The sequence below is a fragment of the Mastigoproctus giganteus genome, chromosome 9 (assembly GCF_048544385.1).
Source record: "Mastigoproctus giganteus isolate SK-2022 chromosome 9, ASM4854438v1, whole genome shotgun sequence".
Classification (NCBI taxonomy): domain Eukaryota; kingdom Metazoa; phylum Arthropoda; class Arachnida; order Uropygi; family Thelyphonidae; genus Mastigoproctus; species Mastigoproctus giganteus.
This window is the reverse complement of record NC_143583.1, coordinates 189,755,973-189,877,868: the sequence shown is the minus strand read 5'-3', so window position 1 is coordinate 189,877,868 and position 121,896 is coordinate 189,755,973. Positions and strand designations below refer to the sequence as shown.

Below are 121,896 nucleotides of genomic sequence, written 5' to 3'. Positions count from 1 at the left end.
TTAAAAAAAATTCCAAAATAATCAATATCTCCATTTGTCATGAGGACATTCTGAATAAATAGAGTAACAGGCAAATAGCCTTGATGCAAATTAAGTTCATGGGACCTCCCAATTTTACATTGTAAAACAGATGTACAATTAAATCGTGTTTAAGGCTTTAAAAACATTTGACTTATCAATACATCTAAGATATGCAACTTATTGCTTCTCTGATCTATAAATTCCAATTTCAAAATCTCTTTAGTTGCTGACAGAAAAATTCTTTGACAGCTGTTTTAACTTCAACATTCAAGTCAAAACAATGTCATTTTAAAGTTCTGCCAACAGAATGAAAGGTATAAGTCACACAGTGACAAATTAGACTGTATACCAGGGTATTTGATAACCACCCAGCATATATTTTGAAGCAAAGCCTCTACTGGCTCACAATATACACACTGAGTTGGTAATATGTGGATGTGTTATTATGAAGCAGGAGAATTTTTTCTGTTAATCAGAGCTGGTATGACACAACACAAGACCTTGTTCAGTTATTTTTCCATTAGGCCCTTACCTCTCTTCACCCTGCTTGCTCACCAAATGTCCATTTCTGCATACACACTTTATTAGCATATATGCAGAAATACACTAATGGCACGTAGATTCCCCCTTTAGCTCTCAGAACAGCTTTTTATCTCGGAATGAACACAATAAGGTACCAAAAGCACATCACAGGGATGCTGGTCTATGCTGATTCAACTGCTTCCACAATTTCTGCAACTGGATAGTTGCAGATCTGTATTAAGAAGAGCTTATTCCACCTCATCCCAAGGTGATCAACTGAATTGAGATCTGGTGACATGACAGTAGCATGAAATCACTCTTGGAACCAGTTTGGTTCATTTTTAGCTTTGAGGCATGGCACATTATCGTGCTGGAAGAACCTATTCCCAGATGGATACACTACAGCAATGGAGGGATATGCCTGGTTATAAACTATTTTCAGATAACCTGTGACATACAAATCTGGTATGTCACAGGTTATCTGAGTATATTAATTTTTATACTTCTACCAGGATTTTTACACTTCTACTACCAGTGTTTTTTTTTTTTTTTTCCTTCAGCCAAATACAACCATACTTTCTTCTTTTTGCTGAAAGGAATAGAATCCAGATTGATCATTGGCTGCAATAATCCGGCTGCTGAGTATTGGCTGCAATACTTTGACAAGATACGAGCTGATGCATTCTGAAATGCCTATTTGACTATTACTATTGTACTGATTTATTTGACTGAACTATAGCCTTTGTTAATCAGCACAAGGTCTTACCAGCCTCCAGTAACTTCTCACAACAGCTGTTTCTGACTACAAAATTACTGTTGGCTGGATATTATTTGATTATTGGCACAATCTCGACACACTCAAGGCAACTGTATATGAAAACCCAATGGTGTAGGTTTTGAAATATTTATACTGGGACTGTCTACCATTACATGTTCAAATCATTAAAATTTTTCAGCTTGCCCATTTTTGCACTGAATCATATACACACAACATCCCACATCTACAATCCTGCTTTATATTGTATATAATGCTGCCAACTTTTGACTTTGAAAAGAAAAAAAAAAAGCTAGAGATCAAGCAAATTTAAGCAGGAGGAAAGCAGATTTTTGGTGTTAAATAGCTTTTTTTTTTTTTTTTTTTGCAAAAAAGCAGTTTTCACAAAAACAAACTAACTAAAGAAAACAAGAGGAAGACAAATTTTTCAGAAAAAGCATGATATTTTTGTCAAGTCCACGTTGCACTAGAAATTAAATTTCACTCACAACATACAAACTTTATATATTAAAATATACATATAGGACTGTTACCACTAATGCTTTCAAACTTAGCTTATGATTTTCCTGCCTGTGAATTTCTGTTTGGATATTCTATTATATTATATATACAGACATCAACTGATTTTGACTTCAAGAAATATACTGCTGTAGGCTTTGCCCTATTCAGAACGGTGAGTCAAAGCTTTGTTCATAAAAATGGCCCTTCTGTCTAGACTTGGCTGATGTCAAGAGCATTTTCAAAGCTTCACCAGAAGGAGAAGATCTGAAATCAGTTTTTGTTTTCTAACCTGGATGAATATTCTCTCATACTCAGCATTGCTTTGAGGAATTGTTAAAATGCCAAGAATGACTTAGGATAATTTGTTACATTTCAAACTTCTTTGTGCACTTGTCATTCCCCAATCCAAGGACCACTGTACATTAAATCAAAAAGAAAAAATTCTTTATCTTTAATAGCACAAAATGTACTGTAAACATTTAGTCATTGTTCCTTCTAGTAGACTTCCATTAACTCATTCACACTTCACAAACATTCTGAAATAACTTTCAACACGTGTTTTGTTCCTTCTGCATTCAAAAATCAGATTACAGGTTGCATCTCTACCTTGGTGCATGACTGGAAGGGTGCTGTCATCTTGAATATTTGCTGTTTCACAAAATGCCAACAGATGGTTATGTTATGTTATTTGGTTTTTAGGAGCATTAGCAACTAAGGCCATATTGCTCCGGGATATGCGGTGGTCATTCCCTAACCTTTCCGCATCCTCCGTATTTGGTGGTGACAGGCTCGAACCCTGGTCTATTCAAGAAGCGTGTGCTAAGCACTGCTGCTCCTTCCCACCTGGCTACGGAGGCGCCCCAACAGATGGTGTGTGGGGAGGGGGGCACTGTGTTGCTAGTAGACTTCAACCTGAAGTCTGTGTGAACGATGAATGTATGTATGAACTTGAACACATCTGTGATGGTCAGGGAAAAAGGAATGACTATGTAGATGGAGTGGCCTTTAATTTCCTCCGTGAGATACTGGTGTTTTTGAATATTCTGCAACTGTTTTGGGCAGGTGCTGAAAGGATTCATACCAATGAAAATATTGCATACAGACCATTGTGATATTTACCGCTCACATCTTAATTTGATGGGTTCCATATTTGTGTGGTTTGGGCAATGAAACATTGATGCACTGCAATCATCCACTCAGTAAATAACTCAACAGTAAACATTTATTGGGGGGGGGGGATAAACACTTATTCCAGTGCACAAAGCTTCTGTACCTGCATAATCGGGTTATTAAAAATCTTGTAATAGGAGGCAATTTATCTTATCGGGATAGACCATTTGACTGATAATGACAGCAGTATTTCTTTTATTTGTTTTTGAAATGCAGATGCAATGGTCATTTCTGAGAGATGTAAGAGAAGCTGTCACCTGGGTGCAGGTTGATTCCCAGCTTTTAATCTTTAAGTACACCATACTTAAAGATTAAAAGCTGGGAATCAACCTGCATGCTGCTGTAGGATAGAATCACACATCTTGGAAGTGAAAAAGTCTACAGCTTTATGTAGCCTACTACTACTAGCTTACCCTTCTTTAAATTGGTGCCGCTGAACAGGAAAGGCCAGTTGGTTTTATTGATTCAGGCTCATGAAAATATAGTTTTTGAATCACCTGTAATTTTACCACTACACTGATGTCACAAAATGCGCAATTTGACTCGCATTTTCTTGGATATCTGATAAAAACTACAACACACTGTGGATGTTCTCTTTCCCATTTCAGCTGTAAACATTTAAAAACAAAAAATTCCAGGATTTATTTCAGAAATAGTTGTGAATAAAATGTAAAATTTTTTTAAAAAATTGAAACTGTTTTTATTATTTAAGAATATTATTCTATTCCCAATGCCTGACACTTCTTTAGCTATTTTTCTTTCTTACTTCATTATTCTATTATGTTACTTTTTAAAATTAATTCATTGTTCTATTATGTTTTTTTCCCCTTAATTCATTGTTCTATTACATTCTCTAGTTTTACATCCAGCAAACTAGAATTGCCTGTTTGTTGGATGAAAAAAAATCCATAAAAATATACACAATTCGTATAATGGGCCCAACTTGAGAAGAGTGCCCATTGTACAGGGAGTATTCCATATTCATCCACCTAATGGGAACATTTGCTTTTTTAGCATCTATATACATTCCCAAAATTAGGTTGCATACCTGTGTGGTATCCATTAGACACAAAGTAAACAGCTTCTCATAATCTGTATTAAACTGAAACAAAAATACTGCATCATCATTTAAAGAAAACTGGTAAGAAAAGGTATATGGGAGGACATGAATTTGCTCTCAAATAAAAAAAAAAAATGTTGGGTAATGTATACTGCTACACTGTTGGGCATGTTTGATTATCAAACAACATACCTGAACAATTAGAAATGTCTAGTGTACTCAAGAAGCATTCACCAAAACATCACATAACCTACCACAGTGATGGATAGCTGTAAGGTGAGATTTGTGTTGCAGTTTTTTTTTGGGGTGGGAAAGTTTGGAGGAATATCCCGAATAAGTGCTAAAAATTCTTTTTAGCAAGATCAGGGCTGCTATTCCAATTCACTGCAACAATTCTATGGTGTGTGTGTGTGCACGCGCGCAGTGGGTGAGAGACTAGATGCTATGAAATGGAAATTGGACCTTAAACCTTCACACAGACAGATATACAATAAAATTTCAGTGCCTGACTTTTCCTTCTCGAATAATGCCCTAAACATACTTTCATTTATATAGATTTCTTTGGTGGGGGTGGGGGCCAGGAGCTGCTGAATCACAATTGGTCTTAAAGCTTCTTAGCTACCAACAAAACATATGCTGAAAATCTGGAGTAGATCTGATTTTTAACTTCAAGTACTGCACCAACATCCAAAACTAATATAGATTTTTGCAGGAGGGAAAGAGGTTGGGCCCATCAATAGGGATTGAACCTAAAACCTTCCCAGGGACTAACAGCAGATACTCTGAAAATCTAGATCTGATGCTTCCTTGTTGAGTAATGGTTTTAAACACCTGAAATGTATTTCCAATTATGTGAAGATAATTTGAAATTTAATTATAAATAACTTAAAAATAACAAGCTCTTAAAGTAGTGATATTGGGGCCTATTATAAATTTTGGCAAACTGTTGATTGCTAAAATTTATGAAATGTAAGATATAGTTCCATGTGATCAAAGGATTTTTCAGTAAGAAAACATATCAAAGCTGATGACTGAGTAAGCATATAAATTAAAGCACTCCACATAAATTTCTCTGACTATTGCTTTCTTTTGCTTCTTATATAACTTTTAATTGATGTTTAAGGTGAATGCAATTTAACAGAATAAAAAGAACAAAGTTTTCAACTCCTCACACTTCAACAGGATCATAACTGATGTGTGGGCCACTGAGGAAACTGCATGACAATGGATAATATTTCTTTATATTTATTGTTGTCTTCTTATTTGTCAACCATTAAACAATTAATAATAATATGTTGTTATTAAATTTATTACATAAATTGTTATTGGTATCTAAATAAATCTGATTAAAAAATTATAAGTCATGAAAAAACCAAATTCTTTCTTACTTTAATAAATCATGCTATTATATTATTTATAAATAAATCTTGATAAATTACTGTGTGTGTGTGTGCATGTTTTTAAAGTTTTCTGCATTCTTGTCATGATGATGCATTTCTAAGCCAATGACATCATTTTTTAATTAGAATAAATTCAATCATTTCATTTTCATAAAATGATATAGTGATACAATTTTGAATCAGCAATATAAGATCCTTTCAGCATCTAATATTAACATCAACAACATAAAGTCCTGGTGGCTATGGTGCTATTATGAACTTTCTGGAAAAAAAAAACAAAAAAACAACAAAAAAAACGTTTTCATATGCAGAAAAAAATTTACCACTACTAGTTATTTGACATTCATTATAAAAATAATTACATACTCTCTTAATATATATATATTTTAATATTTTTCACATTGCTTTCTTACTGAAAGAAAGCAACACTATTATTGAATTGATCAGTGAAACATTGTTCATTAGCTTGGTTCAGTTGTGTATTTCATTCACTACAAATACATGGTACTTCCATGGCTCCCTAGCATTGCAAGTTTTAGAATACAAACTTGAAACCATTAATTCTTGGCCCCCAGTCAACTTCTCAAATCTTCCCTCCCACTAATGTGATCTTTCAAAATCATACCAAACTAGGTTGGGCACCCTGACACCCTTGAATTAATTTTCATCTAAGGAGGCATACAGAGCTGCACCAAGACATAAAATGCTTTCAAGTACTGCTATTATTTGTAAACGTTATTGCAAAATTAAACAGCCTCTTAAACATGGCTCAGTGAAATTCTGTTCAATTTTGAATTGGGACTAACAGTCTCATTTGATTTCTAGAGCTCCAATTTGGACTGGTCAAATCTGGCTTGGTCATACAGGCTAAACCACAACTGCATAGGGTTGACAGTGCAGAAAAACCTTAGTAGGGAGTAATTATTAATGCTAGAGTGGTTGATGACAAGCAAGGTCTCAGTCACCAACCAAATTCAAATAAAAGGGAAAAGGATTTTACAAGAAAGGGGATTATGACAATCTAAAATGCCACATGGTCACTATTAAATGGTATGAAGAATGCGGATGAATTATGGAATAACTTTAACAGTCCCTTAATAGAAACCACATACGCATATAAACCATTAAAAATATATAATAGCACAAGGAGATGCTGGAGGCTGATCTTGTCTTGCACAAAACATCATCTTTATTTAAAACTAACTCTGTGTGTTACTGCTCAAATCTGGCTTGCTGTATAGTTGAAAAAGAAAAATAACCAGGAGAGTCACTTAAATCAGGGTGCAACTACAATATGCACTGCTCCCATTTCAAACTATCTTATCACCTTAAGGTTTTGCAGGATGACTGCTATATATATATATACACAACTGTATATCTTCAACTAAATATTGTTAGAATACTGTGCAGTATCATACATTGTAAGTAGTCACAGCAGAGATTTTAACAAAATTTCCCTAGTTTGACTGGAACTCAACAAGACATATCTTGTACTATGCTTATGAGATTGTGCATAAAAGGTAAATGTACTCTTGAAACATATCGATCCATCTCTTAAGCATATACAGGTAATGGACAAAGAATGGAAACACCAAAGTTTGTGTAAAGCATTTAAGTTTATGCTAAACAGCGGCATCTATGTGCCACTGACAAAGGCATAAAACCTGCAAATGACATCCCAGCATGCTAGGCATAGTGTCTGTAAAGGCAAACCTAGTCTAACTGCATGTAATTATTGGTACTGAGTTGTCAAGAAAAGACCTTAGTGATTTTGAAAGGGGTATGATTCTTGGAACACAACTGGCAGGAGCTTCAGTCACTAAGACAGCTGAACTCAATAATGTTTCATGTGGAACAGTTTCCAAAGTCATGTCTGTATGGGAATCTACAGGGCATATATCATCTGCAAAAGGGAACACTGAATTGGGATGTTTGAACATTAGTGTGATGTGCAAAGCGAAAATTAGCATTATTAGTGACATACAATGCAAGAAAGCAAGAATACAGGGTCAAAAATAAAAAATACCTTCCCATTTCACTTATCCATTCACTCCAAAAGTTTCTCCAGTTCTTCCTTGAATCTATCAATTTCCACGACTGATGGAAGGTTGTTCCAGCTATCAACCACTCACTGGCTAAAGGCAAATTTCCATGTCTATTCTGCACCCGTCCCATCAGCACTGAGCTTGCTCAAACCATTCAAGGCCTTACCACCTCAATCACATCACTTCGCACGTGCTTAATCTGCAGAAGCTGCAATTTGCAGAACTTAAGCCTTTCTTGGTAAGAAAAGCCCTTAGTCCAACTCACCAATCTTGTTGCCCTTCCCCTATACTCATTCCAGCAGCTCTACATCCTTCCTAAAATGAGGCCTCCAGACCTGTATGCAAGTAGTCAAGGTGTGGCTTGACCAGTGCCTTATACAATGTGATAATCATCTCCTTATCCCTGCTAGCAATCCGCCGCCTCCGTAGCTAGGTGGAAAGGAGCAGTAGTACGTAGCACGCGCTTCTTGATTAGACCGGGGTTCGAGCCCGTCACCACCAAATACGGAGGATGAGGAAAGGTCAGGGAATGACCACCGCATTTCCCGGAGCAATATGGCTTTAGTTGCTAATGCTCCTAAAAACCAAAAACAACAAACAACCTGCTAGCAAAGTTCCTGTATGTCATTAACAAGACCCCATAAGCTGCTTTGGCAGCCTACACAATTACCTACTGTTTTTTCTTTCTCCACTATCCTGAGTGTAGTAACATACAGTTGGTACATTACTCTGTACCCATATGCAGTACTTTGCATTTGTAAATGTTAAACTTCAGTTGCCACCTCTCAGCCCCTCTGCCCAACTTTTCTAGTTCCTGTTGCAGCAGTGTACCGACATTACTGTAATTAACAACCCTGCCAACCTTTGTTATCATCTGCAAACTTGGACATTAACCAATATACCTTCATCAATAAACTAATATACCTTCATCAATATCATTGATAAGTATATAAAACAACAATGGGCCAAACACTGAACTCTGGGGGACTCCACTAATAACATTGGTCCACAAAGAGCAGTGTTCATTGATTACTACTCTCTGCCTTCTCCCACTCAACCATCCCTTTATCCATAGCAGTAACTTGCCCTTAATGCCATATACTGCTGCAATTTGTACAGCAGTCTTTATTGTGCAACGGTATCAAAATTACTTATTGTATCCACTTCCTTTGTGGTCATATTGCAATATCCAATCAAATTGGTCAGGCAAGATTTCCTCTTAACAAACCCATGCTGTGTCTGAACTATAACTTCAGTCCTGTCTAGATGATCCTGCATTGCTTCTTTAACCAGTGACTTCATTATTTTCCCCAGAACAGAAGTTAAACTAACAGGTCTGTAATTATTTGTGTCACCCTTTGATCTCCCTTTGTGAATTGGGGATACATTTGCACATTTCCAATCCGCGGGATTCTCCCACAAATCCAAGGATGCTTTCATATGGCTATGGGTTTGCGTACTTCCTTTGATGCCTTCCTTAATATAACTGGATAGATCCAATTCACCCCAGGTGCCTTTCTTATGTTTAACTTCGAACAATTTTAACTCCATTTTCCTTTCAGTTATTACAAAATCATTCAGCTCTCTGTTAGTTTTATAAACTTCTGGACTCCATTTTCCTACAGAATTCCTCATGTGTGAATTTAGATGTGAATGTAAATACTCAGCTACATGAGGATCATCAACAGTCAAATCATCAACTGTTGATGATCCTGCCACAGTGATCACAGTGTACACATTAGTACACTGCGATCACTGCCACCTAGTGGTTCCTTCATCTGCAGATTCTTAATGCATGAATAACTATTGCTGATAATCAGATCAAGAGTGTTACTTCCTCTGGTTGCCTCTGAAACATGCTGCCATAGAAAAGAGTTATTCAATAAATCCACAAAAGTCTTGCTAGTGTGCAAGTAACCACAATGAAAAATGGATAAAATCATCTGTTAACAATGACAAAATAGATAAAATCCTATGTTAACAATGAAAAAAAAAAAAAAAAATTTTTTTTTTTTTTTTGTGGCTAAAGGGAATTTAAAAGATTGGTGTATATTCTCAGAAAAATGAGGAGGCACGTGCCCCTACCCTGAATCTGCCATTGGGTATAAGTGTTTTCACCAGCGAGAATGTATAACCCCCCAAAATCATTGTGTCCCCATACCTCAATGTGACAGAATGTGTAAACATCAATAAACTGAATGTAAGAATGTACATATGTATCTTTATCTTCCTGTATGTTCATGCATATATGTATACATATTTATGTGAATGAGTGTGTCCTGATAACCCTGAACAAGCTTAGGTACTACGGTATATATGTACCTGAGCGCTTATGTGTATGTGCATATGAGACAAACCTTCATAAGTATGTGAGTCATTTTAACTTCAACAAAAAGAAGTGCCTATCCTGTCCTATTCAGGGTACTGTACTGAGTGGAATAAATGTGTATGCATGGGGAATGTATGAAAATGTCCATTAAGTGTTTTATGTGTTAAATTATACTCCGAATATGTATATCCATATAATAAAAAAAAAAAATAAATAAAAAAAATTTTCTCACCCTGCAGGTTAAGTTGCTAAAATGTATATGAATGCCAAGTCATCTGTGTAAACTGTATGACTGGCTGGCTGAGTGAATGCTTGTGACCAGCATAAAAAAGTGTGCATGACTTAGTATATATTGTCTCTATTTAGGTGGCAACTGTGTCATGTCTGATTGAAAGATGATGGATGTAAGATGGCAAATGAGTGAAAGAAAGTAATGTCATGTATAATTAGTTTGTTTGCCCTTAAATATATGTGAGGTATTTAAAAAAAAAGTGTCTTTCTGTATGTGTAAGTATGATGGGTGAGTGAGTGATCAGAGTACATGTAAAGTGTGTGTTGTTTGTTCTAATAGCCCCCTCACAAATTAGACTGCAGCAAGGGAAACCTACTTAGAAAACCCTTGCCTTGCTGATGCATGATTCCCCTCTTTAGAGGCATGGCATGGAATCTGCTGACACTGGTTGCAACTGGTCTAGCCAGTGTGGGATTTCTTACCACACTGCACTGTGTGCCAACAGCGCAATTTTCCAACATAGGGCGATCTGTCCCTATTATTTTTACTCTCCTTCCAAAATCTACCACCCCCATCTTCCATCCAAACATTTTGCTTAGTGGACCATATCACCCCAAATCCTACTCTGTCCTTTACAGTCTCCCTTTCCCCAGGTGTAGGATGGACTCCTATCATAGGGGGTGCTCCACTATCCCTTTAACTTCTGTTTCCAAGTGGGAGTCTTCCTACCACCCACCTTCTTTGCCTTCATCTGTACACCCCTGCTGAAACTGTCATCCCAGTGCACCTTTCCAACAAAATTTTTTGTAAGGAGTCCTCTCTGGAAAGCTTTAGCAATGCTGGGTTTGCTTTAACCAGAGAACTTTACACTCTACAACTCTGCCCACCTCCTTGTGGTGTTGGATGGGCAACAGGATCCCCCGGTTTCCAAAGCCCCACAGCTAAGTGGCCATAGGAACAATATACCTACCTAACTCTACACTACACTATGCAGAATTGGGTGTTTGCTGCAAGACAGTAAACACAATACACCATGTCCTTACTGAAGAAATTACCTACCCTATAAATCTACACTGCTAAGCTACAACTTCATCTGATGAATTCTATTGAATGCTTGTTGCAAGACAGTGAACACTATACACTATGTCCTTACTGAAGATATTACCAATTTCGACAAAGTCCGGACAGTCTGCAACAGCCAAATCCTCTGCTTGCACCTTCACGATGGTGGGACTGTTAGTAACCCTGGGTATAACCTCTATGCACATGCATACTGTGGGTGACCACCCAGGTGTGAACCAATGTAAGCAGGGGTCGAGGTGTGGCACCCACACCATATGGAGGAATGCTGCCCCCTCTGTGTTACCAGGCAGTACTAGGTGGTAGATGACTCTGATCAACTGGTGCAATACCACCACTTTATTTATTGGAGGCTTGAAGTGGTGGAACCCATGTTTAGTCTACAGAGCTAAGTTCCGGTCAACCCTTCCCCATCTCTTCCATCATGCAGTATGACTGATGACTTTTGAGGTTATTATGAACATCACGGTGAGATGCAATCTTCCTTACATTTCGAGGGTACAGCTCTAAAACGGTATTTGCAGGCTGGCCGCGAGTTAGTACACTGGACCGAACCAATTGGTAACGCTTTAGGAGGCTTATGGATCAGCTAGTGTATAATCCTGCTACCTCTACTCTGCCAGATAGTGACTGGAGGGAGTCCGAGTAGTGTGTATGTGGGGGGGGGGCATTGTTGAGGCCACATTATGTCAAGGATCTAGGTATATTCTTACCATGTGTACCCCATATCCAAAAATTTCATTACTTCATACAGCATGTCCCTCCCACTTTTTGTTACTATTGAAAACATCATGAATTGTCAAACTAATAGACTAAGCTTATCTGAGAAAAGATCGAAACCTCCCAAACACTTCCTAGTTCATTTCACAAATATATGTGGTCTCAATTCTAATTTCAACAATGTCCATTTCCACTTGCAGTCTGCCAAACCCCATGTATTTTTACTGACAGAATCTCAGTTATCAGTTGATTCAACCACTGCTCGTCTCAGTTGACCAAATTATTCGCTATATGATTCCTTTTGCCTCAAAGGTGGTACTTGTGCATATGTCCGTTCCGATGTTCCCTGTCAGAGACTTGGTAATTGGGAATCTCCTCGTTTCGATCTTCTCTGGCTTAAAATCTCTCTACCTCATTGTGTGAAATTCATCTGTTGTCTCTACCATTCTCCCAACTCCATTAATCACTTGGAGCTTTTTGACTTCTTCTCTTTGCAACTTGACTTTCTCCAGTCCAACTTTCCTAACAGTGAGGTAATTTTCCTTGGTGATTTTAATGTTCACAGCTCCAGCCGGCTTCCGTTTTCTAGTCACACTGACCCAGCTGGTCGAGATGCTGAGGCTTTTGCAATTACTAATGACCTTGCACAGACTGTTCATTTACCTACAAGAATACCGGACAACCCAAACCATACAGCAAACACTCTTGATCTTTTTCTCACAAACAACCCTTCTAAGTACACGGTCGAAGTGAGAAGTCCTTTAGGCACTTCAGATCACAACTTGGTGATTGTCTCTTCTCCAACAGAACCTTTATCTCATGGCTATTCCCAACCGTGTGTTGTTTGGAATTACAAGAATGCAAAATGGGATGACCTGCGAGACTTCTTTTCTTCTTTTCCTTTGTCGGATTACTGTTTCAAAACTTCTGATGTCAACGTTTGCTCAGATCGTGTCAGTGAAATTATTCTTGTAGGAATGGAATCCTTTATTCCACACTCCACTTTAAAATCTCGTCCTTTATCCAAACCTTGGTTTTCCAATAAATGTGCTAAGACTGTTCAAGAAAAGAATGTTGCATATTGTAATTGGCTTTTTTCCAAATCTTCAGATTCATTTTCTGCCTACACCAAAGCTTGCAACAATTGTAAAGCAGTTATTAATCAGTCCAAACTAGATACTGAACAGGCTAAGAGTAGAAAATTGCTTCTTGCTCTAATGGTATCCGACATTCTGGTCTCTTGCCAAAGCTATTGGCCGTAACTTTTGCCCATCTCTGCTCCCACCCCTCTCAAAACCAGATGGTTCTGTTGTCACTTCAGCCAAGGATAAAGCTGACCTGCCAGAATCCCATTTTAATACATTTAATACATTATCTTCCAAAAAAAAAAAATGTAACATAAAATAGGGATAAATAAATTATTATTATTATTCTAATCTCTCTTGGCACAAGCACATTAAAAATATTGATTCCTCTGCATCTAAAAAACTTGGTTTTCTCTTTTGTTCTCAACGTTACTTTTCTTCCAAACAGCTGTTCACTCTGTACAAATCGCAAATCCGCTCTACCATGGAATATTGTTCCCACATCTGGGGTGGTGGCCCCAAAACCCTCTCTCAGGCTTCTAGATTCCATTCAGAAGAGGACAGTTAAGTTAATTAATGACTCCTCTCTAACAGAGTCTCTCCACTCGCTGTCTCATAGACGTACTGTTTCTGCTGCATGCCTTTTCTACAGATACTTCCATGGGCACTGTTCTTCTGAATTGGCTTCTATAATTCCTGCTGTCTCTTTCAAAACAGTATGAACACGTGCCGCCACCAGCCAACATCCATTTACTGTCCAACTTCAAACTCACAGAACCAACTTTTCATCTTTCTTGTTTATTCATTCAACTGTCGTTTTCTGGAACAACGTTCCTTCTTACGTATTTCCTGAAAATTAGTCTACAGAAGTTCAAGTCTAATGTCAACAAATATCTTCTTTCATCTTCTCAACCTCCAACCCAAGCACAGTACTAAGTACTATAGGTTCTAATACCTCTCGTGTTTGGGGTTTTCATAAAAAAAAAAACAAAAAAAAACAAAACGTAGCCTATAAATCTACACTGCTAAGCTACACCTTCATCTGATGAATTCTACTGAATCCTTTCTGGACCTTCTCTCCACCATCTACTGACTCTGAGGCAGGATTATTGCTGACACAGGCTCTGCATGTGCAGGATTTTTCCTCTCGTCTTTGTCATCTCATTTTCATCTATCCTATCAGGTGTGTGCAAGAGGATGGTTGAGTGAGCGAGTCTGTATGTGTTCTGGATTCAGGTTTCTGGAGCAACACTACATTTTGTTTTTTATTTATTTATTATTTTTTTTTTTTGTGAATGATCCTAAGCTCACTCTGGGCATTTGGTATGAGATTGTAAAAGTGGACTACAATACATATATAGTTGTGGCACACCTCTCTGTGGTGGAGACAGACACTGGCCAGAAACAATAATACAGTTTTCAGGTATAGGTATTAGACAATGCAATATTTACACTACACAAACAACATTACACACCTTTCTGGCCTTTGTATATACAAAGTTCTGAAGCCACCCTACAATATGATATTATACATGTCTAAATGTCCTTACTCTTCTAATTCCTGGTGGAAGTCTCCCTATCATCCACCACATTTGCACAATATATTTCCCATCTTTCCTGAAAAAGACAGTCCAACAATAACAATCTCTCGTAGGACTAGCACGTTTTGTCTTAGGGACTGCTGCTGTATTGCTCAATGCAAGAGCATAAGCTCTGGCACTGAGGTGGGCATAAGAGAGCTTGATGGATCCAAATTTAATTCCTTTGAGGGCATCCACCCTGTTCCTCAAGCTCATAAATGCCCTTCAGAACTCTGAATTCACACCTAATTTCCTCTCGCTCTTTGCACCAAATGCACACAAAGACATTCCCTTGACTATATCATGTCCCTTTCCACATAGATCCACAAACATCAAAGAATTGATGTTTGTGGATCTGTGAATCTAATAATTTGAGTCCTTTGCCGCTCTAGTGCAAGGTGATTTCCATTTAAATTCAATTCAATTTATTCAATATACTACTCTAAACTAATAGATACCTAAATGCAAACTACTCTATTCACAGGTTATGCAGCAATAATACGTATTAAACTAGTAAGTTCACATCATATGTATTATGCTATACCATTACGTAAGTAAAGTTATAAATTAGTTACATATTATTAGGATTATTAGTGAGATCAACTGATAATGTTTCCAACAGCAAATACTAAATGGAAAGCATTTAGGGAAGTAATTGTAAATGCTGCTAGGATTTTCATAACAACTAATAAAGACTGTTCAAAGCTTAGACCTAAATAGATGTCAGATGAGCTAATGAGACACATGGCAGAGAAGAAAAATGCGTGGGATGTATATAAATTATCAGGTGACACAGAAGCCTATGGTAGATATAAGCTAGTCTGCAATCAAGTCATAAAGAAGGATAGGCAAGCTAAGGCAAATTATGAGAAATCTGGCAAAGGATGCAAATTAAAGTAGCAAAGAGTTATTTGGCAAACAATGCAAAGACTTCTTTACTTATGTAAACTCTAGAAGGAAGGGGATGAATCAAATTGTTCCACTTGATATCAATAGTTTACCTGTTGATGATTTTCCTGTTTGTTTTTGACAAACTGAATAAACATTCTGCATTTACACTCATACAAGAGGAATTCTTTAGGAAAGGGAAGTTTATTAAACTCTAACAAGGGAGCAAATTGATTTTGTGATAACTGAGAGGAAAGCAGAAGAGAAATTGTTGAAGCTAAATGTAAAAAAGGCACCTGGGGGTGAATGGAATCTATCCAACTGTATTAAGGGAAGCAGAAAAGTATGTAAACAAACCCTTGACCATAATTAGCATCTAGGCATCTTTGGATTCAGGTAAGGTCCCTGTGCACTATGAATGGGTGAATATAATCCTCAATTCACATAGGGTTATCAACAGGTGAGATTACAGACCTGTTAGCTTTACTTCTGTTCCAAGGTAAATAATGGAGTTACAAGTTAAAAAATCAATGCAGGACCATCTAGACAAAAGTGCACTTATAGTGCAGTCACAGCATGGATTTGTTAAGGGGAGACCCGTTCAACCAATTTCACTGGATATTATGATGCAGTAACAAAGGAACTGGATGCTAAAAAAAAATTTTTATATCATATACCTGGATTTCAGGAAAGCATTTGTTATTGTTGCACATAAAAGACTGTTGTACAGCATGGTTAAAAGGATGGTTGAATGGGAGAAGACAGTGGGGTTATTAATGAACACTGCTGTTTATGGAGAAATGTTATTAGTGGAGTCCGCCAGGGTTCAGTGCTAGGAATATTGTTGTTTTCTATACTGATGTTGATTTGGGTATATCAGGCTTAATGTCTAAGTTTACAGATGATACACACATTGGTAGGATGGTTAATGAATGTAATTAAGGTATGCTGCTGCAACAATATCTACAAAAATTAGGCAGAGGGCTGAGAAATGGCAGTTGTTTAACATTGACAAATGCATGGCTGTATGTGGGTAACAGTAATCCCAGGTTAACATAACTGCATGGTACTACACATAGGGTAGTAGCAAAAAAAGGAAAAAGATCTGGTGTAATTGGGTAGTCAGAAGATATTAATTTCTCAGAGCACTGCAGACGGGCTTCCAGGAGGCATATGAAGTTTTGTCAATAATATACAAGAATTTGCTAGACTGGAAAAGGAAGTGATTTATCCCATTGTACAAGGTAATGATCAGGCCACATCCTCAATACTGCATACAGGTTTTTATGCCTCATTTTAGGAAGGATGTAGAACTGTTGGAACAGATGCAGAGAAGTTCTTTGAGATTGAAGAGAGAAACAAAAGGGTGCCCTTACCAAGGAAGGTTCAGTTCTGAAAATTATAGTATCTAGTGACTAGGCACCTGCAAGGTGATCTGATTTAGGTGTTTAAGGCTTTGAATGTACTGAGCAAGCTCAAATGCTGATGGCATTCTTGTTATTGCTCAGACGAAACATGCGAGGAGGCATAAATTCGAACTGAATGACAGTTGCAGGACAGATGTGTTGAAGTTTGCTTTTAGCTAGCAGGTGGTTGATTGTTGGAACAAATTTCCATCTGTTGTTGTTGTTGAAGTGGGTAGTTTGAATAAATTCAAGGAAGAACTAGGCAAACTATTTGAGGAGATGGAAAGATAATGCAGGATTTTTTTTTTTTTTTTATGGCTTATGCTGAAGTTCCTTTCTTGCATCTGACAATACTACTACTAATACTAAAATGAAAGAAATGGATATGCTGACAGGATACTTCCACTTGCTCATTAAGAACCTGAGGGGGGCATAGATTCAAATTGAGGAAAGACAGTTGTAGAATAGATGTGCAGAAATATGCCTTTAGCCAGCGGGTAGTTGATTGTTGGAACAGACTTCCATCTGTTGTTGAGGAAGTTGATAGCTTAAATAAATTTAAGGCTGAACTAGACAAACATTTGGAGTGACCGGATAGGTGAAATGGGAAGGGTTTTTTTTTTGGCTGATGCTGTACAAGCTTGCTTTCTTGCATCATATGCCTCAACTAATGATATTTCTAGAGTAAGTGACCACGAGCATAAAATCAAACTATGGAAAAATTGCTGATTTAGCCTGAGAGTTGTTCCACTGATTAACATAATTATCATAACAGTGTTAGCTAAGGCAATGATTTGGGAATTCATAGGCATCCTGCACAAAGGTATATTGAAATGACTGGAAACGTATGATCAGCATGCAGGTGGCAAGCCACAAGGGCAGAAAAATTAAGGTTCATAATAATAAACTTTTTGGCAAAAAAAGGGCACCCTTTTAAATTTACACACAGACATGTTTGTGTGCTTGAGTTCAGTGAGATGGCTGACAGTTCATTTTATTATATTCTAAACCAATGGTTCCCAACATTTTTTGACTTGCTAACTCCTTTCAAACACAATATTTTTAATGCTAACTACTATGATATTAATTAAACAGAAGATATTAATTTCTCTGAGCACTGCAGATGGGCTTCCAGGAGGCTTATGAAGTTTTGTCCATAATATACAAGACTTTTGCTAACCACAAAGCCTGTATTCTCTGAAATTGTATAATATTTCTGAATTTTTATTATAAAATATTTCCAGTACAGTTGGTCGTCGACTTATGACTGACTTCTGTTTTGACTGACAGGTCATAAGTCGATCTGGTTGCATGTCAGCCATATATTTATTAACAGTATTTTTTAACCTTTCTAATCTTTTTATCATCTTTATAATTTATTTTTATAATCTTTTAAATTTTTATCATCTTTTATTTTTCATTTTAAATACAGTAATGTTTTTATCTTTTACTTAGCGATACTGTACATACCTTCGTTTCTATGCCTAAGCTATCTCTCTCTAGGAGGTTAAATTCAAACATTCTCTACATTTTAATTGGTTTATTATTCATACTGTTTATAAAAATACAAAACTACAATTTATAATTATATTGTACATAATGTGAAAAATAATACTGTACATAATGTACTGTAAACACAAAAATACAATCTAAAATTAATGTAAAAATTAATACAAATGAAATTTACAAAATCAATTTTTAATCTTTGCTTGTGCTGGGTTGTGGATCATCAGGGTCATGTTCTTGGATTGAGGTAGGAGATGTTTTCTTGATGAGGAACATGCTGAGCTTTGTTTGAACAGTTTGTTTCTTTTTTTCTTCATATATCTCACGACAGTAACACAGAGCATCTTGAATGATACGCTCAACCATTGTAAATCGTTCGACATTAGGTTCCATTGCTTCGAAACTGGCGAGAGCTTTATTCAGTTGTGAAAAAGAATCTGATAAATCCTTTGCAGTGAATTTCTTTTCTGGCTCCTCTTCTTCTTTCTCTTCTTCCTCCCTCGCTGTTGTGCTTCCAATTCAATCAACTCTTCATCCGAAAGTTCTTTTGTTTCACAATCTAGCAACTCCTCTACGTCTTCTATTTCACATTCTAATTTAAGATTTTTTGCAAGTTTAACTATTTTTTCTGTAATCACTTCCAGCTCCTTTCCTTTTTCAGATCCTTCAAATGTAGTATTTGCATAACATTTTAGACACTTTTTTCAAATTCCCGACATACAATTCTTTGTTACACATTCCCATGCGGTCAAAATATTCTTGATACACTGAAGAATGTTGTACTGCTTCCAAAAGTCTCGCAAAGGTAAATCAGTATCAGAATCTATCACTTCGATGGCTTGTGTGAACATCGTTCTGAGATAGTGAGCCTTGAATGCTGAAATAGCACCCTGATCCATGGGTTGAATAAGAGCGGTTGTGTTAGGTGGCATAAAAACTACTCTAACATCATGATGAAGGTTGTCCAGATGAGGGGGGTGGCCAGGAGCATTGTCCATAACCAATAAAATCTTGAAAGGGATACCTCTCTCAGCACAATATTCACGAGCTTGGGGAATGAAGCAGTTCATGAACCAGTCTTCGAACAGTGCTTGAGTCATCCAAGCTTTAGGGTTTGAACGGTAGTAAATGAGGCTTCAGCTTAAAACCAGCGGCATTCCCACCAAGCAACAAAGTTAACCGATCCTTAAAAGCTTTGAATCCTGGCATCCTTTTTGCTTCTTGGTGTATGTACATACGATTAGGCATACGTTTCCATTGCAAGCCGGTTTCATCTATGTTGAATATTTGTTCCGTAAGATAACCTTCTTCTTTGATTAAAGAGTCAAAACTATCAACAAATTTTTTGGCTCCATCTTCATCTGCACTTCCTGCTTCTTCTGTAACATGTACATTATGCAAAGCAAATCTTTTTTTAAAACGCTTAAACCACCCAGTACTAGCCTGAAAATCTTGTGCATAATCGTCTCCGGCACGTGATTTTAAAATCTGAAACAAACTCCTAGCCTTCGCTTGCACTGTGTGAAGGCTCATGGGTGTATTTTTTTGTATTAAATCTTCCATCCATATAGACAACAAGTTCTCCATTTTATGGATGGGTCCCTATCGTTGTTTGGTTAAAATTGTAAACTTCATAGGTGCAGAACCTTTCACAGCTTCCCGAATTCTTTCTTTGTCCTTAAGTATCGTTGATACCATGGAATGTAATAACTTCAAGTCACGTGTTATCATATTCACTTTCTTTCCGCCTTCATCCTGCTGGATAACTTTCATTTTACACTCTAAATCAACAGTTTTCCTTGACTTCTTAGCTAGCGTATATGTAGATGAAGGCATTTTCCTTTTACTAAACATTTTATGGGTACATTACTTCAGTAGAATTTTAATTAATACATCACACGCAACAGATGCTTGAAAGCGACTGATTGTATGTGAGAGAGGAGTCTAGGAAAGTTTATTGCCCGCAATTCGCTGCCAGCAATTAATCGCTAGCAGTTTACCGCCGCGTCAGTTTATTGCATAAACAATTTATAGTCTACAAATATCGCCAGGCAATACTGTACATATAAAATTTATTTTTAACTTAAGTAGCATGTTTTAGGGGAGTGGGGGTAGGGCGTGCTGATTAGGGAGGTACTTATAATAATTAATTATCCCAACGTGACTGATTCTGAAGATTGCATAAACATTCATTTTGAATTTTTGCAGTGTACTATGACATACCTAATGTTATAATTAGTTTAGTTTAAAATTAACCAATTGTTATATTGTTTAAATAATGGATTTTTTACTATTTTTGTGATATATGTAACTATGATTTATTATTTATTTTTTTGTGGTCGTAAGTCGCATAGGTCGTAAGTCGACGACCAAGTGTACTATGTTTCTATAAGCAATCTTGCGTAATAATCAAAATTATTATTAAATATTATTTATACTTTGTAAAGCAGTTAATAATCAGTACAAACTAGATTTCAAACAGAGTAAGAGTAGAACACTTGCTTCTTGTCCAAATAGTAGCCAAGCATTCTGGTCTCTTGCCAAAGCTAGTGGCCATAATTTTTACCCATCTCTGTTCCCACCACTGTCAAAACCAGATAGTTCTGTTGCCACATCAGCCAAAGATAAAGCTGACCTGTTAGCATCCTATTTTTCTTTCAACTCATGTATTGATGATCTTGGTAAATCACCTCAAACCTTTCCCAATACACTCCAATCAAGGCCTCCTGTGGTTTTCCGTCAACAGGATGTCAAAAGGATTTTGATGAATCTGATGCTAAGAAAGCGCTGGGTCTGATGGTATTTCTCCACTTATTCTCAAAACCTGTGCCTGCCCCTGAACTTACTCCTGTTTTGTGTTGCCTTGTTTCACTTTCTTCCAAAGGTATTTTTCCTTCTGCTTGGAAGTTTGCTCAAATCTAGCCAATTCCTAAAGAGTGACAAATCCCTTCCATCCAATTATCGTCCCATTGCAATTACTTCTACTCTTTCCAAAGTAATGGAGAAATCAATTAACTTCCAACTCAAACTATCTGGAAATCTTTCATCTGATTTCCAGTATGGATTCCAGCAGTATCGATGCACTGGTGATATTCTGGCTTATGTTACCGATCTATGTAGAAATTCATTGAAAATGTTTGGTGAAACTGAAACCATTGCCAAAGGAGCATTTCAAAGGGTTTCAATCGTGTTTGGCATAAAAGCTCTCTATCTTCTAACTTCTCCACTAATGCTGATGTTCCCCAAGGTTGTTCTTTCTCCCACTCTTTTTCTCTTGTATATTAATGAACTTCTTCCAGTGACCAGAAATCCTATCTTTTTCTGATGATAGCACATTACTTTCCACCATCCATTTTGAGAAACCTTGCCCTGCTCAAACAGCTTAAACTTTTTGAGTATCCTTAAATGCTGACTTCAAGGTAATTCGACAGTGGGGCAAAGAAAACTTAATTCCAATCCTTCCAAAACTCAGTCCTATCTTATATCTTGCAAAAAGCATTCCTCTACTCCTATCTTATATCTCGCAAAAAGCATTAATCTGCTCCTATCTTATATCTCGCAAAAAGGATTCCTCTGCTCCTATGCTTATCTTCGATTATGCTCCGATTTCTAGGCAAGATCTTGGGGATTACCCTGACCTCTAATCTCTCTTGTCATAAAACATATTACAAATATTGCTTCCTCTGCATCCAAAAAACTGGGTTTTCTCTTTTTCTCTCAGCGTTACTTTTCTTCCAAACAGTTGTTGACTCTGTAGAAATCGCAAATCTGCCCTACCATGGAATATTGTTCCCACATCTGTGGCGGTGCCCCCCAAACCTCTCTCAGGCTTATATATTCCATTCGGAACAGGGCAGTTAGGTTAATTAATGACTCATCTTTAACAGAGTCTCTCCACTCTCTGTCTCATAGATATACTGTTTCTGCTGCATGCCTTTTCTATAGATACTTCCATGGGCACTGTTCTTCTGAAATGACTTGTATAATTCCCGCTCTCTCGTTCAAAGCAGTCCAAATACGTGCCACAACCAGTGAACATCCTTTTACTGTCCAAGTTCAATCCCACAGAACCAACATTTCTTCTTCATTTATTCATTCAATTTCATGTTTTTTGGGACAAACTTCCTTCATACATATTTCCTGAAAATTATAATCTACAGAAGTTCAAGTCTAATGTCAACAAGTATCTTCTTTCATCTTTTCAACATATGCACAGTACTAAGTACTATAGGTTCTTAAAAAAAGTACCCATACATAACAATGATCCTTGAGAATGAAAGAAAAAAAAAAAATTAGTATGGAAAACATATTTATTTAAAAATGGTTGTTTATGCATGGGTAATGTACTTCCATCATTTAAGCTACCCAGGTAATATGCATACATCTTTTGATTATACCTCATATTGTGAATACTTTCACGGGTTGCCGAGGTAGTGCACTTTCTCGAATAAGTAATAAGTAACGCTTCAGCTATTGAGAAGACTAATGTTACTTATTCTCGGCCGATAACACCACTCAGACGGCACCATTTGAAGAATGGTATGGAATAAGATATCCACATACTGTCCCTATTAGACTTTGGAAAGCAAAAAAGGTGAAGGAAAGTGATAGTAAGAGAGGAAGAGGTAAGGAGCAATTATTCCTCACCCTCACTGAACTGAAACATTCATGAATCCCCCGAATAGGCAACGCTTCCCCATTAGGGAAGATTGTTGTTACCTATTCGTGGTAATGAGGACCTCATCAAGATCCCCCAGATGGCACCATTTTGGATCTGATTAGCTCCTCTTCGGTTGGTGGGCAGCACCCTGGTGTTGCAATAGTGACTACCCACTTATGAAGTATAACTCCACAATATGAGAGATGCTTGATGGTTTGTATGGTTTAATCTAAAACTATTTCTTGACTAAATGTGTAAGAGTATGAAAAAGGTTGTTTATGCATGGGTAATGCACTTCCATCATTTCTACTACCTAGGTATTATGCGTGCATCGTTTGATTATATCTCTCATTACCCATGCATAAACATTTTTCATACTTTTTTTTTAGAAATTTAGTCAAGAAATATATTTAGATTAAACCATGCACACAATCAAGAATCTCTCATATTGTGGAGTTATACTTCAGAACTGGATTGTCACTATTGCAACAACAGGGTACCTGCCCACTCACCGATGAGTAAGCGAACAAGCTTCGAAACGGTGCAGTCTGGGTGGTGGCATCTGCCAAGAATAAGTTACATTAGTCTTCTTCACTGGTGAAGCAGTATTTATTCAAAGCAGTACAATACCTTAAGTAACTTGTTGTGAAGGTACTCCCAATATGAGATGTAATCAAGCGATCTATGCATAATACCTGGGTAGTAGAAATGATGGCAGTGCAGTGCAGGCCATGCACTGCACTGTCAAGAAATAATTTTAGATATTTATTTAATATGATATACTGTAAGTAGTAAAGTAATTATAAGGAATTGTGGGAGATGTGGTTTCTTTCCTTGGCAATTCTTTAATTTTTATTTAATTTTATTTTACTTTATTGTTTATTATTAGTTATATTTTGTAGTTATAAAATAATATATCTATGTGAATATAAGCAGACGCCATTACAGAATTTTTAGTGCAAACCCACTGAAACACTTTTGTGAACCCTTGGGGGTTTGCAAACCACCAGTTGGGAACCGCTGTTCTAGACTATTAGATGAGTGGGTCGGAAGTATAGTGAACCAAGTCCAATTTTTCTTCAAGTCGGGTCACAGGTGTACTAAGTCCCTTAAAGCCAATAATTATTCAGTGAAAATGTGGAACAAGCTCTTAGTTCTTTAGCCGACGGATAGAGAGCAGTGGTTCCTTATAATGCTGAAGAACATCTGATAGCGTGCACTGTTACAGTGGGCCAAGTCCATCTTGCATGATATTCAGCAGGAAAGTGATCCAAGTCCCCCTTGTTTATAACCATGCAGTTACCTCTCCATAACGTTTGAATCGTAGCAGATCCTGGAATTAGGGCACAAACACAAACTGTCTCTGTACCTTCTGTCCACCTTCTGTCTCTGTAAAGACAGAACCACAGAAACACAAACTGTCCACCTTCTGTCTCTGTAAAGACAGAAGGTGGAAGAGGGTTTCAAGAATTTACATTGAGATTTTACAAAAACTCATCAAGCGATTTAATGCCATTCAAAGAAATTGACATACAGAAGAAGAAAATTAGTAGACCTCTGTCTTCACTGGCTCAACTATACAAAGACTGATGGCCCATAACCAGTGCAAAGAAAGCAGATGTGATTTGTTATTGCCTTATATTCCTGCTTGTTATAGTTTCTACAAAGAGTTTTGTCGATGGAAAGGAACACTGGATCTGCTGAAGTGCCTGAAGATGAGTTTCAATACACATGACTAATAAAATACCCACTTTTATCTTTTTTTTTTTTTTTTTTTGTGCAAAAAAAAATTGATTTCAATTTCAGTAATACACTATTTGTTTAAATAAAACAGCATTGGTAAAAGAAAAAGGGATATTACTCATTCATTCAATCCTAAATAATAAAAATAGTTAGCAATAGGACTGTATTCTACAGAAGTGGGAAAATATTAGAGTTAAAGTAAGTGAACCAAGTCTATTTTTTTTTGTTTAAATCCAAATTTTAAGGATAAACATTTCAAATTCTGAGGAAATTCAAAGACAGAAGATAATTATAACTATTTTCAAACAAATATTGACATAATTTAAATTTATCTAACAATGAATGTTTTATTGGCTCATATGCAAAAGATGCTTTTTTTTCAATACTATATGGAAGTGACTTGGTTCACTATACTTCTTTCTCACTCATATATTTTATAATATTTGTAGTTCGTAATAGAATTTATTATATTCTAGAGGAAGAACTCTATGACAGGTTTGAAAAACACAGTAATGCAAATGTATAATATTTAAAATTCAAAAGAAACAAACTCATGTAACAAAGAGAAAATCAAAAATTCATAGATTTTCTCTTAGATTTAATACTTATAACTAAATACTAAAATTATGATTTTTACATTAAAAAAAAAATGAAAAATAAAAATGTTTTACTCCACCTAAAATACTTGTAAAAACCTTAATCTGCATATTACTTTTTTGGGATTAGTATACAGATTACAAGAAGCAGTGTATATATATTTAGATATTACATGATTGTAACAACATATATAAAATTTCTAACTCTTAATTCCAACAGAATAAAATACTTACAGAAAATAGCATAAATGGTCCAGTCTGCCTCCAGTAACGTCGGATAGCTTCTCTAATATCAGCAGGTTGAATGCATTGTGATCCTGGGTATTCTTGTGTGACATGGCTTTCACTCTGGTGAAAACAACTGATTCTAAAATAATTGACACACACACACACACACATGCAAATAACATACAGTTATCGCTAGCCTTATTTCTAGCACCACTAAGCTTTCACTTAAATACCTGGCTGATATCTATTTATTTTTTCCATCAACAGTCATGTCATTGCTGCAGTGGGTGCATTCCTGGAGGACCACTGATGATGCAATGTATTGATTGGAATCAACACAATTCAGCATCAGTGGCAAAAGTGTATCGCCTCCAAAGTGGACCTACCATTGTTTGACGCATAATGGCCTTTAGCTGCCGTTGCGCCATAAAACCTCCAACTACAACAACAACCTCCAAAGTGGACTATGTTGAAAAGTAACATGTTATCAGACTCCTGAAATAAACCCTTCATACTCAGGCCACAAACTTTTCAAATGCCCCTCGTATGTAAGCATTTCCTATAGCCCATGCATATAGGATATAAAATTATACATGCTCTGGAAAGAGTTAATGCACTGTTATCAAAATACCATTCATATTTATAAAGTACACTGCAACATGACAAAGTATATCTTTAAAGTAGAAACGTTTATAAGTATATCTTTAATGTTTCTACGTTAAAGATATACTGCTCTTATTTTTTAAAAATATGACTATAGAGGTCACTATTTCCATTTATTCACAGTCCTCTATTAAGTTTGTTATACTGCTATAAATTGCTATATCCTGCAGTGCAGTATAGATACATTCATGTATCTCTACTAAATATGTGCACTTTATTTTCCCACCTTCTTCCTTCTGATATGCATTACTTGAAAACCCCAGGTATTATTACACTTTCAGTACATTTTTAGGCATATTTTGACTGATTTTTCACTTGCTTTTTCCCCTGCAGTACAAGCATTTGGTATTAGTCTCCTTTTTATACTAACACTTACAAAGCCAGGGCTCTTACTAAAAGGTTGGGCTTTACAACCTCAGCTAGCCCACTACGTTTAATAACTTTTTCTATACCTTTTACCTTTCTAATTCTACCTTTTTCCCATTCATAAAACTATTAGTGTAATATGAGGGTGATACGAACATTCCAACTAGCCTCATTCTATCACTAGTTTTGTCTTTATCTCTTCCCTATCCTCAATTTAATACTTCACCATACCCGATACCATATGCCTGTTCCAAATAATTTTAATCCTTCTAATTTCTACTAAACTCCTATAGTAATATATTTTTCCAAAATTACTTAAAAATCTACATATAATTAAAAACCTTTTTGCCACTCTGAAAACACTTTGTTATTTTAGCTTTATCCTTATTTCATATCATTGAAACTGCATTGGGACTACCTTGTCCATACTGTAAGAGAATGTGCTAATTTTATTCTTTTTGTTTTTTAGCTTCATTTCACCTCTCTTCCACTGTTATGGACAAGTATAGAAATGCAGTTCCTGATACATGATCAGAGGTGTAGTTCCCTGATGAAATACCTAACCATGTATCAACATTTACTTCAGCTGACATCAGATTTTGTATTTTTGCTATCCCTGTTTTTGACCTATTACTAAATTTGCCCACCCATATCTAATGTCAGCTTTAATACCTTCTATTTTTTTTATTTTATTTTATTTGTTTAATCTTTTTACTTTACAGTTCCCTCACTTCTAATTGGCTTTGCAATTTTGAGCCCATAATTGTCTTAATTCATCATTACTTTTAGGATATTAACATTCTTTTGCCTTTCACAAACCAACAATACTTTTTTTCTACTATTCTTACCCTTCTAGTCCTTGCACTGTGTGTACTTTTCATCTCCATTTATGCAAACTTTATCAGACATTTATTTTTAAATGCTTTTATTTATATATATATATATATATATATGCAGTGCTTTTTTGTAAAAAAATAGGTGCCGGTACTCATTTTTTGCTATCAGGAAAAACTGAAAATTAAAAGGATATGAAAAGTACTCTAAAAGTTTTTTTTTTCCCTGATATTGTTACTTTTGTAGTAATGTTTCTGGAATAAGAACAACAAATTTAGTATATTAACAGTTTATTAAGCATAAATTTATTATTTAAGTATATTAAAAAAATAAGTAAAATATGAGTAAAATAAGTAAATAAATCGGTCAAATATTGAGTGCCAGGCACTCAGGATGAAGGGTCCGTAGTTACGAATGGTCGTTAGTGTAGTATCTCAAATAGAGAGCTTTATGGTAATTGAAAAAAGTTTCTAGTACCCCGGCTTGGCCTAAAACACTGAGGAACTAACGAAAACATTGTCTATTTGAGTCTTTGCAGTTGTTGTGAATGACAAGGATGGGAGAAGCGACTCCAACTTCTTCCTGGGGAAGTGATTAAAGTCTTGGGGGAGAAGCGACTGGCAGGTGAGGGCCGTGCAAGACTCCGTGCAGGCGCCTCCCCACCACTGCCACCTCAACACTGGCTCTCTGAGTACCTCCTTGCCTATTTACTATATACTCTTCATTCCTATTTACTTATTACAATGATGAATGGAAAGTGACCAATGGAAAGTGCAAGTGGTGCCAGTGCTAGGAAACCAAACAAAATTGATTTAGAAATGAAGAAGAAAATGATTAAGTAAGAAGCAGGGCAAAGTTTGTCATCTATTGCACAGGAATTAAGTCTCACTACTTCAATATCGAATATAAATAAATATATATACACAGATGAGCCTAAACATTATGACCACTAACCAAATGCGATAATGGTTCTCCAAGTGCAGCCAAAACAGCTCATACCCACGAGACATGGATGCTACAAGATTTCTAAATGTATTTTGTGGTATTTGGTATGAACACGTAACCAGTAGATCCTTCAACTTCTGTAAGGTCCATGGTTGAGACACTGCAGATCGGAGTTGCTGTTCCAACACAAACCACAGAAGTTCAATGGTAATGATGTCTGGGGAATTTGGAGGCCAGGGCAATACCTGGAAGTCTTCCTCGTGTTCCACAAACCAGTCTCGAACAATCCGGGCAGTGTGGCACGGTGTATTATCTTGCCGAAAGATGGCACTGCCAGAGGGGAAGACAGTTGCCATGAAATGGTGTACCTGGTTAGCAATGATGTTTAGGTGGGTGGTAGATGTCAGAGTGCCCAGCACATGGATGACTGGACCCAGGGTCTCCTAGCAGAACATCACCCAAAGCATGACACTGCCACAACTGGCTTGTTTTCGTCCCACGGTGCATCCAGGCACCATCACTTCCCCAGGTAAATGACACACATGTACCTGGCCGTCCACGTGGTGCAACAGGAAACATGATTCATTGGACCAGAAGACGACCTACCAATCACTCAAGGCCCAGTTTCGATGTTCGCATGCCCATTGTAGGCACTGTCACCAGTGAACCGTGGTTAGCATGGGCACTCGGAGCGCCCTGCGACTATGCAGCCCCATTTTCAGCAGGGTTCGATGTACTGTGTGTTGTGACACATTACTCCCATCACCAGCATTCCAATTACTGGCGAGTTGCACCACAGTCGCCCTTCTGTTGCCACATTCCATCCGGGAGAGCCTTTGCTCACCTTGAGCATCAACGAGCCGTGGTCATCCAACACCTCGCCGGCGGCTTGTGGGTTTTCCCCTCCTCGGACCACTTTTGGTAGGTACTAACCACGGCTGACTGTGAGCATTCCACCAGCCGTGCCATTTCGGATATGCTCTGACCCAGTCATCTGGCCATTACAATTTGGCCATTGTCAAACTCGCTTAAGTCAGCTGCCTTTCCCATCTGAAGAACAAGAGTAACACTGATTAACGGAGCTCAGGTGTTTTTTATACCGTGTCCTGACCCGTGCCGTAGTTCACCTGCAGTTGCTTCGATTTGCACAATGACTTGCTAGTCAATGTTTTGTCTCATCAGTGTGTATATAAGTGTTTAAAAATAGATAAGTCTGATGAAGTATTTGATGGTTGTCTAGGTTTGCTAGTTTGTTGCCACTGATTGATGTACTCACTTTATGGTGAGACATCAAGGGAAGATCAATTGGACATCAGAGAAATTCCAATGTCCAGGGACTCAGAAAAATTGAATATATTACTTATTACTGTTTATTCTTGTCGGCAGAACACAAATTTGATGTAACAGAGAGCTAGAAGCATGCTACTTCCTTGTTAGATCAAGGGAGTGCACTAAAGGAAGTTAGTATATACCGATGAGCCAAAACATTATAATCAGCAAACTCAAAGAGTTTGACAAAGGCCAAATTCTAATGGCCAGACAACTGGGTCAGAGCATATATGAAACAGCACGGCTGGTGGGGTGCTCATGGACAGCCGTGATTAGTACCTACCCAAAGTGGTCCGAGGAGGAGGAACCCACGAATCGCCGGCAAGCTGTTGAACAATCATTGCTCATCGATGCTCAAAGGCTCCCTTGGACGGTACATGGCAACTGTGGTGCAACTTGCCGGTAATTGGAATGCTGGTGACGGGAGTAATGTGCCACAACACACAGTACATCGAACCCTGCTGAAAATGGGGCTGTGTAGCCACTCCGAGTGCCCATGCTAACCACGGTCCACTGTTGACAGTGCCTAAAATGGGCACACGAGCATCGAAACTGGATCTTGAGTGACTGGAAGAAGCTTGTCTGGTCCAATGAATCACATTTCCTTTGCACTATGTGGACAGCCGGGTACATGTGTGTCGTTTACCTGGGGAAGTGATGGTGCCTGGATGCGCCGTGGGACAAAAACAAGCTGGTGGCAGCGGTGTCATGCTTTAGCTGATGTTCTGCTGGGTCCAATCATCCATGTCATCCAGGGGGCTAAGTGATTTTGTAATAACTGAGAGCAAAGTGGAGAAGAAATTGTTGAAGTTAAACATAAAAAAGGCACCTGGGGTGGATGGATCTATTCAGTTATATTAAAGGAGGCAGCAAAGGAAGTAAGCAAACCCTTAGCCATAATTATGAGAGCTTCCTTGGACTCAGGGGAGGTCCCCATGGACTGTAGGTATGCAAATGTATCACCAATTCACAAAGGGGGTTCAAAAGGTGACACAAGTAACTATAGACCTGTTAGTTTTACTTGCATTGCAGGAAAAAAAAGGTAGTCACTGGTAAAAGAAGCATTGCAGGATCATCTAGACAAGACAGCAGTAATAGTTAAGACATAGCATGGGTTTGTTAAAGGGTAATATTGTCTGACCAATTTGATTGGATACTATGATGTGGTCACAAAGGAACTTTTTTTTTGGTAGTTGTTGGTGCATAGGCTTCTGTGGCCATAATGCACCTCTCAAGGTTTTTGCAGTACTTTGATCCAAGCCCGAGGCGGGAATCGAACCCGCGACCTTTGGGTTGCCAGGCAGGCACTTTACCCACCCGGCTAGCCCGGTCGGCTACACACACAAAGGAACTGAATGCCAAAAATAATATTGATATCATATACTTGGATTTCAGGAAAGCTTTTGATACTGCTGTACAAATTAGAGAAGTATGGCATTAAGGGTAAGGTTCTACAATGGATAAAGGGATGGTTGAGTGGGAGACGACAGAGAGTGGTAATCAATGCACACTGCTCTTCATGGACAAATGTTATTAGTGGAGTTCTACCGGGCCCTTGGATGTTTTGTATATTTATCAATGATATTGATGAAGGTATATCACACTTAATGTCCAAATTTGCAGATGATACAAAGGTTGGCAGGGTTGCTAACAACAGTAAAGACAGTATGCTACTCCAAATGGATCTAGATAAGTTGGGCAAATGGGCTGAGAAGTGGCAACTGAAGCTTAACATTGATAAATGCAAAGTACTGCATATGGGTAGCAATAACCCAAGAGAAATGTACGAAATGTGTGGTACTACACTCAGGGAAGTGGAAAGTGAAAAAGACCTAGGGGTAATTGTACAGTCAAATATGAAGTTTGCTGAGCAGTGCAGATGGGCTGCCAGGGCAAGTCATAGAGTCTTGTCAAAGACATATAGGAATTTTGCTAGCAGGGACAGAGAGGTGATTATCCTGTTATACAAGGCAATGGTCAGGCCATACATGAGTGCCATGTACAGGTCTGGAGGCCTCATTTTAGGAAGGATGTAGAATGCTTTAGCTGATGTTCTGCTGGGTCCAATAAGAACAAGTACTAGAACAAGTACAAAGAAGGGCAACAAGATTGGTGAGGGGAACAAAGGGGTGCTCTTACCAAGAAAGGTTTAAGTTCTGCAAATTGCAGTGCCTGTAGAGTAGGCACCTACAAGGTGATCTGATCGAGGTGTATAAGGACTTGAATGGGATGAGCAAGCTGAATGCTGATGGGATTATTCCTCATGCTCAGATTAAGAACCTGAGGGCACAGATTCAAATTGAAGAAAGACAGTTGTAGAATAGATGTGCAGAAATTTGCCTTTAGCCAGCAGGTAGTTGATTGGTGGAACAGACTTCCATCTTTTGTTGTGGAAGTTGACAGCCTAAATAAATTTTAGGCTGAGCTGGACAGGCATTTGGAACAAATGGAGGGCTGAAATGGGAGGGTTTGTTTTTTTTTTTTTTTTTTTTTGGCTGATGCTACATAAGTTGCTTTCTTGCATCGTATGCCTTTACTAATGCTAATGTGCTTGGCACTCTGACATCTACCACTTACCTAAACATCACTGCTGACCAGGTATACCCTTTCGTGGCAACGGTCCTTCCCTCTGGCAATGCCATCTTTCAGCAGGATAATGCGCCATGCCACACTGCCCGGATTGTTTGAGACTGGTTCGTGGAACATGAGGAAGATTTCCAGGTATTGCCCTGGCCTCCAAATTCCCCAGACATCAATCCCATCGGGCATCTGTAGTCTGTGTTGGAACAGCATCTCCGATCTGTGGCATCTCAACCACGGACCTTACAGGATCTGCTGGTTACGTGTTGGTACCAGATACCACAAGACACATTTAGAAATCTCATAGCATCCATGCCTTGCCTGGTATGACCTGTTTTGGCTGCACGTGGAGGACCAACATCATATTAGGTAGGTTGTCATAATGTTTTGGCTCATCGGTGTAAATGACGCTATGAGATGAAGAACTGGACCAGATGGGGTTTAAGGCAAAATAATTAATGTATTTCATTGGCAGTCACTTAAAGACTGTAATATGCAGGAAGACAGCAGCTGCTCCTACATGGTTGATTGACTTGGAACTATCTGCATAAACTGGAGTATAATTCACATATTGAGTTGAGAGACTATTTGTCTATGCAAGAGAAGTCCCATTGGAAGTGAGCATGCAAGGTTGGACATGATACATCCAAGGAGGCATGGAAGTTTGTACAGGTGGACAATCTCGTTAGAACCAGGATACAAAGTGCAGAAGCAAATTCCAGCCAGCTGATTCACCACAATATGTAATTGATACAAATTTTCCCAATTTGGCAAGTATAAAGTTTTCTAAGTTGGATACTTGAGTTTATTTTTTTTAGTTTATTCCTTTGTAAACAGATGCAGTGGAGGTTCATTGTTTTAGCATACAAACTCTGAATGGGAGAGGTGTGATAACTGACTCAATGTGGCATACTATGGCCATAGTTGCGCATCTAATAAATCCCCAAACCAACAACAACTGACTCATAGTGCGATGCATAAAACACTGATGCACTCAGTTCAAGCCACTTTACAACATCAGGCTTTGCATAGTTGTAGACATGAGAGCTATAGTCAAGTCCTGATTGTATTAAAGCATGGTACAGGTGTAAGAGTGTGCATCTTTTAGCACCCTACATTGTTGCAGATAGTACTCTTAGGATGTTAAATTTTTGAGACACATGGTTTGAAGCTGTTTGTTGTTCTCTAGAAATTTAATTTGTCTAGGATTATTCAAAGAAAACAAGTGCTGTATGTTATGGAAATTGTTTCATCTCCTAGCTGGGTGTAAACTTCACAGAAATGCACACCTACCATTTTTTGAGCAGAAAGACGAAAACCTTTGTTCTGGCTACATTTAATGACTTTGACTCCGATTTGTTTGAACGTAAGAATAATAATGATAAATTTTTGAAACATACCTCAACTGGAGATGAAATGTGGATTTACAGGCATGATCCCAAAACTAAACAGTAGTCATCCCAGAGGAAGATTGCGCCTTCCCAACACAAAAAAAAAAGCATGGCGAGTACTTAGCAAATGAAGGCCATGTTGCTAGTGTTTAGATATGTCCAGAGAAACAAAAGTTAAAAAAAAAAAAAAAAAAAATTGAAACTCCAAAGGCTGGTTTCTTCACATGATAATGCACTGTCACTACATGTAGACGACCAAACATGGAATTGCTCAAGTCCAGCACCCAAGCAGTCAGACTCAGGTATTCAAGGGTTCAGATATGGCTTCATATAACTTTTTGTTTTCCAGACAGGGGAAAAAAAAAAAAATTAATTTGATGTTTTCCAAAATAAAGAATAATATGATAGCCCAGCTTTTGGCAATTCTGAAATCAGTTTATCAGATATGCATCCAAGAGTGGGAAAATCACTGAGCGAAGATCTGCCTCAGAGAGAGGATGCTTGCTATTCTAAAGGGGATTAAAGTTGCTCACCCTGTAAATATGCTTACTGTTAATACACTGTAGCAGTCTGAATATTTTCTGAACATATCCTGTATATCTTTTTCATATCTCTTTACCTTTTTGTATTGTCAAACTTATCAGCATTTTTGTTGCTTAAATGGAAAATAAAGTTTACTGTAATTTTTTTATATATTTTATTGGTACATTTATTGTTTTTTTTCCTCTAGCCCTCCCCCCCTATTTTCTATGGGACCTTAGTCTTGCTAACTGTGGTTTTCCAAAACTAGTACTTTTCATCAACTTATTACCATGGCTATCAAGGGATTACTTTACAAAGTCCTGGAGTATCCTGGTCTATTCACTACTTTCTTTTGCACTATCCTAAGTAGATCTTTTTGCTCATGCCTGAATAATAAGTCCTCTTTCCTCTAACTACTAAATGATACTATCAATCCATCCTCCTGGTCTGCTCATTAGGCCTATTTCCATTCATTTTTTGCTTGGAATATCCATTCAGCAAATTTCCCTTCACCCATCCTTTCTACTTGCATACATCAACTTAAGTTTGCTTCACTAAACTTTAATTGGATATTAGTTATCCCAAGGTTCTTTTCCTTCTTTCCCCATTTGTAATCCAGTCTTACCACTATTTCCATCAGTTAGATCTATTTATTTCATTTAAAATTTTCATTTTTGAGCAATCTAATTTTAGATCAATTCCTTTATTTCTCTGCTCCGCAGATTAAAATAAGCTTGGTTATAAACAACCAATTTGCCTTTTAGGTTGTTTATAACTAATTCTATTTTTCTTCAAATGAACTTGTTTAGCTGGCTTGCAACTCATGCTTTACAACTATTCTATTCTTTATTTTCATGTCTAATCTTCCATCTTCATTAAAGATACACAATTTTGTATATCTGTTCCTAGATATACAAAATCACTAACTTGTTCCAGTCCTTGGTTAAATAGTCCATACTTGAAGTTCTCCTTTATCTTTCCAAGCTTTTATAAGATTTATTTCTGTTAACAAGTTTTCATCCAAAAAAAATATTATTTTACAGCCTTTATCAAATCTATTGAGATTCTTGAAGAACCTACAAGCTATTATTTAAGCACACAATATCATCTGCATAAAACAATAAATAGATAAATATTCATTTATTGCAAATACAGCAAGCCCTTCACAGCACTAGGCTAGGGGCATAAATTCAGTACAAAGGAAACAAATATAAAAACAAATACATAGCATATTCTATATATACATTAACAATGAATATGAATTATAATGATAAAAAAAATTTTTAGGCTCATTGGCATCTATGACCATAGTGCACCAGACCAGACCAGATTTCGGAGGCATAAGACAGAATGGGAAAGATGCATCTCCGAACATCCAATGATCCAATACTTGCATCCCTCACAATAAACTTTGTCTATTCTTATACAAGCAGTCCCCAACTTATGAACTTAATGTTTCTGAGGCTGATTCATAGGTCAGAAAATTTAAACAGTAAATTTTACTCCTATATGTAAACATATAGGAGTAAAATACTATAATACAATAATAATTATATAACACAATAAAGTATATTATACACATACACAGTGTATAATATACTTTATTGTATTATATAAATAAAACTATTTTTCTTACCTTAATATTAATGACATTTTGCCCTGGCACTGATATTGTTTGAAGAGGAGTGGCATTTAATTGAAAGAGGAAGGTGAGGATAAAATCTGGGATCTTCAGAGTCCGAGGAATGGCTTTAAAAGTAGCAGAACTCGATATAGACGGTCCTGGCTACATAGCTACTGCTTTTTTAAAGAACATATTAAGGGATACTGAAATAGTTGTCTTCTTTTTCTCCTCATATGTGACACTCTAGCAGACAATGACATGCAGAAACTTTGGACAAAATACTCAACATTGCAGTTTTGTTCTTTAAACACAGCTAAGGTTTCCTCAAAGAGGAAAAAATCCTTAGCCATATCCTTGAAATGAACCCATTGGGTTGTTTGGTAATCACCTCTTCCATGTGACAGACTTCATCTTCTTGCTGTTATGACAGAAGTGTGGGATCAATGATCAACAGCCTAACATCAATAGCGGATACAATTTTTCCCACATCCCCACCCTCCCCAAAATTCACATTTGTTTCTTTAATTTTATTCCAGGGAATATCAATGCTTCTTTTACAGCTGTTAAAATGACACAGTCTTTCCAAAACTTTCTAACATCACTCCACTGTACTCTTCTGTTGCCCTAACAGCCTGACTAAATGTGGCACTGAGATAGGAGGCCTTAAATGCTGCCAAGACGGCCTGGTCCACAGACTGGGGGGATGTCATACTAGGTGGAAAAGTATTAACTTGACATTGGGATGGAGATCATTTAAAAATTAGCCAAGTCACCCAGCATTTACCATTACACTTCCAATATACTAGAAGAGTGGCTTAAGATTTGCACACTCCTTTGACAGCCCTTGGATTCTCTAAGTGGTAGATCAACAAAGGCTTGAGTTTGCAGTCAACAGATACATTACCAGCCAGCAGGAGTGTTAGCCAATCTTTCAATATTCTAAAACCAGGAGCATATGCATAATGCTCCCCCTCATGATGAATTATCTTTGCCAGTTTCAAGAAAGATGCTGCAACGTCAACTAAACTAGCATCCTCCCCAAAAAATAACCTCAACATTATAAGGTTATGTCTAGCTTTAAAACCTCCTAAACCAACAATGACTAGCACTAAATGTTCCCTCACTAGAACTTTAGCCAAATTTAGCATTAATGTTGTCAGAGATTTAAAGCTTTTTCCTAAATTAACTTAAGGCATATCAGCATGTGTTTCTGATCTTGATCTAGCCATAAAGTTCAATTTTTTTTTTATTTATTTATTTCATCCATTACTGTACATTGTCTCTTTATAATAACTGTAGATTTCATTGGTGCAGAGGCACTAGCATGTTGTATAATGTGTTCTTTGTCCTCAATAACTGTTTCACTGGTTGAGTGATTCACTCCAAAACTAGGGGCAACTTCAACTATTATTTCTCAGTTATGATGGTATTTCATTATACATCTAATTTCTCTTTCATGGTTATGGTGCATTTATTTTTTAATTGCACCTTTAATTGAATCCATTTTTTTTTTTTTTTTTTTGATTTACTGGGATTTTTCTTCAGTGCATAAGTCAGAAAATACCATAACAGTAACATTGACATAAGTTGTTCTGACCTGGCTCCACGGCAATTTTTTGAAAACATCTTTTACACATAATAGCCACTACTGCATACAGTACCCTATTATTCACTTTCAAATAATTTTTATGTTAACATTCACTGATTCAAGTGATTTAAATTTCTCACATTTTATGTTTAATACTTTCCTATAAAAATTAACAGTGGTTAAGAAATCACAATTTACTGATTTTCACACAATAAGTGACTACTTACTACTTCTGATAGTTTGGCTGGCTACACAGGCCATTAAAAATTTAGAGGAAATATCACATGAACTCTTCCCCACCACCTCAGTTGATATAACACAATTTGTTATATCAACTGAGGTGGGGAAGATCGTGTATAGTATGAGTATCAACACTCTTATTCATTCTAATAAGCACACTGACAACTGCTTCTGTACGCTCCTAACTTCCACAGTGATAATGAATATAGTTTATCCATTAAAAAAAAAAAAAAAAAACTCTTATGCTTATACATAACAGTTCAAAAAGAGGAGGCTTTTGAAATTTTATCATGCTTTTCAAATCTATTATATGTTAAGTCCAGTGCTAAGGTTCACTGTCTGTGTTCAAATTTACTGAGTTTGTTTCATGTGAAATATACATTATACTTTTATTTATACATTAGCATTCTACAATGCTTTGTATAGTATTTGAATAACCAACAATTTATTTATTTGTTAGTTTTCCAATACAATAGAAACTAAGTTATCTGGGGCAACAAGGAAATAAATTTCCCTTACTAATCCATAAAATGGAAAAAACAAAAAAACTTGAATTGTGACAAAAATTTTAATTATTACATTTTGTTGTTATTACATATTCACGATTATAAAAGCAGACTACAACACGGGAAAATTTCACATAAAATTTTCATATACTTATTACTTTTTGAAAACCGAAAAAAAATGAAGTTTGCTTTTCCCCCCCCTTGGTTGACTTTCCTGTGAAAAGTAAATTCCCATTACAATGTAAATTTCAATGTATCATTTGTTCTTCAATGTCTCTTTGTTGCTTCCCATAACTAAGTACAGACTCCACAGGATTAACTAGGAGTTTACTGTACAGTCAGTCCTCATATAGCATGATAATTGTGTTCCTAGAAACCCTCATGCAATAAAAATAACAGGTCCTATGGAAAAAATAGGGTTAGGTGCTGACCACCCAAGATTGAACACACATTTGTAACCACAACATTACCAAACACAATAAATAATCGTAATAAAATACTTACGTATTTTATTACGACTATTACGTAATAAAATATTGCTAATGCTTTTGCTTCTATCATAAGCAAACTTGTTCTTTGTTTGATCTTCTATCCAATCAGACGACAGCCGTCCAATCTCTTCCAATTCTTTATGTCTTGATCAAATGGATTTTTAGCATTAGCAAAGACACATGATGCAAGAGAGCAAGCTTATATAGCATCAGTGAAAAAAAAAACACTTTGAATTGTTCCAGCTATGAAAGTTTTTTTTTATTTTCTCTGCATTATTTCTAATTCTCGGCGCATAGGCCTGTAGCACATGCAATATCGCATGTTCTTTCATTTTGCTCAAAGCGTTTCACAATAATTTCATATTTTTCCTCTATTGACAGAGGTGGATGGGCCATAAGCCTTACCGGGGAACCCCCGTGGGCCAGAGGCCAGAAGACGATGGAGGCCAATGTGATTTTGGCCATAAACGCTACGAGCCCAATACAAATTTTCCCGGGTAAGAATTTTGTGCCCAGTTCACCTCTGTCTATCGATTCTGCTTTTCTTTTTCTCTCTGAATCTGTAGTGTCTTCACCAGGACACTTCCTTTTCACACCGTCTAAGTATTTTACTCATTTTTAAGGAATAAAGCACAATTACAAAATGAGGAGGCACACTTGATACACATAAACAAAGCTGCGCGAGTGTAGCAACTGAATAAACAACACCATAAAGGCAGAGACACACTATTAACACCTCACTAGCTCACATTTTACCAAAGCACATTTCTGGTGGTCACTACCATAAAACAATAAAAACAATTTCCAGTTGTGTTTCTGCTAGTGGAATCTGTTATAAACTGGTAGTAAATTCAATCTAATTGCATTTGCGATAATACAATAGCTGGAAATGTGTGGGTGTTTACATTATTATGGTGAAATGTGTTTCCCCTTCACTGATATAAAAAACAAATACATTTTCAGAATCTTCTCTTCATTCCTATCGTGTTGTGTTGAGTTGGGGGTGATTCCGTGTTCGACTGCCATTTCTTGTAAACACAAAGGCGAATTGTGCATAAGTGAATTCGGTTCTTGTTATATACGATATCGTTCCCCTATTTATAAATAGCGTATGATCGAATTCGTGTAGTGTAAACACATGTTATACGAGAACTGACTATACTTCTAGTAACACGGTTGGTTGTGTGCATGTGTGTGTGTAAATTAAGTTATTATAATTACCTTTCTTCTCTTCTTTGGAGGTCGGGGTTTTGATACAGTTACTGGAGTTGTGGGAATATGGGTTCCTGTGGCCTGAGGCACTGGAGATGCTGGAGGTGATGATGTTATCTGTAAGCAAACTTTCTTTAGAAATGAGAAAATGTTAATCAAAAATATACTGATAAACAATTATGTTTATCTAGACTCTAATGTAAATATTTTTTATAAAAACCATTAATACATTTTTCGCCTGCCATTAAGAAAAATTAAAATAGAGGACTATCTCATTCTATGTACAAGCAGTCCTTAGTTTACAAACATTCAACCAACAAAAAATCCACCTTCATTTTTAAATAAAAAAAAAAAAAAAAAAAACTTCGAAAATTATACTAAGAAATTTTGCAACCTTAAAAGTTTAAGTCATGAAACTGCAATCCAACAAGAGAATCATTGTTGTGATACTGTTTGACATGCATGCAAAACGTGCTACCTACTCAGTCTCTGATACCATGCCATATTTATGTGTGCTGTGCATTCTATATGATTTTCTCTTTTTTTTTAAATTTGTTTTTCAAATTTGTACTATTGATGGTATACCAATATGTCTGTCTGAAAGTGAAAAATCAATGAAAAGAATGATTGTGCACTTAAAAAAAACAAAACGCACATTACAACTATGAAGGAGAAAACAAATATAATAAAATACTTATTTCATCACTGCAACACCAGGGCACCTGCCCGCCCACTGATGAGGAGCCAATAAGCTCCGAAACGGTGCCATATGAGTGATGGTATCCACCAAGAATAAGTAACTAGTGTTCACCTATGGTGGAGCATTACTTATTCAAGGTAGTGCAATATCATGGCAACTCGTTGTGAAGGTATTCACAATATGAGATATATTTAATAATGCCAATTTATAACTACTTAAGTAGTTGGCTACATACAGAAATGATGCAATTGCACTAATTTGTATGCTAGTCACAGCTCCTTACGTAACCTGAGGCTCTAGTCCTAAACTATACTGTTATAAAGGTACATTAATGGATGAGATAGAAAAACTTAAATTTTATAGTTGGAAGATCAATTTTTTTTTGTAATTTTTAGCAGAATTAAATTTTCTTTTTTGAAAATTAAAAGGTACTAAAACAGAGCACTTTTTAAATATTTAATATTTTTATTAAAAACTACATACAAGTTTAATATTTATATTAAAAACTGCATAAAGGTTGATACTAGTATTGCAATCTATTAAGAAAAGATGAAATATTGGCACTGTCAAAACAGATGTAAAAAAAAAAAAAAAAAACTTTTTTTCAGAAATCAAAAAGAAATTGACAGAAGACCTACAGAAATGTATGTGCATGCATGTTTGAAATTTTGTGCACTTAATGGTCTTTTAAACTGGAAAAGAGAAGAGACTAATAGAGTCGTGTTTATATTTTATCTATAAATACAGTGGATTCCGGTTATTTGAGCCACCGGTTAATCGGGACAGCCATTTATTTGGGACAAATCTTAAGAAACAGAACCCAATTGAGAAAATAGCCAGGGTTTACTTCACTTAATTGGGACAAAATGCTGTTTAATCGGGGCAGGAGACCACAGCACTAGAGATTACCCTACAATTGTCTCCGACCGTACCACATAAGTTCAGTCAGATTTCTGGCGGTCACAAACATAAAACAATAAAAACAATTAGCAGTCACCTGTTTATTGGGCTTTTCTGTTAGTGCAATCTATCATAAACGGATAGTAAACTTGATCTTATTGAATTTGCGATAATACCGACAGCTGGAATTCTGTGGGTTATTATGGTAAAATGTGTTTACACTTCCATGGAATCTTCAATCATATAAAAAATAATAATTTTCAGAATCTTCCCTTCATTCCTATTTTTAAAGCTTTGTAACTCATTACTCCATTCTCAGTTGCATGTATTGTGTTACTTGCAATTTGTGTGTGCCGTGTTTTTTGTTACTGATTGCTTATCTTTTTACTGTTTTAAATTTTAACCCCCACCCACAAATGTCAGTGAACAGAAATGTCAACTAGTTTAGTTAGTATGTACATATTACAGTAAGTATTAATTATTCCGATTATCACATATATTCTTCCGAATTTCACGTATCATTTAATTTTTTAATTGGTAAGGTAATAAAGGGTAAATTTGTGCTTAATATATCTTTGTTTTTATAGCCTGTGGATAATATTCCTCCTATTTTCGCTAATTAGAATTAAAATTCAATTCACAAACGTGATCACAATGACCGGTGCTTACTACACATCGTATAGTGAACAATAATTTACTATGGTGAGTTCGTCGTAACGTGATTTGATTGTATAGTGAACTAATTGTAAAGGGGGGGGTACATTGTATTTTTAACTATTTACGTGAAAATTCGGATAATTGGGCCAAAATGCACTAGTCCCGATGTGTCCCAAATAACTGGAATCGATTGTATATTTATTTTTAAATTTTCAGAGAATTATTTTTGTTTGTTTTTAAATAAAAGGTGCAAAACACACAGCATTTTAAAATATTTATTTTTGTGTTAAAAAATAAAAATACTGCATATAATAAATATTGCATTGCAATCCATTAAGAAAATATTAAATATTGGTATTGTAGAAGCAAAATTCGAAAAATATGCAAAACTTTTTCCAGAAAATTAATTTTGAAAAAAAAAAAAAAAAAAAAAAGCATGCAACTGTCAGGTGACCTGCACACAAGTACCACCACTAATGGGTTAAATTGGAAAAAGGCTTTCTCTATAATGATGTTGAAGTGGCTAAATTTGGTAAAAGTTTTCTACCAAGAAAATATCCAGTTTATGAGGTTTAAGATTAGGAAATAACCTCATAATACTGAGTGCAGTGGCAGCCACTGCAGACAATGTTGTAGCAAGGGACTTTCCTAAGGCTTTGGCAGAGGATTGTGGGGTGCCATGATGCACAATGAACTTTCAATGCAGATGAAGATATCTAAAAACAGGTGTTATTGTTGTTATTGTTATTTTAGTTTTTAGGAGCATTAGCAACTAAGGCCATATTGCTCCGAGATATGCAGTGGTCATTCCCTGACCTTTCCGCATCCTCCGTATTTGGTGATGACAGGCTAGAACCCCGGTCTAATCAAGAAGCGTGTGCTATGCATTGCTGCTCCTTCCCACCTGGCTACGGAGGCGCCTAAAAACAGGTGAACACTCCTATTGGATGGTAATACAGCTACAGACTGCAAACTTAAACCTCTGTTGGTCTACCACTCAGATAAACCAAGGGCTTTCAAAGAGATGTGTAAAGCTGCTACTCCAGTATGCTGGAAGTCAAATGCCAAAAGCTAGATGACTCAGTCAGTTATTGAGGACTGGTTTTATGAATGGTTTGCTTCAGATGTGGAAATATATTGTAACAGCAAGAAACTGATTTCAAGGTTTTGTTGGTGATTGATAATGTTCCCTTCCTTGATCTACATCTCAATAGTGAGTCCCCACCACTTAACATCTACTATCTCAGGACTTTTTTCTTTGCAATTCCTCCTCGCAATGCAAATGTAGAGAGAGAATTCTCTCTAATGCAAAGTCAGTGGACGAAAGAAAGGAATAGGTTAAATGTCAATTCTGTAAAAGGTATTTTGTTTTTGCAGTACAATTTCAAACATATGTCATGCGTTGATTTTTACACATATTTTATTGAAAGAAATAATTTCTCAAGACAAATATGAATGTACTAATCCTAAACATCAGTAAATGTGGTTTACATTGTCTTTATTTAATTATTGCATAATATATTTGTCCTCTTTTTTAATCCAAGATGAACTTTTTGTCCTCTTTTATTCGCCCCAAAACATGTAAATGTCCTCTTTTTATGAGTGCAGAAGATGATAACCCTAAGTAACAGCCAAGAAACACCTTACAAATCCAAAATGGTAATTCAACCTTATTTGTTTTGCTTTATTAATTTAATTTATCTAACTTTAATTTAACTTAACTAATTTTAATTTAACTTAACTAATTTTAAAGTCTTTATAATAGTTGATATCCTTATTGGATGAGCTCATGGAACTGACAAAAAGATTTTTAAATAGGGGTTATTCATTAGGTACCATTATGCAGATTAGTCAACAGGCGAAATATAAATTGGAGATGGGTACAACAAATGACAGGGCGGATCACAAACATTTTATTAAAATTCCGTACATACAGCATTGGTATACACAATTTATTAACATATTTAAGAACACTGAATTTAAGATTGTTGCACAATCCACGAGTAAGCTCCATGCCATCTTGAAACATAGGGCATATGTGATTCCAACCATGGACGCTCACAATATTGTTTACAATATTTCTTGTGGCGGGTGCAATTCTACTTATATTGGCTCGACCCAAAATTTACTTTCGGTAAGGATACAGCAGCATGTGGTATCAGTTAGGGAAGGTAGGATGGGTGCCTCTGAGCTTGAGTTTCATGCAATCACCGATGGACATGTGTTCCTTTTTAATGAATCGAAAGTTCTTAATAAACAGTGGGATATTTTAAATTATTAATTGCCAAAACATTAGAAATGAAATTAAATGTTGAATCTATTAATATATGCAGACCTTATAATATTTTGGACTCGTGGATGCTTACGCGCATGCATGAATAGTAGTAGTAGCAGCAGTGGTATGTGATGCAAGAAAGCAAGTGTATGAGCTTATGCAGCATCAGCCAAAAAAAAAAAAAAAAAAAATCACACCATTCCCTCCAAATGCCTGTCCAGTTCCTCCTTAAATTTATTCAACCTATCAACTTCCACAACGACAGATGGAAGTTTGTTCCAGCAATTAACCACCCGCTGGCTAAAGGCAAATTTACGCACATCTGTTCTACATCTGTCTTTTCTTAATTTGAATTTATGCTCCCTTAGGTTCGTAATCTGAACAAGTGGAAGGATCCCATCAGAATTCAGCGTGCTCAACCCATTCAAGTCCTTATATACCTCAATCAGATCACCATGCAGGTGCCTAGTCTCCAGCCACTGCAATTTGCAGAACTTAAGCCTCTCTTGGTAAGAGGATCCCTTCATTCCCCTCACCAATCTTGTTGCCCTTCTCTGTACAAGCTCAAGTAAATCTACATCTTTCCTAAAATGAGGCCTCCAGACCTGTACGCAGTACTCAAGGCGTGGCCTGACCATTGCCTTATACAGTGGGATAATCACCTCCTTTTCCCTGCTAGCAAAATTCCTATATATCATTGACAAAACCCCATGACCTGCCCTGGCAGCCTGTCTGCATTGCTCAGAAAACTTCATATCTGACTGCACAATTACTCCCAGGTCTTTTTCATTTTCTACCACCTTAAGTGTAGTACCACACAGTTGGTACGTTTTTCTGGGGTTACTTCTACCCATATGCAGTACTCTGCATTTGTCAAGGTTAAACTTCAGTTGCCACTTCTTAGCCCATCTGCCCAAATTATCTAGATCCTGTTGCAGTAGCACACAGCCATTACTGTCATTAACAACCCTGCCAACCTTTGTATCATCTGCAAATTTCGACATTAAGCCTGATATACCTTCATCAATATCATTGATAAATATACAAAACAACAGTGGACCTAACACCGAACCCTGTGGGACTCCACTAATAACATTAGTCCAAGAAGAGCAGCACCCATTGATTACCACCCTCTGTCTTCTCCCACTTAACCATCCTTTTATCCATTGTAGCAAATTACCCTTAATACCATTCTGCTCCAATTTGTACAATAGTCTTCCATGCGCAACAGTGTCAAAATCTTTCCTGAAATCCAAATATATGATATCAAAATTATTTTTTGTATCTAGTTCCTTTGTAACCACATCATAATATCCTATCAAATTTGTCAGACAAGACTTTCCCTTAACAAACCCATGCTGTGTCTGAATTATTGCTGCAGTCTTGTCTAGATGATCCTGCAATGCATCTTTAACCAGTGACTCCATCATTTTACCCGGAAACAGAAGTTAAACTAACTGGTCTGTAATTACTCGTGTCACCCTTCAATCCCCCTTTGTGAATTGGGGATACATTTGCACATCTCCAGTCCGTGGGAACCTCCCCTGAGTCCAAGGACGCTCTCATAATTATGGCTAAGGGTTTGATTAGTTGCTCTGCCGCCTCCTTTAATATAACTGGATAGATCCCATCCACCCCAGGTGCTTTTCTTATGTTTAACTTCAACAATTTCTCCTCCACTTTGCTTTCAGTTATTACAAAATCATTAAGGATACTTAATGATTTTGTAATTCATACATTGGTCTATATAAATAATCTCATGTCAGGTGTCATTAATTTTATATAAAACAGGGGAGATATCATTCGCAAATCACTTTTGTACTTCCTGTGAACACGGTAACAAACCGAATAAGGTGGTCTCTTAAAAGAAGTTAAAAAAACGGTTTTAAAGTTTAATTTATGTGTGAATTAATGGATATGTATTTGTTTCGTTGTTTTTAGGTTTTTGTGACAATTGTTTTTCAATTCTCACGATGGCTTGTGATGTTAGTTGGTTTTTTGGAGGTTGGTAGCCGCTGTCTTTCCGTAATTCTTTCCGATTCCCTTGGCGTGATATGAGAGTTGAAGGCATGATTATTTTAATTAATAGCTATTTTGATTTGATTTATTTATGACTATGCATGGGGAGGTAGGTTCATTTATAATCATTTGCGATTGAGTGTTAAGAGATTAACAGTCCTACTAAAAAGGTATGAGGTTTTCCTCCTATAATTTAAGATTATTATAATAATAGGACTTATTGGGCTTCATAGTCCCTTTTGATTTGGAATTGACAGAGAATATTTTTAACAGTCGACAGAGAATTTAACAAGAAAAGATGATGATATATAAATTATATTTCTACATATTGAGAAAAATAAAACAGAAAACGAACCAAATTATTATATTTAAGGAAGTTATTGCTATACAGGAAGAGAAAACTTACAGTTGCCTGAGATGGAGAATCAGGTCTACTTGACATGGATGGGCGTTGGGAAAAAAATGAAGTCTGAATACTTGGATAATCTGGATTGCATAATATTGGTGGTTGCATTCTATCAAGAATATCTTCCTTAGTATCTTGTCTTACAATCAAGGCCAGATCCACAATCTGCAAAACAAATAAAATAATAACATCAGGCTAATCTCGTGAAAAACAATCTACGATATATAAAATAATTATGATAATTAGCTCGCAAGTAAATTTAAAGAAAAAGCCTCAATACTATGAAATTCATACTTATGAATCTCATATAGTGGATACAGTTCAACAAGCAGTATTTTTTTTTTTTTTTTTTATGAAAACCCCAAACACGGGAGGTATTAGAACCTATAGTACTTAGTGCCATGCTTGGGTTGGAAGTTGACAAGACGAGAGAAGATATTTGTTGACATTAGACTTGAACTACCGTAGACTGTAATTTTCAGGAAAGACATAAGAAGGAAGGTTGTTCCAGAAAATAGCAGTTGAATGAATAAACGAGGAAGATGAAAAGTTGGTTCTATGAGTTTGAAGTTGGACAGTAAATGGATGTTGGCTGGTGGCGGCACGTGTTTGGACTGTTTTGAAAGAGAGAGAGAGAGAGAGAGAGAGAGAGAGAGCGGGAATTACAGAAGCCAATTCAAAAGAACAGTGCCCATGGAAGTATTTGTAGAAAAGGCATGCAGCAGAAACGGTATGTCTATGAGACAGCAAGTGGAGAGACTCTGTTAGAGATGAGTCATTAATTAACCTAACTGCCCTCTTCTGAATGGAATCTAGAAGCCTGAGAGAGGTTTTGGGGGCACCGCAACAGATGTGGGAACAATATTCCGTGGTAGGGCAGATTTGCAATTTGCACAGAGTGAATACCTGAGTGAAGTGAATACAGAGTGAATACCAGAGAGAAGAAAAGTAACGCCGAGAGTGAAAGAGAAACCGAGTTTTTTGGATGCAGAGGAAGCAATATTTGTAATGTACTTGTGCCAAGACAGATTAGAAGTCAGGGTTATCCCCAAAAAATCCCCAAAAGAGATATATCAAATTGTCTAGAAATCGGAGTGTCACCAAAAATAAGCATAGGAGCAGAAGAATCCTTTTTTGTGAGATATAAGACAAGACTCAGTTTCAGAAGGATTGAAATCAACTAAGTTGTCTTTGAGAATTACTTGGAGATAGGCATTTAAGGAATTGGTAGCGGATATTCGAGATGCTGAAGCTGATTGAGCAGGGCAAGGTTTCTCAAAATGGTAAGTAGAATGCAATATACTATTATCGGCAAAACTATGGATAGGATTTCCAGTCAATGGAAGAAGGTCATTAATATACAAGAGGAAAAGAATGGGGGAAAGAACTAGATCTTGGGAGACACCAGCATTAGTGGAGAAGTTAGAAGACAGAGAGCCATCTACCATCACCCAAAGTGAGGATCAGAGAGAAAATTGAATAACCAATTACAAAAAACAGTTGCCAAACCATAAGATGGAAGATTGTTTAGAAGACCTTTATGCCAAACACGATCGAAAGCCTTTGAAATGTCTAGAGCAACTGCTTGTGTTTCACTGAACTTTTCCATTGAATTTGTCCATAAATGGGTAACACTGACGGAATCCATCCTGGCGATCGTTGATCAGACGGAAGGTTTCTAGGTAGTTTAAGAGTTGGCAGTTAATTGATTTCTTCATTACTTTAGAAAGAGTAGAAGTAATTTCAATGGGACGATAATTTGATGGGAGGGATTGTCACCCTTTTTAGGAACTGGCTGGATATGAGCAAATTTCCAAGTAGAAGGAAAAACACCTCTGGAATAAGAAAGGGAAAAAAGGTGGCAAAGAACAGGAGTAAGTTCAGGAGCACAGGTTTTGAGAACAAGTGGAAAAATACCACCAGGACCTGGAGTTTTCTTAGCACTGAGATTCGTCAAAATCCTTCTGATGGAAGACCACAGGAGGCACTGAATGGAGCGTGTTGGGAATGGTGGGAGGTGTTTTACCAAGATCAATACGTGAGTTGGAAGAAAAAGCGATGCTAGCAGGTCAGCTTGATCCTTGGCCAAAGTGACAACAGAACCATCTGGTTTTGACAGAGGTGGGAGCAGAGATGGGCAAAAGATGTGGCCAATAGCTTTGGCAAGAGACCAGAATGCTTGGCTACCATTAGAGCAAGAAGCAAGTTTTCTACTCTTAGCCTGTTCAGTATCTAGTTTGGACTGATTAATAACTGCTTTATAATTGTTGCGAGCTTTGGTGTAGGCAGAAAATGAAACTGAAGAATTGGAAAAGAAGCCAATTACGATATGCAACATTCTTCTCCTGAACAGCCTTAGCACATTTATTAGAAAACCAAGGTTTAGATAGAGTACGAGATTTTAAAGTGGAGTGTGGGATAAAGGATTCCATTCCTACAAGAATAATTTCACTGACACGATCTGAGCAAACGTTGACATCAGAAGTTTTGAAACAGTAGTTCGAACAAGGAAAAGAAATCTTGCAGGTCATCTCATTTTGCATTCTTGTAATGTCAAACAACACAAGGTTGGGAATAGCCATGAGATAAAGGCATCGTTGGAGAAGAGACAATCACCAAGTTGTGATCTGAGGTGCCGAAAGGAACACTCACTTCGACCATGTACTTAGAAGGGTTGTTTGTGGGAAAAAGATCAAGCGTGTTGGCTGTAAGGTAAGAATTGTTCGGAATTCTTGTAGGTAAATGAACAATCCATGCAAGGTTATCAGTAATTGCAAAAGCCTCAGCATCTCGACCAGCAGGGTTGGTGTGACAAGAAAACGGAAGCCAGCTGGAGTTTTGAACATTAAAATCACCAAGCAAAATTATCTCATTGTTAGGAAAGTTGGACTGGAGAAAGTAAAGTTGCAAAGAGAGGAAGTCAAAGAGTTCTAAGTGATTAGTGGAGTTAGGAAAATGGCAGAGACAACAGATGAATTTGACAGAATGAGGTAGAGAGATTTTAAGCCAGAGAAGATCGAAAAGAGGAGATTCCAAATTACCAGGTCTCTGACAGGGAATATCAGAACAGACATATGCACAAGTAACACCTCTAAGGCGAAAGGAATCATACAGTGAATAATTACTGAGAGTAGTATTTGAATCAACCGATAACTGAGATTCTGTCAGAAAAAGTACATGGGGTTTGGCAGACTGCAAGTGGAAATGGACATCATCGAGATTAGTACTGAGACCACGTATATTTGCAAAATGAACTAGGAAGTGTTTGGGAGGTTTAGATCTTTTCGCAGATAAGCTTACTCTATTAGTTTGACAATTCATGGTGTATACAATAGTAAGAAAAGGTTGGGGGGGGGACATGCTGTATGAAGTAATAAAATTTATGGGTATGGCATACACGTGGTAAGAATATATCGAGATCCTTGCCATAATGTGGCCTTGACAATGCCCCCCCCCCCGCATACACACTACTTGGACTCCCTCCAGTGACTATCTGGCAGAGTACAGGTAGCAAGATTATACACTAGCTGATATGGTACCTCCTAAAGAGTTACCAATAGGTTCGGTCTGTTCTACTAACTAGCAGCCAGGCTGCAAACACCATTTTAGAGCTGTACTCTCAAAATGTAAGGAAGATTGGATCTTGCCACGATGTCCACCATAACCTCAAAAGTCTTCAGTCATACTGCATGATGGAAGAGATGGGGAAGGGTTGACTGGATCTTAGCTCTGGAGACTAAACATGGGTTACACCGCTTCAAGCCTCCAATAAGCAAAGTGGTGGTATTGCACCGGTTGATGAGAGTCATCTGCCACCTAGAGTATGCTCATAGATGTGTACAAAACTGAGGCTATTAACTTGTACAATAACTAGCTCTTTACTATGAGATTTAAAATGAAGCACAGAACAAAAATAACAGTGACTAATCATACTTCCACAACTGATTATCACTTATAGATCTCATTAGAACTAACAAATATCAGATACCATAATTAGCAGTTCTTAATTCTTCTATCTTTGCAGAACAGTGAGTTCACAAGTGTTCTCCCCTGCTTCTGTTTATATACAGAGAGTTTACTCCCTTGCCATTTCCATGGCTTTATTTACTAAGCAGGAGGATCAAAAAGTGGTTTTCACTGATTTAGAAAAGCCTATAATTTCCTTGTGGATAGTAGAAAGAAAATTAGTACTAGCAGAAATATATTACAAATTATTCAGGATGTGTGTGTGTATGCATGTATGCAAGTGAGAGAGGATACCAATGTTAACCTGGAGGATACTTTTGCATTCCAAGTAAAGTGGATCCCCAAGGTTTTGCTTCAAGCATACCCACCATTTTTGTTTGGGATAAGCTAAGCAAGCACACATGAAATAATACCAAGTAATTAATAGATCTGCAAGTGATCTAATCATATTCCTTATGTGAAATGTTGTCTTTTTTTTTGGGAAGAGTACCAAAGCCTCTTGTGTATCTGAGAAATCTTGTTGTTCCCATTCCAACAGATCCACATCCTTTCTGAAATGAGGTTCTAGACCTGCATGCAGTATAACTATTGCCTTATACAAGAGAATAACTATCGCCTTGTCCTTACTGGAAAAATTCCTGTATATCATTAAAAGAATCTCATCGGCTGTTCAAGCACGTGTCTGCACTGCTCAGAGAACTTCATATCAGACTATACAGCTAGCCTTAAGCCTTTTTTGTTCGCCACCACCATCACCTTCCGTGTAGCACCATCAAATGGTATGCTATTCAGCTACCCATATGCATTACCTTGCATTTATCAATGTTAAACCCCAACTGCCACTTCTCAGTCCATCTTCCTCATTTTTCTGTTTTCAGCCTCGATTCCTATCATTAATTGCTCTGCAGAAGAATAAACAGAATATTAATTTTATAGAACAAAGGACTGTTTTTTTGTATTATTCTTGATGATATAAAAATTAATACTCTGCTAAAGAAAATTCATTGAAAATTTAAACTCTTTGACAACCAAAACAAAATGGATCAACACACATAAATATGAAAAGCATCTCTGAAGTGGTAATTCCTAACTCATTCTTGTGTTCCTAAACTAGCTTAAAATTAATTAAAAGATATCAATTAAAAAAGAAAACAAAGCTAAATTTTTAACTGATTTTGTGTCTCTTCTTTCACAAATAACACTTACCTGAGCTACTGTCTCATACGCAAGGTAGTTAAATATCTCCAAAGCCACTGCACTAGGTTTAATATCAGTGAGATTATCTCTTAGCAGCCAATCTCTAAACTTTGTAGCACGATACTTACGACCTACAATGTAAGATTTAATAAGAATATATGTTGCTTGGATTGTGTATTAATAAATGTTTGGTATATTTTATGTAATTAAAATGGCTATGATCTGAAAACAGGACCTGCTGAAAGTTATAGATACAATAGAAACTTGACTATCTGGATTAAAAGGGGATGTAAGATGTCTGGAAAATGAAAAATCCGGAATCGAACAAAGAAAAAAATCATTTTATATGTAATTTTAATACTTATGTTTTATCAAAAATATTCAAACTACATAATAAAATAAGTAAATAATTATATAATAGTAATATATACATATGTACATAAAGAAAGTTGTTTCATGGAAAAGTCACTTATTGACAATTGTTTAAAAGTTTCTCTCCTTTTTTAGTTATCCAAGCAGTTATCCAATAGCTGCCAAACCATGTACACTTTTTAAACATAAAAGTTGTCTGGTGTCATATTCTTCCTGTCTCCCAAATCACTTCATAGCAACCTTTAAACATTGAAAAGCTTCAGAATGTGAAGGACCAATATTTTCCTCCTCTTCATCCTCTTAGTCCTGTTCCTCTACTTCCATGTTTGACAAGACTTAATTATTTTATCATCATTCAAAAGTTGGAATACAGGATCGTCAAAATCACAATTTAACCATGCACTTCATTGTATTCTCTTTGCATATTGAAATTTGTTTTAATGTTTCCGTAACTTCTATTATGTTTTCATTTGTGTTACTGTCATCAGAACTTCCCAACGGCCTTTTGAAGATTTTGTTCTATGATTTTTTTCAATGTTGGCACATCTATAGAATTCCAACCTTAGATTATAGGATATAATCTAATGTGTCTAATATATGCTGTAAATGGGTATCCAAGTTGTTAACAAGAGAAATGAAATTATACAGACAGGAGATTTGCCAAGACCTGTTGCAGGAGTGCAATAACTTTTGAGTTCTAAAGCCTGATAACTGGGTTTTCCATTATGAACCTTATCATAAACGTCAGTCTGGAATGACCACATACATCATCTCCAATTTAGGAAAAAACCTCAAATTGTCTGATTGTCACAAAAATTATGGTCAATGTGTTTCAGGAAGAGAAGGCTCAATTTTTCTTGATTTTTAGAAAAATGTCAGACTATAAATTAGGAAAGATACTGTCGAAAACTAAACTTAATATGGCTATAAAAAAAATAAAAACAAATCACATCACACCATGATAGTGGCAGGCCACACACTGCCCATATTACTCTGTTGTTTTTGTTATTTGGTTTTTAGGAGCATTAGCAACTAAGGCCATATTGCTGCGGGGATATGTGATGGCCATTCCCTGACCTTTCGGTATCCTCTGCATTTGGTGGTCACAGGCTCGAACCCTGGTCTAATCAAGAAGCGTGTGCTACGCACTGCTGCTCCTGCCCACCTGGCTATAGAGGCGCCAAAATCCATATTACTCAGATGAAAACTGCATACATTAGAGTAGGAAGAGATCTGCCTTATCCTGCGTATGGTGTGGACTTAGCTCTGTCTGATTTTTTCTATTTGGACATATGAAGAGTTATCTTCATGGAAAACACTTTTTGAGAGATGAGCTGAAAAACACATTGACAGGCTGGCTTCAACAGCAGGGGCCATCCTTTTACCACAGCAAAATATAAGTTGGAAAGAATGAAAACAAAACTATTGATAACCAAGGTGCATATATCAGAATAATATATACATGCTTCACAGTGTTTGTTTAAAAAAATTATATAAATTTGAACTCTGTATCTGTCACTTTATACTTTTATGGCCAAAGAAGCATTACTTATGGACAGACCCTTGTAATATAATTGGATAGATTTCATCATTTTAGATGCTTTATTTACTTTTAGCTTCAACAGTTTTCTTCAATTTTCTTTTCAGTTATCACAAAATCATTTAGCTCCCAATTATAATTTGGCATATTTCTGGTATTCCTATCCGTAAAAACTTTTGTGTGTGAATGTATATGCAAAATACTTATTCAGTTTGTCAGTAATCTGAACAGGATCATCAATAGTTTTGCCATTCATATCTAGTAGGTCAATGCGGTTCATCCCTTTTCTTTCAGTAAAAGCAAAGAATTCTTAGCTACTTTTCTTTGCATTCTTAGCCAAGGACTTTTCATAAACTGCCTTAGCACATTAGGCTGTACTTACTGAAGGCTTCTGTGGCTTATAAATAATTTATAATCATTCCATTCATCATTTCATCTGCCATCCACTGTCTAAACCTTGAACATCTCTGTTGATATAAGAAACTTAGTGACCTCTGTAACTACTATCCTGAATACTTCCCATGTAGAATTACAGTTGGTGACATCAATTGTTTCCATTGAAAAGAATTTAAAAACTATCTAAGGCCACTGTAGTAATTGTTCCAAAAAGCAACATCCATCCCATTACCCATAATAGTAGTTATATATTTAAATAAATTCTGTATCACAATATTATTATCACTGCCACCTAGAGTCACCTTTATCTCTTATTGCATGAATAGCCACTATTGATAATCAAACCAACAGTATTGCTTTCTCCTGTTCCTCTTTAACATGCTGGCATAGAAAGCAGTTATCCAATACATCCAGAAAAGGTCAGCTACAGTGTGAGCCACCTATCCACAAGTTCCAATTACTATCTGGAGAGTTAAAATCTCCCATTAAAAGACACACTATTTGTCTGTATAGTTGTTCATTATACTCATCACAGTTATTAGGCCTATAACACTCCTACTCTCATTTTTCTTTTCCCAGTGCTTATGTCACACCAAACTGACTTAACACTGCACTGCCTACCTGCATCAACTGGGGGCACTGCCATACATAGACTCTGCTTCTTAACACTACCCCCATCCTATCCTGTCCTGTCTTTCCTTTCTGTACACGTTGTATTCACCATTTTCAAATTCTGCATCTCTTATATTTGAGCAGCACCATGTTTCTGATATCCATACAATGTCTGCATTTTATAATTTAACCAGTATTTCAAATTCATAAAATTTGTTTACTATATTACTAGCACTGGTGTACATATATGTGTGGACCAGTTTTTACTCTTAGTAACTCTAACACACTTGATGTATCTGCTTTTCCCATGAGGACCCCCCAGCAGGCAGTGCAATCCCAACATTGTGCTTTCCAGGCTGTTGCATATTCCAACAGAAGTAGCACAGAAAACACTTTCACCTCTGTCAACAGCAGTCTGTGTACCTTCCCCCATGCAAGCAGTTTTCAGACCCACCTAACACTGCCTTGAAAGCATCAACAAATATTAATGCACCCCTGTTAACAAGAAAGACCATGCTGAGAAAATTTCTACACCACAATCTCTCCAGGACTGAACTGATCGACAAGGCTCTCATCACATACTCCCTCCTATCTTATGTGGGTAGAATTGCAGACACTTTCAAATACAGTGGATTCCGGTTATTTGGGCCACCGGTTAATCAGGGAAGCCGTTTATTTGGGGCAAATCTTAAAGAACAGAACTCGATCGAGAAAATAGCCAGGGTTTACTTCGCTTAATTGGGGCAATATGCTGTTTAATTGATTTGTTTGTTTACATTGTTTGTTTGTTTACATTGACTCCTTTCTGCGACCAGTCTAATCTTCTGAAAGCTTCCTCAAGGGCAGCAGTAAACAGCTTCGGAGATATTGTGTCTCCTTGTCGAACTCCTTTCTCGATTTTAAATTTGCTACTGTCTTTGTCTAGTCTAATAAAGGAGGTAGCACTCTCATATATTTTCTTCAAAATCATAATATATGGGGTATCTATGCCTTGTCTTTCCAGTGCCCGAAACATTGCCTTATGCTGTATGGAATCAAATGCCTTTTCATAACCCACAAATGCCAGGCATAATGGTGTTTTATATTCATTTGCTTTCTCCATTAGCTGTGATATTACGTGAAGGTGATCCATAGTTGAGAATCCTGTCCTAAAGCCAGCTTGCTCTTTCAGTTGATTCTCATCAAGTATTCTTTCTAATCTGTTAGTAATGACCCTTGTGAACAACTTGTAGATGTGGGATAACAAGCTAATTGGTCTATAATTTCCAATTTTTGATTTATCTCCTTTCTTATGCAGCAAAACTATGATTACATTATTCCACTGCTTAGGCGTCACACCTTTTCTAATGCACTTTGTGAAGAGCCTTGCCAGTTTTTGTGTTATGTCTCTTCCTCCCAATTTTAATAACTCTACAGTAACTTCATCTTTCCCCGGGGCTTTCCAATTCTTCATTTTCTTCAATGCATGTTCTACCTCATCAGGAAGAATATCGGGTATGTCGTATGTGTTGCTACTTTGCAATCCATCTTCCCCACTGCTGGCATCATTCCCTCACTCCTTGTATAATTCTCTATAGTAGTCTTCTGCTATTTGAATTATGCCTTTTCTGCTGTTTATAAGTACCCCATCGCTATTCTTCAGTTTCAGTATCATTTGTCTTTCTGTATTACTGCTGATGGCTGCTGATTTAAATCCTGTGTTTTGCCTTAATGCTTGTTCCACATTTCTTGTGTTAAATCGTCTTATGTCCTCTCTGAGTCTCTTTCTAATGGCTTTGCATAACTCAGTATACTCAATTTTCTCCCTGTCAGTGTTTTTCTTGCTCTTCATTTGTCGTCTTCGGTTCATCATGACAAGTGTTTCTTGACTAATTTTTTCTTCTTTGGATTTCTTTTTCCCAATAACCGGAATCGACTGTATAATCATAACTCAATTTTTTTTTTCAACAATGCCCTATACCCACTAAATAAATCCTCACACTGCCTATCATTAATATAATTTTTACCAACTGTACAACAATATCACCTTCTGTGCCCTTTAAAGATGAATATCCACTCCAACAAACTTAAGTTTTGCTCCTGGAAGACATACGCTGGTCATATTCCACCTATCCTTTTTATGCAATATATTTCCTGTTTTCCTGACAAAAAAGTCACTCACCAACAATAGCTTCCTGTGGGATGACAGATCTCTGCCAGTGAGGATATTATGGCTAATGTACTCTTGCACTGAACTGAGCAGCTGAGTGCTTGATAGGTGAGCACTTTGTGATGGAGTTTTTAATAGCACATAGCTCCTCAACTCATATAGCAGTGTTTGGATATTATTGAAATGCCATGTCCTTTAAATTTTTTTTGTTCATTAAGGACTTATGATTCCTGATAAAAGCCCTGGTGGAAAATATTCTAATTTATATAAATTTTATTGTTTTATAGGCTCTTATACTACAAATTTCACACCCTCTAAAAACCACAAGCTGTAGAGGAGACAAGACAGTCTTGAAGATAGCCTTTGGGTACTCTCATAAGTTACTTTCCAAAATATTCCTTCTAATTGAATGCAGTGTTATGTATATAATTACAAATTATTTTATATATCACTCTTTACATACATATTTTATGCTATATTTTTTGTGCATAATCAGTAATACAAAATCCAAATATCACTCAAGACGTTCTTGCAATTCATAAAGGCCTTCCTGTAAAGGGGTAGTGGCCAATGGACACAAGTACAACATCCACTGGGAAGTTTTCTTTTCTTTCACTACTTTTCTTAAAAACTTCTCAATACTGGACTTTCAACTCACCTACTGTAGGCCTTCACTGTTCCTAAACACTGAAGCTATTGCAACACTGAGGATATTGCAAACTCAATAGTGCCTATTGTCAGTGTACTCATGAAGCAGCTGTTTCGCATCAGAATTTCCCTCACGGATGCTGTAATAATACTGTCAAATTTCTGAAATAAATCTTCATCTTTAGGTCTGATTTAATTAGCCAAAACATAGCCAGGTTTAAAGACCATATCTTTGGCTTTCCAAGTTGATTTCACTAAATTCTGCAACTCACTATTTTATTATATTGTAGAAGTCCAAATAGCACTGGCTTGCATAATCATGGTTTTTGGTTCTTTGTAATGGTTAATAACAAAATCAGTAAACTGATGGCTGACACTGGTCTAGTGTTTTTCAAATAACTCCAGTGTAATCTAGACTGTGTTTAATGACAGCAATATGGGTTTATTTATTTATTTTTTTTTACTATTCCATGTTTGCTATTCAACAAACAAAATTCAACTAGCTAGCTATCTACATGCATGCTGAAGCACAGCTCATAAGCAAATTATTGCTTGTTCTCACATTTGGTGCATGTTCACTTATGCAAGCATATTTATTTCATGACTGGCTATACTGTTTTCTATTTTATAATTTGCAGAATATTTATATTTATCAAAGTTGAAGAAAGAAAATCAAACAATTAATAATTTTTTAATATATAATTAAACAATTAATTACTTTACATAAAAGAGAAAAATTCAATTAGAAAAGGCAAATATAAAAACCTCCAAAAAAAAAAAAAAACTTACAAAATGATGCATGCCTGGCTTCGGCATATTCAAGGTACTGTGCTTGGTCCATACATTTTGTTTGCTGATCTTTTCTCTATATTAAGAACAAAGTAAAGTTCATACAAAATATAAAGATTAGTAGTTTAACTATATCACTATAACTAGAAAATATTAAGTGATGATGAATTAATGAAACTGTGACTAACCATTTCTCTTTCATATTTGATTTCATCAAAGATATCATCACCAAAAACAGACATCAATTCTCCTGTCTGATCAATTGAAGTGAGGAAGTCATGGCACAGTTTAGAATGTTTACATCGTGATGGGTGCACCTTTGATTCGCCTAAAGGAAGAATATTTAATAATCAATGTATCCTACGATGCACGTCATAAATTCATTTATATTGCATACACATAGATAATGCCCTCCATAAAATATACAAACACCCCTATTTTTTATAGTCTATTCGAATTTCCCAGATTAGCATTAGCATTGTTAGAGGCATAGGATGCAAGAAAGAAAGCTGAAATAGCATCAGCCAAAAAAAAAAAAAAAAACACTTCCCATTTCACCCATTCATTTACTCCAAATGTTTGTCTAGTTCTGCCTTCTTATTTAAGTTGTTCACTTTCACTACAACAGATGGAAGTTTGTTCCAACTATCAACCACCTGCTGGCTAAATGCAAATTTCTGCACATCTATACTACAACCATCTTTCCTAAATTTGAATTTATGCCCCTCAGGTCAGTAAGTAATCTGAGCAAGAGGAAAAATTTCATTAGCATTAAACTTGCTCAATCCATTAAAGGCCTTATACACCTCAATTAGATTACCTTGCAGGTGCCTAGTCTCCAGAAGTTGCAATTTTCAGAACTTAAGCCTTTTTTGGTAACACCAACTCTATGTTCATCTCACCAATCTCGTTACCCTTCTCTGTACTCATTCCAGCAGCTCTACATCTTTCCTAAAATGAGGCCTGCAGACCTGTATACAGTACTCAAGGTGGAGCCTGACCATTGCCTTATACAAGGAAACAATCACCCCCTTATCCCTGCTAGCAAAATTCCTGTGTATCAATGAGAAGACATCATGAGCTACTCTTGCAGCCTTTTTGCACTGCTCAGAAAACTTCATATCTGCCTGCACAATTACCCCTAGATCCTTTTCATTCTCCACTACCCTGAGTGTAATATGACCCAGTTGGTATGTTACTCTGGGGTTACTTCTACCCATGTGCAGTACTTTGCATTTGTCAATGTTAAACTTCAGTTGCCACTTAGCCCATCTGCCCAACTATATTTGTTAACAATACTAATGTAAGCATTTAAATTTTAATATTATACATATGTATAAGTTCACTTATGCAGCCTATTATGACTACATTAATCACCAGATGGCCAATGGCTCAAGTGATCTTGATAGGACATTGCCTTTCTGGCAAATGTTTGGGCTTGCTTTTTGTGTTTTGGTGTTGAACTGATGGTTTTTTGTGTACTTTTAAGAGCAAGCAATATTGTGGTAATCTTAATAATTAACATGAAACATTATAATGTAGGGTATTATGTTTTTCCATTTAACAATAGGCTAAACACTCACAGCCAAAAAGAACAGCTGTGGCTTAAAGTAGGTGTACAGTGTTAATTGTAATGCAGCTCCAGGGGTTCCCCCAAAATTTGTGGCACACAATGTTGCAGTAGCACACTGCCATTACTGTCATTAACAACCTTGCCAAACTTCATATCATCTGCAAACATAAATTAACCCTGATATACTTTCATCAATACCACTGATAAATACAGAAAACAATAATGGGCCCAACACCAAACCCTGGGTGACTCCATTAATAACATTAGTCCATGAAGAGCAGTGTCCATTAATAATCACTCTGTCTTCTCTCACTCAACCATCCTTTTATCCATTGTAGCAACTTCCCTTAATGCCATACTGCTCCAATCTGTACAGTAGTCTTCCATGTGCAACAGTATCAACAGCTTTCCTAAAATCCAAGTACTGGGCGGTTATAAAATAAGTTTCACTATTCAGGAGACCCTAGTGTCAAAACGGTTAGACATAGCACTGTGAAAATCAGTGGGTATGTCATTTAGGGTATGAGAAAGTAATTTGTAGAAGAAAAAAAATTAAGAAAGTAAGCTTATATAGCATCAGCCAGAAAAAAAAAAAAAAAAAAAAACCCCTTATTTCACCAGTCCACTCGCTCCAAATGTTTGTCAAGTTCTGCCTTGAATCTATTTAAGCTATCAACTTCTATGACAGATGGAAGTTTGTTCCACCAATCAACCACCCGCTGGCTAAAGGCAAACTTCTCCACATCTATTCTACAACCGTCTTTCCTCAATTTGAATTTATGAAAGGGTTTTTGCTTCCGTAAAGGTAAGTACAGTGGTCTCAGACAGTTTTTAAATTCTGTACAGTGGGATCAACTGACAACGTTACCAACAGTAAATTCCAAGTGGGAAGCATTCAAGGAATTAATCGTGGAAGCTACTAAAAGTTTCATACCTATTAAGAAATATTGTTCAAGATTTAGGCCTAAATGGTTATCAAATGAACTAATGAGACTCGTGACAGAGAAGAAAAATGCATGGGATGCATATAAATTATCAAGCGACTCGGACGCCTATGGCAAATATAAGCTAGTCTGTAATCAGGTCACAAAGGAGGTTAGGCAAGTGAAGGCAGATTACAAGAAATCTTTGGCAAAAGATGGTAAGAAAAACATCAAGGATTTCTTTACTTATATAAACTCTAAAAGGAAGAGAATGAATCTGATTGGTCCACTTGATATCGATAGTTCCACTGTTGATGATCCTGCTGAGACAGCAAACAAACTGAATGAGTATTTTGCATCTACATTCACACATGAAGAGTTATTAAGGTTTGAAAATGGCAGAAGGTTATCAAATTGTTGCAGGGTGCTTAATGATTTTGTAATAACTGAAAGCAAAGTGAAGGAGAAATTGTTGAAGTTAAACATAAGAAAGGCACCTGGGGTGGATGAGATCTATTCAGTTATATTAAAGGAGGCAGCAAAGCAACTAAGCAAACCCTTAGCCATAATTATGAGAGCATCCTTGGACTCAGGGGAGGTCCCCACGGACTGGAGATGTGCAAATGTATCCCCAATTCAAAAGGGGGATTGAAGGATGACACGAATAATTACAGACCAGTTAGTTTAACTTCTGTTCTGGGTAAAATAATGGAGTCACTGGTTAAAGATGCATTGCAGGATCATCTAGACAAGACTGCAGCAATAATTCAGACACAGCATGGGTTTGTTAAGGGAAAGTCTTGTCTGACAAATTTGATAGGATATTATGATGTGGTTACAAAGGAACTGGATGCAAAAAATAATTTTGATATCATATATTTGGATTTCAGGAAGCTTTTGACACTGTTGTGCATGGAAGACTATTGTACAAATTGGAGCAGAATGGTATTAAGGGTAAGTTGCTACAATGGATAAAAGGTTGGTTGAGTGGGAGAAGACAGAGGGTGGTAATCAATGGGTACTGTTCTTCGTGGACTAATGTTATTAGTAGAACCCCAGAGGGTTCGGTGTTTGGTCCTCTGTTCTTTTGTATATTTATCAATGATATTGATGAAGGTATATGACGCTTAGTGTCAAAGTTTTCAGATGCTACAAAGGTTGGCAGGGTTTTTAATGACAGTGTGCTACTGCAACAGGTTCTGGATAATTTGGGCAGATGGGCTAAGAAGTGGCAACTGAAGTTTAACCTTGACAAATGCAAAGTACTGTATATGGGTAGAAGTAACCCCAGAGAAACGTACCAACTGTGTGGTACTACACTTGAGGTGGTAGAAAATGAAAAAGACCTGGGAGTAATTGTGCTGTCAGATATGAAGTTTTCTGAGCAATGCAGACAGGCTGCAAGGGCAGGTCATGGAGTTTTGTCAATGATATATAGGAATTTTGCAAGCAGGGAAAAGGAGGTGATTGTCCCTCTGTATAAGGCAATGGTCAGGCTACGCCTTGAGTACTGCGTACAGGTCTGGATGCCTCATTGTAGGAAGGATGTCGATTTTCTTGAGCATGTACAGAGAAGGGCAACAAGATTGGTGAGGGGAATGAACGGATCCTCTTACCAAGAGAGGCTTAAGTTCTGCAAATTGCAGTGGCTGGAGAGTAAGTACCTGCGCGGTGATCTGATTGAGGTGTATAAGGCCTTGAATGGGTTGAGCACGCTGAATTCTGATGGGATCCTCCCACTTGTTCAGATTACGAACCTAAGTGGGCATAAATTCAAATTAAGAAAAGACAGATGTAGAATAAATGTGTGGAAATTTGCCTTTAGCCAGCAGGTGGTTAATTGCTGGAATAAACTTCCATCTGTCGTTGTGGAAGTTGATAAGTTAAATAAATTTAAGGAGGAACTGGATAGGCATTTGGAGGGAATGGTGTGATTTTTTTTTTTTTTTTTTTTTTTTTTTGGCTGATGCTGCATATGCTCATACACTTGCTTTCTTGCATCACATGCCACTACTACTACTACTTCATCCACTACCTCCGTTCTGATAAGTGGTTGTCCCCTGCCTGGAATTACACGAACTCCCCAGTCACTCCAAATTTATTTATTAGTTTTTGAAGCCTAGCTGACATCAAAGGTTCTTTATGCAAACCTTTAAGTTTCTGATATTCACGTAGTGCTGCATTAGCAGGTCTGTAATTAACTGTGTTGCCCTTCGATCCCCTTTGTGAATTGGGGACACATTTGCACATATAGTATTAACAATTAATCAGTAAAATATATTAATCTTATTAAATTTCCTTGTTAATTAAATTATACTTAAATGGAATAATTACTCAAACTAGAGCAGCAAAGCAACAAGCACAAAGTAGCGGTAGTACTGTGGCTTGTGGGAGAACTGAAGGGGAAGATTCTCCAATGCCTCACAGTCTAAAAAAATGTGTGTAATGTTTGCAGACCTGTCTAGAACAGGATATGATCTAGCCAAGGAGGATGACTTTCTGTGTGTTAGGTGCAGAGACTGTGAAGAAATTAGGCACTAACTTAGCGTTTTGATGGGCATCTATGAGAGTTTGAGGTGTGGAGTAGATGCCATCGAAGAAATTAATATGAGGAGCTCATCAACCTCTAGGCTGCCCAACTGAAATGTCAGAGCTCACTCCTGTGCATCAGACAACACAGTGACAATCTCTAAAGCGGGATGTGCTGGTCCCACAGGAGGTACTTATTGTTAGTGACTCTATTGTCAGGGAGATGGGGAATATATTATGCAAAATGGATAGGTGGAACAGGACCAGGGTATATCTGCCAGGGGCAAAAGTTGATGACATTGTAGGGCAGATATCATCTTTTAAGGGTACAAAAGGTGATATTATAGTACATATTGGCACTAATGACCTTAAGAGTAAGAAATCTGCAGATTTACTTAAGTCCATGAAGAGCAGTGTCCATTGATAACAACTCTGTCTTCTCCCACTCAACCATCCTTTTATCCATTGTAACAACTTGCCCTTAATGCCATACTGAAAAAAAGTCGTGAGTTAGGGTTAAATTTGAAAGTGTCTGCAATTCTGCCCAGACACGATAGGAATCAGTATAGGATGAGAGCCTTATCAATCAATTCAGCCCTGGAGAGATTGTGCAAGGCTCATAGGGAAAAATTTTTTTCAGCATGGTCTGTGCTTGCTAACAGGAGAGACTGCTTCTACAGGGATTGGATACACTGAAATATAAAAGGTGCAAGAATATTTGCTGATGCTTTCGAGGCAGTGTTAGGTGGGTTGGAAAACTGCTAGCTTGGGGGGGGGATTCACACACTAAAAGATTACCAGTAGCCACAGGCAGAGGCGAAAGTGATTCTTGCACTGCTTCTATTGTAATGAGCAGCAGCCTAGAGAGCAAGTTGCGGGGGATTTCAAGAGCTGCTCGGAGTCATCATGGAACAAGTAAATATATGGGCTGTGTTAGGGTAACTAAGAATAAGAAGAGGTGCATGTACACCAATGCTAGAAGTACAGTAAATAAATTTGATGAATTTGAAGATGGCTATGGTAGATATAGGATAGTCTGTAATCAAGTTACAAAGGAAGCTAGGCAAACAAAGTCAGATTACGAGAAATCTTTGGCAAAGGATGCAAAGAAAAACAGTAAAGACTTCTTAACTTATGTGAACTCTAGAAGGAAGGGGATGAATCAGATCGGTCCACTTCGTATCGGTGGTTTGATTGTTGATGAACCTGCTGAGGTAGTTGACAAACTGAATGAGAAATTCTCATTCAGTTTGTCAACCCTACAGACTTACTCACACATGAGTAAGTCTGTAGGGAAGTGGAGGCAAGAAGCTTGTCAAACTCTGCCAGGGTGCTAAATGATTTTGTAATAACCAAGAGCAAAGTGGAGGGGAAATTGTTGAAATTGAGCATAAGATATTGAGCATAAGAAATTGAAATTGGGATATCAGAGACATGGCATCACGCAGATAAAAGCAGTGTAGAATCGGAATTTGTGAAGTATAATGTGTAGAGAAAGGATAGACAGGAAAGGATAAATGAGAGTGGGGGTGTGTTATAGGCCTAATGACTCTGATGAGTACAACGAACAGTTGTGCATAAAAATAGAGTGGGCCAGTAAATCAGAATGTCTTGTAATGGGGGATTTTAACTTTCTAGATATTGACTGGAACTTGTAGGTTGGACACTCACACGCTAGCAAGACTTTTGTGGATGTATTGGAGGATTGTTTTTTACAGCAACATGTTCGAGGGGCAACCAGAGGGAGTAATAATCTTGATCTGATTATCAGCAGTGATTATTCATGCATTAAGAATTTGCAGATAAAGGAACCACTAGGTGATAGTGATCACAGCGTACTGATGTCAGATTTACTTAAAGATGTAACAACCATCAAGGGTAAAGGGAAGGGTTTTTGTTTTCGAAAAGGTGACTACAGTGGTCTCAGACAGTTTTTAAATTCTATAAAGTAGAATCAACTGATAATGTTACCAGCAGTGAATTCTAAATGGGAAGCCTTCAGGGATTAATCTTGGAGGCTACTAAGCTTTACATACAAACTAAGAAACACTGTTCAAGCTTCAGGCCTAAATGGATGTCAGATGTGAATTAATGAGGCTCGTGGCAGAGAAGAAAAATGCATGGGATGCATATAAATTATCAGGAGACACAGAAGCCCACAGCAGATATAAGCTAGTCTGTAATCAAGTCGCACAGGAGGTTAGGCAGGCAAAGGCAGATTACGAGAAATCTTTGGCAAAGTATGCAAAGAAGAACAGCAAAGAGTTCTTTACTTACATAAACTCTAGAAGGAAGGAGATGAATCAGATTGGTCCACTTCACATAGATGGTCTGACTATTGATGATCCTGCTCAAGTAGCTGATAAACTGAATGAGTATTTTGCATCTACATTCACAAGAGGAGTTATTCAAGGAAGGGAATGCCAGAAGTTTATCAAACTCTAACAGGGAGCTAAGTGATTTTATAATTACTGAGAGCAAAGTGGAGGAGAAATTGTTGAAGTTAAACATAAAAAATGCACCTGAGGCAGATGGAATCTATCCTTTTATATTGGAAGCGGCAACAAGGGAAGTAAGCAAACCGTTAGCCATAATTATGGGAGCATCCTTAGAGTCATAGGAGGTCCCCATGGACTGGATGTGTGCAAAATGCATCCCCAATTCACAAAGGATGTGAGGGTCCCCACAGACTGGAGATGTGCAAATGTATCCCCAATTCACAAAGGGTGATGCAAATAATTATAGACCTGTTAGTTTAACTTCTGTTCCTGGGAAAATAATGAAGTCACTGGTTAAAGAGGTGATACAGGATCACCTAGACAAGGCTGCAGTAATAGTTCAGACAGAGCATGAAATTGTTAAGGGGAAGTCTTGTCTGACCAATTTGATTGGATACTACGATGTGGTCCCTAAGGAACTGAATGCAAAAAATAATTTTGATATAACATACTTGGATTTCAGGAAAGCTTTTGATTCTGTTGCACATGGAAGACTGCTGAAGGCTACTGCAACAGGATCTAGAAAAGTTAGGCAGATGGACTGAGAAGTGTTAACTGAAGTTTAACATGGAAAAATGCAAAGTACTGCATATGGGCAGCAGTAACCCAAGAAAAATGTACCAACTGTGTGGTACCACACTCAAGGAGGTGGAGAAATGAAAAAGACCTGGCAGTAATTGTGCAGTCAGATATGAAGTTCTCTGAGCAGTGCAGACGGCCTACCACAGCAGTCATGAAGTTTTGTCAATGATATATAGGAATTTTGCTAGCAGTGATAAGGGGGTAATTGTCCCCTTGTATAGGGCAATGGTCAGGCCATACCTTGAGTACTGCGTAAAGGTCCGAAGGCCTCATTTTAGGAAAGATGTAAATTTGCTAGAACGAGTACAGACAAGGGCAACAAGATTGGTGAGAGGAACAAAGGGGTGCACTTACGAAGAAAGGCTAAAGTTTTGCAAGTTTCAGCATCTGGAGATTAGGCACCTGCGAAGTGATCTGATTGAGGTGTATAAGGCCTTGAATGGTTTGTCCCATCGGCATTGAGCAGGCTCAGTGCCGATGGGACACTTCCGCTTGCTCAGATTAAGAGCCTGAGGGGAGCATAGATTCAAACTGAGGAAAGATAGTTGTAGGACAGATGTGCAGAAGTTTGCCTTTGGCCAGCAGGTAGTTGATTACTGGAACAGACTTCCATCTGTTGTTGTGGAAGTTGATAGCTTAAATAAATTTAAGGCTGAACCAGACAAACATTTAGAGTGACCAAATGGGTGAAATGAGAAGATTTTTTTTGGCTGATACTGTATAAGCTTGCTTTCTTGCATCATATGCCTGAACTAATGCTTATGCTAATATCCAGTCCATGGGGACCTTCCCTGAGTCCAAGGAAACTTTCATAATTATAGCTAAGGGGTTGCTTACTTCCTTTAATATAACTGGATAGATGCCATTGACCCCAGGCGCCTTTCTTATGCTCAATTTCAACAATTTCCCCTCCACTTTGCTCTCGGTTATTACAAAATCATTTAGCACCCTGGCAGAGTTTGACAAGCTTCTTGCCTCCACTTCCCTACAGACTTACTCATGTGTGAATGTAGATGCAAAATTCTCATTCAGTTTGTCAACTACCTCAGCAGGTTCATCAACAATCGAACCACCGATACGAAGTGGACCGATCTGATTCATCCCCTTCCTTCTAGAGTTCACATAAGTTAAGAAGTCTTTACTGTTTTTCTTTGCATCCTTTGCCAAAGATTTCTCGTAATCTGACTTTGTTTTCCTAGCGTCCTTTGTAACTTGATTACAGACTATCCTATATCTACCATAGCCATCTGTGTCTCCTGATAATTTATATGCATCCCATGCATTTTTCTTCTCTGTCACAAGTCTCATTAGTTCATCTGACATCCATTTAGGTCCAAACCTTGAACAGTATTTCCTAGTTGGTATGAAAAGCCTAGTAGCTTCCAAGATTGATTCTTTAATTGCCTCCCATTTACAGTTTGCTGTTGGTAACATCAGTTTGTCCCACTGTATAATATTTAAAAATCTCTGAGACCACTGTAGTCACCTTTATGAAAGCAAAAACCCTTCCCTTTACCCCTGATGGTAGTTATATCATTAAGTAAATTCCACATCAGTACATTGTGATCACTGCCACCTAGTGGCTCCTTTATCTGCAGATTCCTAATGCATGAAGAATCACTGGTGATAATCAGATCAAGAGTAGATCATCCAATAAATCCACAAAGGTCTTGCAAGTGTGAGTGACCAACCCACAAGTTCCAGTTATATTTGGGAAGTTAAAAATCCCCATTATAAGACAATCTGATTTACTGACCCAGTCTATTTCTCTTACAGTTGTTCATTGTACTTATCAGAGTCATTAGGCCTATAATACACACCTACTCTCAACTTGGTTTTCTCAGTGCTTATGTCACACCAAACTGACCCAATGCTGCACTGTCCACCCATGTCAACTGGATGCACTCTATTATATTTTATGTGTTTCTTAACTAACAGCATCACCCCTCCTCCCCTTCTATCCTATCTGTACACATTGCACTCCCCAAATTTCAATTTTGCATTCCTTATCTCTGTGTGACACCATGTCTCTGATATCCCAACATCAGCCTTTAATGTCTTCACCAGCACCTCAAGTTTATTCACTATACTCCTAGGATTGGTGTTCATGCACATGTTCTTACTCTTAGTTACCCTAACACAACCCATATATTTACTTGTTCCATGATGACTCCCAGCAGTCCTTGAAATCTCCAGTACCTTGCTTTCCAGGCTGCTGCTCATTCTAATAGAAGCAGTGCAAGGATCACTTTCACTGCTGCCTGTGGCTACTGCTAATCTATTAGTCTGTGAATTCTCCTTGGCTAGCAGTTTTCCGACCCACCTAACACTGTCTCAATAGCATCAGCAAATATTCTTGCACCCTTTCTATTTAAGTGTCCCATCCCTGCAGAAACAATTTCTCCTGTTAACAAGAGCAGACCACGCTGAGAAAAATTCTACCCCATGAGCCTTGCACAATCTCTCCAGGGCCAAATTGATTGACAAGGCTCTCATCATATACTTCCTGCTATCATGTCTGGGCAGAATTGCAAACACTTTCAAATTTAACCCTAACTTGAGACTTTTTTTCAACATTGACCTGTACTTGTCAAGTAAGTCCACAGATCTCCTACTCTTAATGCCATTAGTGCAAAAGTGTACAACAATATCACCCATTGTGCCCTTAAAAGATGATATCTGCTGTACATCATCAACTTTTGCCCATTGCAGACGTACCATGGTTCTATTCCACCTATCCTTTTTGCCCAATATTTTTCATATTTCCTGTCTACCTGACAATAGAATCACCGACAATAACTAGCTCCTGCGGGACCGGTGCATGAAGGACCCTGAAGGTTGCTGCTCTGTTGCTGATGCACAAGAGTCCCAATTTGAACCTTAATGGAGCACCTTTGGGATAAACTGAAACATTGGGTAAGGGCCAGATCATTCCACATCAGTAGCTCAACTGATAACTGTTCTGCAGGAGGAAAGGAGAACTACACCATTGCAGTCTATCAATCACTGGTGGAAAGCCTATCAAAGAGGGTGGCAGCAATATCAATGTAAAATCAATGTGCCTGGATATTTTTTTTTTTTTTGGAAGATAGTATATGTGACAGTGGGACAAGTTACTGCTATGGACCTTGAAGGGCCTTCATTTTCAATATTTGTTAACAATACTAATGTAAGCATTTAAATTTTAATATTATACATATGTATAAGTTCACTTATGCAGCCTATTATGACTACATTAATCACCAGATGGCCAATGGCTCAAGTGATCTTGATAGGACATTGCCTTTCTGGCAAATGTTTGGGCTTGCTTTTTGTGTTTTGGTGTTGAACTGATGGTTTTTTGTGTACTTTTAAGAGCAAGCAATATTGTGGTAATCTTAATAATTAACATGAAACATTATAATGTAGGGTATTATGTTTTTCCATTTAACAATAGGCTAAACACTCACAGCCAAAAAGAACAGCTGTGGCTTAAAGTAGGTGTACAGTGTTAATTGTAATGCAGCTCCAGGGGTTCCCCCAAAATTTGTGGCACACAATGTGATAAACACAAAACTCTATAAAGGCTAGATTTGTGTAGGTTAGTGAGTCTTTGAGTACAGCCAAGTATGGTCTGATGATGGGTTCCAGCAAGGTTCCCGAAATTACCTAACTGTATAGGATATTTAGTCAATAGGCTAAATAAACTTACTAAAAACTAATGTAGTATAATAGTAGTTATTTAAAGAAAAAACTTCATGGAAAATCGCCATATAACATCCTTTCATAATTACATTAACTACTATCATCCATTTTCCAGCTCCTATGTGATATGTATGAAAAAATGAAATAATAACTGCCAGATTTCTATTGATCCAATTTTAATGAAATTTGGGAAAGCTTGACAAATTGTTCTAAAAGAATCAAATAAAAATTTCATGAAAATCCATCCATTGAGAGTTGAGTTAGTGCATGCAAATGGAGGGACAAAGAAATAATTGCCAGATTTCTACTGGTCCAACTTTAATTAAATTTGGGTTGGCTTTCCAAACCTTTCTAAAAAAAGGGCAAAATAAAAATTGTTATGAAAATCCATTCACTAGGAGTTGAGTATTTTTGGACAAATGGGCAATTTATTGAAAAGAAGTCAAATCTCCTTCAAGCTATCTCCCCTTCTCATTCTAAATCTAACTAGCATCACTGCCAATTAAATCTAGTAATTTAACCTACTTAATTGTATAGGGCTGCTTCTTTATAAGTTCTTGAACTAACTCAGACAATTATATGGGTCAGGCGCCTCCGTAGCCAGGTGGGAAGGAGCAGCAGTGGTAGCACATGCTTCTTGATTAGACCGGGGTTCGAGCCCGTCACCACCAAATACGGAGGATGCGGAAAGGTCATGGAATGACCACCGCATATCCCGGAGCAATATGGCCTTAGTTGCTAATGCTCCTAAAAACCAAATAACAACAACAACAACAATTATATGGCAAATCTCTGTGCTATAAATTATATTATTACCTGCTCCATCAATATTTTCTTCATCTTCAAGTGCTGATGCCTTTAATAATGATGCCTTTACATCCTTCATTCCTAGATATTTAACCAAACGGTTTAGCTTTACCTTAAAAAAAGGGGGAAAAAAAATAAACAGCTCCAGAAAGTAATAAATAATATTGAAGACTTTGCTAATAATGCTGACTCCATTTTGACTCTTTTTATTCTATAATAAGCATTACTAACTTCCAAATACACTAGAACAAACTATAAAGTTTTAGATTCTCTAATAGTTAAAAAAAAAAAAAAAACTGTAAAGTAAATATTTCTTTTAAGTCTTTAACTACTGGTATTGTTTTTGGGGCATTCATGCAGAGGGTCTGGGACAACTGTAAAGCTTTTTTAAGTACTGAATACAAAAAATTCATGCCAAACTTCTTTGGAAAATATTTAAGTGCTGCACATTGACAAAACTTATTAAAACACCACCTGTTTTTCTTTTTTTTTTTTGTTTGTTTCATGCTGTGTTTACTAATGAAGTGAACAAACCAAACAACAATAAAAATTATACTAATTTTATAATAATGTCATTCAGTCCTTTCTGGCAATAAAATTAGCCATTAACAGGATGTGTAAAAATTGGAATAATCCTTAAAAGAACTTTTGTTTTGAAAGTAGGTTAACACTAAGTTAATAAAGCAGTTATTTCGCAATCTGAGTCCAGATTGCTGCTAATTTTATCATACTTTATAATAAATGGTTCAACTTGCTATCTTAATAAGACCATCAGTTCACAATACATATTTTCATGCCAAATACATTTTTTTACAGTATTGTTTCTTTTTCCAGTGACTGTTCTATAACTGATTTTGACATTAGCAAGTCTAAAAGTAGGATTTTTTTTTTTTTTTTTGCCTTACTTTTCCTTTTGTGCATGTGATATAAACTCTACTTCTTCCAGAGTGAAGCAGATTTACATAGTAGCAAGAGAAAGAAGTGAAGATGAATTTATAAATTCTACATTTTTTCCTTTGCTTTTCTTTCCTGCATTCAGTATAAATTCTCTGATTTACCTTCCTGCATTCAGTATAAATTCTCTGATTTACCTTCCTGCAAAATCAGATAAGATATCCTGATCGATATTTTCTCCTGCACAGGTCTACACCAACATCATGCCACTGTTTAAATTTTCCATTGTTTTCTGTGAACCAGACTTCATCAAGGTATATGAAGTTCCTTGACTGGTGTCTAAAACCACATACCAGTCTTAAATAGTAATGGCAACAGATAATAACATCCACTCTTTCAGTAAAGAACTTCTGATAATCAATTAATCTGTGGTAGAGCTTCAGCTAATGGTTAAAATATGATCAAATGAAGTTGCAGTACTGCTAAACTCTATTTTATTCTTAAATGATTTAATATTTCTGCAACTATTGGATACTCGTCATCTCAAAATATCTCTGAGATCATGAACCATATTAGAAAAATCAAAATTGTTTAGTTCAATTGCAAACTGAGATCTAGTCATGACAGGATCACTACTGTTTTTCTAAACAGATAAAACAAGCATAAAGCCAAAATGTTGAACATGATATGCCTGTAACAATATAGGTTCCTTAAGTGATTCTTTGTTCATCAAAGAATCAGTGAATTCAGAAAATGAAAGTGAAGGAAAGAATTAATATTTGGTTACAGTTTTGAAATGTCAGTTTGCATTATATCATGTAAGCACACAATGGTGATCCTTGAACAGAACTTTGATTTGATTCATACACCCTTTTCATAGAAGGGGAAGGAAAAAAAAAAAAAAAAAAAAAAAAACTGACTTCAATAAAGAATGGGTTTTCAAAGATATGTATACTTGTAGTACAGCTGCAAGTCACTGAAACTCTAATTACCATGGAACAAATGCAGCAAATTAATATTACAATTAGGGTTATACTTGGCAAGGTGTTATTCTGTTACTGAGTACTAATATTTAAAAATAAATAAAATCATAAATTAAGAAAAAGACTAAGCAACATCTAACAGTATGAACTGCATAACTCCCTGCCTATAGGAGATGGACCTTCACACCCACCAAAGCACGAGTGCCACTTTCATAATAAAAATGGAATTAATAAAGAAAGGATACTCACAATCCATCTCTACAAAGAGATATTAGTTCTAGTGAACCACACACACACACACACACACACACACACACACACACACACACACACACACACACACACACACACACCTGCATTCAAAACTGTAAAATCTTGGCCACTGCCCCCTCTAGGTTAAATAACAAAATATAAAAAACAAAATGTAAATTTATGTGTTGACCTGGCCAATCTACAGGTCTAAACCAAACACAAATATATAAATTAACAATGAATTAAATCATAATAAACAAAATTAACATAAATTAATTATTATCAAATAAGTAGCATAAACAAAATGACAGAATAAGCTGAAACAATGAAGAAACAGAGCAGTCATGAGCACTCAAACTAAATGGGAAAGAATGAGAATAAAGGAACATAAAAATGTTCCTTTATTCTCATTTATTTCCATGTTCCTTTATTTCCATTGGTGGGGAGAAAATATGATGGACCATGTTATGTCCATATCAAAAGTAACTTTTATTATGAAGATAAATGTGGTTGTCTCCAGGACTATTTAGAAAAAAGAAACACTAATTACAACAAAACAAATGCAGAAAATTAATACTACAATTAGAGTTATACCTGAAAAGTTACAATTTTGCTACATGAGTACCAAAATACAAAAAATAAAATCATAAAACAGGAAAATAGACAAAACAGTACTCACACTCATCAGTGCAAATGCATGCCTCCCCCACCTAAAGGAGATGTAGCCTCACACGCACCAAAGATGAGTGTCACTTTCATAATAAAAATGGAATTTAATGATTATTTTTGATTTTATTTTACTTTTAAATATCAGGATACCCATGGTGACAGGCAGCAGAATCACACTTTGCTGAGCATAATCTTTTCTGCATTTGTTTCATTGTAATTAGTGCTCCTTTTACTAAACAGCCCTGGAGACAATCATGTTTGTCTTTATAATAAAGTCACTGAACCTCATTTTAAATTACAGTCAAATCACAGAAAGAAAAAAAAAAAAAGTTTCTATGGAATTTGAAGTTGGGTTATTTAAGTCACTTTGGTGGTGGCTGATACTATGGAAGACTATGAACAAGTACAATCGGAAAGTTTAGAGCAGATGTCGGCAACCTTTTTTGGCTGCAGGTCAAAATCAACCAAAACGTGACTATTAAGAAGACTGTTCGGGTCAATGGGTATTTTCATTTTAAAACAGTGCGTTAGTGAATAAGAAGATAAATTTTATTGAGAAAACTATTACAATATGCTTTTAAACTAAACATAATAAAAAACAAAATTATAATTATTATAAAAATAAATATAATTGTCAAGTTTTAGTTCATTAATAATTTATGAACTTTATAAGCGTTCTCTTCGTTATCAATGGCTCCCCTGATGCTGAATTCGTGATGTCAATTTAGTCAAGTCTGATTCATACTTAGTCACCTTAAGACAAATACAAGCATCTGAATTTTCGGTAGTTAATCTGCTCCTGTTCTTACTTAAAATAAATTTCACGTGTGAAAATATTTGCTCACATTTATAAGTAGAACCGAATGCGGACAAAATGGCAAAGCCAATTTTTTTCAAAGATGAAAACTTCATAGGAAGTGATGCCCAACATGATGATATCATGAGAAGATGATTATCTTCCGTGTTTTCTAAATCTTTCCGCAATGTCTTGAATTTGTCCGTCCATAGCGTTGAACTTTTAAAATCAATCATTTCTAAACTTAAATTGTCAATTTTAAGATATTCAAAATACTGCAAATCTAAAACATTTTCCTCTATTTCGTCGGGCTGTATTATAAATGTAAACATTTCGCCGTGCTTCTTAAAACTTTGAAATCTACTTTCAAATTCACTTTTAATGTTCAAAATACAACTTTCGAACATATTTAGATTGCTCTCATCGATATTTTCTTTCTCATATTGGCTTTTCAGTAAGGGAAAGAAAAGAAATATTTTAGTTTTTATGTCAGTTTCAAATAATATTAATTTCGAACAAAAACTCTTCCATTCCTCGTACATTTTCAAAATTGTGTGGTTATTTCCTTGGAGTCGTACGTTGAAATCATTATAATGGTTCATTATGTCTGTTAAGAACAAAAGTCTTAAAAACCATTGTTTATCATTGAGTTTGAGATCATTTTCACTGATTTTGTAAAGAAATATTTGTATATCATCAAAACACTCTACAAATCTATTAAGAACTTTGTCTCGACTTAGCCATCGTACTTCAGCATGTAACAGCAAATCTCCATATTTCGATTCAATTTCTTCCAAAAAAGCTTTGAAGCGCCTGTGTGTTAATGCAGATCGTGATACTATTATGTTTATGATCTTAACAACCTTTTCCATTACATCATTAAGTTGTTGCGTAGATGCCTTTGCAAATAAATTTTCTTCATGTATGATACAATGGAATGATAAAAGTGAGCGGCCAAGTTCATTTTCCATTAGTTTCACGAATTCAACATTTTTTCCTCTCATAGCTGGAGCACCATCAGTTGTTATGGAAAACAATTTACTTTTTAAATTCAATATTTTCCCATTTTTGAAATTTGTAAACTCTTGTACTTGACACAAAATATCAATGCCTTTGGTCATGTCATTCATTGAAGCAAGAACGCAGTTCTTCATTGACGTTCGAACTATTTATTGATGCAAATCTAATAATAATTGACAGCCTAGCCATGCTATTTACATCAGTACTTTCATTGAGTGCAGTGCTAATTACATCACTAGATAACAAATCATTTTTGACCTGTGTGTCAATATTTTCTGCCATATCTTCAATGCGACACTGAACTGTTCTGGCCGACAATGGCATTTCTTTAATTCTCTCAATTATTTGTTTTTTATTTGCAAAGTCATTGAATAAGTGTTCGGAACAATTTATGAATGCGTTTTCAAAAATTCGCCGTCTCTAAACGGTTTTCCGTTGGTACCAATACTAAGAGCTGCAACAAAGCTGGCAGATGTAGCGTAATTGTGGCTGGTAACAAATCTCTTCAAAAATTTGTTTTGTTTTCCATAATTTAATACACGTTTAGCAATGTATTCATATTTTTCATCATTTGGCATTTCATTCACATCTTTATGTTTTGAAGAAAAGTGTCGCTCAATATTGTAAGTCCTGGCAGTAATTATATCTGTACATAAAGTACATATCAATTTGTCACCATTTTCCATACATCCATACCTTTCAGTCCACACATCTTGAAATAATCCCTTTTTTGCTGTTTGTTTGTCCATGGTAATAAAAATAATAATTATTTTGCTTAGGTAACTGTTCTTGTGCTTCTGAACTGAACTACTGTTTATTCACGTTAAAGATGAAGTAAACATAAAGAAGAGTAGATGCGTGATCAGCAGGTGGGCAGGGCTCCTATTGGTCGGCTGCAGGTGGCACGCAGTCAGAGTGCCCAGCCGACCAATAGGAGTGAATAAACGCTCATCGAGTAATGATGAGATTCGTTCGGACAATATCGCTGTATTCCACCTATGTTCATTTCTGCAACTTTGTAATCAAACCAAAATGTTAATCTTATTATTTATATTTTCTCAAAGTTTTTGTTTCATGTTTATGTTTTATAATTTATTTTTATATATTATACTTTATTTGCGGAACTCAAGTGGGTCACTTGAAATTATCACTTGGTGACCCAAGGGTCATAGGTTGCCGACGCCTGGTTTAGAGCTCTTTAAAAAGAATAAGTTTTATTAAAAAATTTAGCCACTTTTTTACTCAATTAAAATACTAAACTGTGTTCAATAAATAGTTTTAATAGACACAGTCACATTCGTTAGCATATTTTAAAATTTATGCTTAGTAAGTTACAAATTAATATTCATAGAGCCTTTGTCATTAATGATTTTAGCACAAACATATCTTATAATTAGTAACTTAATTATAGTGTTTTAACTATAATAAATAAGCAGCTTGAAGTTCTATTCACGTAGGTTGGTATATATTTCTTTAGAAAAAGAATTAGAAAAACAGAAGTATTATTCAGAAACGTAATTGCGCAGCACTTAATACAAAACATAATCTGATAATAATGTGTATTGTTGTATTACTTCTTAGTTGGTGTGGCAATTTTAATTTTTATCAAATTTATATCAGAATGATGTTGCAAACAAGAGCAGAAAATCAAAAAGCTCAAAATAGCTGGAATGCTTTGGCCTGGGAGAAAACTCATTATGGTCGTTCTCTTGCAAATCATAGCTGCACTTGGGCTACTTGTTGTGGCCTTTTCTGCAGCATTATCCATAGTATATGATATGGCCAAGGGGATATCTTTGCACAAGTTATATGAGAGCCTGAGGAATATGGTGGATGATGTTAAAGAAATTAAAAGGAGAGACCATTCAAACAGCATTCAGAAACCCAACACAACACTGAAGATTACACTCAGGCAACACAAGGTACAGTGAAATCCACCACAGCAGAGTGCGCGGACCCATAAGACTGTTAGTGTCAGTGAGTGCTGTTGTCCGTGATTTATTTGCCAGGGAAATGGGAAATATGCTTTGTAAACCAGATAGACAGAATAGACTACAGTGTATCTACCTGGGATAAGAGTGGGAGACCTGATGATTTACTCAACAGGTACAAGGGATTGGTGAGAAAAAATCATGAGTTAGAAATGAAATTGAAAGTGTTGGCAATTCTGTCTAAACACAAAAGGATCGAGTACATGATGAAAGCCTTCTCAACAATCCAGCCCTGGACAGACAGTGCAGGGCTCAGAATTTTTATACAAAAAAATTTAACGTCAGTGTTAAAAGACCAGACTGACTGGGCAGTGAATTCCATTTCTCAAGAGATGCTTCAAAACACTTAGAATAAAATTGACTACTGCTTTGACATTCTACGAGCTACCAAAGGTGCCCACATAGAGGTTTAATGAAGTGCGGTTGTGTGATAAGAAATTCCTTGAGTTTCCTTTAATAAGTGCAATGAACCGTTTTAATACCTGTTACAATAAAATTTTAATCGAGTTTCACAATTAGGTGAATTATTTACAGACACCCTGTACACGTATTCATATCATAACAGTTATGCATATTAATGCATATTTATAATTGTATTTAGTTTTTAATTAAAGCTTATTCAGAGTTTTCGATTAAATACACAGTTACAAAGCAACAGCATGTTAGATAATGGACTTCCCCATCCATGTCAGACTGTAGACTTTTCTCTCCACTGTGAGATTTGGCAAATATATAGCCAGACACGAAGATGGGAAAATGCTTGTGATGAATGTTGATACATTGACTTATTGATACATTGAAAGGAACACATAAGAGGTGCAAAGGGCTATACTTGACCCACAGGCAGTAGTTTGATTGTCTCTGATACAAAATCATTTCACTGTTTATAACTAGATAGTATGAATCAGAGCTGTACTACTCAATATGTTCTACGTTGATAATAATATTAGTAAAATAATAAGAGGGGTTTACCTCAATATAGTGTGTAGAACACTTCCGTATGATATCCTCCAGAAATTAAAACGGAAAAAAAGAAAAAAATCGACAACTTACCGGTACATTAGAGTAAAATATAAATAATTAAATAATCAATTTAACACAATTTAAATCAATTTAAAACAATTAAAAATCAATCGGTAATACTATATTTGGATAGTATTACCGATAGTAATACTATCCAAGACATTTTACATTTGTTTAATAATATTCATTCTAGACTCAAATTTACATTGGAAAGGGAGGATACGGATACAAAGTCATTAAACTTTCTAAATTTCACGCTTACCCGGGACTCGAATAAAATACAATTTAGCATCTATAGAAAACCTACAAACACCGGTATGCTTCTACATTATAATAGCTATCACCCGTTCACCTACAAAAGATCGATTATCTTTAATTAATTTCTTAATGCCTATAAATATTCAACAACGGATTCTGCTTTGGACTCAGAAAGAAATACAAATATTAACTAGCAGATTCTTAAACAGGGGTTATTCCATTGCCACAATAAACCGAATTAGGGTACAAGCTAAGGATAGGATACAAAATATTACACCAATCAACAATAGTAATATCAAAAAATACTTTATTTCTGTCCCATATGTTGAACAATGGCACAAACAGCTTAACAGATTCTTTAAAGATACCGAATTTAAAATTTTAGCTAGGCCAATACAGAAGTTACACACTATCAATTACTGAACAATCGCTCGGTTCTTTCAGCGTTCGCAACACAAATTAATGATCTGGTATACAACATTTCTTGCGGTGATTGCGACTCGTCTTATCAAGGGTCGACCCGATTTTTTCTTAATATTCGTGTAAATCAACAGGAAGCCTCAGTTCGTGCTTCTCGTTCAGCAGCGTCAGAATTAGCCTTTCATGCCATTAACGAAAAACATACTTTTTTATTTAACGAGGCCAAAATACTTAACGTTCAACATAATTATACGTGACTATTAATTGCAGAAACCGTTGAAATTAAATTACATGAGAATTCGGTTAATGTTCGGCAGCCATATTTGATCTCCGATGCGTGGACCTTTATGCGCATGCGCGAAGACAAATAATCTCTATTTAAGTATCAGGTTTAACCCGATTCGGTAATTTTCATTCCTGTGACCACGATATACGATCGAAAAGCGTTGTCAGCGTCAGGAAGGTAAATCGTTTTATATATTTTCGTTAGATTCTTTTAATTGCGTTAATTTGATTTTTAATTGTTTTAAATTGATTTGAATTGTGTTAAATTGATTATTTAATTATTTACATTTTAATCTAATGTACCGGTAAGTTGTCGATTTTTTCGTTTTAATTTCTGGAGGGTATCATACGGAAGTGTTCTACGCACTATATTGAGGTAAACCCCTCTTATTATTTTACTAATACTGTTTATAACTAAAAAGTCCTCAAAGTTATGAAGCGCATGGTTTTGGTAATTTTAGTTGTCACTGGAAACACTTTCCAACCTTCAACTGCTTATTAGTCATATTATACATTGGTTCTAATTGTTTGGACAGTCCTGCTTCCACAATTGCTTATTTATTATCTGTCCACTGAATAAAATTTCACCCACTTATAGTGAATGAAGAAAATTCACAATTGCAAAAAGCTACATTAAAATTAAAATCTGTTGACATCCGAGAGACTTCTGGCAAGCAGTTAAAGGTTAGCATTTAAAATTACATGCACTAGTCCCCTTTGGAGGTAGTACACTTTTGCCACTGATGCTGCAATATGTTGATTCCAGCTACAAAGAAAGTTTTCTCCTGGGCCTCCAAGAATTCATCCATTGCAGCAATGATGTCACTGTCAGTGGGAAAATGGATGCCAGCCAGGTATTCTTTCAATTTTTTTTTTTTAAATTTATTTGTTATACTAGGCATTCCCTGCCAAAAACTGGCATCCCTACCATATCACACAATATACACAAATCAACTTATACAATATACATACATACATTTAAAGCACAGATCCAGTTAGTCCAGTCCAGCAAATGACACTCGGGTACTATGACCCCATTAGATAGGAAGCTCGTTAAAATGTCATCAGTCCATTAATTATAAAAAGGCATGTTGATGAAGTTCAGACTTAAAGATGCCAACAGAAAAAAGAATCCATGTTAGCTAACTTAATTCAATGAAGTCCAAAAGTGACAGGTTCACCAAAGATGTGCTCTCCATATGAGGTTTGTTTGTTTGTTTGTTATGTTATTTGGTTTTCAGGAGCATTAGCAACTAAGGCCATAGTGCTCCGGGATATGCGGTGGTCATTCCCTGACCTTTCCGCATCCTCCGTATTTGGTGGTGACGGGCGCATATGAGGTACATCTAGGCCAATTGTAAACAGTTATCTGCAAGTCTAGATAAACTAAATTAAATCCACCCATCATCAGCAGTCCATCAAGTATATATGTTCACTAAATCAGAATGCAGTCCAAACTGAAACTTGGCAACACACAACTCAACAGAGGAGATGCAACTACGTGAATATCAGACATTGGGAGTTCAGGAATTTTTTTCAAATTAGGAAATAGGTGAAAGTCTGATGATGCTAGATCTAGTGAATATGAGGGGTGATCCAAGATTCCATAGCTGCCCTCATGCAGTGCAGCCATGGTAATGAGAGACTTGTGAGTAGGCAAGTTGTCCTGGAGGAACAAGACTCCTTTGCCGAATTTTCCTCAGCAGCATTTGTCATTGATGTTTTCATGAAAACACTTCACAAGGTCTGCATAATGTGCACTCTGAGTGATTGGCCTTTCTGAAGCTAATCCACTAGCAACACTCCATTAGCATCCCAACATCACCTTGCCAACAGAAGGAATCAACTTGGCTTTCTTCAATTGATAACATTTCAATTCATTGATAACATTTTGGACATTTCATCTGAACTTGTGATATTACGTGGTACACACTTCAGATGAAATGTCCAAAATGTTATCAATGTATCAAACTGTTCATCGATCGCTCATCACCAGATCATGCACACTGTCAACTTCTGGAGTGACAGATGTTGCAGGTCTTCCACAGCAAGTCTTTCAAGGCTCTCCCTCCCTTGTTTAATTCTGCTGATTCTTAACCATGAAATAGGAAGGGGCATCCTCCTTTAATGTTGTAACTATATTCTCATGAATTGCTTTTGGCATTAATCCCTTTTTTCACAAATATTGGATGACTGCACGGTGACTGATTTTGTTCACCTTTCCTCCCTCACACAACTTTGTTGACTTCGGGACCTGTAATTAAAAAACGACATTACTGAAACTTGGCAGGTTACTATTTGAAGTGTTATACATTAAGTACAGAAATTTTTAACACTGTACCATGACCCTTTCACACTCAGGACACAAACTTTTCAAACACCCCTCATACATGTATACCAATGCTAGAAGTATAGTAAATAAATTTGATGAATTTGAAGTGTTGGTCAAGACATCAAAGGTGGATATTGTTGGGATATCAGAGACGTGGTGTCACCCAGATATAAGGAATGCCGAACTGGAATTTGGGGAGTACAATGTGTACCACAAGAACACTCATCGGTGAAGACAGGATATTAGAGCTGGAAAAGGAATTAGAAGATGTGAATTGGAATATCATCGGTTTGGCTGAAACAAGAAGAAGAAATGAATCACTTATAAGTTTATCAAGTGGAAATCTGCTGTACACCAATGGAAACAGTGAAAGGAGTGAAGGTGGAATTGGGTTTCTGGTCCATAAAGATTTTAAAAACAACATTTTGGAATTCAAAAGTACATCACCAAGAGTGTCAAGACTAATACTCAAGATTTCTAAGAGATACAAGCTAAAGATTATAATGATTTATGCACCAACATCAAGCCATGATGATGAAGAGGTTGAAGAAATGTACACTGAAATTGAGAGTCTTCTAGATGAGCAGAAAACCCACTACACTATTATTATGGGAGACTTCAATGCTAAGGTTGGAAAAAGACAAAACAGCACAGAAAGGGGAACTATAGGAAATTTTGGAATTGGTGAAAGAAATGAAAGAGGTGAAAGACTTGTGGAATTTGCAGAATCTCAAGGACTGTCAGTAATGAACACTTTTTTCAAGAAAAGGGTGAACAGAAAGTGGACATGGAAGAGTCCAAATGGATTAACTACTAATGAAATCGACTTCATCCTCACTAATAGGAGATATATTGTGAATGATGTCACCGTCCTGAATAAGGTAAATGTTGGAAGTGATCACAGAATGGTAAGATGTACACTTGATATAGATGTAGGAAAGGAAAGGAAAAAACTGACTCGAGTAAATAATACAAAGGTCTTTGAGATAACAGAAGAGGAGAAAAAGCAGTATGTACTGGAACTTAAGAACAGGTATGAGCTTCTGCAGACTGCTGAGGACCAAGATATCGACGAGGAATATTACAACTTTTTGAAAGTGATAAAGCCCAAGAAACCTATAGGGAAAAAGAAATCCAAAGAAGAAAAAATTAGTCAACAAACACTTGTCATGATGAACCGAAGACGACAAATGAAAAGCAAGAAAAACACTGACAGGGAGAAAATTGAGTATACTGAGTTATGCAAAGCCATTAGAAAGAGACTCAGAGAGGACATAAGAAGATTTAAGACAAGAAAAGTGGAACAAGCATTAAGGGAAAACAAAGGATTTAAATCAGCAGCCATGAGCAGTAATACAGAAAGACAAATGATACTGAAACTGAAGAATAGCGATGGTGTACTTATAAACAGCAGAGAAGGCATAATTCAAATAGCAGAAGACTACTATAGAGAATTATACAAGGAGCAGGGGAATGATGCCAGCAGTGGGGAAGATGGATTGCAAAGTAGCAACACATACAACATACCGGATATCCTTCCTGATGAGGTAGAACATGCATTGAAGAAAATGAAGAATCAGAAAGCCCCGGGGGAAGATGAAGTTACTGTAGAGTTGTTAAAATTGGGAGGAAGAGACATAACACAAAAACTGGCAAGGCTCTTCACAAAGTGCATTAGAAAAGGTGTGACGCCTAAGCAGAGGAATAATGCAATCATAGTTTTGCCGCATAAGAAAGGAGATAAATCAGAAATTGAAAATTATAGACCAATTAGCTTGTTATCCCACATCTACAAGTTGTTCACAAGGGTCATTACTAACAGATTAGAAAGAATACTGGATGAGAATCAACCGAAAGAGCAAGCTGGCTTTAGGACAGGATTCTCAACTATGGATCACCTTCATGTAATATCACAGCTAATGGAGAAAGCAAATGAATATAAAACACCATTATGCCTGGCATTTGTGGATTATGAAAAGGCATTTGACTCCATACAGCATAAGGCAATGTTTCGGGCACTGGAAAGACAAGGCATTGATACCCCATATATTATGATTTTGAAGAAAATATACGAGAGTGCTACCTCCTTTATTAGACTAGACAAAGACAGTAGGAAATTTAAAATTGAGAAAGGAGTTCGACAAGGAGACACAATATCTCCTAAGCTGTTTACTGCTGCCCTTGAGGAAGCTTTCAGAAGATTAGACTGGTCGCAGAAAGGAGTCAATGTGAACGGAGAGTACCTAAACCATTTGCGATTTGCAGATGACATTGTGGTCATAAGCCATGATCCCAAAGAATTAGAGGAAAATCTTAATCAGTTATGCACAGCTAGTAAGGATTTTGGACTAAAGATGAATATGTCTAAAACAAAAGTAATGATGAACAAGTATGCCACAGAAAGGGAAATAATGATTGAAGGAGCAGTAATTGAAAAGGTGGAATCATATACATATCTGGGACAAGTTATTAGCTGTAATAATGATAAATGGCTGGAAGTCAAGAGAAGAATAAATTTTGGATGGATAGCATTCAGGAAATATAGTCACATACTGAAGAGCAATATCCCAGTTTGTCTGAAACGTAAAATAATGGACCAATGTATACTCCCCACCATGACTTATGGAAGTGAAACTTGGGCACTCACCAAAAGAATGGAAGAGAAGCTGAGAACCACACAGCGAAGAATGGAACGAATCATATTGGGAATCAGACTGTTAGATAAGAAGAGAAACACATGGATTAGGCAGCAAACTCAAGTAAAGGACATTCTTATCAAAACTAAAGAACTAAAATGGTCCTGGGCAGGACACATAGCTCGAAGACATGATGACAGATGGACTAAGAAAATAACAGAATGGTACCCAAGAGGAGCTAGAAGAAAACCTGGAAGACAAAGGCGGAGATGGATAGATGAAATTCATGAGTTTTTGAGTAGTAAATGGATGGCCAGTGCTCAAAACAGAAGGAGCTGGAAAGTTGCTGGAGAGGCCTTCATCCTGCAGTGGATTGAAAATGGCTGATGATGATGATGATGACAATGTGTACAGAAAGGATAGACAGGATAGGAAGGGAGGAGGTGTTATGCTGTTAATAAAGAAAAACACAAAATCAAAAGAAGTGCATCCAGTTGATATAGATGAACAGTGCACTGTTGAGTCAGTTTGGTGTGACATAAGCACTGCGAAAGCAAAAATTAGAGTAGGAGTGTGTTATAGGCCTAATGACTCGAATGAGTACAATGAACAATTGTACAGAGAAATAGAGTGGGCTAGTAAATCGGAATGTCTTATAATGGGGGATTTTAACTTCCCAGATATTGACTGGAACTTGTGGGTTGGGCACTCACACACTAGTCAGACTTTTGTGGATTTATTAGATTGTTTTCTGCAGCAGCATGTTCGAGAGGCAACCAGCAGTGATCACTTGTGTATTAAGAATTTGCAGATAAAGGAACCACTAGGTGGCAGTGATCACAGTGTACTGATGTGGGATTTACTTAAAGATATAATTACAATCAGGGGTAAAGGAAAGGGTTTTTGCTTCCGTAAAGGTGAGTACAGTGGTCTCAGAAAATTTTTAAATTCTGTACAGTGGGATCAACTGAAAATTTTTTAATTCTGTACAGTGGGATCAGATGATACAAAGGTTGGCAGGGTTGTTAATGACAGTAATAGCAGTCTGCTACTGCAACAGGATCTAGATAATTTGGGCAGATGGGCTAAGAAGTGGCAACTGAAGTTTAACCTTGACAAATGCAAAGTACTGCATATGGGTAGAAATAACCCCAGAGAAACGTACCAACTGTGTGGTACTACACTTAAGGTGGTAGAAAATGAAAAAGACCTGGGTGTAATTGTGCAGTCAGATATGAAGTTCTCTGAGCAATGCAGACAGGCTGCCAGGGCAGGTCATGGGGTTTTGTCAATGATATATAGGAATTTTGCTAGCAGGGAAAAGGAGGTGATTATCCCTCTGTATAAGGCAATGGCCAGGCCACGCCTTGAGTACTGCGTACAGGTCTGGAGACCTCATTTTAGGAAGGATGTAGATTTACTTGAGCGGGTACAGAGAAGGGCAACAAGATTGGTGAGGGGAATGAAGGGATCCTCTTACCAAGAGAGGCTTAAGTTCTGCAAATTGCAGTGGCTGGAGACTAGGCACCTGCGTGGTGATCTGATTGAGGTATATAAGGCCTTGAATGGGTTGAGCACGCTGAATTCTGATGGGATCCTTCCACTTGTTCAGATTACGAACCTAAGGGGGCATAAATTCAAATTAAGAAAAGACAGATGTGCGGAAATTTGCCTTTAGCCAGCGGGTGGTTAATTGCTGGAACAAACTTCCATCTGTCGTTGTGGAAGTTGATAGGTTGAATAAATTTAAGGAGGAACTGGACAGGCATTTGGAGGGAATGGTGTGATTTTTTTTTTTTTTTTTGGCTGATGCTGCATAAGCTCATACATTTGCTTTCTTGCATCACATGCCACTACTACTACTACTACTACTACTACTACATAAAGTGCAACCTTACTATAATTTATGTGACAGTGATATCTTTATAGCCTGAAATAAAATTTACCTAGATTTTTTATCTAATTTTTGATATGAATATGTGAAGGCAAAACAAGCATTTTTACTGTGAGCAATTTCACTTTGGCGTCTGTGTGTGTGTGTGTGTGTGTTAATTTTCATATTTCCCAATGCACTTTCTCTTTCTGCAGGATTGCTAAGTGGTAGCAATGAATGCATATTGTTTTATGTCAGTAAATGCATGTAAACTGTCTACATCTCTTGTTTTCACCATCGAAAGAAAAATATAAATCTTGGTTTTTTTTTTGGTTTTTTTTTTAATTGAACTAAGATAATAAATGTTATTATCTTTATTCATGGCATGGGTCAGCTTTTGCTATATCATGCCTGTTATCCTCACCTCACATCAAACAGTAGCCCATCAACTGCTACCAAGTCATGGATCTCATAGTAAAACAATTAATTTGCTTAAGTTTCATTTTCAGCCATTTGCAATAGAATATCTGTTTGTAGATATTTCATTACAAAGGGATGAAAATGAAAGCATCATGAAAGGAGAACTTCGAAGTACTGCATTGCCACAATTCTTCCTAGTTGTTCCTTCAGGTGCACTATAGCCCCAGCAACACACACACACACACACACACACACACACACACACACACACACACACACACACACACACACACACACACACACACACACACACACACACACCTCCTTTCATGAGGGTGGGAAAGGAAGTAATTGCTGTGACAGAGTAGCTGTTCGTGGCAAATGTTCTGCAGAAGCAGGATTTGCTTCCCAATTCATCTTTATGTTTATTGGGTTGGAGAGAAGCAATGACCAAAAGACTTATTGGACTCTTTTACAAAAGATACTGGAGAAATGTATTTTCCTTTAAATCTAGAATACAAATAAAACTTGACTCCCTTTTAACACTTTGTTATGATAGACATCACATGGCAGGTTATGATAGATGCCATAGTGAGATCCAATCTTCCTTACATTTCATGGAAATAGCTTTAAAATGGTGTTTGCAGATAGTCCACCAGAAAGAACCTATTGGTAATTATCTAGGCGGCTTCCAGATCAGCCAGTGTATAATCTCACTGACTCTATTCTACTGGAGAGAATCCGAGTAGCGTGCAGTAGGGAGCATTGTCAAAGTCATGTTACGTCAAGGAGCTGGATATACAGGGTGTCTCAAAAATATTGGTACAAACGTTTAGGGGAGGTAGGTAACATCTAAAGGAATGTGAATCGCATAGGAACCCATAACCAGAAACGTCACGGGAAAGAGGTAGCAGAGGCACAAAAAGCAGAAATGACACAAGACAGTAATTAGTGGAAAACATTTATTTGACATAATATTAACAATGGAGTATGAGATGGATGCATTTCATGATGTTACAACAGATGCTCGAAGGTTCCACCATGAGACGCGATGCATGCGTGACACCGACGCAGCATGGATTGGTGGACACGGTTGAACACACCTGGAGTTTCTTTTCATACACGACAGATTTGAGGGCCCCCACAGAAAGAAATCAAGGCTCGATAAATCAGGTGAGCGTGCGGGCCAGGCAACGGGTCCACCACGGCCAATCCATCGACGCCCAAAATGCCTGTTCAAATGGTCACGAACACACCTTCCATAATGGGCAGGCGCCCTGTCATGTTGAAACTAAATGTTGCATCTCACGTTTGCTGGAACTTCGTCAAGTAACCCTGGTAGAACTTGTTCAAGAAAGATCCAATATTTAGCGGAGTTCGTGCGGGATGGTAACAGGTATGGACCGACTAAGCAGTCACTGACCATACCTGCCCACACATTTATTGCGAAGCAATGTTGTGCCGCATGGGGGCGCACACAGTGTGGGCCTTCTGCTAATCCATACACTAGGTGCATGTCTGCCAGCTCACAGTTCGTATATCGATGCATGCTCTTTGTGCAGCGACTATTGCTTGAATGAGTAAACCAGAAATTTTCCCTCTCGCGAACTGACGAACAGCACCGTGTACCAACTTACGGTGACGTTTCCGGTTATGGGTTCCTATGCGATTCACATTCCTTTAGATGTTACCTACCTCCCCTAAACGTTTGTACCAATATTTTTGAGACACCCTGTATACTTGCCATGTGTACACCATATCCAAAAATTTCATTACTTCACACAACATGTCCTCCTCACCTTTTCTTACTACTAAATACATTGTGAATAGTCAAACTAATATAACTTATCTGCAAAAAGATCTAAACCTCCCAAACACTTCCTTGTACATTTAACAAATATACATGGTCTTGGTTCCAATTTAAATGATGTCCGTTTCCACTTAGTCTGCCAAACCCCACTTCTGACAGAAATCCAATTATTGGTTGATTCAACTACGGCTCATCTCACTTGTCCTAATTATTCATTGTATGATTCCTTTTGCTTAAAAGGTAGTACTAGTGCATATGTTTGCTGAGATATTCCCTGTCAAAGATGTAGTAATCTGGAATTTCCTATTTTCATCCTTCCCTGGCTTAAAATCTACCACATTCTATCAAATTCATCTGTTGCCTCTATCATTCTCCCAATTCCACTAATTACTTGAAACTCTTTGATTTCTTAGCTTTGAAACTTGACTTTCTGCAATACAACTTTCCTAACAGTGAGGTAATGTTCTAATGTTCTTAGGTGATTTTGATGTTCACAACTCCAGCTAACTTGTTTTCTAGTCATATGGACCTAGTTGGTTGATATGCTGAGCCTTTTGCAATTACGAATGACTCACACAGACTGTTCATTTACCTACCAAAATACAAGATAATCCTAACCGCAAAGTGAACCTTTTTGATCTTTTCTCACAAACAACCCTTATAAGCAGTGGTGAGCTGTGAATATTTTAACAATGGGCTCCCAGTTTTTCAGACTTTCTACAGAGTAAATCTGGTCGGTCACGGAAGTGACATCATCCCCGGTTTTCACTAGAGGCGCTACCCACGCTCGCAGTACTAGTAGTGTGATTAGAGCGCGTGACGCATTTTTCGTGACCGGATGATATCTTGAGTCAGGGGCAGGTTTAGGGGATGGTCAGATGCGGCTTATCACCCTTTAACCATGCATATAAGAGAATGTGTAAAACGTTCCTAAGTCTATCTAAAAAAAAAAAAAAAAAAAAAACCTGGTCGTCATGCCTCGCCTTACAATGATAACTGGATACGACAGTGTCTGCAGTTCTAACTTTTTAAAATTTTTGAATAGTATGACGACACAATCATGCTTACTGAAGTTACTACTGCAGTAAGTATGATTGCAACAATACAAATATTTGTCAACAATTTATTTTTTCGTCTTGCATTTTCGTTATATTCCACTGTTAAGTGCCTCTAAGTGATGCGTATGTTGCTTCAACTACAAGATCGGTACATCAATCGGCACTATTTTACAGAGATATTTAAATACGTTGCACACGCAAGTATATATCTTTCTTTAGTTATCATAAATCCATTGTATCTTATCTTCCAGAAATTATGAAAATCTGTGAATGATCAATAAAATATTTACAATAAAGAAGCTCTTTTAGGATGTCTCGCATAAACCTTCTACCACGCATGCTCGGCACACACACAACTTTTTTATTCGTATTTTTTTTACAAATCGGGAAATATAATGGATACATTTTTTTCATGATAAAATTTTAATATTGCAAATAAAAAATAACAAGAAATATTTCCCATATCACAAATAACATAAAAACTATCACAAAACATTCCACAACATAAAAACAAATATTACATAAAAAACAAACTTTCTAAAAAAAGGACACAAAAATCACAGATTACATGAAAAATTATTTCGCAAATATTCAAGAAAAATTTATTCTAAAAATTGCCAATTTACTTCTTCATTAATATTTGTTGTCGATCTGCTTTCTCAATAGCTGAGCGATGATTACAGAGGAATGATTTCACGTAATGATCCAGATCAAATTGAAGCAATGGTTTTCCGTTTAGATGTATTGTCTTCATAAGGCCACCATAGCTTAGTGGTCAGGCGCGCAGGTGCATAAATACACGTGCCTTGAGTGACTGGGGTTCAAGCCCGTGACTACTGAACACGGTGCTGTTTCTTGTATTCTATCTATCTTGTGAACTCCTCTGACCGTTTGGTCGTCCCAGAGTATAAACAGAAAATTTATTTATTTAATTTTATCTGCAACGTGTTTAATTGTCAACATTATTCATTCATTCACTCAATATTATTCATTACGCTGAAAGCTCGCTCAGCTTCAGCACTGCTAATCTCAATGGTTTCAAAGATATTTTCTGGCTTTCTTAATTGAAAAGGTAATTTCACTTGATTTTAAAGATAAACTGTCTTCGACAAAATCTCTAAAATCATTAATTTTTATTTCATATTTTATTAGAAAACTTAAATTTCTTATTCGGTTTTCACCGTCTTTCCACCAAGACGAAAGTTCTTTCAAATTCCACGATTTCCGGTAGCACATGTTTAAAATTTCTTTCAATGGTATGATTATTTTCTTTATTGAATTAAAAACACCCTGTTGCATTAATAACTTATCCTTTAAGGATAAAATAATGCATTTAATAACTTATCCTTTAAGGATAAAATAATGCATTTAATAACTTATCCTTTAAGGATAAAATAATGCATTTAATAACTTGACATGAGGTAATTTTACTGTTCTTACTTTCGAATTCGATTCTTTCAACTTCAACATGTTCTCAATTTTAGCTTCATAATTTCCTTCAGAATTTTTCAAATTAGCAATAGTATTGATAGTTCGAATAATTAATTTATCAGCTTTTACCATAGTGATTCTTTAAAGCTTCTGAAAGCTAAGAGAGCTTCTGGAGGATGTCGATCATTAGTGCTAAACAGTTAAGAAATTCCACATTTAAAAGTCGATTTAACAATCCGGAATATTTAACTTCTGATTCAAAATGTTTGCACAAAGCGGGATAATTCCTCTAACCCACAATTGCCATCCGCAAGCTACAAGCGTCTCATCATGTCCCGAACACACAACTGATCTTTATAGTTTCCATATCAAGTTCTTTAACAGATTGGCGATGCAGCTTTTTTTTTTTTTTTTTTTTAATTATTGCCTGTATGCCATTATATTTTAGAACATTTTCTACACAGTGAAAGCCTTGACAAAGTTTCAAACTCTGCCAACATTTCATCTTCGTAAAGTTTATATGATATCTTAGTTGCCTCAATCCCCCCCTCCCTCTACGTTGCTACTCTGACCAGTTCTTTGCATACAGTGCAAAATGTCGGAATCACACGAATATTCAGCTACGACCAAGTAAACATAGGCAAAAGAAATTTACTGGATGGCATAGATCATTCACTTCTCCGAAAAACATATGACCTCTTGTAGGAATAAAGGGGAACCACTACACAGGTTGACCAGAGGCTATAATCCATATGGGGAGTCTTCTAAATCCTCTGATGGCTATGGAAAGCATATTGACTAGTACGACTTCTCGGTATGTGACTGCAGAGGTTTCATGGACACCACTAACATTCTGAAATGGTAATCCCTTTACCCTTAATTCGCACTTTCAATTTCCCTAAATTGCCTAAAGGTCAGATTTGAACAATGCATACACAGTTGTCTCTCTTAATCCGTTCTTTACATTGCAATTTTCTTTGTTCAACGGAAGCTATTTTAAATGTAATTACCAAAGGGGAATCAAAAAAATTTACTATAAAGAAGTTGGTTGAACAGAGGTCCGACTGTAATTAAATCAAAAATGAAGCAATTTTAAAATACATAACCGATCGATTGCGCCGTTAAAATGCTGAGGATAGTGCCGCGCCGCCACACCGTTGTTTCGGCTGGGATACTCAATAATTGCATTCAGGATTCCATTTGTAAAATAAATGATCGTCCCAACAATGGGCTCGCAAATTTTCCAAAAAAATAACAATGGGCTCTCACGAGCCCATGCAAGTCCACTATAGCTCGCCACTGCTTATAAGCACATGTTCAAGGTGAGTGGTCTTCTAGGTACCTCATATCACAACTTGGTGATGGTCTCTTCTCCAATGGAGCATTTCTCTCGTGGCCATTCTCAACTTTGTGTTATTTGGCATTACAAGAATGCAAAATGGGATGATCTGTGAGATTTCTTTTTCTTATTTTCCTTGGTTGGATTACCGTTTCAAATCTCCTGATGTCAACATCTGCTCAGATCGTATCAGTGAAATTATTCTTGTAGGGATGGAACCCTTTATTCCACACTCTACCTTTAAATTTTGTCCTTAATATAAACTTTAGTTTTCCAATAAATGTGCTAAGGCTGTTCAAGATGAGAATATTGCATATTCTCATCTTGAACAGGCTTGTATGCAAATCTCTAGATTCATTTTTACTGAAAAATTTTTAACGTTCTTTAAAATTGTAAAACAGTTATTAATTAGACCAAACTATATTTCAAACAATTTAAGTGTAGAAAACTTGCTTCTTGTCCAAATGGTAGTGAAGAGTTCTGATCTCTTGCCAAAGCTACTGATCGAAATTTTTGCCCATCTATTCCCACCTCTGTCAAAACTGGATGGTTCTATTGTGACTTTAGCCAAAGATAAAGCTGACCTGCAAGCATCCTACTTTTCTTCTAACTCATGATCTTGGTAATCCACCTCCTACCGTTCCCAGTAAGCTCCATTCAATGCCTCCTATGGTCTTCTGTCAAAAGGATGTAAGAAGAATTTTGAACAGCCTTGATACTAAGAAAGTGCCAAGTCCTGATGGTATTTCTCCACTTGTTCTCAAAATCTGTGCTCCTGGGCTTACTCCTGTTCTGTGTCACTTTTTTTCACTTCCTTATTCCACAAGTGTTTTCCCTTCTGCTTGGAAATTTGCTTGTATCCAGCCAGTTCCTAAAAAGGGTGACAAATCCTTTTTAGGATTTGTCACCCTTAATGCCCTCCCTACCTGTCAGGGCATTAATCATCATTGCCAGTAAATGAAGCATAACATCATTACAAAAAAAAGCATCTATGATGAATAAAAATTCACTGACCATCAATGAACACTTAGGTTTAACAGGGGAAAAAAATGCACTACAAGATATAATAAGTAGTAAAAGTAGCCCTAGTAATACAGAATACATATTTGGTTCAATAAAAAAGCTAGACAGTATTTTGGTTTTTACAAGTGGCAATATGAACTTAAAGACAAAATTGAAATATAATACCAAGAATCAAAATACAGTAAACACCCGCTATTCGTGGGGGTTACATTCCTGAGAAATCCGCGAATACCGAAAACACGAATACTGAGTTATGGCTCCCATAGTAATAAAGGGGTTCTGTTCCAAAGTATGAAATATATAAGAAAAGCTAGTCTAAAATTTTGTCTATGTACGTATTATATGTACCTTCATAATATGACTATGTACGTAGTGAAATGCAAGCATATGGCATTGAAATGAAAATAAGAAACAATTTAATATTAAATGTAATATTTATTAGAAATTGAAACAAATCTTTCATACCAGTGCCTTTGCTAGCTAAAAAACTTATCCCGCCAGTGCTATCACCAGTTTTGCTAAAGTGTTGATAAAGGAGTTTTGCCTTTTCTACAATGATGACTGAACTTAACGGAATTTTATTTTGAGTTCAGTCTTCTATCCACAGATTTAAAGCCTCTTCCATTTTTTCTAATTTAACATCACGAGTTACAGAGCAAATTTTTGAAGCAATTTGCGCATTTTCACGGACACTACAGTGGATTTTTTCTTCCGATTTCTTGATTGATTGTACCGTTGACTCATTGATTTTATAATGTTTTGCCACTGAGGAGACACTTTCACCATTAGAAATTTTGTCTAGTAACTCAATTTTATTCGCTAATGTCATCACCTTCTTTGATCTCTTCACATTTCCCTTGTTATTCGTAGCCATATTTTTGTACAGGTTAGAAAGAACTTGTCCATAATAAAGTCACTTTCTTCCGTTAACGCACTCGAAAAAGTCTGTTTTACACTGCAAAATGGTAGATTTATCACTTTTGTAAGCATATCAATTTATAAATTGATAAATTTATAAGCATATAAATTAAAAGCAAACGATGAAACCTTCCATTACAAGCGCATAACACATACTGAACAAGGATTAGTGAGAAGCATCCACGCACGTGATTTTGTCACCCCTCTCCACCCACCCACTGAGCGCTGTTTTTACCAGGAAAGATAATTTTAGCCACGCCCATGTTTTTTTATGGCAGAAAATGTTCACAGCGCTTTAAAATTCACATTTTTTTAGGTTTCATTTTATATTAAATCAGCGACCACAAATACACGAAACCGCGAATAGCGGGGGTTTACTGTAATATTAATGAGAGTAATGATGTTATGTGGTTGATTAAAATAAATTATATTTCAGGCTTTCTTCATCTTTACACAATTTATAATTAATTTTCCTCACAAATCTTAATATAATGTTCACTATATATTAATTCAACACACTCTGAAGAATTATTACATTTAGATAATAACAAAAGGAAAACAGCAGCAAGAAAAGAATGACATTCTCACCTTGTCTTTAGACATCAAAAATAAAATATCTTCTGGACCAATAAACCGCGCACTTCTCAGAGAAGCTATGTCAGCTGCTTTCAGAAGCTGCAAATTTTAAAGCAAAAAGATTGTCCTGATACATTGCTTATAAGATTAAGAAATTCACAAAACAAGCTTATATCTTCCTTTAAAAAATAAATAAATAGTAGTAAAGGCACTAGGATCTTTCTAGATTATTTTCAGCTTTAGGCTATTTTATCAAGTTGGACCTTTTTTGCCATATTTAGTTTAAAATTTTGAATTTGATGTTAATATTGAACTTGCTATTAAGACAATCTAAGTACAGTCGATTCCGGTTATTTGGGACACATCGGGACTAGTGCATTTTGGCCCGATTAAGCGGCTGCCCCAATTATCCGAAGTTTCACGTAAATAGTTAAAAATACAATTTACCCCCCCCCCCTTTACAATTAGTTCACTGTACAATCAAATCACGTTACGACGAACTCAAAATAGTAAAGTACCGTTCACTATACGATGTGCAGTAAGCGCCGGCCATTATGATCACGTTTGTGAATTGAATTTTAATTCTATTAAACAGCGATTCTAATTAGCGAAAATAGGAGGAATATTATCCACAGGCTATAAAAGTAAAGATATATTAAGCACAAATTTACCCTTTATTACCTTACCAATTAAAAAATTAAATGATACGTGAAAATCGGAAGAATATACGTGATAATCGGAATAATTAATACGTACTGTAATATGTACATACTAACTAAACTAGTTGACATTTCTGTTTACTGACATTTCTTGGTGGGGGCTGAAATTTAAAACAGTGAAAAGATAAGCAATCAATAACAAAGAACAGGGCACACACAAATTGCAAGTAACACAACACGCGCAAGTGAGAACGGAGTAACAAATTAGGAAGCTTTAAAAATAGGAATGAAGAGAAGATTCTGAAAATTATTTTTTTTTATATGATTGAAGATTCCATGGAAGTGTAAACACATTTTACCATAATAACCCACAGAATTCCAGCTGCCGGTATTATCACAAATTCAATAAGATCGAGTTTACTGTCCATTTATGATAGATTGCACTAACAGAAAAGCCCAATAAACAGGTGACTGCTAATTGTCTTTATTGTTTTATGGTTGTGACCTCCAGAAATCCGACCGAACTACGTGGTATGGTCGGAGACAATCGTAGGGTAATCTCCAGTGCTGAGGTCTCCTGCCCCGATTAAACGGCATTTTGTCCCAATTAAGCGAAGTAAACCCTGGCTATTTTCTCGATTGGTTTTTGTTTTTTAAGATTTGCCCCAAATAAACGGCTGCCCCGATTAACCGGTGGCCCAAATAACCAGAATCCACTGTATTATCATTTAGATTTTATGATTTTTAAATTAAAAATTTTCTTGCTTAATCAGCTGCTCTTTTTCTCGCTGAGAAAGTTTCTCCCCATCTTTAGTTCAAAAGCATCAGTCTACTTCATAAACAAACATAAACAAATATTATTTGAAACAAAAAAAAGGTGTATGTATCCTGTACGAACAAAAGATGTTTTAAGTGAAAACATCATTGTTGAAAATCAGAACCATTTTAAAATTGGAATGAAGATGTGAACAATGTATTGTTTTATGCTCATGCCCACTACTTACTCTACAGAATCAATGTGACTGAGTTAGTATCATTAGCATCATATAGGAAGTAGCGGGTGTGAGCTTATGCTCAAGCCCACTACTTCCTAAATGTAAATGTTTGTTCAACTTACATTGTTCATCGGTTTTACTTCAGTCCGAAATAACGATGTAACATTTTATGTTCACATCCACTACTTGCTCTAACGAATCATTAGTGACTGCATTAGCATCATTTAGGAAGTGCCGTAATTTGCATCATTTCCATTTCACACTTTCACCAACAGGCCGAACACTGACCGTTGGACCAAAATTAATTTAGAAGGTGCCGCTAAAGATGTTTCTCATCAAGAATCAACGTTAGTAATTATATTAGCATCATTTAGGAAATGAGTAATTTGTATCATTTCTGTGTCATAAATTACGTCATCCCTTTATATTACTTCTGAATTGGTTTGGTTTGGTTTGGGTTTTATTGGCGCATCAGCAACTGAGGCTATAATGCGCCTTACTTCTGAAATGATTGCATTAATGTCATTTAGGAAGTGACGTAATTTGCGTAATTTCCACATCGCATTTTCGCCACAAATTTTTTTACTTCAGTCTGAAATTTAGTAGGTGCCACCCAAGGTGTTTTCATACCAAAAATAAAAACGGCAGCTGTTATATGAGGAGGCATGACAACTCCTCTAGTAGGTTCACAACTAAACATGTGTACTCAAGAGCATTGAACAACTGTTGCTTGTTTTGTTTTTTCTGCTTCAAATAAAATCAGTTCATTTCAGAAGTACAGAATGGATTTTAAGTTTACACTGAAACAGAGAACACCTTTCCCTCTGAGAAAAAAAAAAGTTCATTCAGCAAAATTTTAAATTCTAAAATTTTAATTTAGAAATCCTAAAATCAAAATAGTAATACTTAGAGTCCAATTTTAACAACAAATTCAAAAATTTCAGTACAAATATGACAAAAAAAGGTCTGAACAATAAAAAGTCCAACCCTAAAAATAAGCAGACCCTGGTGTTTTAAATCAAATGCCATATATACAGATATATATATATATATATAACATACAAGTGCAGTTTTAAAAGGGATGTCATATGAATTTGATGTTGGAATTGGGGTTAATGACACAAGGGCTACTGAGGTCAAATTGTGTCTGTTCACAGTTTATTTACAGGCATATCATTAGAGATGTTAAATTATATGCTCCTGTACAGGCCAATATGTTTTAAATACATGAGAAGTTCTTCTATATTGGCTTCATTTCCTAAGAAATGAGATAAATTATATGAGATGTTCAACGTCAAGAGAGACCAGAAAATGTTTGATCGGATGGTTAAATGTAAGGGACAATCAACTAGAAAAGGACAGACCATAAGTTGCGTCTGACAAGATGAGCACTGAGGTGGATTTTTTCCCAATAATAGGAAGAGATGAGTATGATGAGTGTGTCCAATTCTGAGTCTTGCCAGTACAACTTCCTTTCGTCTGAAGCCAGAGAGCTGGCTTCAGACAAAAAGGATCTTTTATCTGGTAAAGTTTATTGTTGGTGTTACTTTTCCAGATCCGTGCCCATCTATCATAGTACGCTTTGCGTATGATAGACATAGTCAGTGTAAGGAACTTGAGGATGCTGTGAGAGAGTGGGTTGAGGATGTTTAGTGGCAAAGTCAGCACTTTCATTTCCCAGAATGGCCAGGGATCGAGCAAAAGCTGATTGAACACGCTGCAGGAGAATAGCTAAGAATGAATGTATTTCAATGTAGGATGAGAAGAGGAGAAATTCTTCCTTATGGCAGGAAGAGCACTGAGGGAGTTGGTGTAAATTATGGCAGGCAAGATGGAAAGCTCAATAATCTTACTAAGTGCTAACTTTATAGCATATATTTTATAGCTATATAGCTAACTTTATAGCGTATTCAGCAGTGAAGATGCTGCATGCTACCAGTAGTGATGCTGTAATTTTACATGAGGGAAAAACTGCAGCAGCACCTACCATACTGACAATTTTCAATCTGTCAGTATAGATTTGACAAGCATGAGAGTTCAGAGTAGTGGGAGATGAGTGTAACTGCCTAATATTGCAAGGTGGTATGACATTCTTTCTCCATTGAAGAAAGTGAACATCGTAAGAGGCAGAAATGTATGTCCAAGGTGGAACAGGTGCAGTTGTGTCCTGAAAAATATCATTTAAATTGATATTCCAACTCTCTTTAATCCTGAGTGAAGCAGATCTATTTTCATTTGGCTTGCTTTCATAGAAGAAATCCCACAGAGTGTTATAAAGATACTCCAAACTAGGGTGCAATGGAAGACTCTGGATCTTAGCAGTGTAGTGAAGCAGTAATATTTTCCTACGAAGATGTAATGGAGGATCATGCACTTGAATATAGACTTTGGACTGGAGAAGTCCTGAAAGTGCCCAATGCAGTTCTCAGTGCACTGTGCTGGATCACATTTAGTCGTTGTAAAGTAGTGCTCCTGGCAGAGCCGTATACTGAACAACCATAACCTAGACGTGAACGGATTAAAGTTTTGTAAAGATGCAGTAGAGTATAGCAATCGGCTCCCCATGACATGGATGAGACTGATCGAAGTATATTAAAATGCTTTAGACAAGTAGTTCTTAAATGAGTGATGTGAGCTTGGAAATTTAGCTTGCTGTCTAATAATAGTCCAAAAAATCTAACAGTATTAACAAGTGGATTGGAGTTTTGTTTATTTCTAGTTCAGGTTCCAGATGGAGAGCTTGTAACTTGCAAAAGTGAGTGGCAGTGCATTTCTTTTCTGACAGATAACCATGGAGTGTAGTCCAGGATTCTATTTTGGTTATGGCTAGTTGGAGCTGCCGTTCAATGGTGTTCATACTTTTGGACTGACATGAAATGGTAAGGTCGTCCACATACGTTTAAGCTTCAATGGTTTTTGGGATGTCCAGTGTCATGTTGCTAACCTGAACTGCGAATAGTGTTGAACTAAGAATAGAACCCTGAGGTACGTCTTCCTGCTGAATGTGAGATGTAGAGAGTATGTTTTTATAATGGACCTTAAATGAACACAGGTGCAAGAAATTTTGAATTATTTCTGGCAACTGTCTCCTAAGCCCAGATGGTAAAGATCCATAATAATACCATGATGCCAGGTAATGTCAAATGCCTTTTCAAGATCTAAGTTGACCACGACTAGATGTTTCGTGACAAAGGCACTGCGAATATGAGATTTGGCTTTGATGAGCACATCTAGCATTGAGCTGTTTTTCCGAAAGCCATACTGATAATCAGGCAGAAGATTGTGATTCTAGGATCCAAGTGAGCCTTGTATGAACCACTCTTTCAAAAATTTTTCCTACATGTGATCGATATGGGCCTATAATTTTGAACCAGGGAAGGGTCTTTGCCTGGTTTTGGTAAGTCGATAATGAAAGAATGGCGCCAGGAAGAAGGATAGACATTTTCACAAAAGATCCGATTATAGAAAATCAACAAAGTACAAAGGGCTTGTTGAAGTAAGTGCTTCAACACCATCTAGGCCTGCAGCACTATTGAAAGATCTATTTAATGATTCTTTCAGTTCTATTAATGTAAAAGGTTGGTTGTACGGAAAGGAACTGTGTGTGAAGAAGTTGATTTTATATCGTTCTGCACCTGATTTGATGTTTTGGAAGGAGGATGCATAAGAGGCAGAAGCTGAGATTGTGGCAAACAATTCTGCAAGTGCATTAGCAATTTCTTCAGAAGTAGACACGTCTTTCCCTTTCCAATGAAGTACTGGAGAGGGCAGCCGAACAAATTTGCCATTTAGGGCCTATTTCCTTCTCCAGATGATACACGTGTCAGTCTTTTGTGATGGTTAAGGTAAAAGCAATCCACAAATCACATTTTGCTTTTTGTCTAATTTTTCGGGCTTTAGCTTTAAGTCTTTATAAGCAATTAAGTTAATGGTGGTAGGATACTTGCAGAAATTATTCCAAACACGATTTTTCTCCTGTTTGGCCTGAAGACAATCTGTATTACACCAGTGATTTCGGTCAATGCGATTTTTCTTGATTTTAGAATTCAGCTGCAGTCAGAATTTTGTCTGTTTGTTTGTTTGTTATTTGGTTTTTAGGAGCATTAGCAACTAAGGCCATATTGCTCCGGGAATATGCAGTGGTCAGTCCCTGACCTTTCCACATCCTCCGTATTTGGTGGTGACGGGCTCGAACCCCGGTCTAATCAAGAAGAGTGTGCTACGCACTGCTGCTCCTTCCCACCTGGCTACGGAGGCACCTAGTCAGAATTTGATTGGTTATATATGTAGTTACTTCATCAATTGGTTGATTTTGAACATAAAGTCTATCTAGACATATTTAAGCAGAACAGCAATCCCAGTTCACCTTTTTAAATTTCCAAGTTGATCTTTGATCAGGATTTGGAGTTATCCCAGTTTGTAAAGAGCAAATAATTGGAAAATGATCGCTATTAAAGGGATCGATTAATACCGACCATGTCATGATTGGAAAGATGGACAGAGAACAAATGGACAAGTCAATTACAGAAGTAGATCCTGTAGGTAAATGAATATAGGTGGGAGATCCAGAGTTTAGTAAATTAAGATTATTATTGTTCAAAAATTCTTTCAATCAATCTGCTCTTGAGTCCATTACAGTGGATTTCCACAATGGATGGGGGCCATTAAAGTCACCAAGAAGACAAATTGATGTTGGGAGTTGAGTGACGAGGTTGTCCAATTCTGAATGGGGAAATGGTATTGAAGGTGGAATATAAATAGGAACAAGAGTAACTGAAATATCCACTGCAATACGAACTACTGCAGCTTCTAGGGTGGTTCATAATTGTATGGGCTTGGATGGTGTGTTAGAATTGATAAAAATAGCTACTCCTACATGGGCAGGATACTTTGAGCTTCTATCTCATCTGTACACAGTACAATTTGATAATTTCGGCGAGACTTGGGTTGACATGAACGTTTCCTGCAAGCATATACCTATCGGATTGAAGTGACGATTAAATCCCTTAAATCATCAGAATGACTGCTTAGTCCTCTGCAGTTCCACTGTACAATGTTAGGCATTATTTGGGTTTAGCTGAGGATGATTCATTGACTGTTCTTTGTAAGTGGGGCATTTTTTACGGTCTTTTGTTTGGGAATGTGGGGCATCCAGTATCAATAGAACTTCATTGGCATGAAGTTCTATGAAGGGTTCCTCATAATCTGGGCGGTCATCCACTTCCATGCTGTTGGTGGGTTGTTCACTTTTCTTATATTCCTTAGTAGTTGAAGTATCAGTTGGTATACTAATTGGGGTGTTAGTGGCTTCACTGGTTTTGGCAGTATCTTTTCCAGCCAGCAGTTGATAAAGTTTCTTTAACCCAGTTAGCTAGGTGTTGAGCGGTATCAAGAAATCTGTTTGAACTGCAATTGCATGATAACTTCGGGTGCAAGATGCATAAGATGGATCAGGCAACATCAACATAATTTGTCTGCGTGCCTCGGGATATGAGCATTTATGTTCAATTTTGTACTTTTGGATTTTTCCCCAGTTTTCCACATTTCACAAGATTTAGAGAAGGCAGGGTAGCTTCCTTTGCAGTTGGGGCAGATGTGAGTTGAGGCTGAACAATATGTTTGTGTATGTTCCTTTGATCCACAAATAGGGCAGATGGCGTCACCTCTGCATGCCTGCTGTGAGTGGCCGTATTTCTGGCATTTAAAACAGTGAAGAGGATTTGGGATGTATGGGTGAATTTGGCAATTTAAATAGCCAGCTTTTACTGCAGATGGCAAATCAGGAGTGCTGAAAGTTAAAATGATGGATCGTGTTGGTGTAAGATTTCCATCTTTTTTAGTCGTTATTCGTCTCGCACTAATTACCTTTTGATTCCTAAGTTCTTCAACTAATTCATCCTCAGGCACTGTAAGAAGGTCCCATTCTGTGATGACACCTTTTGACAAATTTAAGGTATTGTGGGGAGTAACAGATACTGGCAACTCACCAAATATCACTGTCTTTAATAGCCACTCAGAATGTTTGGAGGTGGCTGTTTCAATGAGGAGGTCTCCAGATTGCAATTTCTTCACCATTTTTGGTGACCCAGTAATAGTTTCCAAATATTTTTTCATAAATGGCGATAACGTGCCCACAGGTTGGGTGGAGAGAGAGAGAGAGAGTGTGTATAACCAGAAAGTTAGGTATGTCAGGAGGCTATTCTTCTCTTCAAAGCCTTTTAGGATGACTGGATTCATTGTCATGAGATTCTGGTCTTGAGCTTGAAGGCTTCTAATGGTGGAAAAGTGTTAAGATCCATGATGGCTCCTTTTGGCCCTGGGGGTTTGTCTTTACCACCCAAGTTACCGGTCCTGCCACGGGGAGGCAGGAGCAGTGCTACAAGGTGACCAAGCAGCTGTTGGTTGTGCTAGTAATAGAGGGAAAAAAAACAGAAAGGTGACTTCCCTTTCTGGGCCTTTGCCTACATCTTGTAGAGCGAAAGAGCTACTGCAATATAGAATGAGGAAAAAACCGGTATTCAGAAAAAAACAGAATCTGTAATGGCAAAAGCTCTTTGGATAGTTCGCTTTGATAAATGCACTGAGATTGCTTGGCCATGGAACACCAGGCACCTGGGGCCATATGAATTTGAATAAGATTGATGGTACTACTGATATATATATACACACTGTAAACTTAATGATACCAATCACTGAATTATTTAACTTTATATAATTCCTGAAGAGTGAAACATGCTTCTGTTTTAGTATATTATTATTTAATATTAATAAAAAAATTCTTAATATTTCAAATAGCTCAGACTATCTATTTCTTTAGCCAATCTCCTGCTCTGCTGCATGGGGAAGTATAAAGCATGACATAAATATTTTAAATAAACTATTTCAAGACATTATATAGGCAACACACCAAACATTAATAAGGAAGGAACATGTTAAGAAAGCAGTAATTTATTGTCAATAACAGTTTAAAAATAATTACATATAAGAAAATTTGAATTTTGTTGCCATTGTGCTGTATCAATAACATTAAAATCCTGCCACATTGTACTGATACAGACAATACTTCGAGATATATCCAGTTAGTTTAGCAGCAGTATCAGAATCAGTATTTTACATAAATATCAGAAGAGGCCGATAAATTTATAGCAAAACAGATGTCTTAATTACGAAACTTTACCATGCAGTATGTTATTGTAATCCAAAAGACCATAGTTTGTACTACGTTTATATAACTGGGATTAGCATACTGTTATTCTTTCTAATATCTTAGTTTAGTGTGTTGTTTTTAAATTAAATTTAGACTAAAATCTCGGGGCTCAAAATACTGGGAATGCTTTGGTTTGAGAGAGAGAGAACTTCTGAAGGCAGTTCTCCAACAAATCAGGAAGCCTCATTTTAGGAAAGTCATGAACCTGTTAGATCAAGTGCAAAGAAGAGCAATAAGATTGGTTAGGGGAGAAAAAAGGCTCTTACTATGAAAGGCTTCAGTTTTGCAAATTGCAGCACCTGGAGACTAGACATTTGCAAGGTCTTACTGAGGTGTTTAAGGCCGTGAATGGACTGAGTAAGTTCAATGCTGATGGAATCCTTCCTCTTGCTCAGACTACACCCATGAGAGGGTAATAAATTCAAATCGAGAGAGAGGATGGTTGCAGGTTGGATGTGCAGAAATTTGCCTTAAAACAGAGGATGGTTGACTGTGGGAACAAACTCCCATCTGGTGTTGTGGAGGCAGGTAGGTTGAATAAATTCAAGGAAGAACTAGATAAACTGTTGGAGGGGATGGACAAATGAAATGGGAAGTGTTGACTTTTTATTTTGACTGATGCTTTACAAACTTGCTTTCTTGCATAATTTGCCACAAGTAATAATACTAATTATTTCCATACTCAGAGTGAGTTCATACTCAGAGATGTTCAGCATCTGAACCTGCTTTTATATTGTTATTATAATTATAGTGAGATGACAGCTCCAGCCAAGAAACAAATCACACTGAATGTCAAGAATTAAATTTAAAGTGGGAAAACAAGTACATTCATAAAGACACTTTATTTAGAAGGAATGTTTTATGAACATACTTATTCTGTTAAAAACATCCTTATCATTATTTTAATGAAAAACAGGATCTATGTAATATGAGACATTGGATGGACCCGTGACATGTAACCTCATGTGAACAACATCCATATAGAGGAATAAATCACTAGTAGATACTGATGAAAAACAACATATGTAAGGAAAGAGCAATTTAGATCCAACAAGATAAAAACAATTTGCAGTTCGATCTTATTGCATTTACGATAATACCAATAGTTGGAATTCTATGGATTCTACGTCATTATGGTGAAATACGTGTCCCCTTCACTGAAATCTTAAGTCATATAAAAAAACAAATTTTCAGAACCTTCTCTTCATTCCTATTTTTTAAGCTTCGTAAACTTGTTACTCCATATCTCACTCGTGCAATTTATGTGTGCTGTGTTTGATGTTATTGATTGCTTATTTTTTTTACTGTTTTAAATTAAACAATCCTAAAAAAAATTGAGTGAAAAAAAATTTAAGTGCATCCGAAGTTATGTAACTCGGGCTTACATAAGTCAGGGACTTACTTTATATAAAAGCTGCTTACACTATAGAGAAAATGATTCAATTACTGGTCAAAATAATGGGAAATAAAAGCATCCACAGTACATAAAACCTTCCACCTTGGCATCCTTAAGAACATATTCACCATCATGTTGCATACCATGAAATTCTTCATACATTCAAAATGAGAGAAGAAATGACATTCACAGACACTAGCCCAAAATCTGTGGTCAATACTGTATCTTTACTCGCATTTATCTGCTCTATCAAGGATGGCATCCAAGTTATTATTTGCAGCAATACTCATTTCATTTCTGCAGGATAATGATGACATCATCTGTTAGGCATATGACCTCAAACACTTAAAAAGATTTGGCTCAGTGACCACAGGGACAACATTAGTCACCTCATCTCCTTAAAATGAAATAACCTACCATATATATCTATATGACTTTAACCTTAACTCTTTTATGAGTGGGTTTCTGGGCAGTATGCACATGACATTTATTATTTAAGGAATTTGCAAGTTTTTAAAAATTTAAAAACTATGTACATAATTACTTTTAAATATTATTTTTTTCCCTATTTTGACTTTATAGCTGAACAGTGGAATGGCATTATCTGTCAAAAACAAAATAAAATTTCATAAAAAAACTGAGAATTGCTATAGTTCCGATATCATGTTCTGAATAATTTTTTCAGTTGTTGCAAATAAGAGACATTTCAAGAGGGCTTTAAGCTTTGGAGGGGGCGGACAACTGCAGTATCACTGTGGAATGTGAAGTATTCCATAGTGATGGAATGCTTCACAATGAATTGTTGAATGGAAAATACAGATGTACAGGAGCATTTTCACGATGCAAGTAACAATTTCCTGAAATCGGCTCTTCTGGCTACTTACTCTGAACAGCATCATGCAATCACCATAAAACTGTTTTGTAGTATTCTTGGTTCATTGCTTGAGCTTGCAGGACAAATTTTTAATGAACAATGCCCAGTGAGTTAAAAAATGTGATAATCATTAGTTTACATTTTATTGAGACTGTCTTGTGTTTTTTGGGCCTTGGAGAAGATGGAGTCAGGACAGGGTCTTTGTTTCTCAAGTCATAGCCATACATCTATAAATCATCACAAATAATTGAAGAAACAAAGTATGGGGCAGCAGAAGCATGCTGAAGAAGATCCTGACATGAGAGAACTCGCCACTCTTTGTGATCATCAAGAATGTGAGGCAAACTTGGCTGAAATGCAACACATTCCCAAATCTTATGTTAAAATTTATTGCTGTGTTCCATAAGAAATACTAGTTTCACTAGTAATGTCCTATAATTAAAATAAGGACAACCAGAACACTTTATGTACATCACTTTTTATGCAACAAGTCCAGAAAGTTTGCTGCATGTAAATAAACATTCTTTCCCTGCACTCTTCAAATATAAAAATATTCCATTACTTGTAAATGATAGCACATCTCTGAAGAGCTTCATAAGAATCTGTACATAGACTGATGAAATTTGATGATACAGTATTCACAGAACAATAAAGGAATATATATACATTCATAACTCACTAGTCATTCTTGTGAAAAAAAATGACGATATATGTGTATAAGTGTCAATATAATCATTTAAAAGGGTCAATCCATCCAAATCAGTTATAATGATAAACCATCACCTGCTGAGGTCTCTGCCTTCCTAAATAACCTGGTAATATCAGTAGTCACATCCTATACTAGCATGGGATTAACATTTGACCCTGCACTTGGCAATGTCTACACACAATGATTGAACACTTCTTAATTTATGCATCTGTGCATCCAGTGATCTCATATGGAGCGAAATATGCCACAACAACAACAACCAAGAATCTGTGCTAACAAGTAATAGCTGTTGCAGTGTCACCAAAACGTTCCGGCCCTCAACAGCACTGAAGTGGGGGAAGGGAGAGGGAGGGGGAGGGAGAGAGAGAGAGAGAGACAGTGTCAGTCCTTGGCATTAAGGGACTGCCTGTGTTGTACAGTAACTTGCCTTTATGGTAAACATGTTCACCAGATTGACACCCTCCCCCAACATCTTGGAACTATTCAAATTTTAGGACCATCCACTACCAAGATATGAAGTTTTTAAATGGTGGCTTAAGATGTATACTTAATTATCTAGAAAGAGGTTTCATTCAAGTTATTCTTTGCTACTGTCTAACACAAAACCACCTTAAGCAAAATAAAAAAATAAAAAAACAAGTTTACCATGGTATTCATCTGCTGATGTACAATTTCTTCAACCAAACGAGCAGATTCTAACAGAGGACGTCGACTGTCACCAAACCCATGCCTGAAATATAATTTTTGCATAATAATGAATATGCAACAGAAAAAAATTAAAATTAGTTCAAAAATCTTTCTTAAAATATTTTTAAGTTATCTAACATAAGGACATAATTTTTAAGTTATCTAACATAAGTGACTGTGATATTTGAAATCAAATACCCACATACTCTCAGAATAACTGGAAGCATTAAAAATTACACAAGCTGCTTATACTGCTTGATTATTGAAATATATAGACAGGCTGATATTAAATATAAAATGTGGATATCTGAATAGGAAGGCAAAATTATTATATGCTATTGAACCAATTGCACTTCACAAAGATTACATAATCCAGGGTTTTCTATAAAAGTAGGAGGTGGGTTTGAGATTCAATTCTTCATTCCTTAAAATGTGCAATTCCTTAAATATATCAGCAAGCTATAATATTCATTGGCAAAAAAACTTACTTAATAACAAAAAATTTTCTTACAATTAAATATTTTTCATTTTTATTTATATTTTATTTTTCAGATCAGTTTTATGCTTCATTCATTTAAAAAAATTATCAAAACTTCTTTAAAAAACGAATTTATTTTTAAAATTTAATTCTAATAAAAAGTTTATCTAAAAATTATTAAAATTTTTCAAATACCCCCCCCTCCCAGAAAATGTTTCATTTTCTTGGGGGGTGGGGGTGTATTTGAAGTGGAAAAGTTGTTTTCCATCCTCAGGGTAGTCTTAAAACATCATTGGTGTACTTCTGAAACAAATGTAAATCTAAATGAAGCAATTCCCTGACCATTATTGGCCTTTTTGTCCTCTGTTGAAATGGGGCATAATGGTCAGTCTATTTTTGGTTTATTTTTGTTTTATTTTATTGTAGTTGGTTTACATCTCTGCTAATGACATTTCACATAAATTTGGACTTGGTGCTCGTCAGAGGGGGTGCCGAAATAGAAAATTAAATTTCTGTTTAATTGGCATTCAAAATTTAATTGATTATAATCTTCGCATTTAGATTTTCAAAATTATCTTGGAGAGTTTCTGCTGCGAAATTTTTACTCTTGTTACCCTTCTCTTCCCTCCCTGTTGGTTTGATCGTTATGTTTAATTTTGACTATTTTCGCTCTTCTGTCTTGCCATGCTACTGGCATTATTTTTTATTTATTTATTTTTTTTAATTATCATTCTAATTTACTTTTATATATATATATAGAGAGCAGGGGCGGAGCGTAATTGTAGCGAAAAGGAAGATAACATTAATTATGGATCAGGGACACTGCATAAGCAGATGTACCTACATCCATAATGTATATATATTTTATGGTATGAAGAAAGTGTGAAGAAGATATTTTGTTTAATCCTATTGAATCTACGGTACACATGAGAAGCACTAGCATAGCTACCCTCTTTCGGGCCCGGAAGCAAAGAACATGTTCGGGCCCCTACTTAATTAACGAAAATTGCAAAAACAGGAGAGAGTTGTTTGTTTGTTATTTGGTTTTTAGGAGCATTAGCAACTAAGGCCATATTGCTCCGGAATATGCGGTGGTCATTCCCTGACCTTTCCACATCCTCCGTATTTGGTGGTCACGGGCTCAAACCCGGGTCTAATCAAGAAGCATGCGCTATGCACTGCTGCTCCTGCCCATCCAGCACAGGAGAGAGCCAAAGATGCCGGGCCCAGAGGCAATTGTCTTGCCTGCCTACATGGTAGCTACGCCACTGACGAGAAGTGAATTCAACGAAATGGATAAGAAATGTAGCGATATATGGTAGGATGAAGTAACCAAGAGTTACTTCATCCTACCAGACAGATTGTTGGCAAAATATTAAAATAAGATTTGAATTTTATGGTATGAAGAAAGTGTGAAGAAGATATTTTGTTTAATCTGGAAACGGAAGCAAGTACACTGCCGTCTTTCTCATAATTTCGGTGGATGACCTCTGATGAAGACACTGAAATTGTGAAAAACGCTGCAATGTAGTCTTATTTTGGTCACTTTTTCATATCTTATTTTAATTTTTTGCCAACTATCTGTCTCTTTTTCATATTTTACTTGGTCACTTCATCCTACCATATATCACTATATTTCTTATCTATTTTGTCGAATTAACTTCTTGTGTATACCATAGATTCAATAGGATTAAACAAAATATCTTCTTCGCACTTTCTTCATACCATAAAATATATATACATTATGGCTGTAGAGTACTTCAGCATATGAAGTCACTGATCCATAATTAATGTTATCTTCCTTTTAACTACAATTATGCTCCACCCCCTACTCTTACTTATTTTCTTAATACTATTTTATCATAAGCATTGTCTAGGCCATGTTTATGCCACCTGGAACTGCTTATATATTCTTCAATATTTTCTTTGTTCTGCTATTTACGTTTGAAATTATGGTCTACACTTTTCATTACTTCATCTCAGTTATTTGTTTTTCTATATATATTTTTGTATTTCAAATATTTTTATATTTCACTATCTTTTTATCTAAAAATGGATCCTCAAGACAATGAATACATACTACATGGGTAGAGTAGGCTAAATCTGACACCAGGGACTCATGCTCTGTACAGTATCCTGCAACACGACTATCACTCTAAACATACACAATTTACACACACAGGACAGAGCACAACAGCTAATACTTCTAACTTGGATAAATATGGACTCTATAGCCTTAAATACAATACCTGTAAAAATAAACTATGTTTAACACGTCCTTGCATGCACCCTCAACACATTAGCATTAGTAGAGGCATATGATGCAAGAAAGCAAGCTTATGCAACATCAGCCAAAAAAAAAGAAAAAGAAAAAAAAACCGCTCTCATTTCACCCCTCGTTAAAAATACCTGTCCAGCTCAGCCTTAAATTTATTTAGGCTATCAACTTCCACAACAAAGGATGGAAGTCTGTTCCACCAACCAACTACCCCACTGACTAAAGGCAAACTTCCGCAAATCTATCCTACATCTGTCTTTCCTCAATTTGAATTTATGCCCTCTCAGGCGATTATTCTGAGCAAGAGAAAGAATCCCATCAGCACTGAACATGCTCAAACCATTCAAGGCTTTATACACCTCAATCAGATCACCTTGCAGGTGCCTAGTCTCCAAACACTGTAATTTGCAAAATTTAAGCCTTTCTTTGTAAGAGCAACCATTTGTTCCATTCACTAATCTTGTTGCCCTTCTCTGTACTTGTTCCAACAGCTCTACATCCTTCTTAAAATGAGGCCTCCAGACCTATATACAGTACTCAAAGTGTGGCCTGACCATTGCCTTATACAAGGGAATAATCACCTCCTTATCCCTGCTAGAAAAATTCCTGCATATCAGACAAGACACTATGAGCTACTCTTGCAGACCATCTGCACTGCTCAGAAAACTTCATATCTGCCTGCACAATTACCCCCAGGTTCTTTTCGTTCTCTACCACTGTCAGTGTAGTACCACAGAGTTGATATGTTACTCTGGGGTTACTGCTTCCCATATATAGTACTTTACATTTGTCAATGTTAAACTTCATTTGCCACCTCTCAGCCCATCTGCTCAACTTTTCTACATAACCAATAATGCTACAGAACCTACCTTTTGTAAATCCAGTAACGTTATATACCTAATGACATGCAGAACTTGTAATATAAAATACGTTGGACAAATGAGCAATAAATTACATCTGAGACTAAATATGCACAGATCATCATCATCAGCCATTTTCAATCCACTGCAGGATGAAGCCCTCTCCAGCAACTTTCCAGTTCCTTCCATTTACTACCCACAAAATCATGAATTTCATCTATCCATCTCCGCCATTGTCTTCCAGGTTTTCTTCTAGCTCCTCTTGGGTACCATTCTGTTATTTTCTTAGTCCATCTGTCATCATGTCTTCGAGCTATGAGTCCTGCCCAAGACCATTTTAGTTCTTTAGTTTTGATAAGAATGTCCTTTACTTGAGTTTGCTGCGTAATCCATGTGTTCCTCTTCTTATCTAACAGTCTGATTCCCAATATAATTCGTTCCATTCTTCGCTGTGTAGTTCTCAGCTTCTCTTCCATTCTTTTGGTGAGTGCCCAAGTTTCACTTCCATAAGTAATGGTGGGGAGTATACATTAGTTCATTATTTTACGTTTCAGACAAACTGGGATATTGCTCCTCAGTATGTGACTATATTTCCTGAATGCTATCCATCCAAAATTTATTCTTCTCTTGACTTCCAGCCATTTATCATTATTACAGCTAATAACTTGTTCCAGATAAGTATATGACTCCACCTTTTCAATTACTGCTCCTTCAATCATTATTTCCCTTTCTGTGGCATACTTGTTCATCATTACTTTTGCTTTAGCCATATTCATCTTTAGTCCAAAATCCTTACCAACTCTGCATAACTGATTACGATTTTCCTCTTAATTCTTTGGGATCGTGGCTTATGACCACAATGTCATCTGCTAGTCGTAAATGGTTTCGGTACTCTACATTCACATTGACTTCTTTCTGCGACCAGTCTAATCTTGTGAAAGCTACCTCAAGGGCAGCAGTAAACAACTTCAGAGATATTGTGTCTCCTTGTCGAACTCCTTTCTCAATTTTAAATTTGCTACTGTCTTTGTCTAGTCTAATAAAGGAGGTAGCGTTCTCATATATTTTCTTCAAAATCATAATATATGGGGTGTCTATGCCTTGTCTTTCCAGTGCCCGAAACATTGCCTTATGCTGTATGGAGTCAAATGCCTTTTCATAATCCACAAATGACAGGCATAATGGCGTTTTATATTCATTTGCTTTCTCCATTAACTGTGATATTACATGAAGGTGATCAATAGTTGAGAATCCTGTCCTAAAGCCAGCTTGCTCTTTCGGTTGATTCTCATCAAGTATTCTATCTAATCTGTTAGTAATGACCCTTTGTGAACAACTTGTAGATGTGGGATAACAAGCTAATTGGTCTAAAGTTTAGAATTTCTGATTTATCTCCTTTCTTATGCAGCAAAACTATTATTGCATTATTATTCCACTCCTCAGGCATCAACACATTTTCTAATGCATTTTGTGAAGAGCCTTGCCAGTTTTTGTGTCATGTCTCTTCCACCCAATTTTAACAACTCTAGAGTAACTTCATCTTCCCCCAGGGCTTTCTGATTCTTCATTTTCTTCAACGCATGTTCTACCTCATCAGGAAGAATATCGGGTATGTCATACGTGTTACTAATATGTGATCCATCTTCCCCACTGCTGGAGTCATTCCCTCGCTCCTTGTATAATTCTCTATAGTAGTCTTCTGCTATTTGAATTATGCCTTCTCTGCTATTTATAAGTGCACCATTACTATTCTTCAGTTTCAGTATCATTTGTCTTTCTGTATTACTGCTCACGGCTGCTGATTTAAGTCCTTTGTTTTCCCTTAATGCTTGTTCTACTTTTCTTGTGTTAAATTTTATGTCCTCTCCGAGTCTCTTTCTAATGGATTTGCATAACTCAGTATACTCAATTTTCTCCTTGTCAGTGTTTATCTTGCTCTTCATTTGTCGCCTTCAGTTCATCAACACAAATGTTTCTTGACTAATTTTTTCTTCTTTGGATTTCTTTTTACCTATAGGTTTTTTGGGCTTTATCAGTTTCAGAAAGTTGTTTCCTTGTTGATATCTTGGTCCTGAAAGATCTGCAGAAGCTCAAACTTGTTCCTAAGTTCAGTACATACTGCTTTTTCTCCTCTTCTATTATCTCAAAGACCTTCATATTATTATTTACTTGAGTCAGTTTTTTTCCTTTCTTTTATTGTATCTATATCAAGTGTGCATCTTACCATTCTGTGATCACTTCCAACATTTACCTTATTCAGGTTGTAACATCATTCACGATATATCTTCTGTTAGTGAGGATGAAGTCGATTTCATTAGTTGTTAATCCATTTGGACTCTTCTATGTCCATTTCCTGTTCACCCTTTTCTTGAAAAAAGTGTTCATTACTGACAATCCTCAAATTCCACAAGTCTTTCATTTCTTTCACCCATTCCAAAATTTCCTATAGTTCCCCTTTCTGCACTGTTTTGTCTTTTTCCAATGTGTAGTGAGTTTTCTGCTCATCTAGAAGACTCAATTTTGGTGTACATTTCTTCAACCTCTTCATCATCATGATAAATCATTATAACCTTTAGCTTGTACCTCTAAGAAATCCTGAGTATTAGTCTTGACACCCTTGGTGATGTACTTTTGAATTCCAAAATGTTGTTTTTTATATCTTTATGGACCAGAAAGCCAACTCCATCTTCACTCCTTTCACTGTTTCCATTGGTGTACAGCAGATTTCCACTTGATAAACTTAAGTGATTCAATTCTTCTTCTTGTTTCAGCCAAACCGATGATATTCCAATTCACATTTTCTAATTCTTTTTCCAGCTCTAATATCCTGTCTTCACTGATGAGCAATCTTACGTTGTAACAGGCCAAGTTCAGTTTCCATGCATGGCAGCCTGGTTGTACCCAGAGATTCTTAGCACCCTCTGCTTCCACTCTGATCCTTTTGCTGCCGTAAGAGGGGGAGTGATAGCCGCTCAGGACTGAGGGCCATTTGTTTCGTACTGCTTTCATGTGCTGAAGGGTTTTGTCTTTTCCTCTTCACGCTGTGTAGAGTGGTTCTCTTCACACTGTGAAGAGAACCACTCTACACATTCGTTGCCACCTAAGTGACGTAACAGGGCTTACCATTGAGAAGGTGTACATGAGTGGATTTTAGGGAGGCAGGCCAACTCGACTTCTCCTAAATCTTCTGTAATAGAAAGATATTGGATCCATCAGTGTTTTAGACTGAGTGTCTCATAACACACAGAAAACCTGTTCCTCTCTAAGCACAACTAACACAATACTTAGGTTAATGAGATGGGAAAAGAAAACTCATCTCATCAGTCCTGGCATGTGGGCTACAGCAGCAAAAAACAACAAAACAGTTTACTTGCAGGATGGAATAGGATACACAACAAAACTCAGGACGACATGAGGAACTATGTGGCAAGCTAACCCAATATTAATTTTTGGACATTTACGGTAATTAAAAAGATGTTAAAGGAAAAATATGAACAATTTATAAATATTTCCAAGTTTCACTTTTCTTTAACTCAGGACAACACGAGGTAACACGCAAGCATAGCCAGCAAGCAAATGTGACTATGAAATGATACGAATTTGCATTTACTGCTGTTAATGACATCGTGTCACGTGATGTCCACCTGAAACGAAGAGGGGGACGAAGTGAGTGGGCGGAGTTGCAACCTGTCAATCACTACTTTCCCTCACTTCTCGTTGCCATTTTGAAGGGTTTACCACTAAGTGGAGTTGCCATATTAAGAAAATTAAAATAAAATGGGTAGCTGTAGCAGCAGTGCCTCCAAGTTTTTCTGTGGGCATTTTTTTCCTAATTAGTATATATTCACTGTGCTACAGCGAGGGCATGCTTGGCGTTGCGTTTCATATTTCTCCAGGGGCTCACATCTGGTGGCTATGGGCTTGGCACACCCAGGGTCCTGAGCTGGATATCATCATTCTCTTTCTTGATGATTCCCTTCTACTTTGCTCTCTCTCTCTCAGGGTAACTTGGGATTTTTTTTTTTTTTGGGTGGTGTAGCATAAGCCTCAGGCTTCCTTGCACCATATAGCTAATAATAATAATAATAATAATAATATTTCTGGTTGAATCTTCCTAGCACATATTACATAAAAAATAAAAAACTACGGCCATACTCCAATATACGGTGCCCCCTTGTAATTGGTTGTCAGAACGGGGGGAAAGCAGTGATTGACAGGTTTTGATCCCGCCTACTGACTGCGTCCCCTCTTCGTTTCACGTGGATGTCACGTGACACGACGTCACTGGAGCGCGCTAAATGCGAAATTCGTTGCGTATATTCTTTCTTTTGAATGTTGGTTTTTAGTGCGTACGGAGGTGAGTTGTTACTTCTTCATTTTCTGGTTATTGCCTCGTGGTTTTCGGTTTGTCGTTATCCCGTTCCATCCTGCTGGTAAACTGTTTCTTTGTTTATTGCTGCTGTGAGGTGAGTTTAGTTTGTCTTGTATTTCTGTGTTATTTTCACGTATTATTAACGTAGTATTGTGTCCGTTGCGGTTTTTTTTTAAAAAAAGAAAAAATTCTATGTTGCCGTTTTGTGCTTATGCAAAGAGCAATTTTATTGTTCGTTGCACGTGTTAATTCAGATGTATTAGTGGCCATACAAAAAAAATGTATATTGGGAATTACGTTTTTAATTAATTGTCTTTCGTTTGTGTTTAATTAAAAATGGTAGGTTACCTTTTTGCGGCACTATGCCAGTTATTTGTCGAAAATTGGTCGTTTGCTGCGTCTCATTATTTCTTTTTCGTTTTGAAGAACCTTTTTCAATTGGAATTACGTTTTTAATTGTCTTCGTAACCTACCATTTTTAATTAAAAATGGTAGGTTACGAAAGTTAATTTTTAATTAAAAATGGTAGGTTACCTTTTTGCGGGACTTCGCCAGTTATTTGTCGAAAATTGGTCGTTTGCTGCGTCTCATTATATATTTTTTCGTTTTGAAGAACGTTTTTCAATTAGGAATTACGTTTTTAATTGTCTTTCGTTTGTGTTTAATTAAAAATGGTAGGTTACCTTTTTGCGGCACTATGCCAGTTATTTGTCGAAAATTGGTCGTTTGCTGCGTCTCATTATTTCTTTTTCGTTTTGAAGAACCTTTTTCAATTGGAATTACGTTTTTAATTGTCTTCGTAACCTACCATTTTTAATTAAAAATGGTAGGTTACGAAAGTTAATTTTTAATTAAAAATGGTAGGTTACCTTTTTGCGGGACTTCGCCAGTTATTTGTCGAAAATTGGTCGTTTGCTGCGTCTCATTATTTTTTTTTTCGTTTTGAAGAACGAAATTAGTGTTTAATTTGCAATTATTTTGGCTGCTGCTCCGAAAAAATTACTGTTGCCGATAATTTCGTTATTTTTCGGTTCCGCCATACTGTTATGTCGCGTGACATTCGCCACGTGCAGTTGTCGAGAAGAAGAGGGGGAACGCAGTGAATGGGCGGAGTTACGAACCGTACGTCACTGCTTTCCCCTTCTTCTTCTCGACGTAATTGTCAAAGGGGCACCGTGTTCTGTAGTATTACCAAAACTACAAATAAAGCCTATGCCATATTTCCAATTTCTAGATTAAATCAAAATGAGTAAAAACATATTAATTAAAATTTGAAAATACATCATAGCTTGAATCTCCGAGGTGAACCATTCTGACGGTGCTGTCTTCTGAGATAATGCAACTGGACTAGAAGAGGCATTGTCTGAAACCTAAAAAATACAAATATAAGAATTTTTAAATACAATGAATCAACTTGCTGCCAATTTAAGAAAAAAAAAATTCTGACAAACGCTGATGTTCGTAAATCGAGTACTGTATAAAAACAATCGCTTCGAAACTTACTTTCGTCTTCGAATCTGGAGTTCCTGCAGCTTTACAATCCTTTTCGGCCACGGCTTTTTTAGACTTCGCTTTAGGCTTCGATGGTTTTGCGCTAGTTTCGTTTACTGGCATATTTGAATTAAAATATTGTTTTTAATCAGAAATAAGAACTTCCAAACAGATCTGCAATAGAAAAAGTATTAACACAGTATAAAAAAGACAGTAGATGCACTACCACAATCACGCAGCGACGGATTTAAAATTCTATAACGACACGGCAGCCAGACGACTTAGTAAATAAACTTTCGTAGCCAAGTTCATTGCTGCCCTCTACAGACTGAAAATATTATAGAAAAAAAAAACAAACAATACAGCTAGTCACGTAGCACAATAAACAATATTGTGCTACATGAAAAAACAATACAGCTAGTCACGTAGCACAATAAAACTGCTTCTAGAAAGCACAATCACACACATATACAGGACCATATCATCCGGTTGTGAGCAGCATGAGACTCACTGGATTATTATTATTATTATTATTATTATTATTATTATTATTACAACAAGATAGGCTTCCTCAGATAATGAACTCTTGTGTAGTCTTAGCTCCACATTATACTGAATTTCTTAAAATTATAGAACAATTAAAGAACAAGAAATCTTACGGACTGGACTGTATTACAGTAACCGAGGTAAAGAGAAACAAAGAACAGTTCTCTGTTCTCTTGGTAGAGAACTGTTCTCTACAGCTCTCTTGGATGTTAGAGTTGGGAAGCTATCCTACAAATTTACTCTCATCTAAGATAATTCCTATATATAAAAAGGGACCACCCGATGACTTTTGCAATTACAGACCAATATAGTCAGTTTTAAATAAGATAATAGAAAATTATATATTTTCCCATATAAGCAAATATTTACATCAATATGGACTGTTAAACAACTCTCTATTCTCATATCAGAAAGGCAAGAGCACACAGACATTATTAGAGAACTTAGTAGACTCTCTAAACTTACATTTAAACAACAATAACTTCATATTGATTTTATTTATAGATTTGACCAAAGCATATCACCTAATTGATATCCCAATATTGCAACAGAAATTACTGAAATATGGTATAAGGGGAAGACACAAGTCACAAAATTTAAGGAACCCAAAAGCAATTACTTTGCCTCACCCTAGGATACTAAATAGATTTGGAGATAGGCACACAATGAATATAATAAACAACTTGTTGGCTAGCATTGATTTCAGGCTCAGGAGAAGTTACCCCATCTCCAAATTAAAATTCCTAATAAGAAAATTCTTGATACTTAATGACACAGTAGATTAGAATTGATATGCAGATAAACTACTACCTCTGTTTACAGTGTGGAATATACTATGTGTAGTGACTTCATTGTCTTTTCTGTAAGATAACAAATATGTACAAAACTGTTGTAAAGGAAGAATTACAACTTGTTGTCAAGAAATTTACTTTTCTTAACAAGTTCATTTATTGTAAACGAATTCTCTTGATAAATAAAATTGTATTGTATTGTATTATTATTATTATTATTATTATTATTATTATACTGAATCCACATTATACTGAATTTCTTAAAATTATAGAACAATTAAAGAACAAGAAATCTTACGGACTGGACTGTATTACAGTAACCGATTCATTTATTGTAAACGAATTCTCTTGATAAATAAAATTGTATTGTATTGTATTATTATCATTATTATTATTATTTATTGTATTGTATTGTATTGTATTGTATTGTACTGTGCTGTATTGTATTATTATTATTATTATTATTATTATTATTATTATTCATTTATTGTAAGTTCATTTATTGTAAACGAATTCTCTTGATAAATAAAATTGTATTGTATTATTATTATTATTATTATTATTATTATTATTATTATTATTAGCCATATAGTGCAAGGAAGCCTGAGGCTTATGCTGCACCAGCTAAAAAAATTTCTGAGTTACCCTGAGAGAGAGAGAGAGAGAGAGAGAGAGAGAGAGAGTCAGAAGGTAATCATCAAGAAAGAGAAGAATGATGATATCCAGATCAGGACCCTGGGTGTGCCAAGCCCATACTCACCAGATGTGAGCCCCTGGGGTAGATTAAAAAAAAAAAAAAAAAAAAAAAACTTTATTTACTTTCTGGAACGCATAAAGCAAGTCCGAACTGGAAAATAATGAATTCTTCCAGCAATGTCTGATAATAACTGGCAAAGCTGGACGTGATAGCCCCCCACCTCAGTCTCTATCGGTCCCCAATCAGATCACGTCTGAACTATAGCTCTCCAGTCTGCATCTCTGTCAAGAAGAGTCCACTAGCATGGCTTGATATATCCAGATCTTATAATTGCACTGGAAGTCTTCAGAAATTCCGCAGAGAGTCTTCTAAATGTAAAGTAATGGCCATTTTTGGCCATTACTTTTCCAACCTATATATTTAATACAGTATTTAATAATTATTGTAAATATAATTCATTCTACCGTATAAATGAAATGAAATGTAAAAATTGTATATAGATACGTATATTATTACATATTTATTATATTTACCCCTTTTATTGTATTTATTATATATATATATATATATATATAATACTTCAGGCACCCAACAAACTTCATGCATCAGACTTCATGAGATCACTACAAAATGGAATCTAAAGATTGACAAAACCTACAAGTATGTGGCCCTGTACGATCCTCCATCACCAAAATTATGCTCAGCATAATGAGATGTACCGAACGCTCGAAGTCAAACACAAAACAGTAGCTAATGAAGTGTGGTTTCACTGTTTCGGCCTCGCTACCAAGTTTAGCAATACATCTGAAATTTTGCCATACATCGATGAGCCAAAACATTATGACCACCTACCTAATATGATGTTGGTCCTCCACGTTCAGCCAAAACAGCTCGTACCCGGCAAGGCATAGATGCTACAAGATTTCTAAATGTGTCTTGTGGTATCTGGTACCAACACGTAACGAGTAGATCCTTTAACTCCTGTAAGGTCCATGGTTGAGATGCCGCAGATCGGAGTTGCGGTTCCAACAGATGTACAGAGGCTCGGTGGGATTGATGTCTGGGGAATTTGGAGGCCAGGGCAATACCTGAAAGTCTTCCTTATGTTCCGTGAACCAGTCTCGAAAAATCTGGGCGGTGTGGCATGACGCATTATCCTGCTGAAAGACGGCACTGCCAGAGGGGAAGACCTTTGCCATGAAAGGGTGTACCTGGCCAGCAATGATGTTTAGGTAAAGTGTAAAGTGTATTTAGGGTCAAACGGCTACAGGGGTTTCCCCATCTCCGCATAGTTTGCATTTTAAGGTGATAAAATACGCTGTAAAGGCCAGAGATTTAAAAGCATGTGGATAATATTTAAGTGTGGTGTTTTGTACAGTTGTTCCTTTGGCCATTTAGCTGCCAAACCTCTGCTGATGCGTGACGTTGCCCCACGTTCGCCCCTGGAGGCATACCAGGTACCCAATAGTCTCTAAGTTCATTCTGGCAGTTCCTGCCACCTAATTTCCGCTAGGACCTAAAAAAAAATTATATTTGTTATACGCGCGCAGTTTATGTTCGATTGCAGGGAAGGCGCTGGTATAAGAGGCCGAGTAGTTGGTGAAAAATTTGATTTTGGGCTAAATTTTGACATGTGGGGTGATATGCTAGGTTGCAGGTGGAGAGGGCTGAAGACTGAAGACTGGGGGAAGAAAGGTATGAAGAATGGGGTTAATAGTAGAGATGACTCCAGTGAAAATCAGTACCCATTTTTCCCCACCAGAGGGAAAAATAGCGAGTGGGGGAGAACGCTCCCGCCCCTGTCGCCTGGTGGGAGGAAAGTGGTGAGCCCAGCAAGGGAGCCAAGCCAGGAGGCCGCCAATATGGCACAAAGCAGCAAGCATACTTCAGGTCGCATCAAAATGGTGAATGTTAATCTTCACGACTGCCATTTGTGCAGAGAGAGACAGAGAGTAATTTCTTAAGGGTAACTTGATCAGTTGTTGCCAGGATGGGTCTAGATCCTGCTCTTGACTTGTTGTTAAGTTTCACTGTTTTGTGAAGTGGTGATGTCATTTGGTGCCGCTGCCAATTGTGCAAAGTTGTCTTTCCGTTGCGATTTGGTAAAGTTGTTTCTAGCCAGGTCTATGTTTGGCTTTTTATCTATTTTATAAGTATTCGTGCACTGTTTGTTGGTCAGTGCTTGCTAGATAGCATCATCGTCAGTGATTGTCACGCCCAGGTTAGTATGAAAGCATGTATCTGTGCATTGTCTTGTCTGTGATTTAGTCAGTTCAGGTTGGCAGTGAGGAGTTTTCCCTCTGTGTTTGCGGAATGAGGTGTTTTTTTTTCAGGTAGTTTAGTATCATCCTCCAGGCAGTCTTGCAGGCAGGAGGGTATTTGGACTGATTTTTCAGTGCTTATGGTTGGGGCTCTGGGAAGGTTCTTCTGCAGAAGAGGTCTTGCACATACTTGGTCAGCGCCTTGTAGCTGTGTTCCTCCTCTAGTAAGTGGTGCTCCTGGTTGAGGGGCACATATTTTATTTCTGTGATCAAGCGGCAGCGTATATTGTCATATAATTCGCGGTGGTGCATCAGATGCTCATATGTTTCTGTCTGTCCACAGTGGCAGAGAGGTAAGTGTAAGTGTATCTAGGGTCAAGCAGCACCAGGGGTTTCCCCCATCTCCGCGTTGTTTACGTTGTGGTGTGTTACAGTACGCTGTAAATGCCAGAGATTTAAAAGTGTGTTGGTCTTAGATCATTTAGTGTCATGTACCGTTGTTCTTCTGGTCGTTTAGCCGCAGGACAC

General features: G+C 36.7%; 1 protein-coding gene across 2 annotated transcripts; it reads right to left on the bottom strand.

Moving 5' to 3' along the window:
• Positions 1-5,619: 5,619 nt before the first annotated feature.
• Positions 5,620-117,313, bottom strand: LOC150080969 (transcription initiation protein SPT3 homolog). Of its 2 annotated transcripts, XM_090381247.1 has the most exons (12): positions 117,086-117,312; positions 116,864-116,952; positions 107,553-107,637; positions 95,080-95,166; positions 71,070-71,172; positions 58,653-58,792; positions 58,465-58,540; positions 51,968-52,089; positions 46,796-46,960; positions 39,848-39,955; positions 25,554-25,667; positions 5,620-5,711 (listed from the first exon to the last, which is right to left on the bottom strand). In XM_090381247.1, exons 1-12 carry the CDS (start codon positions 117,194-117,196, stop codon positions 5,667-5,669), a joined length of 1,245 nt encoding a protein of 414 aa, XP_090237373.1. In that variant the 5' UTR covers positions 117,197-117,312; the 3' UTR covers positions 5,620-5,666. The 2 variants fall into 2 exon arrangements, with proteins under 2 accessions (XP_090237373.1, XP_090237374.1); XM_090381248.1 differs by lacking the exon at positions 25,554-25,667 and having other exon boundaries at positions 117,086-117,313.
• Positions 117,314-121,896: the final 4,583 nt, after the last annotated feature.

What these genes read in the sequence shown, in the direction of transcription:
- LOC150080969 (XM_090381247.1), bottom strand. Translation starts at nt 117,196, where the DNA reads ATGCCAGTAAACGAAACTAGCGCAAAACCATCGAAGCCTAAAGCGAAG. An exon ending in CGTATGAGACAGTAGCTCAG is followed by an intron (nt 46,961 to 51,967) that starts GTAAGTGTTATT and finishes TTTGTTTTGCAG; the next exon opens with ATTGTGGATCTGGCCTTGAT. An exon ending in ATTCTCCATCTCAGGCAACT is followed by an intron (nt 39,956 to 46,795) that starts GTAAGTTTTCTC and finishes GTTTGCTTACAG; the next exon opens with ATAACATCATCACCTCCAGC.